Source organism: Adiantum capillus-veneris, chromosome 21 (genome assembly GCF_014529385.1).
Source record: "Adiantum capillus-veneris isolate H3 chromosome 21, ASM1452938v2, whole genome shotgun sequence".
NCBI lineage: Eukaryota > Viridiplantae > Streptophyta > Polypodiopsida > Polypodiales > Pteridaceae > Adiantum > Adiantum capillus-veneris.
In genome coordinates, this window is record NC_140951.1 from 51,621,773 (window position 1) to 51,765,951 (window position 144,179).

The 144,179-nt window shown below is 44.3% G+C and overlaps 2 protein-coding genes across 3 annotated transcripts; one reads left to right on the top strand and one right to left on the bottom strand.

Annotated features, from left to right (window-relative positions):
- The first annotated feature begins 23,839 nt into the window (after window positions 1-23,839).
- On the top strand, window positions 23,840-24,124 carry LOC147430943 (uncharacterized). The gene has a single exon (XM_086493952.1). It carries the CDS (start codon window positions 23,840-23,842, stop codon window positions 24,122-24,124), a length of 285 nt encoding a protein of 94 aa, XP_086350078.1.
- A 2,497-nt stretch (window positions 24,125-26,621) lies between these two features.
- Window positions 26,622-119,453, bottom strand: AGL26 (tRNA (cytidine(34)-2'-O)-methyltransferase). Of its 2 annotated transcripts, XM_086493475.1 has the most exons (8): window positions 119,280-119,453; window positions 94,397-94,521; window positions 55,046-55,114; window positions 53,243-53,301; window positions 52,769-52,829; window positions 52,639-52,692; window positions 27,080-27,217; window positions 26,622-26,985 (listed from the first exon to the last, which is right to left on the bottom strand). In XM_086493475.1, exons 1-8 carry the CDS (start codon window positions 119,425-119,427, stop codon window positions 26,815-26,817), a joined length of 825 nt encoding a protein of 274 aa, XP_086349601.1. In that variant the 5' UTR covers window positions 119,428-119,453; the 3' UTR covers window positions 26,622-26,814. The 2 variants fall into 2 exon arrangements, with proteins under 2 accessions (XP_086349601.1, XP_086349600.1); XM_086493474.1 differs by having other exon boundaries at window positions 26,622-27,217.
- Between the last annotated feature and the right edge of the window lie 24,726 nt (window positions 119,454-144,179).

Consider the following 144,179-nt stretch of genomic DNA (forward strand, 5'->3'; position numbering starts at 1 on the left):
TATAGGTTACACATGAGCGGGGAGCAAGAAAACCCCATAGGAATACCTAAGCTTTCATTTTAGCAAATGCCCCCAGATTGTACAGAGCAGTCGTCAGGAAGACACGAGATAAGGTTACATAATTTAAGCTCATTGTAGTGAGCATTATGCATTGAGTTGGACTTTCTTATCCATCTTGGTTTATTAACCAGAGAAATGAAAGAGAGATTTTTTAAACTAGCACTGGTAAATGCAATCTTAATCATCTTTTGAGTGACATGTTTTAGTCCAAGATTTCCATAGAGGGGGATGTTCTCGTAACATTGGGAAATAGATGGAGGATTTGCTTAGGTAGGTTGAGTGTAACCTCCATGAAGTTTTTCACAATCCAACATGGGTTATACTGAATTTTAAGAAACTCTAAACAAACCTTTTGCTTCATTGCACATACTAGTTCAAATTCAGATAATATAAGATCCAGCATGATGTGATATCCTTAGTAACATTGGTAAAGATGCAATTTGAGTCATCCAAAATTCCTTGAATTTATGCTTGTGATGTTTATAGATTGGAAAGAGTATGGGCAGTTTGATAGAGTCAATAGAATAGCCAAACTCTAACAGTCATTAATGATATGGCTTGTGGTTTCCTTAGGAGGCAAGTTAAGTAGTGAGAACTCACTTCTAGTAAACCTTGGGGGAGAAATCCTTGCGTATTATGCACACATCCTGCATTGGTAGTTTGTTGATGTAGTTTGCAAGGGATTCCTGAGTCCCAAACACCATGCGCTCCCTCCTCCCCCCCCCCCCCCCCCCCCCCCCCCCCCCCCTCCTTTCCCCCTTTCGGCTGCTAGCCCACAGGTCCATGTCAAGAACATCCTCCAAAAATGGAATTAACTAAATGCAAACAAGAAAGGTAAAATTATCAATGTACAAGATTCTTAGAACTACCTCTTGTTGCAACAAACTCCTTGTTTGTGACTTAACTCTGCTCTGCATTGAGAATGCTCGCTATCACCAGTGCAATTGTGTCAGCAAAAGAGTCCCCCAATGGACATAGCTTGTCATATGTAGGTCGTGGTGTAGGATCAAGGGGGAACTCCATCTTGGTGCATATGAGGCTAAGGCACTCATCTAGCCAGACACCAAAAGGCTTTTCCAGATCTTGCAAGAATAAATACTCTTCATCTTCAATAATTATGTTGCTAAGGCGACTGATCCCCACTTTGGGTATTGCAGCTGGGGTCACGATTGTCGGGGTCGGGCACCTTGGAGGTGCCGACAATCTGCTCTCTCACTGCAATTGCCCCTTCCAATCCATGAGGATATTTGGTGGCTTGCAATCTTCACTCACTCTGGACATCTATAGGGGCAGGCTTGGGATCTTTACGATCCGATAACACCCCACCCACTACCAGATGCGGGATCTCCATCTCCTCCAAGGAGGGCTCCTCATTGACAAGGAAGTAGAGAGTGGCAATGTTGGACAAGAAAGATTGCCCAATTTTAAGCTAATTGAAGGAGTCTTTAACTTCCTTTATTACTTGGCGGAAGTGGTTCACTTCTTTTGCAATCGCCTCAAAGCGGGCTAGTCTCTCTGAAAATGTAGTGTCCCCCTTGTGGATGTAGCAAAGCAGATCACATGGCAACCACAGCATGGCATTGTCTTCAAAGTTCACAACATACTTGAGTCTATGCACATGCATATACTCTATGATATCGTGAAAAGTTTCATTGTGGAGTTGCATGGTTTTTTGTAAATCGACTGTGCGAGTGAGAAGCCGTGAAGATCATTGCGTCCACACAACGTTGCCCACAAGGTTGCAGAAAAAGATACCAACCCAAAGCTCTTTGAGAAACACACAAACACATAGGGGTGTGCACACAAACACCCAAACAAAATGTAAAAAACCTAATTAATGATGGTGATACTATAACGACAAAAAAGTTTTGTATTTCCATTAAACATAATGCTTCTTTTACAACATGGCATTAGAGTCGGTTACATTGATCTATTAGATCAACTTAAAGACAGTGTGTTGCCAGCCCTCCACTCCTCTTGCAGTTTCATGGATGCCTCCATCCACCTACCAATCTGAAACAACAAAAAAGATTTTAACAAGACTAACATTGGGACACCTGTAGAAAACATAAAAATTGAACTGACCTTTTGCCGATTGAGACAAAAGTAGGCATCTTTGATATCTTTGTAGCCCAAGGTAATCAAGTGTTCTCGTATGTTGGAGAGAGTCCAGTGGTATCTGACTTGCACAATTTTAAAAACACCATTTGACAAAGTAATGGGCATGTCAAATGTCACAAAATTAGCAACACTGGATTGTAGGGGTATCCACTTTCCACTCTTACACGTCCAACGCTCATAGTGGAAGCGTAGTTACAAAGTAGTGCGCACTTTAAGATATTGTATCCGATAAATGAAGGCCCCACCTTACACTTGTATTTATCTCCTTGGTGCACTCCCTCAATCATTCCCCAATTATCTCCAAATACAAGTTTTAATGCTTCATACATAACATTCTTGCTACAAAATATAGTAGGCGTGACACTGAATGGCAATGTCTTGAACAAATGCACAAAAACATGCATGGGGAAGCATCAAGTGAGCCCTACTGATCTGGAAGCCTTCCCAAATTTTAATGAAGAGCAAATATCAAAAAGCATCTTCTACTTCACACAGAAGAGTGACCAAAATCAGGTTGTGGCCATTCCATGCTCAGTAATGAAGGTTTGTCAATAGCAATGATCTAACCATATCCATCCTTCAAGGCCGGCACTATATATATGTGCAAATAGAAGAAGATTTTGCATTGCAGCAGCATTGAAGGTGGGAGGTTGGGAATCATCATAACACCAATGTCGATGTGAAGAGCGTTGAAGATTCCTGTGAGACTCTTCACTGGTTGTTCCTCAGCAAAGTCAGATGGGAATATATCTATGAAAACACCAAATGTTACCATATACATGTGGTAGTGATGTGTGTGAACACACTAGGACCGCCGGGGCATTTTTTCCCTCTTTAGGAGGTTTTTTCCCCCGTGCATTGTATATACGCCCATCACTCTAGGGCTATCGATCTTTCCATTGCACACTAAGGAATACACTCTCTATTGTGTACCTTGAGCTTCCTTCGTCTTCTCCAAGCTGTGTGTGTTTCTCTGCAGCCCTAATTCCAACAATTGGTATCAGAGCAGGTCACGTCCTCCCGGGCTTAGTCGCCAGCTGCTCCAGCACACGCCTGCTCACTTTCTCCGATTTCAGTGAGCTTTGGCGAGCGTTCGCAGGTCGACAAATATTTTGGGAGAGCTCGACGAGCTCGGTCTGCTCAGAATTTTGATTTGGGCTCATTTCGGCCTCCGTTTCCACTACGGGCAGTACTGCACAGGTTATTTTGTCATTTTGTGCAGATTTTCTGTCAGTGCCGTTTTCTGCATAACAGGTGCCTTATAGTCTTCTACGGTTTGTGCAGCATTTACGGTTTGTGCAGCATTTACCATGGCTGACAACAACAACACAGATGTGTTCAAGATGTTTGCTGCTGAGGACAGGTTGGATGGGGACAACTACCCTATGTGGGCTTATATGATGCAACACGTTCTTGTGTCAAAAGGTGTCTGGAACATTGTGCAGGGCATTGATGTACGTCCTGGTTCTGAAGATGTAGGCGATGTTGAGGATGTTGCAGGTCTTGCTGCAAGGATTGCAGCTGTTAGAGTTGTTTTGCCTACAGCAGAACAAGCTCGTTGGGATGTTAAGGATGCGCAGGCTCATGCATTGATTGCGTTGTCTGTGAAGCGCACCATTATTCCTCACATCCGTTCAGCAAAATCTGCAAAACAGGCTTGGGATATTCTAGCAGGTCTTTATGCAAGCCGCAATGAGGCTAAAATTGCTTTGCTGCGTAAAGAGCTAGAGTCGAAGATTATGCATGAGGAAGATGATATGGACACTTTCCTTGCTAGTGTCAAGGATATCAATGAGCAACTCATTTCTGCAGGTGAAGTCATTTCTGACAGTTCCCTTGTGCAGACTGTTCTTGATGCCTTACCAGATTCCTACCAGACTTTTGCTAGTACTTGGAGACTGATGACCCAAGGAAATCCTGAAGTTGTCAAGTTTGATGCATTATGCACATTGCTGTTGCAAGAGTCACTTTCTAGAAAAAACAGGACTAGGCAGCGTGCAGTTGAACAGGCTTTTATTGCTTCTCAAAGAAAGGGTGGTAACAGTAATGCAGCCACTTCTTATGGTTCTGCTGCGAGTGGCAAAATTTCTGTTCCTAATGCTTCTGCTGGCAGCACTTCGTCTGGCAATTCTGGTGATAAGGGCAAAAAGAAAATGCGTTGCCATTATTGTAAAGCCAATGATCACTTGATCAAGTCGTGTCCTAAGTTGAAGGCCAAAGAGGCTAAGAAGAAAGAGGGTGGTTCCACTGCAAATGCTGGTTCCACTACAAATGCAGCCATTGTTGAGTCTTCTATGAAAGGAGATTGTGATGCTGATGTTGATGCAGAATGGGCTTTTAGCGCAGAGTGCACTTACAATCCTGTTGTCCATGATGCATGCTTGTCAGTTGCTGCAGATTCACATGTGTGGTATTTCGACATTGGTGCTACAAAGCACATTACCTCACATCGTGAATTGTTTACCTCTCTCGAGTCTGTCCCTCATGGGAATTCAGTCACTTGTGCCAACAACGCCTCTTATCCAGTTCAGGGAGTTGGAAAGATTGTGCTCACTGCTGCTAATGGCAGTTCCTTCACACTTGTTGATGCACTTTATGTACCTGGGATCAAGAAGAATCTATTGTCTGTATCCGCACTTGCTAGACTTGGACTTGTAGTCAAATTTGTGGATGACAGATGTACAGTTCATGATCTCAGTTTTGGTGATGAAATTGTTGCATCTGGGCTTTTGTGCCGTGGGCTGTATAAGCTCACTTTGTATGACAAGTGTGGACAAAATTTTGCAAATGCTGTTGCAGATTCAAGGGCTATTTCAGATGCAAAACTTTTGCATGCACGTTTTGGTCATCTGAATTTTGCCAGTTTGCTGCGTTTGCAGAAATCTGATATGGTTGCTTCTTTGCCGCCTCTTGAAGCACCTATCAAACATGTTTGTGAAGGCTGTATTCTGGGTAAAATGCAGCGTTCTAAGTTTCCAAAGGATGGTTCAGTTAGGGCCACATGCAGGTTGCAGCTTGTGCATAGTGACGTTTGTGGGCCCATGCAAACTCCGTCCTTGGGCAATTACCTGTACTTCGTGACTTTCATTGATGATTACTCCAGGCATGCATGGGTATTTCCGCTTAAAGCAAAGTCCGAAGTTTTTATGTGCTTCAAACAATTTTTGGCTATGGCTGAAAATGTCTCAAAATGTACTATGGGCACCCTCCGTTCCGATCGAGGGGGGGAGTATATGTCTCATGAATTTAATGCATTTCTGGCTAGTCGTGGGATAAAACACCAATGTACAGTGCCTTATACACCTCAGCAAAATGGTGTTGCTGAGAGGAAAAACAGGTCACTAACGGAAATGGCACGATGTATGGTCAAAAGTCAAGCTTTGCCACATTCCTTTTGGCTTGAGGCCATCATGTGTGCCACTTATGTACTTAACAGGTGTCCTACGAAAGCTTTGCAGTCTATTACTCCATATGAAGCATGGCATGATAGAAAACCTTCTATTGAGCACATGCGTGTTTTTGGCTGTTTGGCATATGCTTTGGTGCCACAAGTGCAGCGCAGAAAATTGGATGATAAGGCTGTCAAATGTATTTTTGTTGGTTATAGTGCTGAAAGCAAAGGTTACAGGTTGTATCATCCGCAAACAAAACGTATTTTGGTTTCACGGGATGTAGTGTTTGTGGAAGATTCTGTTCAACCCTTGCTGTCATGTACTAGAGACAGTAATGTAAGCTCACAGGACATTTATGACACTTTGTTGCCTCTTTTCAGTGGTGGAAATACGAATGTAAGTTCCAATGAGGCAAATGTACAGCCTATGGGGGTTTCTGAAAATGTTTTAGAACAGTCTATTACTGATGCAGATGTACATGATGTACTTGATGAGGAAAGGGCTGAAAATGAGCAGGCTAGAAGTATGCCAAAATGGCTGGTGCACACTTTGCGTGACAGTAAATTGGATGCACCTTTATCTAGTCGTACTCGTTCAGGCTCTCGCCATGCATCTTATGCATCAGATTGTTATGCTTTGGCTGTGTCTAGTTTACATGATGTTGAGGAGCCTCTGTCTTTTGATGAAGCACAGAATTCAGAAAATTGGATTGCTGCCATGAAATCAGAATATGATGCACTTATAGAGAATGACACATGGACTTTATGTGATTTGCCTCCTGGCAAAAAGGCCATTGGTACGAAGTGGGTTTACAAGTTGAAACGCAGGCCGGATGGTGAGATCGATCGCCATAAGGCTCGACTTGTTGCAAAGGGTTATGCACAACAAAAAGGCATAGATTATGAAGAGACTTTTGCTCCCACTTGTCGTATGACTACTGTGCGTTTTCTATGTGCATTGGCAGCTCATTTTGGTTGGGATGTACATCAATCAGACATTGTTACTGCTTTCTTGAATGGTGACATATTTGAGGAAGTTTATGTAACGCAGCCTCGCGGTTTTGTCATAAAAGGACAAGAGGACAAAGTGTGCAAATGTAGGAAGGCTTTGTATGGGTTGAAGCAATCTCCTCGTGCTTGGTATGAGAAAGCTGACACTCATTTGGTTAAACGAGGCTTTCGTAACAGTCCAACAGAAAGCACATTATATGTAAAGCGTGAGGATGATGTATTTCTCATTGTGGTTCTTTATGTTGATGATTTGCTGATCACTGGACCAAATGAGAGACATATTGCTGAATTTAAGGCTAATTTGAATGCTACTTTCAAGATGAAAGATTTGGGGCTGTTGCATCATTACTTGGGTATACAGTTTAAGCAGTGTGATGGTGGTATTGCCTTGTGTCAGAAAAGTTACATAGAGACATTGCTATGTAAGTTTGGACTTGAGGATTGCAAACCTATTGCCACTCCCATGGAAACAGGTTTGAAGTTGAGTCTACATGATGCTGGCGATCCTGCTGATGTCACTCTTTACCAAACTGCTGTTGGCTGCCTCATTTATGTATGCAACACGAGGCCAGATGTTCAGTTTGCAGTCTCGCAGGTCAGCAGATTTATGCATAGCCCAGGGTCTAAGCATTGGCAGGCTGTCAAGAGGATTTTCCGCTACCTTAGTGGCACTTTACATCTTGGCTTGTTTTATCCCAAGGGGGGATCATTGCCGCCAGACTTACATGCTTTTTCGGACTCAGATTGGGCTGGTTGTTTTGACACGCGAGTGTCCACAAGTGGTTTTTGTTTCATGCTTGGCAGTTCATGTATATCATGGTTGAGCAAGAAGCAACCTACTGTGGCCACTTCGAGTTGTGAGGCTGAGTACAGGGCAGTCTTCACAGCTACGGTTGAGTGTGTATGGCTCAGACGCCTTATGGCTGACTTGGGTGTTGGACAGGACACTGCCAACACTATCTTCACTGACAGTCAGAGCGCATTGGCAGTTGCGAGGAACCCAGTTTTTCATGCTCGCACAAAGCACATTGAGGTGCATTACCACTATGTCAGGGAAAGGCTCTCAGCAGGAGAGATCAGCTTGGCTTATGTGCCAACACAGGACAACCTTGCAGATCTTTTCACAAAGGCATTGTCTCGTGAGAAGCTTGAAGCTTTCCGCAAAGCTTTGGGCTTACTCCCCTTTGTGGACTGATCCTGTCCTCAGGGCATGGCACTTCCCTTTACTCATGTGCCAGCTCTCGTTCACCGCATCACTCCAGGGGGGATTTGTTACCATATACATGTGGTAGTGATGTGTGTGAACACACTAGGACCGCCGGGGCATTTTTTCCCTCTTTAGGAGGTTTTTTCCCCCGTGCATTGTATATACGCCCATCACTCTAGGGCTATCGATCTTTCCATTGCACACTAAGGAATACACTCTCTATTGTGTACCTTGAGCTTCCTTCGTCTTCTCCAAGCTGTGTGTGTTTCTCTGCAGCCCTAATTCCAACACCAAAAACTATCAAGTCAAAAACAAATAACAAACATTTAGAATCCACAACCAACAATGTTTTACGAATTACAATTTAACAGAAAATCACTTGAGCTTACATTCCTCAAGTGCATGGAACCCCAAGAGTACATGTGTTGAACAATTGCCATTGTGCCATTGACTCTATGGTTCTTGAAACCAAGAAGTCTCCCCTTCCAATTTTCGTCAAGGTTTCCATGGTATTGAACCCAATGGGGCTCGAGAAACACTTGCGACACGCATTCCCCATCAGAATCCCTAGTGTTATGCAAGAAAACCTCTTCTATCTCATCCTTTGTCTTCCTTGAAGTGGAGGGGGTTGACATAGTAGCACCAGAAGAAGAAGAATTGTGTTAGAGAGATAGACATGTTGCTTCAGCAATGAAGTGAGGAGGAGAAGTGGTTGAATGGGGAGTAAGGGGAGAAGAAGTAGTTCAAAGGGATGGTGTGGATGAAAGGGGGAGACAGGTGGTGCAGTTATGGAAAGCTTCCATATGTGTTGCATCTATGGAAAGCTTGGAGGGAGGGGGAGAACTGGTTCAATGGGGAGCACCTTGATAAAATTCCCATTTGCCTTGCTTACGGGCTTCATGTACCTTCTTGAGCTCTTCACTTTTGTGCTTGAGTTGTAACGGAGTGAGTTCCTCTGCAATCCAGAACTTGGCGTCTTTGAGAAGACATGAGTGTTGAAGAAGCTTGAGCCGACCTTCTATACTTTCAAATTCAAGGATGGCGTGCCCACTTGGTATGGGCTTGTTAGGACCTCTCAAGGTAATACAAGCTATTGTGTTGTAATTGAGTGTGATCCGCTTGAGAGTTTCCTTGAGAAAATTGATGCACTTCGAGAAGTCATTCTTGACCGTGTCCTATGCTTGCGGTAGCCCACCAATGCGTATCTGGAGGGCATTTTCTTCTTGGAGTCGTCGTTCACGAAGCTCTATTGTCACACAGTAGAGAGAGAGAGAGAGAGAGAGAGAGAGAGAGAGAGAGAGAGAGAGAGAGAGAGAGAGAGGAGGTAGAATAGAGGGTATTGCTGAGAAATGTATATTTTGGTCAAAGAAAATAGGTTTTTGACAATGTATTTGGCTAGGAGATCTTTTGGGGAGTGAAAAGTGAGATTTAGAGATTTTCAAAAAATTAAAATTTTATGATTACTTTATGGACTTTATGTAAGGTTGAAAGACATTCCTTGGGATAGGGATAAAGCGTGTAATACAGAGCTGACAAATTAGATAGAGTTTATTTGGGAAAATAACTCACATTGCTTTTAGCTTTTCTAGGAAGAAAAGGTCTGGTTCTAGAAGACATAGCTTTTTTACGAGGATGATTCTTTAAGTATTGTGTAATTTGTTCCAAAATCCGTTTTAGTGGGTTATGGATTACTTTCATATGGGCAGTCATCTTCTCATTATTGTGTATCTGAAATATCAAAAGTCAGGGTAGGTAATTATGGATTAACCTGCAACCCTAAAACCGGCAAAGTCCAAAGATTATGATAGTCGTGAGCAGGAATCTTGAACTATAGTAAAAGAGGGACCACCTAACACTAGTCAACCTAAACAAGAATTACAGATAGTGGGTCCATCTAAGCCACATAGTTCAATTGTTTTCTAAATCGAGCATCCCGGCCTTCCAGTTAACCGAGAGAACCTTGTGTTTAGGACGTGTGTGTTATTGTTTTAAACTAATACATATACACCACAAAACATATCAGTTTAGTCGACTATGAAAAAAATGACAGAAAGAAGCACAAAAATGACTCAATTTTTGATTCATTCTTGCACTTTACAATGAGAATGAAGTATCATTCCAATAGATTTGTACACTAGATAGTTACGGTTGGTGATGTCTATAGAAGGAAGGGCTAGGATACACCAATGGTAGACATCATCTTTAAGCCGAAAAGATAGTATAGATAGAGTCGTCACCTACATCCATATAAACAAGTTAATAGATTCATTAGCCTTGAATATGTATTACATGTGCCAAAAACTACTTATTGTTATCCATGTCCTACTTAAAATCTTTTCACCTAAAACCTAGCATCCGAATTTGTTTGGTTTTTTTATCTGAGAGGGAATCATCATCATTTTTTACTCCTTTTATGCACTAAAGGTCATTACTTCTTCAGTTTTACTTTTGTAATGAAATCATAGGTTATAGTCAGTGACCCATTTTTTAAATAAAGGTTTTATATTTACTTGAATAAAGTAACATGTTGATCAAAAGGCCACCACCCCTTCTAATCCAAATGTCTTCTAGATCACTGTTCCACCAAGTTTCTCAAACGTTGTTTTTTTAAAAAAAGTTTATATATATTTGATAGAATTTTGTGATCAAAAGGCCACTACCCCATCTAATCAAAAAAATGTCTAACCAAAGTCACTGTTTACATCATTTTTCTTTTGAATCCATCAAGGAGAAAACGTGTTTTATAGCACTATCTGTCATAAATTTGTAGAGATTATGGCCTAAAAAAAGAGCCACCTAAAGTAAAGAAAGTATGGCATAAGCCAGGACGACTTCTCCCTACATGGGGTAGTATACAAGATGTTATTTAGGTAAGTAAGAAAAAGGCAACCAAGTAATACTTTTCTGTATCTTACTACAAGAACATCAAGTGCCCAAATCTTATGCAAGTATTGACACCAATCATGTGTTCTGAGAGTCTCTGTCTGTTTAGAGAATAAAGTATAAGTGCCCTAAGAAATGCATCAATACAGTCTATTAACAACCAACAAGCTTTTTTTCTTTTTCTTAAGAAAGCATTGAGCTTATTTTGAATGCTCCAGAGAAGGATCAAATCATCCTTTATGAGATTTTTTTCCAAAAAAACTAAACCAATGTCTGGCATGCTATGTAAAAACACAATTTAATCCCAAGTTGCCAATGTCAAGTTTGTGACATACCCTTCATGGTAGTGAGAACCAAGGTATAAAAATTGCCAGGCATAGTAGAAATTTCTTTCAACAAGCCATTTTCCAAGCTCTGTCTTGTATGCCTTGTGTGTAGTGAGCATCCTAAATAATTTTGCCATAAATTTTAGGGTAAAAAATCTAACAAGTTCCATACAATATTGAGACTCCATCATGTCCGAGTTTTTTTTTTAATCTTATTTTGACAGGAAAAATAGCTACTGACAAAAAAACCAAAAATATCACCATTTTTAGCTTGAAAACACAGCTCCTAATCAACCCTGCGGATGGAGCTACATGTTCTCAATCAATCCCCCATCAATTTTTCAAAAAACACATTTGCGCATCGCAGTTTAGTCAGAAAAATAGATGACAGTAATCGCTTGGCTCAATCATCCTCCCCAAAAAACTTTTTTCACAATGGTTTATACATTTTTGCACGGCAGTCATAGTAAGAAAAACAGATGACCGCAATTATAGGCAACAACATTTCTATGCAGAGGGTGTGGCACCAATTCCACCCATTCCATAATGCCCAAAGTCAATCAAATGACAGTTCAACAGCCAACAACAACCACACTCACTCTTTCTTTCCAGATCTCACACACCCAAGTATCACAAGGCTAAGTGAGGGGAAAGGCCTCCCTCACCTGTTACATATAGTATTTGAGGACTACTACAATGATAATCTAGAGAAGAGAAGATTTTGCCAGTTAAGCCTCCAGAATAGGCTCAACTTTTAAGGTCACAAGCTACATAGAGTTAGCTAAGTAGGGAAGTAGGATAGTATTTATAGGATGTGCAATAACTTAGGGCGAAGCCAACTGTCCACAGTATGCAAAACACACCGGTTATAGGTGGGCTTATTTGCAAAGATCCCTTGATGCAATCCATCATACTTGATGTAATACATGCACTACAGAGTGCACAAAGAGGGCCCGATGCAAAGACTTTCCATAGTCTTCACAAGGCTCAAGAGTATGTACACGATACTATAGGTGATTAAAACCCCGATTGGGAGAAGGGGAAGGTTTTAAAAGCAATAATACTATTCCAAGGTTATGCCCAAAAATTACCATTTATTTTTTACCAAGGTAGTAGGGTAGGTGCTCATACGGTGATCATCTCAAGTGTAGATTCCCAAGTGAGAGGAAGGGAAGGGTGGCGCTTGTTTAATCTAAAAATGGGAGAGAATGGTTCAGTTGTAGAACACCTAAAAATTTTAACACCAACATAAGTTAACTTCAATTGGTGAAGGTCAATTTCGACGATGAAGTCCAAGCCCTCCTTATACTATAGTCTCTTCCGGATAGTTGGGACAGCCTTGATGGCTGAAAGTAACTTTGTCTCTGACACAAAGACTCTTAAGCTTGATGATGTTGTGGGTGTTCTCCTAAGCGAGGAAATGCGAAGGAGAAGCACAGGTGAATCATCAAGTGTTGCACTATCAGTGAAAACGAGGGGAAGATCGAAGGAGAGGTTCAAAAACCAAAAGGGTCGTGATCACTCGAGGTAGAGCAAGTAACACACAAAGTCAGTTCTTGAATGTTGGAACTGCGGCAAGGAGGGCCACGTCAAGAAGGATTGCTAGTCCAAGAAGAAGAAGAAGGAGTGAGAGTCTCAAGAAAACAAGCCAACATCAAAGGCCAATGTGGCAGGTAAAGTAGAGTAAGATGTTCTAATTTTCTTATTAGACAATGTGTCTAATAAGAGACTCTTGGATAGTAGATTCCGGGGCTTCATTCCATGCGACACCGCACAAGCAACGTTCCCAAGATTACACCAAAAGTAATTTTGGGTATGTATACTTAGGAGATAATGAAGCTTGTGAAATTGTCGACAAAGGTAGAGTTTGTGTCAAAACTGCTAATGGAAATGGATGGAAGCTTAAAGATGTTAGGCATTTTCTTTCTCTTTGAAAAAATTTGATCTCTACAGGACAATTGGATGATGAAGGTGACAATATTGCATTTGGAAACAAACGGTGGAAGATCTCAAAGGGATCTCTGGTGGTTTCCAAAGGATAAAAGGTTAGTACACTTTATTTGTGTAATGTCAGCATGCAATCTTTGTATATGGTAAACAAAAGAGGTTAAAATTTCAAAAGGCAAGAGATGAAAGAAAAAATAAAAAACTTGAATTGGTTCATTCTGATGTTTGGGGTCCTACAAGTACACCATCCCTTAGTGGATCGTTGTACTATATGTAACATTCATAGACGATGCAACTAGGAAAACATGGGTTTATGTAATGAAGAATAAATATGATGTATTTTCCATATTTCAAACATGGAAAGCCTTTCTGGAGAATGAAGCAGGTACCAAACTTAAATGCCTCAGATCCAGCAATGGAGTCAAATATTGCAGCCAAGCTTTTGAAAGTTATTGTGCTAGCAATGGCATTCGAAGGCAAAGGACAACCCCAAGGACACCTCAACAAAATGGCATTTCCAAAAGGATTCCATGGATGAAGGTATACAAGTGTTTGTGGACAAGGCTTTTACCAAGATACAGATGATGCAACAATTAGCTCCTCCAAAAAGGAGATTCCGTTGGTGGATGTGTAGCATGCTATGGATGTGCCAATAGAGGCCAAGGTGAAGGAGTGCTTGGATCAACCACGATGCTATTTGGAGGAGGTTTCTTGTATGGAGAGCCTTACTTTATATGGTGGGGAGGGAGGGTCAGGCTCAGTTTTTTCATGTGTTGATTTACATGATGAGGTTGTGACTGAAAGCAATTGGAGAAAGCGGGTTGATGGTTGGAAGAAGCACTATGGTAAGCTACTACAGGTGAAAGGTGAGGACCAGATTGTCCTATTTGACCCAAGAGGTGTTAGTGATTATTTGTGCGGTGCAATAAGTGGCTGGCCATTTGATCCAGGTGGAGGACATGCTATGATGCAGGGGGTGGGGAAACCCACTTGAGTTTTGGCCTTGTACATATGGTAGTGTTTTTTGTTGTGCTACATTAGGGAAATTTTGGACTCTCAAATGGGTCCTATAAGGACTTTGACTTTCTCCCTCTTGTCCAAAAGGGGCACACGGTAAAGATTTTACAGATGAAATCAAAAATTGTCGGATCTTTTGGATTTAGAATGTACTCATCTCTATTTATCCATTGATATTTAGCACGCCATCGGAATCCTTATATTCTAGAAGATTCCATTTTTTAATGTGACAACTCCGTCTTATAAATGGAATCTCTCCCCTCCCCACATTTCAACTTTAGTGGGAAGGCCATAAATTCTACAAATCAACTCCAAATTTGTCGGAATTTGGGGATTTAGAACCTACTTTTTAAGATCTTTCCAATGATATGTTGATTGATAGGGTTTTGACAAAGCGTGTACTTCACCGGGTTGCCCACTTTGGACAAGAGAGGCAAAGTCAAACCTCCTTATAGGGACCCTTTGAGAGTCCAAATTTTCCCTAATGATAGTGGTTGCCAATTTTTGCAGTTGATAAAAGAATAAAGCAATTATTTGGTTTGGGCAATGATGGTGCATCCAAAGTGAGTCCACCCTAGCAGAGGGCACCTGCAATGATGTGTATGCTTACAGGTGCATGGCGGAGGGCTAGAGCAGATGAGAAGAGCCTGGGCAAGTGGTAGCTATGACGTATGCTTTATGTGGTTTCTTAAGCCAAAAGGGTTCCAAGAAGGGCCTAATGGGATGGCAGGTGAAGGAGGTCCAAAGGGATAGTTTTTTTCTTGGAAAGGTGGAAATTGAAGTGTTGAACGAGATAGTCTAGACGACTCATCAAACACAGCTATGGAGCCCAAGATATTTGAGTTTGGAGCTAGAGTGCATTGCATATTTGAGACGAACAGGGCAGATCTGGTTTTGGCATATGAATGTGTAGTGTTCATATTATGGAGCATGTCAATCTTTCCAGATCAACAATCGGAGTCGCGGATGCCAAGTTATTGCTAGTTCAAGGTTCATCGGGGAGGCGTTTCATGCCAATGTGGTCGCCTCAGTCTATGTGTCATTTGAGGATTTTGGAGTTTCACCAGCATTTGTATGGGTTCTATGTGGTAAGTGAGGGCCATGGGATTTTACTGCTTGTCAATCGAACACTGGATTTTTGAGATATTGAAGGTCAAAGTCGACGGAAGTTGCCTTCCAGGCAATTCCAGATGAGTTTTCTCCCTTTTGGATGGTTCGGTTGGCAGGCCTAGTAAAGTCAAGGCGCAGGAAGGATCATATGGCTTGCACTCCGGCAATGTAGACTTTCCATGGAAACTTACGACTCGGTGATTGGGGTGCCATGCCACAATTGGAAAGCATTGGAAATCAATGGAGACAACAAGTTTCTTTTTTGAAGATTTTGTGGTGATTTTTTGGAGTTTGGGGGCGGAACTGCCTGTGCTTGCCACGTGTCACATCACAAAACCCACATACGAGCGCCTTGACCAAGAACGTATGGGGTATACCTTGCCTTGGTTCCATCCTTTGGAGCATAAAAGGCATGAGGCTCTTGGGAGCTTGTGAGCTATGGAGTCAAGTGCCAACGCTGTTCGCGATGGTGCAATTGGCGCACCCCGGCAGTTGTGGGATTTTAGTGGCGTAGATGGGCCGCCTCGTTGGTGCGAGGTCGGCGATGACATTGCAGTCTACAAGGGGTCCGCTCCCGCGCGCAAAAACAGTCTAAATTCTTTTAGTAGAGACAGTGTCCCATGGGATAGTCACGGCCCCGTGAATGTCCCCTTGGGTAAGGGGTTGCTCATATTCCTTGACTTAGAGGGCAAGCCAGAGCCGAGAATAGAAGGGTTTCACATGCAAACAAAGCGTCTAAACATAGCAAAAATGGACCAAAAAAAGGGGCAACTGCACACGCCCTAGGGGGGAGCTTTTTGGTAGTTTTGGAGAAGGAGATATTGGGCAAGCTCGGAGGACCCTTGGAGAAGGAGATCAGAGCCAACAAAGGTTACCATCAACAAGAATTTCCTTTTCGCTCTCAGGAAGGAGAGCCATACGGAATCAAAGCTAGATATTGCCCAAATGTTTTTGTGTTCGATAGTGTCATGCCGAGCCGGTTGTGACAGCAGGTTTCAAGTATGTTTGTAGATGATGTTGTTGCCATAATTGAAGCAAACCATAGTAGATTGTGGTGCCTTTTCTTTCCCCTTTTCCCCCTTCTTGTCTTTGCTCTGTTCCAACCATCTGGTGCCGGTTTGAGATGTGTGTGCTTCCTCGGGCCTGTGTGGGTGTGAGAGAGAGGAAGAGAGAGCGGTGCACATTGTGTGATTGATGTAAACAGGAAAAATCGGTGTGGTGTATTGTCAGTTGTTGGTGTGAAGCGTGCATGTGTTGGTAAGTGTACACGCAGTGATCTGTATGCGAATTGTGTGAATTTTGAAGGTGAACTCTAGAGGATTGGGGTACAGTGATTATCATGGGCTATAGAGAGGCAGATTGTTTGGGTTTTGGGTGTGATCCTCTTTCCTCCTATCAGTAATCCAACGGATGAGACGTTGAATTTGTATTATGTTTGGGGTTTTCAAAAAAGTCTCCAAACGCCACTGGCCACAATTGACCTGGAAATGGTATCATTGGAACGGGTCATGTTGGCAGCCCAGGTGGTGGAGGGATCTTTGGGCATTTCCCACCTCAAGAAATCTAAGAAGTAGTGAGTAGAAAGTGATTCCAAAGATGACATACATAGTGAATTAGAAGAGGATGTGAGATCAAAAGAGGAAGACGATTCTCTTGCACAACCAACAAAGACGAATGAAAACAAACAGAAGGCCCTGGTGGTGAGGGCAGGAAAGGGAAAAACCTCAAGAGCAAACATCTCAAAAATACGTTGTACCAAATGTCAAAATGATGGTCACGCATCCAGCAACTATGCACTGAATCAAATGTGGTGTGACTTTTGTTACATGAAGAATCACAATACTAATCAGTGCCCATATAACTCTCGGAATATGGCTAATTGGAAAACTCAGTAAAACAAGAAATCGAGTCAAGCAACCAATGCGGTTCAAGTTCCGCAACAAGGATAGGAGCAGGAGACTAGCAAAACTATGTGGGCCCTTCAAATCAAGGACGTCGCTTTGGGAGCTACAGTCAGGGAGCATTGTTCATTTTGTTTGGATGATGATCAATGCAGTGAGTGTAAGGAGGCTATGTAATATGATCGCAAGAAAGCAAAAAAAAGGGAAGGGACCCAATACAAATATGGTGTCCATTGATCTACTAAAAGTGGAGGAATTAATAAGAGATACATCTAACTCTATTGATCCACCAATACAAATGAACACCCTCTTGGAAAATAAAGTTTATCCGAGTCAAAAGGAAATTTTGAAACTTGTTGTTGAAGAATAGATAACTCTCTTACAAAATGTAGTGAAATGGATAGAACAAGAACCTGTATTGTTACCTCAAGTTTTTTCTGAGGGACTTCACCAGAAATTCGGGATGACATGCATACACAACCGCAACTAGCAAAGTATAGATGGGATGTGGGTGCTACCTATGATGTTCCCACTGAGAAACATGTTAACATTGACCTTGTGACAGACCCAGTACTGGAAAAGGCCTAGTTTGATATTTGGGATGCTATGGTATAGCTGTCCATCTAGACCAAGATGGGAGATGTGCTCCAATTGGTTCTTTCTATCAAGGAATAGTTAATGTATTCACCAAAAGGACCGTCAACCAATAAAATTGTACCGAAAGAAATGAGTTCTTTGGTAGATGATCGAGCCTCACCGATCACAGTGTGGCATTGAGGCAACAACATAAAAAATATATTGGTAGATGGTGGTTCCAGATTCAATATTATTACATGGAAAGCATGTAAGAAGTATGGATGGTGTGAATTGGAATCAGTCTCGTTCCTTGTTCGGATGGCGGATCATAGAAGAGTCCAGCCCCGCGGAATCCTATGAGGTATTACATATGATATTAGAAGAATCCCTTTTGTGGCATCCTTTGAGGTGATAGATCTCTAGGGAGTAAAAGCAGACTATCAGATGTTGCTGGACCGACCATGGTTGTGATGAGCCAAGGTGAAACAAAATTGGGCCATGCATACACTAACAATACGGAGAGGATCTAGGAAGATACAAGTTTTGCATCAACAAGTCAATCATCTTATCGAGGAGAGCAGACCTGTAAGCATGATGGAAGGATTAACAAATGAGAAAGAAGTCGATTTCTTGCAAGCAAATCAAGATTTGATGTCTATTTGTATGATGAATATCAAAGCCATTCGAAGTCATTATGCAAAAAATGTCCCGACCAAACCTTGGTGGACTAAAGTTGAGTTAAGTTCTAATGGTGATGCTGCAGACTTGGCAGCAGAGTGTGAATCCAAATCCAAAGTAATGGATTTGAAAGAGATTGCAACAAGCCACATGAATTTCAGAAGCAGATATCTAAGGTTTTGCACACCAAAGAGGATGCAATCCAAGAAGTCAACTTGGAGACATCAAACAATCCTAAAGCTATCAAGATCTTTGCAGATTTCGATGAATTCTTTTGAACGGAGTTTCTTAAGCTTTTGATGAGTTAATGGATGTGTTTGCATGGGATTATCTGGATATGTATAGGGGAAGTTTGAGGTCTTGAATTGGCCCTATAAGAAATGGTAGAGAGAGAAAATATTTTTCACTTTAAAAATATGAACAATAACCCAAAACTAATAGGAAAATATTATATTTTTATTGGGTGCACGGGATGTCACTTTTGAGGGGGCCACATGTAGTGTTTTTTTCAAATCTCTTGGGAATGTGTCCCTTTCTTAAAATTCTCCCTCCCAATGCATTTTTTTTCTCTTTTGGTCCAAATTTCAAATTTTCGTATGCTCATTATGTCCTTTCTCTACATCTTCTTCTCACCATTTCCAACTCATCATCTTCCCCATATCAACTCCATGAATCTTGTTGAAAGAGGTATCTATCATCTCCATGTTGAGTTGCAAAATGAATATTCCCCTCTCCAAAAAAGGAATAGGCTTTTTGAAACTCCTCCTTCTGTCATAGAATCATTGAGATCAAAACAAAAGAAACACATTGACCCATGGACAGATGGTAGATTGTATCCCATAGACCCCATAACCAAATGCAGCCCACCATTTTTCAAATGTTCTTCATTGATGAGATTTGTAGGAGATGGTATGAAAGGGCTATAAGGCTATACACAAAACCTTGCAGCAGAGAGACATTCTTAAGCTGTAAAACAATTTAAGGATTCTCTTAAAAATCACCTTCAAGAAATAAAGGAGAAGATAAAGAACCTCTAATCATTGCTGAATAGATTAAGAAGAAAGAGGACAAAACTTGGGCTTACACAAAGGCAAAGGAAGTCGAAGAATATAAAGAGTCTCAAGCAAGGAGGTGGAGACTGCAGTAGAAGAATCAAATCAATGAGGTAAATTTGATTTTTTAAATCAAATTGCTATATGTCTTGCAAGTTGGTATCTTTGGGTGCTATAGTTTTTCTTTATGTTTACCTCATGTCCTTAGTTCGAGTCATCAACTTGTTAATACGTGTTGATTTTGCTTTGCTACTATTAGCTAGCTCTTGCACTAACAACAATACCTCCCCCTTAGCCACGGGCATGCGAGACTTGCTTGCTTTTAGTATCCTAATCCAATATGCTTCCCTAATTCAATGTACTTCGTGCCCTGATTTGATGAGCGACGTAGCGACATACAAGGGTGCCAACTATCTACATATAAGGGAGTTGGTTGGTTGTTTGTTAGAAGCTTTTGCCCTTCCCACCAACAAGGATCCTATATATTGATCAATAGCAATGCAATGCTCTCCCCTTCTTGTTCAATCAATCGTATCCACCAGTGCTCTCAAAAACCTTTTGGCATGCCAATGGAAAAGTGTTAGCGAGAATAAGGTCCTAGGTCATGCATAATTTGGACCATCAATTTAAGTGGTGATGACATTGGATGGTTGTGGTGAGTTTATGCATGATCCTACAGACTTTCATAAACCAATGTACATATCATGTTTTCCAATAGATAGTTTTTGTATGCTCATCTTTTACTCTCTCTCTCTCTCTCTCTCTCTCTCTCTCTCTCTCTCTCTCTCTCTCTCTCTCTCTCTCTCTCTCTCTCTCTCTCTCTCCCCCCCCCCCCCCCCCAAAAACCCACCTCTAACACGGAGCGAGAGAATGACGACCAAAGGCTACAAGACCAACAACCGAAAACACCCGGCAGTACATGTGCTAGCTTTCCTGTTGTCCTAGCAGCTCCAAGCAAGACAGATCTCATTGGACAACTATAAGTTGCCCTCGACATGGTCATGGAAGAAAACCGCGACCTCAAAGCATGCCTTAACATGCTCGATGCGCGATTTGACTCCATGGGAGGCCTCACAACAGACAAGGTGAAGGAAGTCGAAGCAAAGGTCACTCAAGCTCACACAATTGCACTCGCCAAAGTGGAAACCTGTGTGAAGACAGAATTGTGGGAACGTTAGCTCCAAGAAGAGAATGCCCTCAAGGTTCGGAATGGAGGGCTACCCCAAGCATGGGACGAGTCCAAACAAGACTTCTCCGAATGCATTAACCTCCTCGACGAGACTCTTAAACCGGTCCATGTCGACTACGATGCGGTAGAATGTATCATCAACAAGTACAACACCAAGCACACACCGACGAGTGGACATGCCATTCTCGGGTTCAAAGAAAATAAGGAACAACTTCGATTACTCAAACAATCGTGTCTTCACAAAGACACCACATTTTGTATTGCCGAAGAACTCAGCTCGACACAAGTCAAGCGCAAGGTGAAGCACTCGACACAAGTCAAGCGCAAAGGTGAAGAGCTTAAAAAAGTGCGTGCGGCACAAGCCAAAGGCAAGTGGGCAGTATATTGTGGAGGTAAGGCCGTTATCCAGGAGTTTCGAACTCCTAAGCCGGCTCTCTGGTCACAGGACCCCCCTTAGGTTTTGTTCTTTTCTTTGGATGGACTCTCAACCCTTAACTGATATGTATCGATTGCCCTCACTAGAAGAAGTGGATGTAATGTTTTCATTTGGTCACATAGGTCATATCTGACCTGCCTGGACGATAATTCAATCTATTTATCCCCCCCCTCCCCCCCCCCCCCCCCCCCCCTCCCTCCCCCCTCATGATCATGTTTTTCAATGAGTTTTTGTATGCTCATCTTTTGCTCTCTCTCTCTCTCTCTCTCTCTCTCTCTCTCTCTCTCTCTCTCTCTCTCTCTCTCTCTCTCTCTCTCTCTCTCTCTCTCTCTCTCTCTCTCTCAGCTCGAGGCCATTTGTAGAGAATACGAGGATCTTGTCAACTTGCTAGTGGGTTTTTCACATTACATGTATTGCAGAGAATGAACCAAACCTATAGGTCATGCTTCATGCTTTGTGGATTTGACGTTGCTAAAGTTACTATGAAACTTCATTTTGCTTTTCGTTTTTCATTGCTCTATCTGTTGTTGGAGTAATCATTGAACTAAAGATTATTTCTCAAAAATACCTTGTATTTATTGTGGAAAAACAAATCATCCTTCTAATAAGTGATTCAAGAAAACCAAGACAATGCACATCTTGTTGACAATGATATGGTGATGCAGAAGTGGCCAATGTTGTCACAGATTCTAGCTTGAGAGGTGCATGTAGCCACTAGTAGCTACTATATAAGTAGATAGCTTCTTGTACACATTTCTTACCCCCAACCTAATCACTACCATTGTATGCATCTTATTAGTTTATGATCAATCAACTCATGTTTTGAGTCCTCTCTCTCTCTCTCTCTCTCTCTCTCTCTCTCTCTCTCTCTCTCTCTCTCTCTCTCTCTAATTACTAGTGTAAAAAACAATGCTACCACCATGAATGCTAGTCTTGTCAATCCACCCTAGCCCAATAAGTGGTATTAGAGAGTATGGTCTGATTAGCATTCTCCAATCACAATCTCCCTAAATTGCACATCTCATTAATTGATCTATAACCTATCCATGTGTGGGCACGTCCTTGGTAGACCCAAGAGGCCACTACGCTCCATGGACTAAATGAGTTCAATCAAAGAGTATTAGGGAATTAATCTCGCTCCTTAAGCCTAGAATCACTACATTGATTGCTTGGACATCGAATTAATCTAATTGCATTTGAAGCTGAAGAAACCCCTCATTGGATGCTTGAAAATTCAGTTTATGCTCAAATAATTAGCTCAATTCACCTACGTGTGTGCAAAGCATACTTTGAGCTCTCTCCATAGAGCCCTCAAACTCCCCAATCTGACACCCCTACCCCACCCAATTAAAATTTTCAAAATATGTGTGTGTGTATCTTCTTTTGTGTGTGTGTGTGTCTGTGTGTGTGTGCACCTCTGCTTATTGATGTTAAATTTACTATTTTTGGCTTTCTCACACATCAAGGCATCAAGGCCAAGTGGATAGGTGAGGCAATCAAATTTGGGCTTGTGGACGCTGGTTCTATTTTCGTGCTCGATATTTTCGGAGAGGAAGCTAGACATACTTGAATGAGGGTGGTAAATTACATTGCAAGCATTAGCAAGTCCGCAAGGAGCTATTCCCATAGCAATAAGCGTGTTGTTTGACCAGCACTTGATCGTCAACCTGTATTTGACTATGTCCTTTATCTAGAAATATGAATAATGATATTTCCTTTGTTTTCTGGTCTCTTGTGACAATCCTTTCACTAGCCACTAATGATATTTGATTATGTACATGAACGTGTCAACTACAAAAGTTAATTGTTGTCCAGAGTCTTGACACAAATTTTTGTGGGATTCATAAAATTGAGAAATCTTTAGTATTTCAAGACTAGTGTACACAATGAACCACTAATTGAATGATAACATAAAAGTAATTCAAAACAATAACAAAGAGCAGTGCAAGTAAAGAGATGACACTGTAAGATGGTAAAGATTATATTGCATTAGTCAAGTACTCGAGCCCACTAGCTTAGAATATGAGTTGTCTACATAAGTGGTACATACATGGAAAACAAAGCTAAGTTCTCAAGTCTCTCTCCCACCTCCATGATGAAGGGGTCCTCCCTTTTTATTCTATTGCTCCACCTTTAAGGCTTTTCGTCTTTCCTTTCATTTTCGACACCTTTCTATGTTGTAACTTCAACAGACACCTTCAACTGATTCTTGGTTGTTGAGGTTTGGTTCCACACTTGAATGTCCATCTTGGCTTGGTTGGTTCTTGTAACTGAGCCACTAAGTAATTGATTATATAATCTTAGGGCTTGAGTATTCAAATATTGCAAGCATGAAATTCCTTGTTATTAACTTTTGCGATACACCTTCTGCAAATTAAACATGAACACAAAGATGTATAATATCAAAATATAAATATAATGTTGAAAGAAGAGATGATTAATAAAGAATCTTGTTAATAAAAAAAACCCTAATAAGTCATTCATGGGAAAAATACACTAACCACACATGCTTTGAAGAAACTGGCACTTACATAAGGATCTTTTGCCAACATTGAAAATGTGTGAACCTTGATAAGCCTTACATACACCCCTTGCATTCCACTACATTGGTAGCATGTGCATTAGATCTTTACTCCATTGCAATACTTTGGTAGCTATGAGCAAGTACACTCCTGATAAAAATTACTTGCATAGGACATAGAGAGATAATCTCTCTCTCTCTCTCTCTCTCTCTCTCTCTCTCTCACACACACACACACACACACACACACACACACAGGGAGAGAAAAGAAAGAGATATTGCAACAGCTACAGTAAGAAATTTGATACTGTACATCAAGAAAGAGGTTATGGAACTCAAAAGAAAAATGTAAGCTTGGGAAGAGAGAAAAAGTGAGCTAGGGAGCCTTAATCAAGGAAGGAGATGTTGGAAATATGGAGAAAGACGTTGCAGATTTGGAAGGGAAAGAGGTTGTAGATCTGGAAGGGGATGTTGTACCTATGGAGAAAGAGGTTGCCCACCTGGAAGGAGATATTGGAGCTATGGAGAAAGAGGTTGCAGATTTAGAAGAAGATTTTGGAGATATGGAGAAAGAGTTTACAAATTTACAAGGAGATGTTGTAGCTATGGAGAAAGAGTTTGCAAGTCTAGAAGGAGATGATGTAGCTATGGAGTTACTGGCTGCAAATCTAAAAGGAGATGTTACAAAGCTAAAATGATGTGTGGTAGACTATTGTACAAAAAAGTGCCCTAGCATAAGAATAGGAGGAGAGAGATTTGGTAGAGCATTTTAGAGAAAGAGTGGGATAAAAATTTCATATATGTACTTTTTAGTAGCTGGGGGGGGGGAGAGAGAGAGAGAAAAGACAGAGGGAAAATTTTTATATTTGAAAATTTCATCCAATAGGTTGCGAACAACAACAGGTAGAATTGCTTCACAAAATAATCACGATGCACCTCTCTTCTTTCCTTGTGAACAATCTGATTGGTGGCTTGCTTGTGAAGGGCATATGGCTTGTGTGTGTGTGTGTGTGTGTGTGTGCGTGTGTGTGTGCGTGTGTGTGTGTGTGTGTGTGTGTGTGTGAGAGAGAGAGAGAGAGAGAGAGAGAGAGAGAGAATGTTCTGAAAGACAAGAGTCTCCATTAAGTAAGAGGCACATGAAAACTATTTCAAGGATGCTCAAATGTGTATTAACTTAAGGACTTCATCAGTTTCTTTCCTATTTGAAACAACCTTGAGTCTTTAAGATTCATTACAATGAATGCATGTACATGCACCATAAAATTACATCAAGCTCCAAAGCCTTGAGAAGTGTGTGGTCCAATATACGCAAGATCTTTTACTTATCCTTATTAGGGCTAGTTCCAAATCTTGACCATTGTGATTGAGGAAAATCCTCTATTGACTACTTGAGCAACTTCATCATCCACATGTTCATTGTTTTCACTTCATGCTTCACTTTGCTTTGGCTCCACATCAATACATAGGACGTGTACTGGCACTCGTGCACTTTAAAATTTAGATGCAAAAACAAGGAGATTTTCAGTTGGGAGAGAGAAGAAGAAGAAGATTGTTGTTTTAACGTCGTACGAAAGTATCCACACACACAGAGAGAGAGAGAGAGAGAGAGAGAGAGAGAGAGAGAGAGAGAGAGATCTTTTTTTTTTTTTTAATGAGGCTGAAAACTTAGAAAGCAACACAAGAGGACAAAGCCAAATGATAAAATTATTGGGCTCCGAACAAAGCATAGCTTTGGAGTTCCATTCATAATATTCAATTCTATGTATGAATGGGCTTACATAAACAAGTTGGGAATCCTATGGGCAATTTTGTAGCATTTAAAACAACCTTGTATTACCTTGGAGATTCCAAGGCTTTATAACATTTTAACGAGATATATTTTTGAAACTCTATGCCCCATGCTGTCTCAAATGAACCCGCACTGTTCTCTCTTTGTAGTCAACACATGGGAGACTCTCTCTCTCTCTCTCTCTCTCTCTCTCTCTCTCTCTCTCTCTCTCTCTCTCTGTGTGTGTGTGTGTGTGTGTGTGTGTGTGTGTGTGCACGCGCGCACACACACGCGCTAACAAAAGGAGGAAAATGGTATAATCTTTCTATCACCCAAGTGTGGTAGATTGGTTATGCCCTTTCCCTCGTGAATAACAAGTCTTGAATTCAACTCTCCTCGTCGGATAGATCTTTAAGTCTCTTGGGATAGTTTCCTACAACGTTAAAATTCTCTTCTCTTCTTCTTCTTCTTCTTCTTCTTCTTCTTCTTCTTCTCATTCATGAGTGTTTGTGTGAGTAGGAAGAGGGAAGTGGACTAACCCTTTTATTTTATCACCCACATGTAGTAGATTGGTTGTCCCGATTCCCTCTTCGGTACCACGTCTTAAGTTCAAACAATTTCACAAAGATAGTTTAGTTCTCTTGAAATTGCTCTTCTCTTTCCTTGCACTTGCCAAATGACAATTACCATCTCAATGGCCATAGATATTTAGCAGCATCGAGGACTTCACTACAGTACTTAGATTATTTTTCCAAAATTTCTCATAAGCATCAATTCCTCAAGACAATTAAGGATTCCTAAACATTCACGTTTGCGAAGTCAAAATAAGGTACCGATCTTTTCTAATAACACTACCAGATTAGGTATTTTTTGCATACCTAATAACTAACCGTCATGCCTAAGAAATTGGGCACGTCTACGATAGTGAAGACCTCTCGACAAGAATGCAAGCTTCGACATAGAATGCTTACACCAATATTGAAAGCTTGATTTTGTATGCACTTTGGTAGCTTCAATCTTGGTTTCCCTTTCTAAACATGCTTAACTTGTATTACACAACGAGCATTCTATAATCTTGTAAACATTTTCTTTTAGAATGTTATGTGGACTCGAAAGAATTCATCCCATAAACTCTACATGAACAATCGGATTCAGTGTGAGCACAATCATTGGTACTCTCATGGCCAAAGTAATACCCTTTTTCCGTCATTAGAAAAATAAACTCCCTCCCTTAATGGTGGCCTTGTTATCAGAAAACTTGTCTGACTGCTTCGATGGGGGCTTTCAAAAGGAAAGTTTTAGTTCACCAACATGCTGGTCTTTAACACCACTTTGAAACAAATACTTTAACAAAAGGCATTCCAGCAAAGAACATGTACAGATTCACAATATAATGTTTCACAACTCCTTTAGTCGGTGGAAGCATAAACACATTAAATCTCTCTTCTGCATGCTATCTTAACTTTGCATGATAACGGCAAATTAGTACTTACATAAAGTATTTGCTCCACTCAATGGGCCCTAAATCTTGTTGACAATGTCTCACGCAACAATTATACCAAGTCAAAAGACAGCCAAATGCATCAACACCTCGAAATTGTTGGGTTTAAAAGGCCATAGTCAAAACAAAGGGCATGAGAAATTGAACTCCGAAAGTGAATCATCAGAATTGAAAGAATCAGAACTCTTATGGAAATCCTGAATTAAGGAGATGTTTACTCCACTGAGGTTCTCTGCACTCATCTTTATGCTCGGGAATGCCTTCTGGACATTCTTCAGAAAAGCATTCAGCTGTTTCATCGAACATGTTCCTTAGAACATTCAGCTGACGTAATGCTTCATATACACCAATTCCAACAGAGACAGAGAGATTGAGCGATCTCACGTAAGTATCCAGCATGGGAATTCTAACTTTTCCACCACCATAATTCGACTGGTCCGAGCAGTCTTCTAGCGCTTGAGCAGAGAGGCCGCTTGTTTCTGATCCAAAGACAAGCCAATCACCTGCCTTGTACTCCTTGTCCTGCAATAATACCTTTGTATTGTAGATGGATAACAGCCCCACTCTTTGGCATTGACATAATTACTACTGATTGCCTCAGCTTTGCTCCCCCAACAATTCAATCCAAAGTAATGCAAAAACCTGGCAAGGCCCCAGAGAGCAGATGCAGATGCGAGAGAGCTGAGGCCACACACGTACGAGATAGAGAGAGAGAGAATGAAAAAAAATGAAAATGTACTATTCACGCCTTCAAAAGGCCAAATTGACCTATGAGACCAAAAGGTTACATGGGGTGAATCTAACACCAGGTCTGGGTACAAAAAGTACAAAGAACCGAAACGAAAATAGTGGGTAGGGGTGGGGTGAAAGCTGATACAAAGGGAATACAAAGGGTGAGCTGATACAATGGAGCTCTCTGACAATCGAAGCATCATATACATATACATCAGTATCCAAAAGGTTTTAGAGATTCAATGTCCTCCAAGGTAGGCACTCTGTCGGACGGCTCCTATGTCGCGCCAGTATGGTATGGATCCTCTGTCGCAATCTGCGTTGATGTCGAGAGGGCCCCCCTCATCCGTGGGCGACAGGACCGCCCCAACTCTATCGCCCGATCAAGCAGTATGCCTCTGGTGCCTCTAGTGTTGTTATGCTGTGGGGGCTGCTCGAACTCCTCTGTCTGTGACTGAGAAATCAGTAATCTTCCGCTGTCGTTGGATCTCTCTCATTCTGCCCCTCTTCAAGAGGTCCTCTCTGTGTTTGCAAATCTCCAGTAAGTATAATCCAAGGCATCTCTGATCCTGGTTTCTCATGACTCTAGAAAGTGGCCATAAACCCTCTCTAAATAGACAGTGAAAGCGGCCTCATATCTCATAGTATACTGGGCAGTGACATATGTAATGTAGCTTTGTCTCGGGCTCTATCTGGCACACCTGACAAATCCTGGACTCAGCAGGTACTCCTCTAAATATGCCTATCTCGATCTCTAGCTGATGTGAGGATGTGCGTATCTGACCAATAGCACATCATATCCCGTGGGATAGATGAGTATCCATGTATCCTGTCTGCCTGATCACAAAACCATCCTCCGTGAGCTGGAGAAGATACTCTCTATAGAAAGTCATCTTCGTACCTAGCTCATGTGTAGGCTGTATCCATGTCCTCTTCGTATCCAACTGAATCAAGTCCTGTCTGATGAGCCTGGTAATCTCTACCCTAGTGACGGAGATGGAGGGTGCATCCAGAGACTACTGAAATGGGGGTAGCCGATTCATACTAAAGCCATGTAACTGAAACCAAGATGCCATCTCTGCATACCAACATGATCTATCTCCCTGCAATGCCAGCTGTCGCGAAGACTCTAGTGCTAATCGAGCGTATCTGTCTCTAGGGAGAGCCCATGTGCTATGCATAAATGAAATTGATCGAGTGAGTGCCTCCACTACCAATGGAGGAGCAACGAGCTCCGCCCTAACAATGTCATGTGGTATTGAGGCCTTGGCCCTAATCATCCGAGAACATAGACACCAAGGGCTTCTCCATACATCTCCATCCATCAGTATTGCCAATTCTGCTATGTTATCAACTGAGGGGCCCCGTACAACATGGCCGAAGTGACCAAAGTGTCAAAGAGCCAAAGCTTTGTCCGAAGTTCCTGGAACTGAACCTGCGAACATATCCTCTCAAGTCTCCCCAATGCTGCATAGGCTCTGGTCAATCGCGTATCTGTTGCACGCCTCAGGGAAAATATTGGACCACTGAAAACCGCCCCAAGATAAGTGTATGTATCTGCATACTCCACAGTCTCTCAACCATATGTAAAAGTGGGGGCGGACCTCCTTACGCACTGCGCCGCGGTGTTAAACACCATTACCTTGGTTTTACCAAGGTTCACAGACAATCCACTGTCTCGTGCAAATACATGCAATGCATCCAAATGATGTTGCATCCCCTCTGAGAATCTGAGATCAGCACAATTATCATCAGCATATAGTAGCAATGGAATCCGTGTCCCTGCAAGCTGAGCTCTGAGCTCCTCTATCACCCTCTATCTGTACATAATCTGAAAACTCATCTACATATATTCCAAAGACAGTCGGAGATAGGGGACAACCTTGCTTCACCCCAATTGTGGAGTGAACCATGTCGGACATGCCCTTAGTAGTGCGTACCTGTCCTACCACTGTCCTGTATAAAGCTAAGATCCCCCAAATCAGCTCTGTGAGCACCCCCATGTCTTGCAATTTGCGTAAGAGTTTGGCTCGTGGCACTGTATCAAAGGCTTTGCGGAAATCCACAAAGCTACAATATATCCTCCTGCCATGGTGTCTACCCTCCTCAATAATGGCTCCGAGTGTCAAAATCTGGTCAAGAGTGGAGAAACCTCTCCTGAACCCTGCCTGTCCTGTTGCCTGTATGCCCTCTCTCTCTGCCCATCCACTCAACTCATGCTCAAGAATTGATGCATACAGCCTAGCCAGAATGTGACCAACCATGACGGTGCGGTAATTCCCAGGAAGCATAGGATCTCACGACTTGAAGATAGGCACAATCGTGGACATACTCCAAGTCTCAGGAAAACCCTCATACATGGCTCTATTAAACATCATAGCAAGAGGCTCTGCAAGCATATCTCTGGCATGGATAAAGTGCTCTGCTACCAGACCATAATGATCATGTGCTCTTCATGTCTTCATCCTGTCAATGGCTTTCCTTACCATCTCAGCAGTAAAGAAAGTACATGTTTCTGGGCATGCCTCTCGAGGGTCAGGCAAAAGTGGCTACCCCCATGCTGTATAGAGAGATGTAGCATATTCCCCATGTCTCTGTGGAAGTGATGGCTGGCGGTGGAGTGTGCTCATTGAAAAGCCTCCATGCCTCACTAGAGTCCTGACTCATAAACAGCTGATACAAATCACGCTCTAATTGAGATAGGTAATCCCTCTTCTTTCGTCGCACTAGGCGGCGAAAGATAATCCGTGACTGTCTATGTGTAGTAGTACCCATGAGCACCTCTCTCTATAATCTAATCCTCGTCTCTCTACACTCCTCATCATACCAATTGTTCTGAGGCATGCTCCCAGATCGTCTGCGTGTAGGCTGGCTGTGGGGATATGCCTTTGATGCTGCATCATGGAGATCTCTATCAAAATCTGGGTGAGCTCATCTGGTGGTCGTCCTGGCTCCTAAGTCCATAGCTGCCTGTATATCTCATCAGTGTATACGAAATCCATCTCCCTCGTGAAGGTATACCGAGTATGTGTGGAGGCCTCTCACAATGGAGTTGTGTTGAACTGGAAAAATAGAGTGAAAGACAAGATAGCAAGATCGATTGCTATCCCAACCGGCCTAATTCCCACCATGAAATGCTATCCCAACCGGCATAATTCCCACCATGAAATCTTGAAAGGAAGGAATGAGTCCTGGCGGAGCCATAACATAATCCACTGTACTAGCGCCATGCCGATGTGGAAAGCATGTAAAACCACCTGCTACAGGGAATCTCTGTAGGCCATTCAAAATGGCCAATTCATGTGCAGTCCCCATATCAATCAAGTATTTTCCATACTCAATGTGCTCCTCATCCTGTGATAATCTAGACAGGCCCATTTATGTAGTGGAGTGAACTAATGTAGATAGGCCCTATGGAGTGCGTACATGCCCCACTATTGACTTGTATAGTGCCATGATCTCCCATAACAGCTATGTTGGTACTCCAACCTCCTGTAGTTTGCGCATCAATCTTTCGATGGGCACTGTGGCAAATGCTTTGCGGAAGTCCACAAAGCTACAATATATCCTTCTCCCCTCTAATCTTCCCTCCTCAAAAATGGCTCTAAGTGTCAGAATGTGGTCAAGAGTAGAAGAACCTCTCTTGAACCCTATCTGCATGTCGGCTGCATATATACCCTCCCCTCCCTCTCTACCCATATGCTGAGTTGTTGCTCAAGAATGAATGCGTACAGCCATGCCAATGTGTGTCCAATCATGATAGTGGGATAGTTCCCAAGCTCCATTGGGTCTATTGACTTGAATATAGGTACAATAGTAGATAGACTCCAAGTATCATGCAGCCCCTCACACATGGCACGGTTGAACATCACTGCTAGAAGCTCTGCGAGTAAATCCCTGGCATGTATAAAATGCTCAGTTACTAAGCCATCATGATCATATGCTCTCCTAGTCCTCATCTTATCAATGGCCATCTTCACCATCTCAACGGTGAAAAAAGCACGTGTGTGTGGGCATGCTCTAGGGGGGTTCCGGAAGAGGCAACTCTCTCGGAACTATGTACAGAGATGATGCATATTGGCCCCAAGCCATTGTAGAAGTAATGGCAGGGGGGGGGGGGGGGGAGTGCTCGTGGAAGAGTCTTCATGCCTCACCTGATTCCCGACTCAAGAATAGCTAATATAGATCCTGCTCTAGTCGAGCCAAAAATGCCCTCTTCTTCCACCACAATAGGCGTTGGAAGGCAACCTATGATTATCTGTGAGTGATGTCCCCCAAAGCACTTACACCTTTGAAGTCTGGCTCTCATCTCATGGCACTCCTCATCGTACGAGCTATTCTGGGGCATGCTCCTAGAGCGTTGTCTCTGCTCAGGCTAGGTGTGTGGGTATGCCTTTGTTGCATCATGTAATGTATGTGTCGGTATAGTAGTAAGCTCCTCCAAAGGTCAGCCTGGCTCCTCAGTGCACAGACGTTTGTAGATCCCATCTATGTAGACAGAGTCCGTCTCCCCTGTAAAGGTGTAGCTTGCTACCAGTGGCATGTGTGTTGTACTAAACTAGAAAGAGATGGTCATCGACACAAGGGCATGATCAATTGCCACCCCAACAGGTCTGGGTCCAACTGCGAGATCCTGGATACTAGAGATGAAGCTCGGTTGTGCCATGACATAATCCACTATGCTAGCTCCATGTCTGTGTGGAAAACATGTAAAACCTCCCACAGCGGGAAATCTCTATAGGCCATTCAAAATGGCCAATCCATGTGTAGTCCCCATATCTATCAAGTGTCGTCCATACTCAGTATGCTCCACATCCTATGATAATCTAGATAGGCCCATCTCTGCAACATCCAGCTCCCTCAGCATCTTCTCTGAAGTATCATAAAATACTGCTTGGTGATGGACACTCCTATCATTAAAGTCCCCTAGGATGATGATGTCACCATCCCTAGAGACCTCCGATATGTCATCATCCAAAATAGAAAAGGGGGATTGTCCTCTAAGCGGTGCATATATTGACGTACTCGGAGGAAAGTAGCAAATAGCAATTTAGAGATATTTGCTTGTCTCTACCCTAAGTCTCACCCACATGTTCCTAGCCTACTCATCCCTAATGCGGGCTATATGTATCAATGGCTACAACTCCTCCTTGAGTAAAACTACCACTCCCCCCGTCCTTTGTGCTCCCCGTCCTTTGTGCTATGATCAAGTCTCATGTCTGCAAGCTGTCTCCCATCTATATCCGCTGACATGTAGCATAGACTGTCCAAGGACCCGGTGTGTCTCAGAGTAGAAGATAATGTCCCTCGCAGTGAAATTATCCTCAAAAGCACCCACATCAAGACGTAGAGATCCGTTACAATTCCAAGTAGCAACTCTAAGTGTGGTCCCATAGGTCTCGCACCGTCATGCGGAGCATCGCTCCAATATCACCACTCTTCCATCTCAGTAAGAAGCAATCTTACCGTTTGCCTTGCCGCTCTAATACCCAGCATTACCTCCTACATGTGAGCAATATGCGAGAGCATGAGGTCATCTCCAAGAAAGATGCCCGTCTTCTTAAGAGTTGGTCTCTTCTTCAAAAAGGCCTTCGCTTCCATGGAGTGGAAACGCAAGATAAGTGCCCTTTCTTTTGAGGTTTCCCCGTTGCTTCCACTTTTCTTATTGCCCACTCTCGAGGCTCTCGTATGCGTCGGCTCATTGACCCGTCATGAGTTCTTTTACCTCTTCATCAACATTATCTTCGTCTTTGAGGCCACAAATCCTCTCCTTTGCTCCTCTTGTAGTGTCAAGTTACTGATGGTGGGTGTGGGGGTGTGGGTTGTCTCCTTGCCTTTTCCGTTCCTTGCGGTCTCAACCCATTTTTCAGCCTCACCCGCTTTCTGCTCGGTTTTAGTAATAACATCCGCCCACGAAGTCGTCATTGCTTTGTGTTGCACCTCCCTATCTTTGATGGCCTGCATTTGTTCTTTAGTTGTGTTGAGGTCATCAACTATTGAGGGTAGAACTTCGCCTTCTTCCAGTGTATATCGTGATTGCACCTCTGCAAGCTCCTTCTTGAGTGACACTATTTCCTCATCTTGGGCCGTCACCCGACTCTCAAGTGTGTTTATCGTGCTTTCTTGAACCAACACACGTTCTTCGAGTATCTTTATGGTGCCTAGGAGGTTGCGATTAATTTTGTTAATGGTCTCGTTCATTTCTCCTTTGCATTTTTGAATGGCATCCTCTAGAGGGTCGTCTTTGCCATTTTTCTTCTTCATGTTTGAGAGGGGGAGAGAGAGAGTCAATGAGAGAGGGAAATGCACACTACGTAAGTATGTGTTTCCACATTATGCATACATGGAATTTGTTACACTCTCCACATCATCCATGCATGTGCACTCCGTAGCTATCCACAATAGGGCACCCACATGCTCCTGGCAGACTTTTTATTTACCACAATCTCTGCACTTTCTAAAGTAAATTTTTGAAAGTTATTGACAAAATTTCTGAAAAATTCAGACCCACAGCTGCTGTTGTCGGGAACCCACAGCCGACGAGAACCTACTGTGGCGCGAACCCTAAAGTGGCGACCGGTGACCTGCAGGCGAGCAAGCACGGCAACATGTAGGTTCTAGGGTGGGGAGTGCAGGCACTGGGCAGGTCCGTGTGTAGGCTACACAAGAGTGGCGACCTGCGCGTCACCTGCTTGCAAAGAGACAGGCCCGCGCGCAGATAGAGACAGAGTGACGACTTGCTCGTGCGCACACACACACAGAGAGAGAGAGAGAGAGAGAGAGAGAGAGAGAGAGAGAGAGAGAGAGAGAGAGAGAGAGAGAGAGAGAGAGAGAGAGAGAGAGAGAGAGAGAGAGAGAGAGAGAAGAAGAAGAAGAAGAAGAAGAAGCAGAAGAAGAGAGTTTTAACGTCGTAGGAAACTATCCCAAGAGACCTTAAAGATCTAGCCGACGAGGAGTTGAACTCAAGACCTGTTATAAGAGAGAGAGAGAGAGAGAGAGAGAGAGAGAGAGAGAGAGAGAGAGAGAGAAGAAGAAGAAGAAGAAGAAGAGTATTTTCACATCGTAGGAAACTATCCCAAGAGACCTTAAAGATCTATCCCGAGAGAGAGAGAGAGAGAGAGAGGGATGAAATGTTATATTAACATCTTCAAAAGGCCAAAATGACCTATGAGACCAAAAAGTTACAATTGGTGAATCTGATACCATGTCTGCGTACGGAAATTACGAAGTTACAAAGTTACTGAGTTACAAAGAGCTACCGCTACCACTAACACTAAAACACTAAGGAGAAAGGAAATAAGGGGGGGGGGGGGGAGGGGGGGGTCTCATATGAAATCTGTCATCGGTCTCGTTGTCGGATCTCATCGACCTCCTCCATGGTCAGAACTCTGGTTGGGCGTCTTGCATGTCGCGCTAGAGTGATCTGTATCTTTTGTTGCAACCTTCGTCGGTAGTGGGAGACCCCCCGAGGTCGTGGACGTCTGTATCTGCCAAGTTCAGTGGCTCTGTCAAGCAGTGTACCTCTACTATGAGTAGCCTCTAAGATCTGCTGCAATGACTACTCCATTGGCTCTCCTCTGTCTGGTGTAAAGAACTCTCTGATTCGTCTCTAAGACTATCTCTCCCCTTATGTCCTCAGCAAGTTCTCCCTAAATCTGCGCAGCTCTAGTAGGAACAATCCGAGACACTTCTGATCCTTGTATCTCATGACTCTAGAAAAAGGTCTTAACCCTTCTCTGAATAGGCAGTGAAAGCGGCCGCGTATCTCATAGTATGCCGCGCAGTGACATGTGTAGTGCAGCTCTGTCTTTGGCTCTAAGTTACATAGGTGACATATCCTGGCTCTTGCAGGAACTCCTCGAAATCGGCCAGTCTCGATCTGGAGCTGATGTGAGGATGTGCGTATCTGTCCAATAGCGCATCTTATCGCATGGGATAAGTGCGTATCCATGTATGCTGGCCTAGTCACAAAGCCGTCCTCCGTGAGTTGGAGAAGGTGCTCTCTGTAGAAGGCCATCTTCGTGCCCAACTCTTGTGTTGGCTGTATCCATGTGCTCCTGGTGTTTAGCTGAATCAGATCCTGATGTATGAGCCTGGTGATCTCGATCCGTGTCGGCTGTATCCATGTGCTCCTGGTGTTTAGCTGAATCAGATCCTGATGTATGAGCCTGGTGATCTCGATCCGTGTGAGAGACAAGGAGGGTGCATCCAAGGAGTATTGAAGCAGAGGTAATCTATCCATGTTGAGACCATGTGACTGAAACCATGATGTGATCTGTCCATACCAACATGCTGTATCGCCTTGTAGAGCTAGTTGTTGAGATGACTCCAGGGCAAGTCGAGCGTATCTGTCTCTGGGGAGATCCCATAGACCGTGCATAAAGGAGGCTGATCTCGTCAGTGCCTCTACTAAGGGGGGGGAGGGGGGGGGGGGGGGGCTAGCTCGGCTCGGATAATCTCATGTGGTACTGAGGCCTTAGCCCGAATCATCCGAGCGATCATAGAGACCAGAGGCCTCTCCATACATCTCCATCCATCTGTGTTGCCTGATATCCCATGGTGGTCTACTGAGGGTCCCCATACCTGAACTCCATAGAGCATAGCTGGAGTCACTGGAGTGTCAAAGAGCCAAAGCTTTGTTCGCGGTTCCTGAAACTGAACCTGCGAACACATCCTCTCCAGTCCTCCCAGAGTTGCATATGCTCTCGTCAGTCTAGTCTCTGATGCTCTCCTTAGTGAAAACACCGGTCCACTGAATACTACCCCAAGATAGGTATATGCATCTGTGTACTCCACAGTCTCCTGGCCATACATAAATGTGGGTGCCGACCTCCTGACCCACTGTGGTGTGGTGTTGAACACCATAACCTTGATTTTCCCCAGATTGACCGACAATCCACTATCACGAGCAAATGTATGCAGAGCATCCAAATGACGCTGCATCCCCTCTGGGGAGTCTAAAATCAGCACAATATCGTCACCATATAGTAACAGCGGAATCCATGTCCCTGCTAGCTGAGTCCCCCCTGTCCCCCTGCCGCTCTACATAGTCTGAAAACTCATCCACGTATATCCCAAAAAGAGTCAGGGATAGGGGGCATCCCTGCTTTACTCCAATAGTGGAGTGGACCATGTCAGACATTCCCTCAGTCGTGCGTACCCGCCCCATCACTGTCCTGTATAGAGCCAGAATACCCCATATGAGCTCTGTAGGCACACCCATTTCCTGTAGTCTGTGTATAAGTCTGGCTCTCGGCACTGTGTCAAAAGCTTTGCGGAAATCCACAAAGCTACAATAGATTCTCTTTCCATGGTGTCTACCCTCCTCAATAATAGCTCTGAGTGTCAGAATCTGGTCAAGAGTGGAGAAACCTCGCCTGAAACCTGCTTGCCCTGGTGCTCTTATTCCCTCTCGCTCTGCCCATCTACTCAGCTCCTGCTCAAGAACGGATGCATACAACCTAGCTGATGTGTGGCCAACCATGATGGTGCGATAATTTGCGGGAATCATGGGATCTCCTGACTTGAAAATAGGCACAATCGTAGACATACTCCAAGTCTCCGGGAAGCCTTCATACATGGCTCGATTAAACATCATAGCTAGGAGCTCTGCAAGCATATCCCTGGCATGGATGAAGTGCTCTGCTACCAGACCATCATGATCCTATGCTCTCCTTGTCTTCATCCTGTCAATGGCTTTCCTTATCCTCTCGACAGTAAAGAAAGAACATGTCTCTGGGCATGTCTCTAGTGGGTCCGGCACAGGTGGTTGCCTTGATGCTGTGTAGAGCGATGTGGCATATTCCCCCCATGTCTCAGTGGAGGTGACCGCGGGCGGTGGTGAATGCTCGTGGAATAGCCTCCATGCTTCGCCTGAGTCCTGACTTATAAATAGCTGGTATAGATCCCGCTCTAGCTGAGATAGATAGCCCCTTTTCTTTCGTCGCACTAGGCGGCGAAAGATAATCCGTGATTGTCTATGTGTGGTAATACCCGTGAGCACTTCCCTCTGTAGTTTGATCCTCGTCTATCTGCACTCCTCATCATACCAACTGTTCTGGGGCATGTTCCCAGATCGTCTCCGTGTGGGCTGGCTGTGGCGGTATGCCTCTGATGCTGCATCATGAAGCGTCTCTGTCAATATCTGAGTGAGTTCATCTAGTGGCCGTCCCGGCTCCTGGGTGCATAGCTGCCTGTATATCTCATCCATATACATAGAATCCGTCTCCCTCAGGAAGGTATACCGAGTGTGTGTGGGGACCTCTCCTAATGGAGTTGTGCTGAACCGAAAGGTCAGGGTGAAAGACACGATAGCATGATCAACTGCTACTCCAACTGGCCTAGTGCCCACCATGAAATCCTAAGAGAAAGGAATGAGACCTGGCGGGGCCATAACATAATCCATTGTGCTGGCACCATGTCGGTGTGGAAAGCAAGTAAAACCTCCAGCTATCGAAAATCTTTGTAGGCCATTCACAATGGCCAATCTACGTGTGGTTCCCATATCTATCAAGTATCTGCCATATTCAGTGTATTCCTCATCTTGTGATAGTCTACATAGACCCATCTCTATGACGTCCAGCTCCCTAAGCATCTCTTCCGAAGTATCATAAAATATTGTCTGATGGTGGGCAGTCCTAGCATTGAAATCCCCTAGTATGATAATGTCACCATCCTTGGAAAACTCCCATATGTCATTATCCAAAATAGCAAAGGGGGATTGTCCTCTAGGTGATGCATATACTTACGTACTAGGAGGAAAGTAACAAATAGCAATGTAGAGGTATCTGCCCGTCTCTGTCCTGAGCCTCACCCACATGTACCTAGCCTGTTTATCCTTGCGTGCTATATATATCATTGGCTGCAGTTCCTCCTTGAATAGAAATGCCACTCCCCCTGAGCCAGCCCCGTCCTCGATGCTCCGATCTGGTCTCCTGTCTGCAAGCTGTCTCCCATCTATATCCGCTCACCTGTGTCATGGATTGTCCCGGTGCTTGATGCGTCTCAGAGTAGAAAATGATGTCTCTCCCCGTGAAGCTATCCTCAAAGGCCCCTACATCAAGACGGAGTGACCCATTACAATTCCAGGTTGCCATCTTTAGTGTGGTCCCATAGGTCTCGCACCGTCATGCGGGGCGTCGCTCCAATATCACCACCTTTCCATCCCTGTAAAAAGCAATCTTCCCCTTTTCCCTTGCTGCTCTTATTTCTGGCATTACTTCTTGCATATGAGCAATCTGTGAGAGGGTGAGGTCATCTCCAAGAAAGATGCCCGTCTTCTTTAGAGTCGCTCTCTTCTTCAAGAACTCTTTCTTCGCTTCCATGGAGGGGAAGCGGAGAGATGAAGGTTGCCTTTGCTCGTGACTTGCAAGCAAGTGAGACATTGACGGCTTCCGTGTCCTGTGCAGGGTCTTGTGCAAGGGAGATTGCTTCCATGTTTTGTCGTTCAAGAGATGTATCAGGCTCACTTACCATTTCGAACTCAGGATTTTTGTTGAATCCTGAGTGAATGATGTTGCCGCCTACGCATGTGATGATGCCGCCCGTGCACTCTTGCCGCCGTCTACCCGTATGATTTCTCTGTCTGCATTGTTGTCGCCTCCGTATCTGACCGCCAGCTTCTGCTCCCTCTGCGTTTCTGCAGCCCTGGAGCTGCGATTAAGCTGCCAATCAGAAGGCGGTTAGAAGCCTGATCGTCTACGTATGAAGCTTCTGTTAGATCGCCCAATGCCGCACGCAGCCATGGAGAATAATGCGCGCCTAGTGAGAAGAATGTGTGTGTGTGTGTGTGTGTGTGTGTGTGTGTGTGTGTGTGTGTGTGTGTGTGTGTGTGTGTGTGTGTGTGTGTGTGTGTGTGTGTGTGTGTGTGTGAGAGAGAGAGAGAGAGAGAGAGAGAGAGAGAAGCAGCCCGGGGGGGGGGGGGGGGGGGGGGGGGGGGGGGGGAGCGATAGGCGATAGAGGGGGAAAGAGAGAGAGAGAGAGAGAGAGAGAGAGAGAGAGAGAGAGAGAGGTCTTTTTACCATAGTTACCAGAAACGGATACCGGGAACGGGAACGGGAGGGTCCGAAACAGGAAAGCAACGAGGAGGAGGAGGGGGGCCCGGAACGGGAACGGGGCCGGAACGGTTGACTAAAGTAAGGCTTGAATTACCTCCATTCAGTCCCAAATCAACCCCAAAACTACCCCCAAACCTGCCCTCAAACTGCCCCAAATATGTCCCCCAAACAGACCCAAATCTGCCACCAAATGATAGGGGAAGAAGAGAGAGAGAGAGAGAGAGAGAGAGAGAGAGAGAGAGAGAGAGAGAGAGAGAGAGGTCTTTTTACCATAGTTACCAGAAACGGATACAGGGAACGGGAACGGGAGGGTCCGGAACAAGAAGGGAACGAGGAGGAGGAGGGGGGCCCGGAACGAGAACGGGGCCGGAATGGTTGACTAAAGTAAGGCTTGAATTACCTCCATTCAGCTTAGTCCCAAATCAACCCCAAAACTGCCCTCAAACTGCCCCAAATATGTCCCCCAAACAGCCCCAAATCTGCCACCAAATGACTACTTTTTTGCCCCCAAATACCTACTTTTGCCCGTTCTGCCCCGCGTTCCGTCATTCCGCCTCATGTTCTACCATGTTCCCCCCCCCCCCCCCCCCATTCCGGAACACTGTTCCAGTTAGACCCTGTTCCGGAACCGTGTTCCGTTCCCGACTCCATTTCGGGAACGGGAGTCATCCAGAACACCGTTTCGGAATGTTTGGACTGTGTACCGCCTGTTCCCTCTTACACTACTTTTTACATCTATTAGAGGCTGAAGTCGGTCTATGCGACTAATCAAATATACAAGTGTGTGTCCTCCATCTATTGAGATAGGACAAACGTACGAAGTAACAGAATGGGGTCATGTGGTAAGGGGGGAGGGGGTGATATATGGGAGGCTAGGATACAAGATACATGGTATATGAGGGAGGAGGGGTGGAGCTCTATCTCTAGGGGGTCTGGGTGCACAACTATATGCTCAGAGAAGTACAATCATGAATTGCATCAAGAAGACTAGCTCCATCCTATGTCAAACAGGGGGTGTAATATTTGGTACATGGGTAAGTGTGGTATAGGCTGCACATATGATCACGGCTCGCTCTACAACAAAATCTCTCCTGGGCCAAAATGAAATGTAATGTTATATTAACGTCTTTGACAAGCCAAAAAGACAAATGAGACCGGAAGTTACAACCGTATCAGATGTGATAAAATTATATGCGATAAGGCATAAAAGGAAACATCCTAGATCCTCAAACGATCCTAAAGGAAAGGTTATGAAGATGATAGGCAAGTAGGATACAATCTCAAATTACAAATTGTAGAATGGGGTAAATGAGAAGGACACTCTCATAGGGGAGGCAAAAATGATGAGTCATCCCATGAACTCTCGCATAGGCCATTGCAGCATAGCATCAATCTCCTCCATGCTGAAAAGCCGAGGAGGTCTCACCTAGTCGCAAGCGATGATACCATGTACAATCATGTGTGCACACCGCCTATGCATAAATCTCCGAAGCTTCGGGCATCTCGAACGACCAAGATGGATTGCTCAATCAAGCAATAGACCCTATCGAGGGGGTATATGGATCTACTGCACCATCCAGAATGGTGCTCATGAAGAAATCCCTAAGCTCGCTTTCGGTTGGCGCTTTGTGTGTAAACTCTTTGGTCCTCAAATCTCAGTCTCTCTAAACCAACGTATCTCTAGAAGAAAGAGCCCCAAGCATCTCTGGTCCATATAGTCCATGGTCCAAGAAAGTGTTCCAAACCCCTTTTTAAAGAGACAGTAAAATCCTCCTCAGATCTCATAATAAGCAGAGCAACCGTATGAGTAATGCTCCTCTGTCCAGTGTTCAAGTAAAGTGTGTCCCAACTTAAAATTGTGCTGCTTTGAAATTTTAAAATGCCAATTGACAGCAAGAGAAAAAGGAAAAATCACGCCTAGATTTTGAGGAAAATAGTAAAAATTGGCTCAAAATTTTAATTTTCCTCTTGGGAAATCCAATAAAAGGAACTCTATCTATTGCAAAAATGATTTTTCTCGACAGCGCCTTTGTCTTAGGCTCTCACTAATATATTTGACATATCCGCTTCTCTTGAGGTGAGCCTTTGTATCTTCCAGTATCTATCTCCAGCTGATATTTGACCAATGGTAACTTCTCAAAGCATGTCAGAGACGGGTATCCATGTATCTCGCTCGGCATGTATCCATGTATCTTGCTGCTTTCATACAAAAGATGGGTCCATTGAAAACCACTCATAAGTGTTCACTTAGTCTATCTCCTCACAGCATTGATGCTTTCACCCACTGAATTGTATTCTTGCACACCACGACCTTGATTTTACCAAGGTTTATTGAGAGATCACTATCATGTGCACATGAGAGAGAGAGAGAGAGAGAGAGAGAGAGAGAAAGAAAGAAAGAAAGAAAGATTTTTAACGTCTATGTCAGGCCGAAATCGGCCTATGAGACAAATCAAATGTACATTGTGTGTATGTCATCCGTCTATCGGAAAGACAAATGAAACAAAATTGATACAAAACTGAGCTGAAAGTAGGTAGTGGAGTATCTGAGGAGGGATGGAGCTCTATCTCTAGGGGTATATGCATGTCTGTATGCTCAAGGTAGTACAATCATCAGAATGCATCAAGCTATCTGGCTCCATCCTGTACTAATGGGGGGGTGTAAGATGTGGTACATGGGTGGGAGAGAGAGAGAGAGAGAGAGAGAGAGAGAGAGAGAGAGAGAGAAATGAAATGAAATGAAATGTTATATTAACGTCTTCAAAAGGCCAAAGTGACCTATGAGACCAGAAAGTTACAATGTGGTGGATCTGATACAAAGCTAGCCGGGATAGCTAGATCACAGGAGATCCAGCATCGGTCGCTGGCAGATCTCATCAATCTTCTCCATGGTCAGTAATCTGACTGGGCGTCGTGCATGTCGAGCCAAAGTGATCCGAATCCTCTGATGCAGCCTCCGTCGATGCTGTGTAGTCCTCCTCAGTCGTGGGCGTCTAGATCTCCCCAGCTCAGTCGCTCGGTCGATCAGTGTGCCTCTGGTGTGAGGCGACGAGCTCTGCTGCAGTGGTAACTCCTCCGGGTGTCCAATGGCAGCTCTAAAGAAGTCTGTGATCTGTCTTTGAGACTAGCTGGCCTCTCCTCTCATGAGGCTCTCTCTGTGTCTGCGCAGCTCGATCAAAAACAAACCCAGGCATCTCTGATCCTCGTATCGCATGACTCTAGAGAATGGTCCAAAGCCCTCTCTGAACAAGCAATGGAAGCGGCCTCGTATCTCGTAGTAGACGGGGCAGTGGCATGTGTAGTGCAACTCTGTCTCAGACTCGATGTCACACAGGGGGCATGTCCTGGCCTCTGCTGGTACTCCGCTGTATCTCCCCGTCTCAATCCGCAGTTGGTGTGACGATGTGCGTATCTGGCCAATAGCACATCGTATCCCATGAGACAAGTGGATGTCCATGTATCTGGGCCTCGTCACAAAGCCATCCTCCGTAAGCTGGAGGAGATGCTCTGTGTAGAAAGCCATCTTCGTGCCCAGTTCCTGTGCCGGCTGTATCCATGTCCTCTTCGTGTCTAGCTGAGTCAAGTCCTGGCGAATGAGCCTGGTGATCTCGGACTGTGTAAGAGTCAGAGACGGCGCATCTAGTGAGTATTGGAAGGGAGGCACTCTGTCTATGCTGAACCCATGCGCCTGAAACCATGATGCCATCTCCCCATACCAGCATGCTGTATCTCCCTGCATGGCTAACTGTCGAGAGGACTCAAGTGCAAGGCGTGCATATCTGTCTCTAGGAAGTTCCCACATGCGGTGTATGAAGGAGACAGATCTGGTGAGCGCCTCAACCACTAGTGGCGGGGCAGCTAGCTCTGCTCGTACAATAGTACGTGGTACTGAGGCTTTGGCTCTAATGAGCCGCGAGATCATAGAGACCAGAGGCTTCTCCATGTTCCCCCATCCATCAGTGCGGCCTGTCCTCCCGTGATGATCCAGTGAAGGTCCCCAAATCTCAACTCCATAAAGCAATGCAGAAGCCACCAAAGTGTCAAAGAGCCAGAGCTTCAATCGAGGCTCCTGAAACTGAACCTGTGAACACATCCTTTCCAATCTACCCAATGCTGCATGGGCTCAGGTCAATCTAGTCTCTACTGCCCTCCTCAATGAAAATGCTGGCCCACTAAAAACCACTACAAGGTAAGTGTAAGCATCTGTATACTCCACCTTCTCCTGGCCGTATGTGAATGTTGGCGCTGACCTCCTGATCCACTGTGGGGTGGTATTAAATACCATGACCTTGGTTTTACCAAGGTTGACGGACAAACCACTTTCCTGGGCAAACCGATGCAGAGCATCCAAGTGACGTTGCATCCCCTCCGGAGAGTCAAAGATCAACACAATATCATCAGCATATAACAATAGTGGAATCCATGTCCCTGCCAGCTGTGCACTTCTATCACCATCTCTCTCAATGTAGTCAGAAACCTCATCCACATACATACCAAATAGAGTAGGAGAGAGCAGGCAGCCCTGCTTCACCCCAATAGTGGAGTAAACCGGTGTGGATAGACCCTCTGGGGTCATACATACCCTACTACTGACCTGTATAATGCCATGACCCCCCAAATGAGCTATGTGGGTACTCCCATCTGCTATAATCTGCGCATCAATCTAGCTCTGGGCACTGTGTCAAATGCTTTGCGGAAATCCACAAAGCTACAATAGATCCGTCTCCCACGCGATCTGCCCTCCTCAATGATGGCTCTGAGTGTCAAGATATGGTCAAGCGTAGAAAAACCCCTCCTGAAACCTGCCTGCCCTGCTGAGCGTATCCCCTCCCTCTCTGCCCATCTACTCAGTTGCTGCTCAAGAATAGATGCGTACAACCGTGCCAATGTGTGTCCAATCATGATAGTGCGATAATTCCCAGGCTCCATAGGGTCTCCCGACTTGAAGATAGGTACAATAGTAGATAGGCTCCAAGTATCAGGCAAGCCCTCACACATGGCACGGTTAAACATAACTGCTAGAAGCTCTGCTGGTAAATCTCTGGCATGCGTGAAATGCTCAGCCACTAAGCCATCATGATCATATGCTCTCCCAGTCCTCATCCTGTCAATGGCCTTCCTCACCATCTCAGCGGTGAAAAAAGCATGTGTGTGTGGGCATGAATCGGGGGGGTCCGGAAGGGGGGGCTGCTCAGGAACTGTGTACAGAGATGATGCATACTGGCCCCACGCCTCTGTAGAAGTGATGGCAGGGGGAGGGGGGGGGGGGGGGTGCTCATGAAAGAGCCGCCATGCCTCACGTGAGTCCTGACTCAAGAATAGTTGGTATAGATCCTACTCTAGGCGAGCCAAAAATGTCCTCTTCTTCCGTCGCACTAGGCGTCGGAAGTCAATCTGTGACTGTCTGTGAGTGATGTCCCCTAAAAGCACCTCCCTCTGAAGTATAGCTCTAGTGTCCTGGCATTCCTCATCATACCAACTGTTCTGGGGCATGCTCCCTGAACGGCGTCTCTGCTCAGGCTGGGTATGTGGGTATGCCTCTGCTGCTGCATCATGTAGTGTCTGTGTCAGTATAGTAGTAAGCTCCTCCAGAGGTCGCCCTGGCTCCTCTGTGCACAGGCGTCTATAGATCCCATCTATGTATACAGAGTCCGTCTCCCGTGTGAAGGTGTAGCGAGTAGGGACTGCTGCCCGTAGCCTGTGTGCTACACTAAACTGAAAAGAGATGGTCAACGACACAAGAGCATGGTCCACTGCCACACCAACAGGTCTGGGTCCAACCGTGAGATCTTGGATACTAGAGATGAGACTCGGCTGTGCCATGACATAATCCACGATGCTGGCTCCATGTCTGTGTGGAAAGCATGTAAAACCCCCCGCAGCGGGAAATCTCTGTAGGCCATTCAAGATGGCCAATCCATGTGCAGTCCCCATGTCTATCAAGTATCCTCCATACTCAGTGTGTTCTCCATCCTGTGATAATCTGGATAGGCCCGTCTCTGCAACATCCAACTCTCTCAGCATCTCCTCTGAAGTATCATAAAATACTGTCTGATGATGGGCAGTCCTAGCATTGAAATCCCCTAGAATGATGATATCACCATCTCTAGAGAACTCCGATATGTCATCATCCAAAATAGAGAAGGGGGACTGTCCTCTGGGTGGTGCATAAACTGACGTACTCGGGGGAAAGTAGCAAATAGCAATGTAGAGATGTCTGTCTGTCTCTGCTCTCAATCTCACCCACATGTACCTAGCTTGCTCATCCCTGTGGGCTATATGTATCAATGGCTGCAACTCCTCCCTGAATAACACTGCCACTCCTCCTGAGCCCCGCCCTCTGTGCGCTGATCGTGTCTCCTGTCTACAAGCTGTCTCCCATCTATATCCACTAATGTGAGGCATAGATTGCCCCGGGGCCTGATGTGTCTCAGAGTAGAAGACGATGTCTCTTCCCGTAAAACTATCCTCAAAAGCACCCACATCAAGACACATAGATCCATTACAATTCCAAGTGGCAACTTTGAGTGTGGTCCCATAGGTCTCGCACCGTCATGTGGAGCGCCGCTCTACAATCACCACCCGGCCATCTCTGTAGAAGGCCGTCTTTCCCTTCTCCCTTGCCGTTTGAATCTCTGGCATTACCTCTCTCATATGCGCAAGCTGTGTGAGAGTGAGGTCATCTCCAAGGAATATGCCCGTTTTCTTTAGTGTAGGGCGCTTCTTCAAGAAGTCCTTCTTTGCCTCCATGGATGGGAAACGGATGATTAAAGCTCTCCCTTTTGAAGTCTCCCCATTGCCTTGTGTCTTCTTCCCTACCCTCCATGCCTTTGTATGAGTAGCCTCACTACCCATCATGCGGAGAAGTTCTTCGACTTCCTCTGCCACATCATCTCGGTCTTTTAGATCGGTTACTCTTACATGCAAGGCTCTAGTTTTCCTTCGCTGCTCTTCTTCTAGAGTCGTGTTGATGATTGTAGGAGTGGGAACAAATGTGGTTTCTTTCCCTTTCCCTTTCTTAGCGACTTCTATCCATTTCTCGGCCTCATCCGCCTTCTTCTGCGTCTTCGTGATCACATCCATCCACGAAGACGTATTTACCACCTTCTGCTTCTCCTCCTCTGTGATCATCCGTACCTGCTCCTTAATGACCTTGATCTCCTCTATCACCGAGGGCTGGAATTCCCCTTCTTCCCATCCACTGCTTACACTATCCGCAAGCTCTCGCTTGAGGGCTGTGACCTCTTCTCTAAGTGCTTGTAAATCCGCCTTAAGTGCTTGTAGCTCTGCGTGCAAGTCCTCTTTCTCCCTCTTCCATTGCGCGCCTTCGTTGAGGAACATTTGAAGAAGGTTGGCTTTCTCTTTCCACCATCCCTCCGTCTCTGCTTTCCATTCTTTCATCTCCATTTCTATTTGTGTTATCCGCTTGTTTGTAAGCACAAAGGTTGCCTTCGTATGGGGCTTACATACTAGCGAAACGATCATGGCCTCCACTGGCGAAGCGCTCATGGCCTCCATTAGCGATGCAGGTATAGCTCGACGCCCTGGCTCAGCTGAGTCCAAGCGGAGAAGTAATAACCACAACCCGAATGCGGGTATATGCACTACCACAGCCCACTGCGGGACACTCAATCTGGTCTGCCAAATATCCAGAGGCTCAGCCCCATTTTGGTTTATTCAAGATACTTGCACCATGTGAATATATTTGTTGTTTTCAATTATGCATACATAATATAGCTGAAAATCTGTATGCTGAGAGAGAAGCAATTCTGGAAATTCTATGCCTGCTGAAAATCTGATAGGTCTGAAGATCTGTAACCTGATCCTGCTGTTTGGTTTTGGCTGACAGTCTGTACGTTCCTGCTTTTTTTTTTTCTTTTCTTTTTTTTTGTGGTGCTGTTTCTGTTAATAAAGTGCAATGTGCAACACTATGTAGTAATGATGCAATGCAGGTGTGTGTGTGATGACATACTGTATGAATATTGTGCAGTGAAAGTGTTCTGTGCTGCTGCTGTGTGTAAAGACTATGGTTGGGTGTGATGGGGGTGAAATGTGCAGGTGACGGGAGCAATGGGCAGCAACAAGAATGGTGAGAGAGAGAGTCGTGCTCTGTGGTTCCTGTTTGTACACTGTTGTAGAAGTTGCATGAGACCTTGGCCGTTTGCTGCCCACTGCACGTCAAACGTTAACCTTAGGCTGACGTGGCTTTTTTAGCGCAAATAAACCTGCAGTACCCGCGTGCGTAGCCCTCCACTTGCCTGCAGACGTGTTTTGCTGACCTTCTGTGGAGAGCGCTGCCTGGATTACAGATAGCGAGCAGCAGCAGTAGAGCAGATGGCGAGCAGCAGCAGTAGAGCACTGCCTTCACAAGGTGTTTGATTGCGCTAGAAAGCTGAGACTCAGAGAGAGAGAGAGAGAGAGAGAGAGAGAGAGAGAGAGAAATGAAATGAAATGAAATGTTATATTAACGTCTTCAAAAGGCCAAAGTGACCTATGAGACCAGAAAGTTACAATGCGGTGTCTTTGATACAAAGTCAGATGAAATCTGACTTTGATACAAAGTCAGATTGACAAAAAATAAATTAAACTAGGATAACAAAATATAAATACTGCGGAATCCTAAACTAAGCTAATAGGTGTGAAAGGTGAAAGGCGTGAAATGTGTGAACTAAGTAGTACAATGTGTAGACAATATGGGAGGGAAGTAGAGATCCATCTTCATCTGCGCTCTGGTCGACGAAAAAGTATGGCTCGAATCCTTTACTGTAGCCTCCTTCGAAATTGTGTAGCTCCTCTTCTCCATCGGGGTCGTCTAGATCTCCCTAGCTCCAATGCTCGGTCTATGAGAATGCCAGTAGTGCGGGCAAACCTCTCCACTGTTGGCTGCTGCTCTGTCTGTTCTTCTGGGTGTACATTATCCAGTGTAAAGAAATCTGTGATTTGTCTCTGGGGTTGTCTCTCTTCAGCTCTCCTCAATAAAGTTTCTCTATGCCTGTGTAACTCGAGTAGATATAGCCCAAGACATCTCTGGTCCTCATAACTCGTGACCCTAGATAGAGGCCCAAAACCTTCTCTGAATAGACAATGAAAGCGGCCTCATATCTCATAGTACACTGCGCAATGACATATGTAATGTACCTCTGTCTCTTGCTCTAGATGGCATAAGCGGCATATCTTGTTATCTGCTGGTGTCCCTCTGAATCTGCCACGGTCACAATCTCGAGCTGATGTGAGGACGTGCGTATCTGGCCAATGGCACAACGCAAACCATGAGAAAGATGCCCATCCATATAGCTAGGTCGAATCACAAACCCATCCCCCGTGAGGTGGAGAAGATGCTCTCTATAGAAAGCCATCTTTGTGCCCAACTCCTGTATCGGCTCTATCCATGTCCTCCTCGTGTCCAGCTGGATCAGATCCTGACGAATGAGTCTATTAATCTCTACCCGTATCAGAGACCTCAAGGAAGAGAGAGAGAGAGAGAGAGAGAGAGAGAGAGAGAGAGAGAGAGATGAAAAGAAATGAAATGATATATTAACGTCTTCAAAAGGCCAAAATGACCTATGAGACCAATCCGTTACAAACTCGTGAATCTAATACCATGTCTGGGTACAAAAAAAGACATACTAAAATGAATCTAGAAGTGTTGCTAGCTGGAGCTGCGTGGGGTATGTGTGCCTACTAATACAATGGGTGCCCAATACAAGAGGGTGATATAATGGGTGATGAATCCATCCTCATCTGTACTCTCGATATTGAGATAGTATGGCTCGAATCCTCTGCTATAGTCTCCGCCCGGCATCGTCGATGCCGTGAAGCTTCTCTCCTCAATCGTATGTGTCTCAATCTCCCCAACTCCAATGCAAGAGTACCACAGGTGAGTATGAGCAGTGGTGGCTACTCCTCTATTTGTCCAGTGTCTAGTGTGAAGAAATCAATAATCTGTCTCTGGGATTGTCTCTCTCCAGATCTCCTCAGTAAACTATCTATGTGTCTGTTAAATCAAGGAGATACAGTCCAAGGCATCTCCGATCCTGATAGCTCACTTTTGAGAGGGGTCGGAAGACCTCTCCAAATAATCAGAGGAAGTGCTTATCTCGTAATACGCTGCACTGACATATATAATGCATCTACGTTTGTGGCTTTGTATCATGTATGGCATAGGCGGCATATCTGCTAGTTGCTAATATCCCTCTGAATCTACAAGTCTCAATCTCAAGCTGGTGTGAAGATGTCCATATGACCAATGGCACACAGTAACCCATGAGATACATGTGTATCCATATAGCTGGGTCGAATTACAAAACCATCCCTTGTGAGTTGGAGAAGATGCTCTCTATAGAAAGCGATCTTCGTATCTGTCTCTCGTAGTATCCCATAAGTTGTGCATAAAGGAGACTGATTTGGTAAGCACCTCTATCTCCATAGGGGCAGCTGCTAACTCTTCTCTAATGATCTCGTGTGGCACGGAGGCCTCGGCTCTAATCAGCCGAGAGATCATAGAGACCAATGGCCTCTCCATACCTCTCCACCCATCCTGACCCACAAAGGGTTCCCAAACCTGAACCCCATAGAGCATAGTTGAAGTTACCAAGGTATCAGAGAGCCAGAGCTTTGTCCGGGATTCTTGGAACTGAATCTGCGAACACATCCTCTCCAATCCTCCCAAGGTTGCAAACGCTCTGGTCAATCTAGTCTATGCTACTCTCTTCAAAGAAAACCTTGGCCCAATGAGGACTACCCCAAGATAAGTGTATGCATATGTGTACTCCACAGTCGAGAGAGAAATGAAATGTTATATTAACGTCTTCAAAAGGCCAAAGTAACCTATGAGACCAGAAAGTTACAATGTGGTGGATTTGATACAAAGTCAGAGTAACAAGATGACAAAATGACAAAATAAAATACTATGGAATCCTAGACTGCTGGGAGAAATGAAATGAAATGAAATGTTATATTAACGTCTTCAAAAGGCCAGGATGACCTATGAGACTAAACTGATACAAAAGAGGTGAATCTGTTACTATGTCTGGGTACCTTAGTACTAAAGTACTAAGTGTGAAAAGTGTGAAAGTGTGAAAATAAATGTGAAAACTAAATACAAAGTATTAAATAAACTTCTTAGGAGCATTCTAGGTGTCTGGCTAGAATACTTCTAATCCTTTGTTGTAGTCTCCTCCGGTGAAGTGTACTTCTGCATCTTGGTTGTGGTCGTCTCGATTTCCTAAGCTCAATCGCTCTGTCAATTAGGGTGCCTTTGGTATGAATGAGGGTAATCCTTTGTGCTGGCTGCTGGCCTCTTGCTTCTCCTTCCACTCCTGCTTCTCTCGATCCGAAGAAATCTGTGATCGGCCTCTGAGGCTGTAGTGCTCTTTGTCTTCTCATTAGATTATCTATGTGCCGATGTAGTTCCAGTAGGTACAAGCCTAAGTATCTTTGATCTTGGTATTGCATGATTCTATCTAGAGGTCCAAAGCCTTCTTTAAATCGGCAATGGAAACGCCCACGTATCTCATAGTATACTGTGCAGTGGGATATGTAGTGTAATTCTGTCTCCGGCTCCATTCCGCATAACTTGCAAATTCTACTCTCAAGTGGGATTCCCCTAAATCTACCAAATTCAATTTCCAACTGGTGTGAGGATGTACGAATCTGACCAATAGCACATCTCAAACCATGAGACAAGTGGGTATCCATGTAGCTCGGGCGAATCACAAATCCATCTTCAGATAGCTGTAGGAAGTTTTCTTTGTAGTCGGCCATCTTCGTGCCCAATTCTTGTGTAGGGCCTACCCATGTCCTCTTAGTATCCAACTGTATAAGATCCTGTCGGATGATTTTATTAATCTTCGTTCATGTAATTGCCAGTGATGGAGCTTCAAGAGAGTATTGGAAGGGGGGTAATCTTTCCATACTGAACCCGTGTCTCTGAAACCACGAGGACAGTTGCGCATACCAGAATGATGTATCCCCTTTCATTGCTAGTTGTCGAGACGACTAGAGGGCCAGTCTAGTATATCGGCAATTATTTGTATCCCACAAACCATGTGTAAAGGACACTGATCTGGTAAGAGCTTCAATTTCTATCGGAGGGGCAGCTAGTTCCGCTCGGGAAATCATAGATACCAAAGGTCTCTCCATTGACTTCCAATTATCCTGATCCACAGATGGTCCCCAAATCTGGACCCCATAAAGCATAGCCGAGGCCACCACAATATCAAAGAGCCATAATTTTGTTCGTAGTTCCTGAAACTGCACTTGTGAACACATCCTCTCCCAAGGCCACAGAGGCTCTGGATAATCTAGAGAGAGAGAGAGAGAGAGAGAGAGAGAGAGAGAGAGATGAAATGAAATGAAATGTTATATTAACGTCTTCAAAAGGCCAAAATGACCTAAGAGACCAGAGCGTTACAATGTGGTGAATCTGATACAAAGTCAGAGTAACAAAATGAAATGACAAAATGAGAGAGAGAGAGAGAGAGAGAGAGAGAGAGAGAGAGAGAGAGAGAGAGAGAGAGATGAAAAATGAAATGAAATATTATATTAAAGTCTTCTAGAGGACAAAATGACCTTTGAGACCGAAGAGTTATATCATGGTCAGTTTGATACAAAGTCTCTTAGATAAAGGAAAGAAACAAAACTAAACAAGAACACTAATAGAGCTCTAAAAGGCAGGTAGAATGAGTCTAAGGGGTATCTCAAAATACATATGGTGGATATGTATGTACCAAAATCAGGTGATAGCTCGCATCAGTCGGTGCATGATCAGGAGAGAGAGAGAGAGAGAGAGAGAGAGAGAGAGAGAGAGAGAGAGAGAGATGAGAAGAAAAAGAAGACAGCGGAGAGAGAATGCCAAAAAAAAAAACCTTTAGAACTGTCCGGACCCAGCTCTCCCCTTTCCAAACTTTGAGCGCCATAGTTAATTTACCCAAAATAGAATTACTTGGAATCTCAAGAATTAAAGCTGCCCTTTTGGTCGTTTGGGGGGGGGGGGGGGGGGGGGGGGGCATGTTTATATTATTGTTTGGACTTACATCTCTCTTGTAACCAGCTCTTGCTTTATGTTTACCTTAAGACTTATGCACTCATGGTTTTTCATTTAGTAGAAAAAAAGGGAAAGCGGGGGGGGGGGGGGGGGGGGGGGGGGGTTGTTACCGTGTACAGGCATGTTCCTCGCTTTGTAAAAGCCACAAGTCTCTTCTCACCTTCCTGCATTCCAACAATTGTTAAAAAAGCACCATGTTCTTTATGGAAAACCCACTGACAGAAACTTATTGACTAGAACCTGCTGTTTGAAGTAGTGCATAAAATCGCTCCAAGAAGCATGAACTTTGACAAACACATATCTGATTTGAAGTGAAGGACACCCATGAAAAAGATATTCATTGGCATTGTAAAGTGACTGCAACCAGAGAGTGGTCCATGTCAAGTATGTTGAACCCTTCTTTCACCGGTATCCTCTAAAAGACTAGCCACAAAGACTCATAGGACTTGTAGAGCGGTCAAATATGTAGAGATCAAAAAGAACACTGAAGGCAAAAACACTCTGCTGGGCACTATAATCCTAGTTTTGAAATTTAAAGCAAAAATGACAATCATAAGTACAGGCTGCTAATCAGCTGCCTGTACATGGAGGTTTTTCAGTTTTGTGTCAATGTACCTGCACAAAACAGTAATGTTGCGCAGATAGATGCTTCCAAAAACATCCAATGCCACCCCTCAGCCATGAATGCAGCCTGCCTGTTGGAAAGAAGGATACGGCCAGTAGTCCAAGCCAGCACGTTTCAATTTTGCATCATCAATCTGAAAACCTAAAGGCTGGCAAAAAAACACCAAAAATAAAAGCTAGAGGCTGGAAAAAAAAAAACCAAAAAAAAATGTTGATAAAAAAAAAACTCAATTGTACTCTGACTACTCCATCAAGAAGATAAACAAGAAAACGAGTGCTGGTGAGTTTTAAATCCTGAAACAGATCTTGTATATGTCTTCCAGAACATTATCTTGATATGTCAAAGTAGCCAATAAGTCAACCAAATTGACACATGATAACAATACCAACTTCTTGCCCAAAGGCCCAGAATATATTAACCGTATCACCAACAGACTTCATCACTACACTTTCCAAGCCCAAGATTTATAGTCACAGCCAAGTTGCCAACACTAAGGCCGTTCACGGTTCTCCATAGACACCTGGCCCAAGGGTCCAGTACAAGAATGCACCAATTTCCTGCCTATTTGAGCAAAAATATCTCTATGAAGATAGCTCAATCCTTAACAAATTGTATCAAGTTTCTAGCAGGAAAAAAAAAAAAAAAACAGTTTCTAAGAGCTTACAAAAACAAGGCCACCTGTCAAAGGCTTCTGTAACACAAGAATAGCTGTTATTTAGACAAGGTGTTGAATCCTTGAACTCCCCAGATATGCTAGATAGTGGGATGCTTGAAAACACAGAAATTATGCATGTACCTAATCATGCATCAGCAATAGTTGAATGTAAATCCATGCTTCCGTTTTCGAGTTTCAAGTAACAGGTACAGAAAATTTATGAGATGCAAATCCTACTAGGAGACAAAATCAGAATCACAAAATACAGTCTGTCAAATGCATGAAAAGCTTCCCAAAGCTGCTTTGTGGTAAACGGGCTAAGAGCCTAATTGACCTAAACGTTGATATGCTTCATGATGTTTTATGCTGACTTTGAAAGATGTGATTTCTTTGTATATACCACACACACACACACACACACACACACACACACACCCGGGCGGTACATGCAGATGCATAAAGATCACCTGCTCATAGCCTACACAACTCTAGAACACTCTACCATGTAAGTACGTGCTCAAATATCTACCTTGTAATGTACGAGTAACGCATGTGTGGCACATCTACAGAGGATCACTATACTTGTAGAGCAATCTCATATGGAAACAATGTAGAAAATCCATAAACTTCAACTGCTAGAAAACATCTGTTTCTTCTTTGTCGAATGTGTACTATCAAAATAATGATGATATCATAAGAGATGGACCAATTACACAAAAATGTCTTATAAATCATATATAAACTGAATGCACACATGACAGCTCTGCAACAGAATAACTTACAAAAAAATAAACTTCCACCAACTGTTTACCCGTCAAAAGTCTGAAACTAGATAGGTCAACTCTGAAAGAAAGAGCATATTGTGACCTCAAATTGCATTGCCTCATCTTTACTATAAGCACATACTTATGACAGCATCTGTTTAAGGTTTAAAAAAGACACAGAAAAAGCCCAACAAAAAACAAACAAATTCATGCATGTAAAACATCTCCAGAAAACAATAATGACTTTACAAGCATAATTAGAGTATCAGTTCACACACCGCACCTTCAGAAGACATTGCTAATGCAAGTGAAGTGCAAGTTGAACTGATCAACCAGGCACTGAAAACAGGTCATACTTGTCTGTTTGCAAAACTCAGTAGTGAAGCCATTTATTACATACAAGTAGGCATATAATTTAATGTTCAGTGCCTACAACCAGTAAGGAAATGCACAACGGCATCCTACGCAGTTACCTCAATAAGATGGAGGCCTATAGATGCTGCAGCACATGTCCTCGCTATAGAGCCAGTATTTCCAGCAATCTATGTGAATATCAATCAAAATTTAATTTACGATAAACATAAGCATGGTGTTCAAGTGAGACAATTTTTTCATGAACAAACTTTCTGGTTCTTAAATAAGCAGACAGCATTCTAATTTAGCCGTCCGTTAAAAGACAACTACTGATGCCAATACTTAAAAAAGATGACGATACTTAGAATGTATATAAATCGACCAGTGAAAGCTATCTACAATAGTTCTGCTTTAGTGAAGCATCCTAGATGCCTTTCAAAGATCATAATTCCAATTAGCTTACCTTTAGAATTACCTTGGTACAAATACCATAGTCACAAGGGACGCATTCCGGGACGGGGGAACGAGGGACGGGGGACGGGGCTGAAATGGATTTTTAGTGTAAAAAAGAGAGCGGGACGGCAAGTGGGGATGGAAAAGTGGGGACGGGAAGCCCGAAAAAGGGCGTCCCCTGTTACTATGACAAATACCACTACTCCAAGAGATAAGTATATTGTCACAATGGCTTTCAATGGCCCCATTGCTACCAAACATTCAGGGATTTCAATAGCCCTTGCCACTGCTTATTTGCCCTCATTCCTCTCTATGCTTGCCGCCTGTCAGCTCCTGCTCGAAACTGTTTCGTCCTTGCAGTGGGTCCGGAAGATTCTTGTGGCGCTTGGAGTTTGAAAACCCTGCTTTTCCCCTTCATAAGGTGCTAGCTACACCCTACAGGGTGTGACTTTGTTTGTTTACTGCAAAGCAGAAGAGGCCACTTGATCCCAGTACAAGGGCTGTGTTTAACTTCTAAATTTCCAGTGTAAGTGCTAACTGCAGTCTACCCATTATTATAAGGCAGGTTCTCTTCACTCTGTTTGCATAAAGCAGATACCCATGGCATTAGCCTTTGATGCCTAACCTTTGATGCCAGTCTTGGCATCAAACTCTCTGCCAAAACTCTAAACTATCAAACCATGGTCCATAGATTTTCAGCCAAGAGTGTTGCTGTTCGGTCTGGAAATTGATGTGGTTGCAAAGTTTTGTACAAAAACATAATAGCCGATGCATTGAGTAGTTTTGTTCAAGATTCAGCTTTTGAATCTAACAAAAACCTATGGATGTTAATAGTCTATACATTGACTAAGGGAAGTAGAGATCAAACGAAGAGAATGTAACTTTGAAGGAAAGCTAAGAAGAAGAGGTGTAAAAGACATAGGCAATCTTAAGGTGTCTAGAATCATACACGTTTACAGATAAAGAGTGTTTCCCATTCATATTCCCTCAATTAGATTCCTTGTTTTGAAGAAAAGCATAGCTGACATTCTATTACTTGACCCCTTGGAGCACCCAAAAATGGTGGCTACCCCAAGAGGAAGTAGAAATTGTTACATGAGACGCTCGTAGGCACTTACCAAGACCAGTGTCCAAAAACATAAAAAATTAAAATACGTGGGGGGGGGAACCCTTTCTGGTGAGGGTGAAAGGTGCCCGGCAACTACTATAGGAGGAAGGGGAGGAGGGAGAGCATATCCACCAAAGCCTCTGAAAGATAGGCACCTCCAAACTACCCAAGAAGGTATGGGGCGTAACCAAGAATCCCTAGAGGGATCAAAAGACGCAATGAAAGGCTACCACTACACAAGAGGGTGAAGGATGGGAGAGAAGAGGCTGAAGATGATGACCAAATCTACTGTCATGGAAGGTACCCATCCAAGATAGAAAAGCCACAAGTGAAATGTCATGAAGGAAATGGAGGAGACGGAGGTACAACCACCATGTAGCCGCTGTGCCAACAATAATAGGGAGGGTAAAAGGTGCCTTGGTAACTATTATGGGAGGCAAGGGAGAACAAAGAGCGTATCCACCAAAGCCTTTGAAAGATAGGCACCTCCAAACTGCTGCGAAGAGGAAAACGACCCAAGAAGGTATGGGCGTAACTAAGAAGCCCTAGACAGCATCAAAAGATGCAATGAGAAGCTACCACTACATAAGAGGGTGAAGGATGGAAGAGAAGAGGCTGAGGAGGATGACTAAGTCTGCTGCCACAGAAGGTACCCATCCAAGATAATAAAAAAGAAACCAGTGAAATGCCATGAAGGAAATTGAGGAGACCGCGGTACAACGACCAAAAAGGTACCACGACAAGAAGGGAGCCATCAAGGTTAGTGACGAAAGCCAGCAAAGCAACCACTAGCAAAGAAGGAAGAAGAAAAACCACCCATGAAGTGCCGTGAAGGAAATCGAGAAGACCACCGTCCAACCACTACGTAGCCGCTAATAAGCACCACCGCAAGAGGAAGCCAGCAAAGTTGGCGTTGAAAGCCAATGGAAGCTTTGTGGTTACTTACTGCCAACAACAATAGGGAGGGTAGAAGGTGCCCTAGCAACTACTATAGGAGGAAGGGGAGGAGAGAAAGCGTATTCACCAAAGCCTCTGAAAGATAGGCACCTCCAAACTGCTATGAAGAGGAAAACCACGCAAGAAGGTATGGAGTGTAACTAAGAAGCCCTAGACAGGATCAAAAGACGCAATGAGAAGCTATCACTACACCAAGAGGGAAAGGATGGAGAGAAGAGGCTGAAGTGGATGACCAAATCTGCTTCCACGGAAGGTATCCAGCTAGCACAGAAGAAAAACCACCAGTGAAATGCCATGAAGGAAATCGAGAAGACTACATACAACAACCACATAGCCACTAAAAAGCACCATCACACAAGAAGCGAGCCATCAAAGTTGGTGCCGAAAGCCAGCAAAGCAACCACCAGCAAAGGACGAAGAAACAAAACCACCCGTGAAGTGCCATGAAGGAAATCGAGAAGACGAGGGTCCAACCACCAGGCAGCCACTAATAAGCACGACCACAAGAGGGAGCCAGCAAAGTCGCTGCAGAAAGCCAGCACAGCAAACACCAGCAAAGCAAAGGGTGACCGATAAGGATGCCAATGGGAGCTCATATTTACTAGTGCCAATAATAATCTTCATGCAGGCAAAGCACATACATGTGCATGGGTAGGGTCCACGATGCATAACTAAGACCCTCCTTGAAACGTAGTGTACTTGTCAAAGCTGATTGTTTCCCAAGCTTTGTAGTTTTCCATAAGCCTTCAAAAGATCCACTCTTAAACTATCATGCAAAAATCAACCCATGTTACCGACTGTTCCATCATGTTTTCTTTCTCCGGAGAAACAAGTTGTTTCATGGGGGGTTATGGTAATGGGTCAAACTAGTGAATGCACACAAGTGGTGATTTCCTTTTGCAATTCGTACGACTGAATCGTCAATTGCACTAGATTCTCCAAAGAATGACTCGGGCATTAAACCTCCCTCAAGAGAATCCACACAACATGTTTTATCATTCATGTTCTTGAGGCAGCAATGCACTAGTCCAGGTTTTGAAGTATACAAGTAATCCATGAATATAGCGTGTGTGTATGAAATAAAGTTGCAGCCCGGATGAGTCGATTACGATTCAGAAAATTCCCTTACGTCAGCATACATCAACACAGAGTTCAATGTACTAAGTTTCTGTGATGACTTCCAAAATGTACAACAGACTTAGCCACGATCAAATGGGTCACTAAATAAATATATTGGGTAGAAAGATGTAATACAAGAGAAAGGTAGTTGATAGGGCAAAACCACCACTAAAGGTACAAAGACTTTCACTATGTGGAATCTGCATGTACACTAATAAATCCAGGAAAAGCCCAGATTCATGTGAATAGGAAAGTGTAAGTTATAGGCTCATGGCAGTCACAACAAGACAATATGACAATCAACTCTATCATATATAACATTGACAAAGACTACATCCCCACTAGAGTTCATAGTGGGGTGTAGATTACATACAAATAAATGCTCTTAGTACATTGCGCACACACGCAAATAAATGCTCTTAGTACATGTGAGCATACATCAGCACAAACTTCAGCACATCGAACTTTGTGTTGATGTATGCTAATTAGATAGAAAGAATTAATACAACAGAAAGGTAGTTGACAGGGCATATTCAACAATCTGGACAACTAAAGAGAGTGAAAGTATACATATCTGCTAATATAACCAGAACATGTATCTGGACGAATGGCGGAAAAGCCCACTCACCTGAAAAGGCCAGTCCAGAACGTAAAATGACCATCAGCTCCATATACAGCTCCATCATACGTAGTCCTGACTAAATACTATGGAATCTCTCCTAATACAGCTCCATCAGCTCCATATACAGCTCCATCATACTCAGTCCTGACTAAGTACTATGGAATCTCTCCTAATATAGCTCCATCAGCTCCATGTACATATTACAGCTCCATCATACACAGTCCTGACTAAATACTTTGGAATCTCTCCTAATACAGCTCCATCATACATAGTCCTGACTAAGTACTATGGAATCTCTCCTAATTAGTGTATGTATGACTATGTTGAAACACACGTTTTCAACACAACACAAACCAAATACGAGCAACATCAACATAAAGTGCAGCATCCACAGTTTTCTTCATGGGCAAGCTTGGCCATGATGATCATCACTTAAATAAACCCTTAGATGGAAAAACTCATAGATTGGAAAGGTAGTTGTCACAAACCAGTGATGTGGCAGCCCGGATACACTCACTGAACAGGGCAGCAGATCTGGCAGCAGTGACACGTGGCAGATTTCCGGAAAAACCGCTGCACTGCTGACGTGGCAGTCCCATGATTTGCGGCGCAAATTCCACCGAGCTGCTGACGTGGCAATGAGTACGGAAAAGCTGGCAGAATTTTACGCATGCTGAATTTGGCAGCTTTTGAAGCTTTTGGGGCTATTTGCTTTATTTAAAAGGCTTTTAAAATTGATTGCTTTTGGGGCTCTGCTTTTGGGCATCCCTTGTAAACATATAAATAAGTGGGCGGGGCCCTCACTTCGCAGAGCATCTGGACGCAGAGTCTGAGAGTGAGAACCCTCCCACTCTCTTGTACTTTGAACACGGATTAATACAAAAAGAAATACCGAAAGGGGCGCCAGTCTTTGGGGCACGGAACTCCGCCGGGCCGTGTCGAATCAAGTGTAAATTGTGAACTGTTTTGGAGTGAATCTCTTTTGTGTCGCGGTAGAATCTTGACTTGGAGTGTCCAAGTTTGTTATAGTGGTATCAGAGCACGGCCGATTTCTCTTCTACCGGGAAATCTGATCCTTTTTCTCGCGGCACTTATGGATTCCAACAACGAACAGTCGCCTTCCTTTGCATCTGGGGATATCCGGAAGAAATCACGAAGAAGATTCTCACGAAGAGTACGGCCCGCCTCGGCCTACTCAGGCGGAGATTGAAGAGATGGAACGTCGACAATTGGTTGACGATACAACAAAGATGATGATCAACCTTGCGAAGGATCCGAAATTTGCTAAATTTTTGACTCAGACATATCCTTCAACGAAGTGCACTTCCAACGGCGGAAGGCCACAGAACCAACCCTCAAACCGGCACTCAAGAAACCTCCTACTCGAGGATGTTCACAGAGCAAGAATTGGAAGAGGTGGTTGATACACGAATTCCCTAGCTTTTTGACGCGAACAACAAAGCCAAAAAAGCAGAAGAAAGGAACCGACTTCTCGAGTTATTTGGGTCCTCAATCTACTTTTGCCTTCGCAAGAAAGCAGAAGAAGCATGTGCGATTTGAAGGAGTATCCACTTTTTCTTCTTCTTCTTCTTCTTCTTCTTCTTCTTCTGACAGTTCTTCTAGCTCTTTTGACTCAAGCGAAGAAGACAGGAAAGGGAAAAAGCGAAGCAAAAAGCAAAGCTTGGGAAAGGGCAAGAAAAAGGCAAAGAAGCCTAAGTTTCGCCCAGTTTCTGACAGTTCTCCAGGGGACTCGTCTTCATATAGTTCGAACTCCGATGATCACAGATTTTATGCAAAGAAGAAACACTTCTACAAAGCCAACCAGTATGACTCTCTCGAGGATAAAAGCAAGAAAGTTCGAGAATTAAAAAAGGTGGACAGTCAACTAAATTTGACACTTTTTCTAGATTCCGAAATGCTTCGAGGGCTTTGGCCTTCATACAACAGTTTGATATAGCTTTCTCTGGAGGGCATTACTCGAAGCACTCCAAGATTTGGAAGGCTACCTCTTACTTCAAGGGAAATGCTCGAACATGGTGGTCCACTCTTCTGCTAAGAAAGGAAGCTCCGATTAAATGGTTGAACTTCAAAAGGCTTTTTATTTCTTCTTGGCTGACTGGGGAGTACGAACGAGACATACGAACCGCTTGGAATCATCTTCGGATGACCAATGGAGATTCTTTGGACGCTGATTGCGAGAGATTTTGGAGCTCTTTTCTACCAGCTTCTTCATTTAAGGTCTTGTTTAAAGAACAGATTGAGCGGTTTCGCTGCGGACTTCCTACAGAGATCCAAGAATACTGCTTGGAACAAAAGTCAAATTCTATTCAAGAATTGATGGATCATGTGAAACGGGGTTTTGCCATACACTCGGGCAATCTGACTTACCCCACTCATGAGATCTTGACTCAGAGACCCAACAGACTTCTAATAATGAAAGTAGAAAGAGCAAGAGTTCCAAGAAAAGAAGAGAAAGATACACATCCCTGACAGACTCTTAGAGAAAGGGCTATCTATCTCAAAGAGGGGAAGTGTTTTAGTTGTCGGGAATTTGGACACATCTCCGCAAAGTGCCCCAAAAAGGCACAGAAAGAACAGATTGAAGACAAGCCAGAGAGTTCTAGAGCAGCAGAGAAACGTGGCAGAAAAGGCAGAGGAAAGCAGAACTCGTACCACATTGCGTGGGGCCCGAACCGAATCAGATGAATGAAAGTACAAAACTTTGCCGCTCTTAAGGCAAAGTGAAAGATCAGGAAGCCCTCATTTTCTTTGATTGAGGAGCCAAGGCCAACTTCTTTTCACTTGAATTGGCAGCCCGATTTGGAATTACGCCCGACAGGCTAAGGCCACAGGCGGAGGTAGTTCTAGCGGCACCCGGACGAGATGTTGCCATTACACCAATCATTAGCAAACTTCGTTTGCAATGTCAGGGGTGTTTAGGGCACGAGGACTTCTACGTAATTCCCTTAAGAGGTTGTGACGTCCTCCTCGAAATCCCTTGGTACCACAAGAACACTGTCGTGGTTGACTATCGGGCTGAGAAAGTGACTTCAACAAATGAAGGGCACAGAGATCGTACTTGATAGAATTCAGCTTCTTTACTTGACTTTTAGGGGAGAGTTGAATCATGATTGAAGGTCGAATATGTTTTGACCTCGAAAAGAACGCCAAGATTTTCTCCTCACATGTTGATTATTTCTCTTAGGGCCTGCCACTCGAGTTGCGACCTCTTACCATGTGAGCCGAGCCCAGAATGAAGAGATTATGAACCAAGTGAAAGACCTCTTGGAAAAGGGTCTTATCGAGCCGAGTATTTCACCTTACTGCTCTCTGGTGTTGTTGGTTTTAGAGAAAGAGGGATCTTGGAGAATGTGCATTGATTATAGAACTCTCAATAAAATCACCATCAAGAACAGATTTTCGATTCCGAGGATCGACGATATTCTTGACCGACTACAGGGATCCTCTTGTTTCAACAGGATCCATTTAAAGAGCGGATATCATCAGATCCGAATCGCGTCGAGAGATATCTATAAGACAGCTTTTCGGACAACCTTCGGTTTATTTGAATTTTTGGTGATGCCTTTTGGCCTTACAAATGCTCCAGCGACTTTTAAACCGAATGATGGACATGATTTTCAAAGAGTACAGATCTTTTCTTTGATGACATTATTGTCTTCTCCAAGGATGAGGCAGAACATAGACATCATCTGATACAGGTCTTTCAAGCATTGCGGGATCACAAGTTGGTGATCAATGCAAAGAAGAGACAATTTTTCCTAACAATGATACACTTTTTGGGACACATCCTCTCAGCAGCAGGAGTGCAGATGGACCCGGCCAAGATTGAGACTATTCATGATTGGCCCGATTTAAAGAATGTCCATGAAGTTAGAGGCTTCTTGGGCTTATGTTCTTACTACCGGCGGTTCATTAGAAAGTTTGCAGAGGTTGCTTCCTCTTTCCATATCTTGACACAGAAAGGAGTCCCTTTCTCGTCGGGACCCACAGAGGTGACTGCCTTTCAGTCATTGAAAAAGAAATTGGCTACATGACCAGTTTTAACTTTGCCGGAATTGAAGAAGTCATTTGAAGTATATTGTGATGCTTGTGGTCGTAGTCTGGGTGCGGTCTTAATGCAAGAAGGCTATGTCATTGCCTACAAGAGCCAATTGTTTTCAAGGCCGGAATTGACAACACAGATTTATGAGAAAGAGCTTTTGGCGGTTATCCATGCTCTTACTCAGTGGCGACATTACCTACTCGGAGCCGATTTTACGGTCTTCACAGATCACCAAAGTTTACGCTACTTCTTGTCACAAAAGCAGCTATCGGAAAAGCAGATGCGGTGGGCGAACATCTTGTCACAGTTTCACTTCCAGATTGTCCATGTACAAGGACAGAAGAATTTGATGGCAGATGCTTTGTCTCGGAAGCCGTTGGTTCTGGCTATTTCAACGATACATCATAGAAGCTTCGAGGATATTGTCGATCAGTATGCCACAGATCCGGATTTTGCAGTTATATTCAGTCGAATATAGAATGGGGAGATAGTAGCGGGATATCCATTCGGGATGGCTAATTGATGAAGAAAACGATGTTGTGCGTTACACAGCGGTTGAGGGAAAAGGTTCTAACCGAATGCCACTGTCTATCTTTTACGGGTCACCGCGGCATTGATACCGCCTTGAAAGGTGTGGAGAAATACTTCTTTTGACCGAGACTCAAGAAGGATGTGGACGATTTTGTATGCAATTGCTTGGGATGCCAGAAGGTCAAGTTTGACAGGCATAAAGCACAAGGATTGCTACAGCCTTTACCCATACCCACCTGCCATTGAGAAAGTATTGCAATGGATTTCATTTTTTATCTCCCGAAAACACAGAGTGGACACGATGGTATATGGACTGTTATTGATAGATTTAGCAAGCAAGCTCATTTCATTCCAGTGAAGAAGACAGTCAAGTCGGATCACTTAGCGAGACTGTTCATTGCCCAGATATTCAGATTACATGGCATGCCTGAGACAATTGTCTCTGACCCGATTCATGAGTTTGTTTTGGAAGGCTATTTGGGAGAACATTGGCACACAGTTGCAGTTCTCGTCATCTTTCCACCCGCAGACAGATGGGCAATCGGAGATTGCAAATTCAGTCGTACTCGATTTGTTGAAATCTTCTTCTTTGGATCAAAAGACTACATGGGAAAGTATTTCGCCCTTGGTAGAATTTGCGTATAAAAACACGATCCACTCTTTGATAGGGAAGGCGCCATTTGAGATTATTGAATTTGCTACGAAGGTTCCACCCTTCCTTAGCACGAAAGATAAGATTTTTGAAGCCGACCAATTCACGAGGGACTTGGACTTGGTCCGTGTAAGGTGCAGCGGAAGTGAATGTTGAACTTTGCTTAAGATGAGTGCTCCGAACTGTGCTCAAGGATTCCTTTTACTTACGGAAGGGAGAGCCTTCCGTTCCTTTAGTGAGAGAGTGCAAATGATCACAAACAAAGTGGGTAAACACTGTGCATGACAGTACTGAGCCTGAGAGATAGAGAGAGAAGAATACGACACCAGACAAGTTATCAAACCCTCCTCCAAGGGCCCCTCTCTCGATGGCGAGAGAAGTCTATGCTATTGATTACACAATCTGATACAAGATGTTGATGCAAGTCCTTTACGCTTACGATGCAATGAGGTTCTAAGTCGGACATGATGGCGACGGCGAGGGCGGCGACGACGAGGACCATGGCTGGCTGAAAACCCTGGTTTCAGGTGCTAAAAACACAGGTATACCGAGGTTGAAAACGCTACTATACTGAGGCTGAAAATCGCAATTTCAGCAGGCTAAAAAACGCAATTACAGTAGGCTGAAAAACACAATTTCAGCAATTGCAAAAACGCAGGCTGAATATTGTTGCTTGTTGGCGCTTGTAGAAGGATCCAAAACCGCTAGGCTATCCTACGCTAGGCTTGATCTTTGGTCTGTTAACTGGAAAATGCTAGGTTAGCCTGCCAAGGAGTCTTGCTAAGAAGGTGCTCTGTTGGACGCCAGGTCCCTGCTACCGCTTCTGCCAGAAAGTGCTAGCGCTGGGTTTTCTTATATACTTGCTTGTCAAATTGCCCTACCCAGTTTCCTAACAAAGTCACATATTAATAATAAGTGAAAAATGGCTAAAATAGAGAAAATAGGTTTCCTACACTGCAAAAATGCTCCTGATGGTAATGCTGATGATCATGCCGTGTGCAACCAGAGGATATGCATCTACTCTAAGTGCCTGGACATGCACTGTCTACGAACAGACTCACAGAAGTGCCAGAACACTTCCTAGGCTAGACTGACTGAACCTTTGTCATGAAGTAGCTTGTCCACGTACACATAGGGTTAGATGTGCACGTGACAGTCCGGGAGGCTTTAAAGAAATTTTAAGAAAGACATAAGAAGGCAGCATATCGACATCGTCGCGATTTGAAATTAAAGGAGAACGATTGGGTGCTCTTACGTTTTCAGAAGGCACGTCTGAAAGAAAAAGAGAAAGGAGCGGCTTTTTCCAAAGCTTAGCATGAGATACCTTTCCAAATAACAGAAAAGATAAATGATATCTTCTTTAGACTAAAGCTGCCCAATACTTGGAGAATTCACAATGGTTTTCATGTGAGTCTCTTGAAGCCTTTTGAAGACGATGTGTCCGATGATGGTGTAAGGTGCAGCAGAAGTGAATGGTGAACTTTGCTCAAGATGAGTGCTCCGAACTGTGCTCAAGGGTTCCTTTTACTTACAGAAGGAAGAGCCTTCCGTTCCTTTAGTGAGAGAGTGCAATGGACACAAACAAAGTGGTGAACACTGTGAATGAAGGTGCTGAGACTGAGAGATAGAGAGAGAAGAATACGACACCAGAATGTTGTCAAACCCTCCTCCGAAGGCCCCACTCTCTATGGCGAGAGCGGTCTATTATTGATTGCACAAATCTCTACAATGCTTGGACTTGCCGACGATGACGAGACAGGCTGAAATCTGAAAATGCTAATGGCTGAAATCTGTAAATCTTTATCTACTGAATTCTCACTCTATGTCGGTGACGACGGTGATGACGACGATGCAACGACGACGCGCTGAAAACGCAGATGCTGAAATCTGCGTTTTCCGGGCTGAATCTGCAAACTACGCTGGATCTGACCGTGCGGCGAGGATCTGTTGCGGGAAGGTGAGATCTACGAGGTTTGGGGGTTCTACTGCGGTGTGTCTATGCTGAAAACTGAAAACGCTGGTGCTACTGTTGATTCTGTCGCGATGGAATTGCAAAACGCCGAGGCTGATCTGCAAACCAAAAACGCTAGGGCTGAAAATTGTCCTTGCTGAGGAAATCTGCTAACGCTAGGGCTGATCTGCTATGTATTGTTGTCGCCGAGGCTGATCTGCCATGCAAAAACGCCAAGGCTAGTCTGTGGATGAAAAACGCTAGGTCCTTGCTATGATGCAAAAACGCTAGGCCTGCTGGGAGTCCTGCTGAGAAGGTGCCTATTGAACCGGAGTTCCTACTGCCTCTTCTGCCAGAGAGTGCTAGCGCTAGGTTTCTATATATACTTGCTTAGTGAATTTGCCCTACGCAGTTCCCAACAAAAGTCACTTAAAAATAACAAGTGAAAAATGTATAAAAAAAAGAAAAATAGATCTATGCACTATTAAAACGCTCCTGATGGGTTCTGATGGAAATCTGATGATCATGTTGTGTGCAACCAGAGGATATGCATCTAATCTAAGTGTCTGGACATGCACAGTCTGCGAACTGACTCACAAAAGTGCCAGATCACTTCCTATTCTAGACTGACTGAACTGAACTGAACCCTTGTCATGAAGTAGCTTGTCCACGTACACATAGGGTTAGATGTGTCACGTGACAGATGGGGAACTAGATAAGCAACCTGAAGTGGAGAAAAACGAGGAGATACTCCTTCTAGAACACATATTGGCACATAAAGATAGAAAGATAAAAGGTAAAGCGATAAGGCGGTTCTTGGTTAAAAGAACTATCCCGCATTGGATGCGAAGTGGATGGAGGAGGACCTGGCAGATACTCCTCAAATTGTGAATCTTTACCTTGAAGCATTCGGTTTAGCATAGTCTACTCCGATAGAACCCCGATTTCAGCATGGGCGAATCTAGTGAAGTGGGTATGAACAAGAGGGGAATCACTCCACTCCTTTATCGACAAATTGCCCCGATGACTTGATTTAATATAGAGTCGCTGATGTCCCTTTGGGTTTCAGAGATACTGTTGAGCTGACAGTATTCTGATGTATGACTTTATGAATTGGAATTCCTGATAATGAACATGATACTGATTGATTTGTACTTGACTTGTTTGAGTGCAGGAACTGATAGACGAAATGACTGCAGCATATCGGTCTGATAAATCTCTAGAGACATTGATTGCAATAAGGATTATCAATCGGACATCTGAGAGGTCCCGACTGGATCTAGATGCGATTGCTAAATACGTTGCCGATTAATCATGGTCTGAGATTGGAGTGATTGTTGAATGTGATGTCCTGTGATGTGACTGTCGATTGGTACATGTGTTAGATGTGTTGTTCCTAGTGCGTCGGTACTAACAGTCAGTGTCTGCTAAGATAGTTTATGGCTTCTCTCTGTTTTGCAGGCGTAATCGAGGGCAATTACATTGCTTTCAAGAGGGGGGTATGTCACAAACCAGTGACATGGCAGCCCGGATACACTCACTGAACGGGGCAGCAGATCTGGCGACAGAAATGTGACAGATTTCGGGAAATACCGTTGTACTGTTGACGTAGTAATCTCATGATTTGCGGCGCAAATTCCGTTGAGCTGTTGACGTGGCAGTGCGTACAAAGAAGCTGGCAGAATTTTACGCATGCTGAATTTGGCAGCTTTTGAAGCTTTTGGGGCTATTTGCTTATTTAAAAGGCTTTTAAAATTGACTGCTTTTGGGGCTTCGCTTTTGGGCATCCCTTGTAAACATATAAATCAGTGGGCAAGGCCCTCACTTCTCAGAGCATCTGGACGTAGAGTCTAAGAGTGAGCACCCTCCCACTCTCTTGTACTTTGAACACAGATTAATACAAAACGAAATACCGAAAGGGGCGCCAGTCTTTGGGGCCAACATCTCTAGGCACGGGACTCCGCCGGGCCGTGTCGATCAAGTGTGAATTGTGAATTGTTTTGAAGTGAATCTCTACTATGTCGCGGTAGAATCTTGACTTGGAGTGTCCAAGTTTGTTACAGTAGTTGATAGGACAAACGCACCAGACTAATATTAGAACGAGTGAGACTCCCTCCGCCTCCGGCAGCAAAATAAAATCAAACATAGGCCACACTTCACAATACACAAGCTAATACTCTGAGGCCATGGTGCTTTCAAGGTGCGTCTGCTCGGCCTACAACTGCTTTAGCGTTCAGTGCTTTGCTTATGTGCTGCCCCTACCAGCTCCTCGATGGCCTAACCCTTTAATGCTACGATGGTTGTAATGCTAAATTGCAGGTGACGCTTCCATAGTCACCCCCTTCAATTATTATATCCTCCAAAGTTCGAGCTCAAAGTGATCAAGTTCCTCCTTCCATTGGCATGTGCCTACATGTTAGAGCTCCCAGGGCTCACAAACTACCTACATGAAGCTCTTTAGTCCAAAGAAATGATGGACTAATCAGCAAATGCAGCAATAAAAGAAATGTGGTCTCCAACTGGTGCGAAAATGGGGCGAGTAGCAGGTGAGTACACAATTTATGCAAGGCTCAATTATGGCGTGCTGCAAGAATTGGAGCATACAGCAGGCACATCTATGAGCGACGTAGTGGGCAGGGCAAGGCAGAGAGGTCCTTCTCAGCCTGCGGGCACACTTGAGATCGGCAAGGCCTCGACTTGTGGGAGTAGTTGCATTGAAATACGGCTGGAGTAAATACGCATTGTCCGAATTGACTTGAGTTGTAGGTGGAGCTTGCTACCATGGAGCCTTGAGTCCGGCCACGGTGGAGGTTTGAGGGAGTGCCTCCAAAGTGGCTGCATATGCGAGGTTTGAGGGTGTTAGGTGCAGCGGAATGAATGTTGTATTTTCTCAAGATTAGTGATCTTTATTGCTCAAGGTTCCTTTTAGTTCTTAGGGAAAGAGAGAGCTTTCCGTCTGTAGAGTGTTGTGGTCACGAACAAAGTGAGTGGATTGTGCGTGCAAGTGAATGAGATTGAGAAAAGGAGAGAGAAGAGATACGACACCGAAAGGTTATAAAACCCTCCTCCGAAGGCCCCACTCTCGTCGGCGAGAGTGGTCTATTCTTTGATTGCACAAAGGTGTACAATGCGTATGCAATGGACAGATGCAAGTTGGACTATGCCGATGACGACGACGGTGATGACGACGGCGACTTGATGGCTAAAATCTGGAATCTTCTAATCGCTGAATTCCAGGACTGTTTCGGTGGCTGAAAATGACTGTTTTGGCTGCGTTTTTATGGCTGAAAATGGGGGAACATCTGCAACCGTCTAGGGGCTGATCTGCTACTGTGTCATAGGCTCGAAACTGCGTTTTCTGCTGCGGTATGGCTGAGAATCAAAAACGCTGAGGCTTCTTGCTGCTGGTCAAAACGCTGGTGCTGATCTGGGACAGCAAATCAAAAACGCTATGATGCTTGCAAAAACGCCCATGCAGATTTGGGGAAAAACGCCAGCAAATCTGGAAATTCTGATGGCGATCATGAGAATTTCCTGTCGCTATGATGTTGAGGGTGATGACGATGGCCTGATGTGGAAAACGCCATGAATGGAAACTTGCCCGCGATGATGGAGGTCCAAAAACACGGGGGGGGGGGGGGGGGGGGGGGGGGGGGGGGGGGGGGGGGGGTACTGCTGAGAAGTTGTCTGTTGAGCGGGAAGCTCCTGCTGCCTCTTCTGCCAGAAAGTGCTAACTTGGGTTTGCTTATATATTAACTTAGCAAAATTGCCCTACCTACTTTTGTAGGAAAGTCACTTAAAAATAATAAGTGAAAATCCCAATAAATAGGAAAATAGGCTAAATGCAGTGGAAAATTCCCCTAACTAATGCTAATGGATTCTGATGGGAATTTTGATGATCATGCTGTGTGCAACCGAAGGATATGCATCTATGCTAAGTGACTGGGCATGCACGGTCTACGAATAGACTCACAAAATTGCCAGATCACTGCTAATCTAACTTGATCGGACTGGCTGAACCCTGCTGTGGTGTAGCTTGTCCACGAACACATAGGGTTGGGATGTGTCACGTGACAGAGGGAGTGCCTCCAAAGTGGCTGCATGCATTTGCAGCCACGTGGAGGTCCATTCCAACCTTTTTAATATAAGATATAAGATAAGAGACCACGCCAAATCACCGCGCCCTCACACACAATCGACCGTCCCCTCAATGGCTTAGCCAAGATGAAGCCCCCCCCCCCCCCCCCCCCCCCCCCCCCCCCCCCCCCCCCCCCCCCCCCCCCCCCCCCCCCCCCCCACCCCCCAACAATCAAAAGATGGCAATTAGCCATTCAAGAACGTGGGAAGGCTTCTTGTTGGCTTGCAACACTGAAAAGGCTATCTTCTTCAGTAGCTTTGTCGGTTCTTGCCAGCAGCAATCGAACGTGGAATGAACCCCTCGCATGTGCACATTCCCTTAGTAGTCTCATGGAGCCGTTCATCTTCAACAGAGGGTGTGACAGAACCTGCATATTGCATGTGCCAACCTATCAGATCCACTTAGCTGCCTGTCTAAGCGGGGAGCAGACGACAAAGAGAGAGAGAGAGAGAGAGAGAGAGAGAGAGAGAGAGAGAGACATTGCCTTGCACGTTCTTAGATCACCAGGAGCTCTACTTACTTCAAAAATTTGTTGGGCTAGAGGAGAGGCACATGTGCTACTTCGCCTCCCGTGGTGATGGACTGCGAGGATAGCATCTTTGAGGGCTTGCTTCTGCTCATGAGATATGGCCCTTAGGAGGCGTTGCTGCCTCTTTCCCACGCCTAGGCCTTCCGGCTGAAGAAGGAGGCAAAGCCCTACAGCGTGCAATCCATCGAGCTGCCGGCCAAATCGCCTGACAGCCCGGGCAATAGCAACCGCGAAGACAGCCCCAAGTCCCCTACAAAATCAGTACGCCCTCCAGCTCCACCCTGCAGATCTCTCCGTCGATGGCGTCCGCTTTTCTGGCACCATCTCCAAGCAGCTGGCCAAGTTTCCTACCTTCCCGCTCGACCTCGCGGGCCCCACAAGGCTTCTGCTTGTTAGCTGCATGGACAAAGAGAAGGCACCCATCTATTTATACGACCACTGCCAAGGCAACGATGGTCGGTGCCGCTCAATCAACCGCCACTCAATGCGCGCTTAGCTTCCACTACAGGCACGTCTTTTGCACAGCTTGTGGGTGACCGCCCACCAGCATGCCGCCCAAGCTCTTTGTTACATTATTTTTTAATTTATTTATTTAATACATATGTTTATAGATTACACACGATTTCTATTTATATTGATTTAGTGTGTTTTTTACATATTTTACCATTTTTTTAATCTATATTTATAGATTACACACAATTTTTATCTATATTGGTTTATTGTGTCCTTTCACACATTTTACTAATTTTTTGTCTTGTTGCACTCGAAAAAAATGGCCATGCTGCATTGGAAAAAATCGTGAAAATGTGTAGCTATTTTAAATTAAATACATATACACCAAAGAACGTGACGTTCAAAAAACGATTGGCTTTAGATAACTAGGCAAGGATTTGTACAGAAATAGCTTAGTCTTTGATCCATAATTGTACAACATAGTAAGAATGAGGTATCATTCCAAATGATTTTATACAAAAGTATCAAAACTATCCCAGTTAAATCATCAAGGGTCTTCAAAGTCGGACTGTAGCATGCTAAACCTTTTTAAGCCAAGATAGAATTCTCACCTGCATCCATATAGTCAAGACAGCAGATATGTTAGACTTGGCTACGTATGGCACGCTTCAAAGAACCTATTAGTTGTTATCCATGTCAAACTTAAAAATTATTAAACTAACTATTGTCCTAAATATTAAAGCAATCACCAAATCTCAAGTATTTTACATATTTTTAAGTAATCCTACCAAAATTATACCAAAGAGTTACAACTTGTCAAACCATCCCTGAGTTAAACCAGAATATGTAAGTACAACTTCGAAGTGTTTAGAGAAGCTTTGCAATGTAACTATACTCCTATTGTATGGATAAAAGTCGAGCCCTTCAACTAGTGGAACAAAAACCTACTCTATAAGTGAGAGTTTTTCGAAGTCAGTTATCAGCAGTATTATAACCTTGAAACAAGAAGTAGAGACCAAAATAAATTAGGGTCAACTAATGCAACTCCAGCAAGCTCGACAATCAATCATCAAGAACCACTGAAATCCAATTTTCCAAAAAACCATAATGGAATTCCTCCAAGGCTCAGCATGCTTGATCAAAAACAATAATATAACTTCATCTAGGTAGAGCTAAAGAACAATGCTAAAACTACACTAGAAGGGTAACAAAAAGATTAGGCCAAAAAAGCCTGTAGTAGTCTAAAAAACAGACCAGCATCACAAAATCCAACAAAGTCAGCATACTAGAAGTGAAAGATCTTGCCAAGTCAGCATGACTATGAACAAAGCCAAAATCATCTAGGATTATCACTAGACTAGATCTAGGCTAGATATCAAGAACCAGAAGTCAATGAGTAATCCAGCAATCTGCAAAACATGCATGTACACTCATCAACACCACACCAAATACCATAAAGAATTTCCCTTGAAATTAAAGTAACAGCTGAACTATCGACCCAGAGAAGTATCGGCCAGAGCCAAAACAGGTGTTTTAAGGAAGTCCTCAAGATTTTAGCAAAAAAACTAGTAACATCCCTAGTCAAAATTCAATCTATTCCTTACCCTCATCATTAGCACCCGCACAATCATCAGGTGATTTAGCACCCAACCTTGTTTATAAGACCAGTATTTGGCATGAGTGAGCATCAGCATAAGCCAGGAACCTTACTCATGAGACAAGCAAAATTTCAATTAAATTCAAATACACAAGTGAAAATATTTTATCCAGCTAGTGTGAGCATCTATAAAGAATTCAACTGAATAAGGGAAAAAATTGTATCCAACTAGTATATGCAGAAAAATGAAAGTTCAAACAACCTCTGATGTCGAGGTTTTTTCAACTAGCTCCATTACCCCAGCCAGTCCAACAGAAACACTTCTCGAACACACTCCCTTTTCTTTTACAACACTCCCAAAAACATAAGCCAACTCTAAGTGAGGGGAGTAGAATAAAGCCACGCGGATCAGAATACGATGTACCCCCTGCAGACCCGTTGTCATCCCAATAGAAGCATAGAATACAGATCTTAAATGAGGAAGCAAATCTCCTACGGCTCAGATGTAATCACCATAACATCTGCTCACCTCCTAAATGAGACCACACGATTGTTTGTACAGCTACACAGCGCATCCATAGGCACATCTCAACCCATTAGAATGCCGCGGGCAAAGCACGAGTCAGAGACAGCAATGAGGGAAGCCGGTCACGCTCGAATGCCAGAGGCAGTAGTCACGATCATTTACAGGCGGGTGGGTAAGGAGCACCTTAACCCCAACCCAAGATAATTACCACACTTTAAAAAACCAAGAGCCGATTCACATTAGATAAGCACGGTGAGAAGAAGATCCACCAAGTGTTCCAAGCCTAAGGTGTCACGTGACACATCCCAACCCTATGTGTCCGTGGACAAGCTACACCACAGCAGGGTTCAGTCAGTTTAGATTAGCAGTGATTTGGCACTTTTGTGAGTCTATTCGTAGACCATGCATGCCCAGTCACTTAGCATAGATGCATATCCTCCGGTTGCACACAGCATGATCATCGGAATTCCCATCAGAATCCATTAGCATCAGTTAGGGGAATTTTCCAGTGCATTTAGCCTATTTTCCTATTTTTGGTTATTTTCACTTATTATTTTTAAGTGACTTTCCAACAAAAGTAGGTAGGGCAATTTTGCTAAGTTTCTATATAAGCAAACCCAAGTTAGCACTAAATGGCAGAAGAGGCAGCAGGAGCACCTTGCTCAACAGGCAACTTCTCAACAAGACCAACCCCCGCGACTACTCTGGCGTTTTCTCCACAGAAGACCTAGCGTTTTTGCATCAGATCAGCCTTGGCGATTTGTGCACAGCAGATCAGCCCCGGCGTCATCACGACACAGCAGATCAGCCTAGCGTTTTTGCATTTGCAGAACCCCGGCGACAGAAGGACCAATTTCAGCCCGTGGCGTTTTTGGATTTCAGCAGCAAATTAAGACCGGCATTATTCACCTAAAGTGTAGCAGATTCAGCCCGTAAAGACCATCAGTTTTCAGCCCTAAGAAACCTCATTTTTCAGCCAAGAAAACGCAGCCAAAACAGTCATTTTCAGCCACCAAAACAGTCCCGAAATTCAACGATTAGAAGATCTCAGATTTCAGCCATCGTCATCGTCGTCGTCGTCGTCGTCCTCGACCAAGTTGCATAGTCCATTGCATACGCATTGTACACCTTTGTGCAATCAAAGAATAGACCACTCTCGCCGACGAGAGTGGGGCCTTCGGAGGAGGGTTTTACAACCTCTCGGTGTCGTATCTCTTCTCTCTCCTTCTCTCAGTCTCATTCACTTGCACGCACAATCCACTCACTTTGTTCGTGATCATAGCACTCTCCACCAGACGGAAAACTCTCTCTTTCCATAAGAACTAAAAGGAACCTTGAGCAGTAAAGATCACTAATCTTGAGAAAATACAACATTCATTCCATTGCACCTTACATAAGGATACTACCTGCAAGCCTAGTGACTTCCAAGATAGGATATCAACCTGAGTACCAACTAAGAGTGTAGAGGTCGGCCACAAAAAGTAGCTTAATGTGCAAAGGCCGGTCCAATTTAAAAGGCATCCCAAAAAACACCTAAAAGTAAGCAATCCAAATACTATCATAGTCACTTGGTTCCTCCTGCAAAGGTCAATTCAATAGAGACAATATTTTCACAACAAATTCTAACTAGAATAGGTACAAGTTTAAGTGAGGGACCAAACCGCCTTGGTAAACCATGCTAGGGATAGCATTAAGTGAAGTGCATCCTTTTAGTGAGGTGATGTTTGGCCATAAGTCAACCAGGAGTAAGTGTGTGTGTGTGTGTGTGTGTGTGTGTGTGTGTGTGTTAGCGTAGGTCTAAGTCTTTGCATTAGTAGTTTGTCAGAAATAAGGATTTTCCAGCTTCGCATTTGTACAAAGATTGAAAGTCAGGTGTACATATTGTGTAAGGCCTTTTTTTGCTTCAGTGGACTTCTCTCCAGCTCTCCTCAATTTCGGTGCTCCCAGAAAATTGTATGACAGATTCTATAACATCTGCCCTTTGCTCTCACAAGCGCAGGAAAATGGTCGCAGAGTCCTCGAAAATGGGCAAAATCCGAGCTTGCTTGCTCGAGGATTTTGAGGATGCCAGGAACGCTTGGGAGGGTCAAGAACCCCCCACGGAGGTGCTTATTCCAATTCAAGCCCTCATGGACCCAGTGGCCCAGTATGCTCTCAATGCGGTCATTTTGTTTCTCCCGGGCAAGATGCCCACTACGCACGATGTGGGCCAGTGGGTCGATTTCCTTCTTAAACCTCAGGCAATCCGAGGAGTGTATTTTGGAGCCACAGGCTTCGATGAGGTTTTGTTGGCCGACACTGATGCGCGCAACATGTTGTTGGAATCATCTCCCTTGTATTTGGGAACGCAAATGACACATATACTGCCATGGGCCCTCACTAAAGACTAACAAAGCCTCATCCGTCATAAGTGTCCACTTTGGGTGGAGATAGTTGATTTCCCGCATACATGGCGAAACTTTCTCCCTATGCTTCCTTCTCGTTTGGATAAAGTGATATGTCGTCCCAAACTTGATGCAAACACGAATTGGTTTTGTGTGCTTTGGGATACACATGTTCCTACCCTTGCATGCATTACGGTCAACTCGGGTGACCCTCTCATTGGAAAACGCCCGAAAATTTGCCAACTCCTGTTTTCGCAGTGGGAAATTTGGTCACATGCAATCTGAATGTCGTGAGCCAAATTTGCAGTATCCTCCTTTGGCAATTCCAGAGCTTGCGGTTCCCTCTCAGAAAGAGGTCCCTAATCCTAGATCATCTTCTATTGGGAACTCTACCTTGACTACTACTCTGCCTCTGGATAAAGGTAAAGCCAAATTTGCCGCCTCCCCAAGCACCCCGAGTAAGGGAAAGGCTACAATTACCCAAGAGGCCAGGACTCAGGGAAAGCTTGTGGATTCACATGAAGGATCTCCTTGGGAGACCCCCAAGAAGACTGTTAAAGCACGATTACCGCTTTCCCCTCGCAATTATGTACCCCCTGCGGTGAAATTTGCGGTGCAAAACCCCCTTCCTTGTAATGACAATCGCTCACTTGTGGAAGCATGGAACAAGGCGGCGCACTCTTATAGAGATGCAGTGCTTCATGGGGTTTCTTCATCCCTTGCTGGCGCTGCTTCCCCTGATACAGGCTTACAGGATACTCTAGTCGAAACACGGTTGGTTGATGTTGATGTGCCTATGGGCACGTCAACTTAGTCACCTTCTTTCTCTTGCCTTGTACATACTCTTGGAATGCATAGTCGTGTTAAATGCATCTCATACAATGTGTGCGGGTTATGCAACCCTGTAAAGTGGCGATTAACCTGGTACTATGAACATACATGTAAGGCAAATATCGTTGTTTTGCAAGAAAACAATCAACATGAGTTTGTTAAGCAATGCTTGTACTTTGTGGGTTACTAGATTGCGGATGCTGGTTTGACGAGCTTTTCAGGTGTTTTGATGATGGTTAGGCATGAGCTGCAACCAGTTCTTGCATACAATGATTCGGCAGGTCGCTGGATAGTGGTTCAATGTATGATTAATGGCCAGGTGTTTGAATTTGGGGAGGTCTATGCGCATACAGCCTCCGGTCAACTGACTGCTTTATGGCGTGATATGTCTTCACATCCATGGCTCTCCAATGCCGTGTTTTGTGGTGATTTTAATAATTCCCCTGCACCTTTCGATAACACTACAAGTCACTCGCACATGTTAGGGGTGGAAATGCAAGCTTGGACAGATTTTGTTGCACACACACAGATGTTGGATTTGTGCAATCTATTGCATCCGAATGTTTCTGGATACACTTTTCGGCATAATGCTCAATCCTCGTATCGTGCAAGATTAGATCGGTGGTATGTCCTGCATGTGCAACAATATGATGAATTTGTATGTGAGATGAGCATTGATCACACATTGTTGTCGTCCGATCTTGCATTTTGGGGTCTACACTGTGATCAAAACCTCTCTCAGAAACGTTTACTACACATCAATAATGCCTACCTCTCTCATGAGGCATTTCAAGAGATGATTTATCAGGTTATTCCCCCTTTGGTTGCCCAGATGTATCTTGACTCTGATATTGCTTGGTATTGTTTTGTTGTGCGAGTGCAATGTGTAATTCAAGATTATGGCAAGCACCATATGCATCAGTTACGAGGAGATGTTGAGGATGCCAAATTAGTGTATCAAAAGCTCCAACTTTTGGCTGATATGCGCTCATTGACTGAAGGTGAGCTTATAGCGTTATGTCAAGCCCAAGTACGCCTGCAACATAATGATAAACGCAAACTTGATAAATGGCAGACTCGAGCTCGACATAGAGCCTTTGTGGATAAAGGTTGCGCCTCGCAACAATTTTTTAAGCACTTGCAATCATTCCAAGGCTTCTCAAACCATCAAGAGAGTTATGCGTAGCTCAGGCTCTTGGACAACCTCTAAACGTGACCTTGCTGATGCCATGGTTTTGAACTTTGGAGGAGTATTTGCTGCTCCACCTCCGATTTCTATTGAAATTCATCATGCACATCAACGTTTGTTGTCTACGGTGCTTCCGATTCTCTCGCCCATTGATGCCCAAGCCATGGAAGTTGACTTTACTGAATTGCATTCATCTTTGCTTGCTCTCGATAGATGGCGCTCCCCTGGTTGGGATGGCCTCACAGTGGAGTTTTTTATTTCCTTCTGGGAGCCCTTGAGAGAGCCTTTGCTCTATATGATGAATGCTGCATGGAGTAAGCAAAATTTGCCATCATCCTGGAAGGAAGGATTGCTGAAATTATTACCCAAGCAGGCACTTTGTGAGCAGTTCTCTCATTGGCGTCTGATCACTCTCATGCCGGTTGTATATAAGATCTTATATTGTGCATCGCATCAAGGAGCCTCTTCTTGCAAGTATTCATCCGGCTCAATATGGCTTTATCCCCCGTCGTCAGATCACAGACACTTTGGCTAATGTTTTGATTGGCATGGAATATGTTAAATACACCCAACAAGATGTGCTAGTGATGCAGGTCGACATTGAAAAGGCCTTTGATACAGTGCAATGGGATTTTATAGCTGACACAATGCGGGCCCTTGGATTTGTTCATAGGTTATCTAATGTGGTCTATTTCTTGTATGCCCATAGTATGTCTTCACGCCTTCTTGACCGGGAGTTGACTGACCCTTGGCCGCTTGGGTGTTCTGCTCGCCAAGGTTGCCCCCTTAGTGCCTTACTATATGCTATTGCCACCTACCCGATGTTGATGTATTTGGATCAGTTGGTTTCACTTGGTCATCTTCACGGATTGCAGCTACCCTCTGGAAATGACTTTATTGGGGAGGCTTATGCTGATGACTCGTTATTTATGCCCCGCGATCATCAAAATGACATGCACGTGGTCATGCAGGCATTGGATACTTTTGGGCTTGCGGCAAGCCTTAGAGTTAATTTCCGAAAATCCAAACTCTTGCCCCTCAATGCACGAGAATGGCACCATCTTCTATGGCATGGGGATATTCTGGATCCGCATGTCATTGTTCGTCACTTGGGGTACTCTATTGGATGGCAAATCATTGCAACCCAGCAAGTGGATTGGGTTATACAACGCCTAGATGTCAAATTGCAGTATTGGAAATTGTCCACATGGCCTTTGCATGTTCGTCTCCGAATAGTTCAAAGCATCGTGATGGCCTATGTTCAATTTTACTTGTCGTTGTTGCATTGGCCTTGTCATTGCTGATGTCCTATATTTTATCTCATCTATGGCGCATTGATTCTCGTAAGAAAGGGCTCCGTTTACTTTCAATGGAGAAGCTTTGCACTCCGAAGCGTTTTGGAGGATTAAATATTTTGGACCTTCGCCGCCATCATCTTGCGAGGAAGGCCATGTTATTACCTACCCTTGTGCGGCAATCCCAACCTTGGACTCTCGCGATAGCCTCGCTGTGTCATCGTGTTACCACTTTCGCCTTTGGTCACTGGAAGACGTCACTCTGGGAGACTGTATTTGGCAAGATGATCGGTTGTATTCCTGGTTGTTCACTTACTTCTGCTTTGCTTGATGCTTGGAAAGCCGTTACGGCTCATCTTTCATGGAATAACAAGCAACCAAAAGATGGGAATTCGTGGCACCTTGAAAGTCTTCGTTGGAGCCGAGCTTTTGCTCTTACTCTTGTAGACCGGTCGCCACGCCAAGCTTACCTTCCTTTCCTGTCGTGGCGTGTGCACGGTGGATGATGTGGTCGACATATATGGCAATTTCATTCGTTACCCTCAAGCGGCTTTACACTTTGGTTTGGGTGTGCATTATCGTCCGTTTTGGGGTGAGTTTGAGCGCATGTTGGCTGACTTCCTGTCCGTTCCATCGGTGGCAATTGGATGCCGTATGTTGGATTGGACATTATGGGACACACCTTTTGTTGACTTTTCTGCCCGCAAGGTTTATGCTTCTCTACTGCCTCGGTCTTGGCTAGCTGACCATTGTAATGCATTATGGTCTTTGCACAAATGCGATCGATGGTGGAGGAATGCTCTTACTACAATTTGGAAGAGTCGTTTGCCTCTCAAGGAACCTTTGTTTTTATGGCGCTGCTTGCTGGGAGTGCTCCCTGTTGGATCCTTCCTTAGTGCGCGTCACATCAGCTCTTCTCGTTGTGTCAGATGTTCGGCCTCTAACGAGACGATCAGACACCTGCTTTGGGATTGTCACTTTACCAGAGCCTTCCTGAACCGGATATCCGCTTGTATGCGTCTCCGTTTTCCATCGGCAGTTTTCCACAGACGCTTTTGGCTCTTCGGCCTTCTCTCATATCCCCTTCAGCAATTTGCAGTCTTCTTCACCTGGGTCAGGTTTTGGTCGCTATGGTTCGTATGGCGCCAACACAACTTTCACCTATTGCATCAGCAAGATGTGGATCCCTTTCCTCTGTTCCGGATTTCACTTGGGCAATCCTTACACTTTGCCCTTGATGTTGGGGACATATCCTTGTGTGCTTTTGATACCTTCCCCTCTCAGAACACCTCTGTGTTCTACTTTGTATTCGATCTTTCTCATGGGTTTTCCTCATGTTGAGATTTCCCATCTGTAAATAATCCAAGATTTACAACAAAAAAATGTGTGTGTGTGTGGGGTGAGCAGGCGCAAAGTTAGGGTTACACTTAGGGTTTCGGTCCAGCCTGTAGAGGCTTCCTGCAAGTAAGCGGCTTTGCCATTGGACTGTAGCCCATTAGGGTTTCCAGGGTGCAGGCAGCGATCCTCTCATTTTGATCGGCCACATGAAAACAGACATCTACACTTATAAGAGTCGCAAAGAGATGTAGACGTCTACGGAGGATGCCATGTCCATCATCAAAAAATGTTTGAGTGAGGATTTTGACTATGCTCGCAAAGCTTGGGATGGTCATACTCCTGATAAAGAAGTGCTTATTCCCGTGCAGGAGCTGATGGATCCTGTCGCACAATATACTCTTAATGCACTAATCCATTTTTTTCCCGGCAAGATGCCTACTGCTCAAGATGTGGGACAGTGGGTGGATTTTCTTCTCAAACGTGAAGCAATGAGAGGTGTTTACTTTGGAGCGCGAAGATTCTACGAAGTTTTGTTGATCGACTCTGAAGCCAGAGATACACTTCTTGAAATGTCCCCTTTGTTTTTTAATACCCAGATGACTCATGTTTTGCCTTGGGCCCTCACCAGAGATTATCAGAGTTTGATTCGTCATAAATGCCCGGTGTGGGTTGAGGTGGAGGATTTTCCTCGAACATTGTGCCATTTTCTCCCGTTGTTAGCCTCGCGACTGGGAAAGGTCATTTGTCCCCCGAAATTAGATGCAAACACAAATCATTTCTGCATCTTATGGGATACAGATATTCCCACGCCTACTGGTATTTATGTAAATTCAAGGGATCCTTTGGTGGCAAACGACCTTTTAAACTGAAATGGGGTAAATTTGCCAATTCATGCTTTCGTTGTGGTAAGTTCAGACATATGCAGTCCGAATGCCCTGAGCCGAATTTACAACCTCCTCCTTCAGCGGTTCCAACCTCGCAATCCATCCCGCTTGCAAAGTTGCCACCTATGCATAGATCTCTTGGAACGGCGGTTTCTACATCGCCTTCATCGGCAGATAAAGGGAAGGGGAAGCAATCTACGACTATCGCCAGGGAAAGCTATAAACACAGATGCATGGATGGTCCCTAAGAAACCTGTTAAGCTTCGAACTCCATCTTCTTCACGTAATTATGTACCGTAGCCAAAGATTGTGGGTCAATGCAGACTCCCCTTGTAATGACAATAAATCTCTGGCAGCAGCATGGGATAAAGTAGTTCGCTCCTATAAGGATGTGGTTACAGATGAAGCTTCTGGCTCGGATCTGCATCCTGGGCCAAGTCAGCCATTAACTTCCCCTTTGCACAGAATGGATAAAGACGTGTCCATGGGCATGTCGACCTAGCTCATACTTTCTTTGCCCTTTGTACATATGTGGTGTGATGAATAGTAGTATAATGCATCTCATATAATGTGCGAGGCTTATGCAACCCCGACAAGTGGAGGCTAACCTGGCACTTTATACATACATGTAAGGCAAATGTAGTGGTTTTACAGGAACATAATCAGCACGATTATGCTGGATAATGCTCTTATTTTGCGGGTTATTGGATAGCTTATGCTGGCTTGGCTGGTTTTTCGGGTGTTCTGATGCTAGTTCGTCATGAACTACAGCTGGTTCTTGCTTACAATGATCTGGGTGGTCGATGGATGATGATACAATGTATGTTGCATGATCAAGTGTATGAGGTGGGTGGCGTTTATGCGCACACGGCATCTGGGCACAGGGCTGTCTTGTGGCAAGAGATTAGCTCTTACTCATGGACTTCGAATGCATTACTTTGTGGGGATTTCAATAATGCACCGAATATCTCTGACAATACTACTAGTCATTCTCATATGCTACAAGCTGAGAGGCAAGCTTGGAGAATCTTAGTGCTTCTATGTACATGCAAGATCTATGGACGTGTTTACATCCTGATGTTTCAGGCTTCACTTTTCAGCATAATGCGCGCTCTTCTTACTGTGCACGATTGGACCGCTGAAATTTAATGAATTCGCAAGGGTATGATGAGTTTGTCTGTGAGATGAGAATTGATTGTACATTGATGTTATTTGATCATGCTCCAATTATTTTGACCTTGCAATTCGGCCCGCCAGCGTGTGATTAGCCTCTTCCTCGGAAGCGTCTACTGCATATGAATAATGCTTATCTTTCTCATGACCGCTTTCGAGATATGGTTAATGAGGTCATTCCTCCACTCTGTGATCAGATGCATTATGACCCAAATACTGCATGGTATCGTTTTGTCATACATATCCAATGCGTTATCCGAGATTATGGTAAGCAGTACATGCGCCAGCTGCGCGGGGATGTTCATGAGGCAAAGTTGGTCCGTCAAAGGCTTCAAGAGTTGGCCGGCTCAAGACCCTTATCGGCTTCACAAGAGGCCGCTCTTTGTCAGGCTCGTCTATGCCTACGTCAGAATGGTCAGTGCAAAATTGATAAATGGAAAACTCGTGCTCGCAAATGGGCTCTAATGGATAAGGGTGTGCCTCTAAACAATTCTTCAAACACCTGCATCATACTAGACAAACCCAAAGTATTAAGCGGGTTATGCTCCCCTCAGGCTCTTGGACTTCTACCAAACAGGAGCTTGCTGATGCTATGGTTTCTCACTACAGTTCTGTGTTTGCTGCTCCTCCCTCCGCCTCTACTGAGGCTCACCGAGCGCGGCAATTATTGTTATCTCGAGTGCAGCCAATCCTTTCACCAGAGGATGCTAATTGTCTTGAGGCAGCATTTACGCTAGATGAGTTACACTTGGCCTTGCTTGCTCTTGGTAGATGGCGTTCCCCTGGCTGGGATGGTCTCACAATTGAATTCTTCATCTCGTTCCGGGATTCTCTCAAGGAGCCTCTGCTTCTCATGATGAATGCCACTGGGGACGCTCAGCATCTGCCGGAATCTTGGAAAGAGGGTCTTCTTGTATTGCTACCTAAACGCAAACTCTGCGAGCATTTTTCCCATTGGCGGACTATTACCCTTATGCCCGTCATTCATAAGATTTTGGCCAAAATAATAGTACTTCGCATCAAAGATTATCTTTTTACCGGTCTTCATTAGGCGCAGTACGGATTTATCCTTCGTCGCCAAATAATGGACAATTTGGCCAGTATCCTAGTGGGTATGGAATTTGCTAAGTATACACAACACGATGTGCTGATGATGCAAGTTGACATAGATAAGGCTTTTGACACTATCATCTGGGATTATATTAAGGATGTCATGCAGTGTCTTGGATTTGGCCCAAAGTTAGCGCATATTGTGTATTTTTTATACGCTCGCAGTACGACCTCAAGAATCCTTCCAGGCAAAGTGAAAGATTCTTGGTCTCTTGGATGCTCATTTCGACAAGGCTGCCCGCTTAGTACCTTGTTATTTGCCATTGCTACCCAACCCTCTGCTTTTACACTTGGATCACTTGATCTCCCAAGACCGCCTTCATGGATTACATTTGCCTTCAGGCAAGAATTTCATTGGGTAGGCCTATGCAGATGACTCCTTGTTCACGCCCAAGAATACTCTAGAGGACATGCGCGAAATTATGCATGCGCTGGACTTATTTGGTCTTGTTGCTGGTCTTAAAGTTAACTTCTACAAGTCTAATCTCTTGCCTCTTCACGCACAAGCTTGGCATCAGCTTTTGTGGCCTGGAAAGTTTGTGCCTCTGCATGAAATTACCCGACATTTGGGATATCCTATTGGCTAGCAGGTTACTGGCACTCAACAGATTGAATGGGTTATGCATCATCTCAATATAAAACTCCAATATTGGAAATTGTCTACTTGACCACTACATGTCAGGCTCCGCATTGTACAGAGCATCATGATGGCATATGTTCAGTCATATTCCTATTTGCCCTTGTTGCCTTGGCCGCAACACCGACTTACCTTTCTCAGTCGTCTATATTGTTGCATTTATGGCATATGTCACCAGGAGGTGTATTTTTCCTGTTGCCTTCCGTAAATAAGTATTAGATATATTTATTTTATTTTTATTTGTTTGTCCCAAAACCCTTGAAAAGGTGCAAGTGGACATTGCATGGCCAGTGTGAAACGACTGCAGCCAAATGGGTTTCTCACATCGGAAATCTAGGTCGGTCAGACAGGGACTGCCCGAGCCAGTTAGCACTGAATTCTGATGAGTATGGAAGCCTGTGTGCGCCAAATGAAGTCTGGGCCACTCGGAAAGTCACTTATAACTTTATAAGTCAGTGGGAACTAGAGAATTAACTCAAAGGGGCAAACTGGACACTTGGCAGGAGGAGAGCTGCCTGCAGGACACCTCAGCAAGAGGGGGCGCCCAATTTGAGAGAGGAGGCTGATTTTTGATCATAAGTGACCTACAGTGTGTGTGTGTGTGTGTGTGTGTGTGTGAGTAGTGGGTGCGGTCTACAGCTTTAATGGAAAGCTTGCCTTCTCCTCTATCTCATGTAGCCCGATGATTTGCTCTCGTGAATCTCTCTCTCCCCTTTGGCACATATGGTAATGCCCCACTAGATGGGCTACTCAGTTGAACATGTACAGTTCTCGGGGTTTATGCGCGTTTGCCAAGGCAAGAGCCTTCTGAACAAGAACCGGATTAGCTAATTGCTAATCCCCCACAGGTACGCACAGTTCCATCACGAAAGATTGCGAGTTTGGAGAGTTTTCTCAGGTGAAAACTCGTCCAATTCACAGGGGAACTGTCCCATTGCGTGCGGGAGCCCTTGGGACACGCGTAGGCGTGTTCGCTCCGCTAAAAACAATCCGAAACAGGGAATTACAGCCTGCTGTGTTTTTCTGCAGGTTTAGGGTTTCGCACCTAAACTGCAAGGGAACATCGGGGGAGCCTCGTGAGAGCCTTGGGATGCGTGTACAGGCTTTTGGGCTCCCAGCAGTGAAAAACAGAGAATTACAGCCCGCTGAATTTCTGTGACAGCTCACCAGAAAGCTTCCAGATATCGAGGGAATCCGTCCTAGACAGGAGTTTTTGACCTACAGGGGTTTTTGCGCCATTATGCTGTCGAAATCCGGTCGAAAACCTGCGTTTTCAGCCCTCGCCAGGTTTGGACATCTTTGTGAAAGCTTGTGCTAAGTGGTCGGATCGTCTACCTTAATTTGAATAAAGAAATACCGAAAGGGGCGCCAGTCTTTGGGGCCTACAGGGTGTCGGTCTCGTGTGCGCAGTGACATTCTAGTCGCTCGACGCAACTGTGTTCTCTTCCCTTCTCATTGCTCTATGTAAAGTTAACACGTAATTGAAATAGTACAGCCCTCTACGTTGTACAGGCCGGTTATATGGTTCCATCGACGGGATAGTCACTTTTTCTTCAAAAAGTGCAGCGTGGATTGTTGTGGGTGAAAGCAACACAGAGCTTGTCGATATGGCAGAGAAGAGAGACCAAGTACCTGAAGAGGGATCTTCCTCACATGGCACAGAGAAAATTCCTTCAACTCTTCAAGAAGAGGACAGGTTGTTTAGAACTCAACTGCGTTGTTGCATGGACATGTTTCAGCAGTTGGCTAACAACCCAAGGATGCAGGAGTTCTTACAGGCTCCGACACAGGGTTTTCAGCCTCCTACACAGGGCACGACTGAGCCGTTGCAGGAAAAGGAGATTTCCAATGCGCAGAGGACTCATGATGCTCGAGGGAAAGCCCATGTGGTTGAGCAACTAGCGGTGTCCAATGATCCAAAGCAACTTGCTTTAGCTGGACAGGAACCGTTTGTGAATGGTCAAGGGAGTAATGAACACGCTGTGCGTCAGACCCTTCCCTTACCTAATACTTATCCTGGTTATTTTGGAGGTGGTTCAGTGTTTCAAGCTATGGTTGGACCTTCCACAGGTTATATGCCAGGGAATGTGTTCAGGACAATGCAAACAGGCATGGGTAACCCTATGTACGCGAACATGGGTGTCCAACCAGGTTTTCAGGGTGCCTATGGCCAGTTTCGAATGCCTAGAACACAATTTGGTATGGCTGGTTTTTCGCAGCCATACGTACAAAATGCAGATATGACAAGGAAAACAGTTGATGCGAGTGCTGGAATGAACACTCATGGAGCACCACTGTTACAGGCACCTGTTTATGATAATGTGGCTCCTTTGAGTCAGCCTAAGGATTACAAGGAAGGTGGACAGGGAGTGAAGTTTGAAACTTTCAGAGGAACTGAGGACCAATTGAAGGCTTTAACCTTCATACAGCAGTTCGATGCAGCTTATGCTGGAGGCAACTTCACGGAATCTTCAAAGATACGCAAGGCTGCCACTTTCTTGAAAGGGAATGCGCTCCAATGGTGGACCGCATTGTTGAACCAGGGTCAAACCCCAACAACGTGGGTCCAATTCAAACAACTTTTTGCGCCTACATGGTTGACAAACCCTTTTGAAGTGGATGTGATGACAGAATGGCACGAGTTGAATGCTAAACAGTGTGCGAACTTGGAAGAGTACAATAAACAGTTTTGGGCCGCACTGTTGCCAATCACCTCTTACAAGTTTGTGCCATTGTCAGAACAGATTGAGAAGTACTGTTGCGGATTGCCCAAGAAAATCAAGGACTATTGCACAAAGACTGCTGTCATGAATATGTTTCAGTTGATAGAGAATGCAAGAGTGGCCAGCAATCTGTCGAAGGGAGATTCCGATGGATTTAATAGCCACAAGAAAGGGTCCCAGGGCAAACAGTTTTCAGCCAAGGGCAATGTTGCAGCAAAGCCTTCTAAGCCTCCCACAAAGAAGCCCTCCACTGAAGAAGGTGATACGTCCAAGAAGCAGTCTAAGTCTTCTTCGGGACGAGGACAAGGACAAAAGAGGCATTTTTCTGGAAAAACTTTTCAAGAAAGGAAAGCTCTTAGGGAGGCCAAGAAATGCTACATTTGTGAACAGGAAGGACACTTTGCAAATGAGTGCCCACAGAAGAAGTCACAGAATAAGGATGACAAGTCAGACCATAAAGGGAAGAAGCCAAAGCCGAGTGAAGGACCTGTTCCAGATTTGGTTGGAGATCAGCCAAACACAGATGCCACGGAGCTGTGTAGAGCTTGGGGCAAAGTTAGAGACCAGACAGTGCTGGTTTTCTTTGATCCAGGAGCCCGTGCAAATTTCATATCACCAGAATTGGCATCAAAGTTGGGCATTCGTGCAGAGGAGATGGGTATGACAGGCGAAGCAGGTTTGGCATGCCCAGGACATTCAGAGCCTGTTACTCCCATTATGGGAAAGCTTCGTCTGCACATTCAGAGTTATGTGGATGCGGAAGAATTTCATATTATGCCGCTTGAGGGCTGTGATGTGTTACTGGGTATCCCATGATGTTACAAGTTACATGCTATGGTGGATACTTACAACAAAAAGATTACCCTTGTACATAGAGGAAAGACTCATGTCCTTGATGTAAAGCTTAAAGGCGAGTCTGTTCCAGTTGTTTCTGCTTTTGCTATTTCATTTGTAATAAAGAATCATCTTTCTGCGTACTTGATCTTTGCAAAAGAAGTACCTCAAGTTGTATCTAATTTGTCTACATTAGATAAAGACAGGTCAACTTTTTTGAGTGGTTTCAGTGATTGTTTTTCGGACTCTTTGCCAGGAGAGTTACCTCCTGAGAGACCTGAGGATCATACAATAGATCTTGTGCCAGGTTCTAGTCCACCGAATAGACCACCATACAGGGTTAGTGCAGCCCAGCAGAAAGAGATTACGAGTCAGGTCAACGAGCTTTTAGAGAAGGGGCTGATTCAGCCCAGTTCATCCCCTTTTTGTTCGCCTGTACTCTTAGCGCAGAAGAAGGATGGTCATGGCGCATGTGCATTGACTATCGCGCCTTGAATAAGAATACCATCAAGAACAAGTTCCCCATACCGAGGATAGATGACATTCTTGATCGGCTTGAGGGAGCGTCATTGTTTACAAGAATAGACCTAAAGAGCGGGTATTATCAAATACGCATTAGACCAGAAGATGTCCATAAGACTGCGTTCAGGACAACATTTGGTCTCTATGAGTTTCTTGTCATGCCATTTGGTCTCACAAATGCTCCTGCCACATTTAATAGAATGATGGACAGAATTTTTAGACCACATAGAAACTTCGTGGGTACCTTCTTTGATGACATGATTGTCTACTCAAAGTCTGAAGAGGAGCATAGGGATCACTTGACCGCAGTTTTCAATGAGCTACGCAAGAATAGGCTACTCATTAATGCGAAGAAAAGTGAGTTCTTTTTGCAAGAGATTCACTTCCTTGGGCACATTGTTTCAAAGGATGGGGTACGCATGGATCCCGCTAAAGTGGAAGCAATTAGGTCATGGCCAGACTTGAAGTCCATACATGACATTCGAAGCTTTCTAGGCTGCGGGAGCCCTTGGGACACGCGTAGGCGTGTTTGCTCCGCTAAAAACGATCCGAAACAGGGAATTACAGCCTGCTGTGTTTTTCTGCAGGTTTAGGGTTTCGCACCTAAACTGCAAGGGAACATCGGGGGAGCCTCGTGAGAGCCTTGGGATGCGTGTATAGGCGTTTGGGCTCCCAGCAGTGAAAAACAGAGAATTACAGCCCGCTGAATTTCTGTGACAGCTCACCAGAAAGCTTCCAGATATCGAGGGAATCCGTCCTAGACAGGTGTTTTTGACCTACAGGGGTTTTTGCGCCGTTATGCTGTCGAAATCCGGTCGAAAACACTAATTTGGACAGCTTTGTGAAAGCTTGTGCTAAGTGGTCGGATCGTCTACCTTAATTTGAATAAAGAAATACCGAAAGGGGCGCCAGTCTTTGGGGCCTACAGGGTGTCGGTCTCGTGTGCGCAGTGACATTCTAGTCGCTCGACGCAACTGTGTTCTCTTCCCTTCTCAGTGCTCTGTGTAAAGTTAACAGGTAATTGAAATAGTACCGCCCTCTACGTTGTACAAGCCGGTTATAGCATACAAAGGCTAACAAATGTGGTTTGCACTTCATGTCCATGGGCAAGATTTGTAGTCCAAAGCCCTTAAATCTTGGATTTGCACAGACATGCTCTTGCTCGGAAAGCGTCGCTTTTGCCGACGCTTGTTGAGCAGCGACAACCATGGACAATGATGGTTGCTTTCTTATGTGAGCATGTGGTTACCTCCTCATTTGGCCACTGGCATTCATCTCTTTGGGAGTTTGTGTTTGGGAAACTTGATGGACATATTCCTGGCTGTCCTCTCATGTCTGCTTTGATATCGGATTCGAAAAAGGTCACCTTGCATTTGACATGGGTTGGTCGCAACGAGCATGAAGGTAACTCTTTGAGGTTGGAAAGCATTCATTGGAGCAGGGCATTCCCACTGACTTTGGTGGACAGCTTCCCACGCCAGGGTTGCTTTCTTTCTCGTCGTGGGATGCGTATGGTTGTTGATGTCATGAATTCAAAAGGGAATGTGTCACAAACTGGTGACGTGGCTGGACTGTTGGCTGCCTGTGTACACACACCTGCATGGACCCCGGGGAAGCAGACAAGTAGGGAATGCTGACGTGGCTGCTATACGACAGTTTCCGCAAATCACGGAAATGTTGCCACCTGGCCACGCTATATGGATTCCACGATTTCCGACAGATCCGACGCTGTTTTTGGGCATTGCTTTTCTACGCAATTGCAATAGAGAGTTAGAGAGAGAAGCTTTTTACTTTATTTTAGGGCTCAAGAGAGCTTGTGAGAGAAAGCTTTTGCTTTATTTTTAAAAAGCTTTTGATTTTCAGCTTTTGGGCTCTGCTTTTAGCATCCCTTTGTAACCTTTAAATACGCGGGATGGCCTCTCACAACTCAGAGCATTTGGAAGCAGAGTCTGAGTGTGAGCGCCTGCCCGCACTCTTGTACTTTGAACACATATTAATACAAAAAGAAATACCAAAAGGGGCGCCAGTCTTTAGGGCCAATATCTCTAGGCACGGAACTCCGCCGAGCCAGTGCCGAATCAATTGTGAACAGTGAACTGTTTTGAAGTGGTTATTTGTGCTGTAGCGGTAGATTCTCGACTTGGAGTGTCCAAGTCTATTACAAATGTGCTTTATTTTGACGAGATGGCACGCAATTTTGGTTTAGGCATGCATTATCGACCTCTCTGGCGGCAATTGCACCTCATGCTGGCTGACCTACTCTCCATTCCACCTCTGGCTGATGGAGGCCGTATCATGGATTGGCGACTACATCAATTCAACTTCACTACAGTTTTTGCTCGCCAAGTTTACAACATTTTGTTGCCCGATCCGTGGCTTGCGGACCACTGCAATGCCCTATGGTCACTACAGCGTTCCACCCGGTGGTGGCACAAACCCCTTACTGCCATTTGGAAGAGCCATTTGTCTCTTAAGGAACGTCTATTTATGTGGCGTTGCTTGATGGGTGTGCTGCCGGTTGGTTCTTTTTTGCAAAAGCGTCGGATCAACTCCTCACGCTGCGTTCGTTGCTCTGCTTCCGAAGAATCTGTTCAACACTTGCTATGGGATTGTCGTTGTACTAGAGTCTTTATTGCTCGGGTTTCTACACTCATGCGTCCCCGTTTTCCCGCAGCGGTCTTTCGGAAGAAATTCTGGCTTTTTGTATTCATGTCGCCTGGCGTTAAAGCCTTTTGCTACTTTGTTCATATGGGTCAGATATTGGACCTTCTGGAGTATTTGGCGCCAACACAACTCCCGCATATTTGACCGCATTGATCTGAACCCTTTCCCCTACTTTAAGATGTCTCTTCGGCAGTCCTTGCGCTTTGCCCTCGCTGCTGGGGATATATCACCTGACCTTTATCAGCTTTCTTATGTTTGCTTTTAGAACTTTTTCATACTTGAACACATTGGTGTTCACCCTGATGTATCGACTTCTTGTGTGGGTTTTCCTTCTTTGAAGGTTTCCCACTTGTAAATTAATCAAATGCACTTACTATAATAAAAGAAGTGTGTGTATGTGTGTGTGTGTGTGTGTGTGTGTGTGTGTGTGTGTGTGTGAGAGAGAGAGATGAAATGAAATGAAATGATATATTAACGTCTTAATAAGGCCAAAATGACCTATGAGACCAATACGTTACAAACTTGTGAATCTGGTATCGTGTCTTGAGTACAAAAAAAAGAAATACTAAAATGAATCTAGAAGTGCTACTAGCTAGAACTCTATGGGGTATGTGTGATCCCTGATACAATGGGTGCCAAATACAAGAGAAAGATACAATGGGTGATGAATCCATCCTCATCTGTACTCTGGATGTAGAGATAGTATGGCTCAAATCCTCTGTTGTAGTCTCCGTCGATGTTGTGAAGCTCCTCTCCTCAGTCGTGGGCGTCTCGCTCTCCCTAGTTCCAATGCTCGGTCAATGAGAGTACCGCAGATGTGAGTCTGAGTGTGACTCTGAGCTGAGCTTTGCAATGGTGGCTACTCCTCGAGTGTTTGGTGTGAAGAAATCAATAATCTGTCTCTGGGATTGTCTCTCTCCAGATCTCCTCAGTAAACTCTCTCTGTGTCTGTCTAACTCAAGTAAATACAGGCCAACACATCTCTAGTCTTGATAGCTCATGACTCTCGAGAAGGGTCCGAAGCCTTCTCTGAATAGGCAGGGGAAGCGACCCCTATCTCATAATACACTGTGCACTGACATATATAATGCGTCTCCATCTCTCGCTCTATATGGCATAGACGGCATATCCTGCTAGCCGTTGGTACCCCTCTGAATCTACTAGTCTCAACCTCAAGCTGGTGTGAAGATGTTCGTATCTGACCAATGGCACATCATAACCCATGAGATAGATGTGTATCCATAAAGCAAGGACGAATCACAAACCCATCCCCTGTGAGTTAAAGAAGATGCTCTCTATAGAAAGCCATCTTCGTGCGCAACTCCTGTGTCGGCTCTATCCATGTCCTCTTGGTGTCCAACTGGGTCAGGTCCTGGCGAATGAGTCTAGTAATCTCCACCCGTGTAAAGAGACATCGATGGTGCATCAAGGGAGTACTAGGAGGGGGCCAAGTTATCCATGTTGAAGCCATGTATCTAGAACCATGATGACAGCCATGCATACCAACATGATGTGTTCCCTTGTAAAGCTAATTGTCTAGAGCACTCAAGGGCCAATATGGCGTATCTATCTCTCTTAGTATTCCATAAGCTGTGCATAAAGGAGACGGATCTGGTAAGCGCCTCTATCTCCATAGGGGGGGTTGCTAACTCCGCTCTAATGATCTCGTGTGGCACGGAGGCATTGGCTCTAATCAGCCGAGAGATCATAGATACCAAGGGCCTCTCCATACCTCTCCACCCATCCTGACCCACAGAGGGTTCCCAAACCTGAACCCCATAGAGCATAGTTAAGGTTACCAAGGTATCAAAGAGCCAGAGCTTTGTTCGGGGTTCCTGGAACTGAACCTGCAAACACATCCTCTTCAATCCTCCCAAGGCCGCATACGCTCTGGTCAATCTAGTCTCTACTAATCTCTTCAAAGAAAACTTTGGCCCAGTGAAGACTACCCCAAGATAAGTGTATGCATCTGTGTACTCCACAGTCTCCTGACCATTAGTGAATGTAGATGTTGATCTTCTGATCCACTGCAGTGTGGTGTTACACACAATCCATTATCCTCCGCAAAGCTATGTAATGCATCCAAGTGTCACTGCATACCCTCCGCTGAGTCAGAGATCAGCACAATATCATCAGAATATAACAACAATGGAATCCATGTCCCTGCCAGCTGGGCACCTCTATCACCCTCTCTGTCAATGTAATTAGAAGCCTCATCTATATACATATCAAATACAGTAGGAGACAATGGACAACCTTGTTTCACTTCAATAGTGGAGGGAACTAAATTAGATATCACCTCTAGAGTGTGTTTATGTCCCACCACTCATCTGTATAGAGCCATGATCCCCCAAATCAACTCAATGGGCATTCCCATCTCTAGTAGTCTGCGCATCAATCTAGCTTTGGCACCATGTCAAATGCTTTGCAAAAATCCACAAAGGTACAATAAATCCGTCTCCCATGTGAAAGCGCGAAGCAAAAGGTACCGGTAGGTGCGTGTCGTGATATAGTGCAGGATTGGGGCAAGAAGCAGGAGGCGGAGTGCAATAGAGAGGAAGCGCTAGGGATCGAAGCAGGGGGAGAGAGAGGGCTCACGTTTTTGGGGAAAACTTCTTGAGTGATTGGTAGTTTTCTTAGTGACTGCTTGTTTTATTTAAACTATGTACCATCATGCATTAATAATTTGTCATGCAAAATCAGTTTGTAATAATGCATGGGCTTCGATAGATCGATAAAGTTGATTTCACATGCATTGCTTCATTTCATTATGTTAGAGCGTGGGGGCCAAAGTTTTTGTAAGGAATGTTTCCAGTGTGGCTACCCATGTTATGAAACAAGGGTGGCTAGCGTGTCCTGAGAGACTAAGATCCTTCGTTTAACAAATGGTGTTTTATCAAAACCACTTGTAGGTATGAAATCCTTTCAGCATCGGATGCATGGGGCACACGTCTTAGGATGGATGATCTCAGCCATACATCCTAGCACATAATATTGCTATATGGTGTTAACACTACAATGATTGCACTTCCATTTGCATCATAAGCCATTTTGTTCCATCGGTGAAAACATGGTATATCTTTCCTTTTATTTTCTCTCTTTGCCATACACACAGTATACTTGTACAAGCTAAGTAAAACTGTTTTCTTTCCATGCCTGTTGGGATGAAACAAAGACAATGAGATACCTGAGGTTGAAAGAGAACAATATGAAGATGTCGTGGATTGCTAGATTCCTTGATTGTCTCTCCTATTGCTGAAGTCCACGGTCTCAATGCATCATGAGATTCCTGGTCTTTGTGGTTGCTTTGAGCTACATAACATATTCGAGGCACACCAAGTTATCTTGCGTACAAAAGATGGCGCCAAACTAATGCATTGGAGTGAAATAAAAATGTGAACATGCAGCTAGAGTTATGTCATGCTTTTTGAAACTAAGACACACTCTCAGCAATAATGTTTAGGCAAATAAGATTCAGGCAGCCTTTTGGCCACATTCCTCAGAAACAAAACTTTAAAACAAATGAATTAGAGGGAGAAAATAAGAGGGAATCTAGTACCATAAGTACACCTAAAGAGAGTCATGCCCCACACCACAAACCCATCATGAATGCCCACTCTGATAATCAAACAACACACCACCCTCCAAACTGGCTGTGCATAGGGAAAACCCAGAAAAAATGGCATAAGGATTCCTGCTATAAGGTGCATTGTTGACATGTCATGGCCAGTGCGCCTAGCCCAAGTGTCTACAGGTAAACCTGCATGTGCAATCATCCACATGAAGTAGCATATCCATCAGCTGACTCTGAGACTCCAAGGGCACAGCTTCCTCCTACTGGGCTGTAGGACTCACTCAAACTACTGCTCGTACAACACATCAATGCCAACACGAAAGCACAAATATCTGCATGTCTATTCTCTGAGTAACCAAGTGAAATGATCCTGTACAGCCCACGGACAGTCCTCATCACCTACTGCCAAAAAAACAAAAGACTTGTGCCAGTTGATAAGAGGACCACTGGCCAAGCAAAAGTTGGTAAGAGCATCCCGTAAACCATCCAAAATATGTGTAGCATACTGTGTAAAAAGCAAGGTGTCATCTGCATACTTTGGGTCCAAAAAGTCCAACAAGTCTGGTGAGCCATCCAAAGGCATAGCAAGGCAGCGCAACTAGGAACCTGCGTCGCACAAATAGCCGACAGCCTCCGCAAAAAAACAGAAACACGTATGGTGCCAAGGGACATGCCATCTCTGACCAAACAAGAAAGATGAAACCTCTGCATTTCAAAAGAAATCTGTCCCATGCATCTCTTCCTAATGATGCAATAGAAGGTAAGGCTTGAGGCACCATCACCACCAATCCTAATCAGTTTCTACATTGTTGAAATCGCCCCCAGCAATAGATGCATTCACAACACGCAATTACCCACAATCTGCTGCAAAAAAGAAGCCCTATCACAAGCTCGAGTGGGAGCATACACACACAAAACTCCTACCACAGCATCATCCATAGCTCTACCCGTACCAATGTGACAAGATCACGCACACGTCGCCATTGTGATCCAACAGATACGCATATACCAGCACTCAACTGATGCTCGCCAACTGCACTCTCCCAAAATGCATGAGAAGCCCCACATAAAACGTTTTGTTTGCTACATCTACAGTAGTAATCTGCACATAGCTTGTGCTCCTGCACAAGAAGTATATCCACATCTCTATCTACATGAGAACGCAAATCTCGTCTGAGCAAGTTCTGCCTTGGCCACTGATATTAGTGTGATGCAATCCCTTAACATTCCATGTAACAATGCCATATCGCAAAGCAAGATGATAATCGAATCCACAGTCATGCATCAAACCGTAGCAGCAGCTACAAAGGCCTAGCTGTGAAACAATAGCTAGTAGAAGAGCATCCTCGTCAAGATATAAGCTCGGAGGATCTATCTTGGAGCAAAAGACCGAGTACCGGTATACCAAAAAGAGTAATAGCCGAACAATGAGTAAGGTCATAACACGCTCGCTGCTGCTGCTCCACACCTACCACTGCCTCTCTCTCCCTCGCTGCCCAGCTTGCTGGCCGCAGCAGTGCCCTTCCCCCGCTGCACCATCCCGCTCCCTCTCCCTCTCCCTCTCCCGTATCGCGAGCACCGGGGCAGGGGGTAGGTGTGGAGCAGCAGCAGCGAGCGAGTCATGACCTTACTCATTGTTCGACTATTACTCTTTTTGGTATACTCCCTCTCTGCTTTCGCCATCGCCCTCAGTCCCCCCCTGCCCGCCTCACTACACGGCCCCCTCCTCCACTGGATCGAACCCATGGCGCCACTGTCGGAAATGAGCTCTGACCGTTCCGATGGCCAACGGGCTCATCGAGATGACTTTGGCAGCCATCTCGGGAGTCTCAAACTCTATCTGATAGTATCCTCGTCCGATAAGCTCGATGTCAATGATCTTCCCCACCTCTGCTAAAAGGCAGGCCTGCAGAAGGTTGCGTACCTCTCCTCGATTGGGACGGCTGCCAATAATCTTGGAGATGACAGAGGTGGCCTGAAGGCGCTCCACCTCTACTGCGAGGCTCGCTTGCTCTGTTGGCGACAGAGCAAGTCGGACAGTGGGCTCGGCGGGGTAGGACGAGGGGGCTTCATCTGAGTCCCTCTAATACGGACCACAAACTTCCATTTGTGTCTGCTACTGCAAGTGAGGGCACGAGGAGTGGAGGAGCGCAGCAAGGTGGACAGGGGGCGCTGAGGGCAATGGCGAAAGCGGGGGCAACGGGCAACGAGTGGGGAGTTAGCGAGGAGGCGAGGAGCATCGGATGTTCTTGTCGAGGAGGCAAACTTGCCTATTTCGGTCTGCTTCCCTAGCCTAAGGAGGGAGTACTTACCACTTCTTTCCAAGATTGGTTCCGAGATCGGGACTGTCTTGGAGACCCCGGGCACGACAGCTTCAGCTGCAACCAAGGCTGTCGATGTGCCTTCAATACGCATTCTGGTTCGTGACACTCACTCTCCCAAAGGTGGTCCTTCTACCTAGGGTGAGTGAGGGATGGTTATGCCGGAGGGTGGAGTATTCGGGACTCCCGAACCAGTGCTTCATTTGTAGGCAGGTCGGCCACTTAGCAAAAGGAGATCTCGACCCACACCGCATGCCCAACCTCCCAAGGTTGAGCATGCCCAGCAAACAGGCACCCAAGACACACAAGCTGGTACCTCGACAAAGGCCAACCATTAAACAGCTCACGGTTGGCAATAGGTGCCCGCTCGCCGTCGACATGGACAGGCTCGCCACACTGCTCTCCCTGGTGGCCGACCTCTTGCAGCTCAGCAGCATTGGGTTTCGACAGGGAACCGTTTTGACCCTGTCCAGCAAGAGCCTCCTGAGGCGACCCCTTCCACCTCAGCTCCATCCCCTCCACCTTTAGACTCCTCCATTCTACCTCGTCCTCCTCCCCCACCCCCACCCCCACCCCCCGCTCCTCCTCTCTCCCCAATGGGGCCCTCAACCTCACCCGACCCATCTCACTCTCCTCATCTCCTGAAGCGATTTGGATCTGATGATACCCGCTTTTCAAATCGATCCTACTGAAACTGGAGGATCCCTGTAGTCGGTCAAGAATATCATTGATCCTCGGAATCGGAAATCTGTTCTTGATGGTGATTTTATTGAGAGCTCTATAATCAATGCACATACTCCAAGATCCGTCTTTCTTTAAAACCAACAACACCGGAAAGCAGTAGGGTGAAGTACTCGGCTGGATAAGACCCTTTTCCAAAAGGTCTTTCACTTGGTTCATAGTCTCTTCATTCTTGGCTCGGCTCACACGGTAAGATGGCCGGTTCGGTGGTGTGCTTCCAAGTCTCAGATCAATGTTATGATCCTCAAGACGAGATGGTGGCAACTCGCTTGGCAAAGCCTCAGAAAAGCAATCGGCATGAGTGTGGAGAAAATCTTGTCGTTCCCTATCAAGTACAGACATATTCGTTCTGTGTTCATCATTTAACTCTTTCAAATAGATTGAATAAACAAACAGACTGGATTTCATTAATTAGGAAACGGCCGAAGTCGATACAATAGGGATAGACTCGCCCTTCAATTTCAAATCGACTACAATTGTGGGTCTTGGGTTCTTGGGTTCTTGAGGGTCTTGAGTCTTGAGGTTCTTCTTTTGCTTGCAATCTGTAGGATCTTCTCTTCACCCGAGTTTTGCTCTTTTCTGCAGGCGCACCCCTTGGTGGCCTTGCACTCACACCAAGGTTGCTTTTTCCCACCTCACGTCGATTGGCCGGCCGCTAAGTGCACAGTCCGCTCTCAATGAGAGAAAAGAGGCACAAGGGGAGGCTGGACAAGCCCTTCTTTCTTGGGTTTCCTGTCACTCTTCAAAAACACGATTAGGAATCGACACGCCCAAGTGAACTTGGGTTCGTGCGACCTCAACAAGCAAAAAGAAATTATGTGGTTCTTGTGGTTCTTTCCTTGAGTGATACAAAACACTGCCAAAGCTCTGATACCAATGTAAGGTGCAACGGAATGAATGTTTGAACTTTGCTCAAGATGAGTGCTCCGAACTGTGCTCAAGGTTCCTTTTATTCTTATGGAAGGGAGAGCCTTTCGTTCTTAATGAGAGAGTGCAATGGACACAAACGAAGTGAATGGACAAAATGAATGGAAGTGCATGAGACTGAGAGATAGAGAAGAGAATACGACACCACAGACGACGTGAAACCCTCCTCCAAGGGCCCCACTCTTGATGGTGAGAGTGGTCTACTATTGATTGCACAAATCTCTACAATGCTTGGACTTGCCGATGATGTCGACAAGGATGAGGATGATGACGAGACGGGCTGAAATCTGAAAATGCTTATGGCTGAAATCTGCAAATCTTTATCTATTGAATTCTGACTCTATGTCAATGACAATGTCGATGGACAATGCGACGACGAGCGTTGAAAACGCAGATGCTGAAATCTGCGTTTTCCGGGCTGAAACTGCAAACTTCAATGGATATGACCGTGCAGCGAGGATTTGCTCCGGAAAGGTGAGATCTGTGAGGTTCGGGACTTGATCTACGGTGTCTAAGGGCTGAAAACTGAAAACGCTGGTGGTTCTGCTCATTCCGTCGCGGAGGAACTGCAAAACGCTAGGTGCTCTGTTGTCCCAAAAACGCTAGGGCTGAAATTGGTCCTGCTGTCGTCGGTGGTTCTGCAAATGCAAAACACTAGGCTGATCTGCTGTGTCGTGATGACGCCGGGGCTGATCTGTTGTGCACAAAACGCCAAGGCTGATCTGAAGCAAAAACGCTAGGTCCTTAGATGGATGAAAATGCTAGGGCTACTGCGGGTGTTGGTCTTGTTGAGAAGTTGCCTGTTGAGCAAGGTGCTCCTGCTGCCTCTTCTGCCAGAAAGTGCTAACTCTAGTTTGCTTATATATTAACTTAGCAAAATTGCCCTACCTACTTTCCAACAAAAGTCACTTAAAAATAATAAGTGAAAAATGTCAAAAATAGGGAAAATAGGCTTATGCACTGTAAAAATGCTACTGATGGGATCTGACTGGAATCTGATGGTCATGATGTGTGCAACCAGAGGATATGCATCTACACTAAGTGCCTGGGCATGCACGGTCTGCGAACAGACTCACAAAAGTGCCAGAACGCTTGCTAATCTAGACTGACTGGACTGACGAAACCCTTGTTACGAAGTAGCTTGTCCACGGACACATAGGGTTGGATGTGTCACGTGACATCCCCTCCTTTTCAAAGTGAGGTACTGGTACCGAACTGTATGGCGTCTCGCCAACGGTATCTGGAATCCTGGAAGGGACTCTTCGCCGGCCCACTCTGATGTGTGGGTCATGCGGTACTTGAACTTCATAAAAGTCTGCAACGTTGCTTCTTTGGGTCGCGCCGAAAGCGACACAAAGTCTCCTGTGGCTCCTTCGATGCTTCAACTTCGTCTAGAGTCATGCTTCTTTCTTCTTCAAGAATCTCCATGGCTGAAAATTCCTCAAACCACTTCCAACACAAAAACATGAACATACCTATTCCATGTAAAGCGACTAGAAAAAATCTTGTCTTCCTAAAAGACTGTGCATGCAATGTAGATGAACAATTAGACGGAGTGCCAAACCGTTCACCACACACACGCAAACAATGAGATCGAATCTTTCTCTTCTGATCTAAAGCAATCAACTGTGGCAATTCACAACGGAAATGCCCATGCTTGGTGCTCATACTTTCTTGTGCTCTTTCTATAACTGTGTCATGCCAAGGAAGAGACATGGAATGTGACTTCCTTAAATGCATACTTTTCAGCTTTTCAGGAATAATCCGCATACATCCGTGCTCATTCATGAGTGAAACGTGCTCAACGTACAATATGTCATGCCTAGGGAAAGGGATCACATAAAGACGCTGACTAAAATACAGGAAACGTCACAAATGAGACACTCGTACAATGCGTGCTGCAAATCATTCGAACACATAGTACTTCCTGTAAGGGCTCTTTGGACCTAGGCTAGAGAGCCAAGATCGGTTCTTTCTGAGGGGGTTCTTTGGACCTCGACTCGAGAGCCAAGATCGGTTCTTCGTGACTGATTGAATCTACAATGAGGTTAGCTTCACTAGAGAAAGTATCAACTAAACCATCATCCTTGTGAACAATCACATCATCTTCATGCAACTCATCATGCTCGTGAGAAATCACATCTTGATCATGCAAATCATCATGCTTATCATTATCATTCAAATCATCATGCAAATCTTGTGTGTCATGCTTGGGAGAAGAAGAGACTAAGAGAGTCTCCTTTTTCTGATTCTGTGTAAACTGCGCCTCCACAATAGAAAAAAGTCGCCACAACTCTTTCATGTGTTGGTCGCCCTTCTCTTGTCTTTCTTTGTTCTCGCGATCAAACGCTGCTTGTCTTTCTTTGTTCTCACGATCAAATTTTGCTTCTCTTTCTTTGTTCTCGCGATCCAATTTGGCTTGACGTTCTTTTTCTTCCAAGTCGTACTTACGCTCTATGGCTGCCACTGTTTCTTCGTAGTCACGATCTATGGCTGCCATACTTTCTTCGTAGCCTTTCTTTCTGCTTCTCTTGCTTCGCGTTCTAACTTGCTTTCCATAAACAATTGCTCCAACTTCTCCAACTCCTCCACGGGAGTTAGTGCAATCCTTGGCGTAGATGGGGAAGGGGGAGGTTTGGAAAAACCTCCTGGTGGGGAAAATTCTTCTTCGCCTCTCTCATGCTCATCACCTCTAAGCGAAGTATCCATTCCGCTTCGAGTGATGACCATCCACTAAAGTCGTGGATTCTTGTGCGTTCTTGTGGGTCTTGGGTTCTTAAGTTCACGAGGAACTTGGGTTCTTGTGGGTCTTGGGTTCTTGGGTTCTTGAGGGTCTTGAGGGTCTTGAGGTTCTTCATTTGCTTGCAATCTATGTTAGAGAAGGATCTTCTCTTCACCCGAGTTTTGCTATTTTCTGCAGGAGCACCTCTTGGCGGCCTTGCGCTCACACCAAGGTTGCTTTTTCCCACCCCACGTCAATTGGCCTGCCGCTAAGTGCACGGTCCGCTCTCAATGAGTGAAAAGAGGCACAAGGGGAGCCTGGACAAGCCCTTCTTTCTTGGGTTTCCTGACACTCTTCGAAAACACAATTAGGAATCGACACACCCAAGTGAACTTCGGTTCGTGCGATCTCAACAAGCAAAAAAAAATTATGTGGTTCTTGTGGTTCTTCCTTGAGTGATACAGAACGCTGCCAAAGCTCTGATACCAATGTAAGGTGCAGCGGAATGAATGTTTGAACTTTGCTCAAGATAGTGCTCCGAACTGTGCTCAAGGTTCCTTTTATTCTTATGGAAGGGAGAGCCTTCCGTTCTTAATGAGAGAGTGCAATGGACACAAACGAAGTGAATGGACACAATGAATGGAAGTGCATGAGACTGAGAGAAAGAGAAGAGAATACGACACCAGAGACGTAAAACCCTCCTCCAAGGGCCCCACTCTCGATGGCGAGAATGGTCTACTATTGATTGCACAAAGCTCTACAATGCTTGGACTTGCTCATGATGTCGACGATGATGAGAACGACGACGAGACGGGCTGAAATCTGAAAATGCTAATGGTTGAAATCTGCAAATCTTTATCTGCTGAATTCTAACTCTATGTCGATGACAATGTCGATGGCGACGATGCGACGACGATGTGCTGAAAACGCAGATGCTGAAATATGCGTTTTCCGGGGTGAAACTCCAAACTTCGATGGATCTGACCGTGCAGCGAGGATATGCTCCGGAAAGGTCAGATCTGCGAGGTTCGAGACTTGATCTGCGGTGTCTAAGGGCTGAAAACTGAAAACGCTGGTGGTTCTGCTCATTCCGTCGCGGAGGAACTGCAAAAAGCTAGGTGCTCTGCTGTCCCAAAAACGCTAGGACTGAAATTGGTCCTGCTATCGCTGGTCGTTCTGCAAATGCAAAACGCTAGGCTGATCTGTTGTGTCGTGATGACGCCGGGGCTGATCTTTTGTGCACAAAATGCCAAGGCTGATCTAATGCAAAAACGTTAGGTCCTCAGATGGTTGAAAACGCTAGGGGCTACTGCGGGTGTTGGTCTTACTGAGAAATTGCCTGTTGAGCAAGGGGCTCCTGCTGCCTCTTCTGCCAGAAAGTGCTAACTCTAGTTTGCTTATATATTAACTTAGCAAAATTGCCCTACCTACTTTCCAACAAAAGTCACTTAAAAATAATAAGTGAAAAATGTCAAAAACAGGGAAAATAGACCTATGCACTGTAAAAATGCTACTGATGGGATCGGACTGGAATCTGATGGTCATGCTGTGTGCAACCAGAGGATATGCATCTACACTAAGTGCCTGAGCATGCACGGTCTGCGAACAGACTCACAAAAGTGCCAGAACACTTGCTAATCTAGACTGACTAGACTGACAGAACCCTTGTTATGAAGTAGCTTGTCCATGGACACATAGGGTTGGATGTGTCACGTGACACCCGGGAAGTCAGTCCCTTTCTTATGCTTTTTCTCTTGCTTTTTGGATTTGTGGTTTGCGCCTAAAAGCTGACTAATCTGTGTTTGAACCACCTCTTGTAATTCTTGCTTTGTAAACATCCTGGGAGAAGGAGGTTTCTTGATTGCCAATTTGATGGGTGGTTGTGTGCCTTTCTGTCACTGGGTGTGCACTTCTGCGATGGATTGCTGAGACAAAAATTTTGCAAATTTCGGATCCTTCACGATTTAAATCATCTGCTTTGTTGCCTCGTCAACCAGTTGTCGATGTTCCATCTCTTTAATCTCGAACTGAGTAGGCCGAGGTGGCCCTTACTCTTCCTCAGTTTGTTCATCAAAATCTTCTTCGTGATCTCCTCCCGCATTAGCAGATGCAAAAGAAGTCGAATGATTCTTGTTGGAATCCATCAGTATCGCGAGAAAAGGATCGGATTTTCCAGTAGAGGAGAAATCGACCGCGCTCTAATACCACTATAATAAACTTGGACAGCCCAAGTCAAGATCCTACCGCGACACAACAGAGATTCACTTCAAAAAAGTTCACAAAGATGGCACGGCCCGACGTAGTTCCGTGCCTAGAGGTATTGGCCCCAAAGACTGGCGCCCCTTTCGGTATTTCTTTTTATATTAATCTGTGTTCAAAATACAAGAGATTGGGCGGGTGCTCACTCTCAGACTCTGCGTCTAGATGCTCTGAGAAGTGAGGCCCTACCAACTTATTTATTGGTACAAGGGATGCCCAAAAGCAGAGCCCCAAAATCATTATCTTAAAAAGCTTTCAACTCAAAAGCAATAGGCCCAAAAGCTGCCATAAAAATCAGCGAACGCTTTTTATGCAAATCCATACGGAAATGCCACGTCAGCACTGTCAGCACAATCTACGTCGTAAAATCCAAGAGTCCGTACAATGCCACGTGTCAACCTGTTGACGCATAATCCGGGACCTACCACGTCAACACTGTGTGCCCATGTTTGTGGGCACTGCCACATCATCAGTTTGTGACAATAACCACCAAAAGCTCTTTCTCATAAATCTGTGTTGTCAATTCCGGCCTTGAAAACAATCGTCTTTCATAGGCAATGACATGGCCTTCTTGCATTAAGACCGCACCCACACTATGACCACAAGCATCACAATATACTTCGAATGACTTTTGCAAATCCGGCGAGGTCAATATTGGTCCCGTAGTCAATTTCTCTTTCAATGTCTAAAAGGCAGTCACCTCTGTGGGTCCCCACGAGAAAGGGACTCCTTTCTGTGTCAGAAAGTACAAAAGGGGAAGCGACCTCTGCAAACTTTCTAATGAACCGCCGGTAGTAAGAACATAAGCCCAAAAAGCTTCTAACTTCATGAACATTCTTCAAATCGGGCCAATCACGTATAGTGTCAATCTTGGCCGGGTCCATTTGTACTCATGTTGCTGAGACGATGTGTCCCAAAAAAAGTATTTCCGGCAAGAAAAATTCACTCTTCTTAGCATTGATAACTAGTTTGTGATCTCGCAATGCCTGAAAGACCTGTAGCAGATGGTGTCTATGTTCTGCCTCATCCTTGGAGAAGACTATAATGTCTTCAAAGAAAGTGCCGAGAAAAGATTTGTACTCTCTGTAAATCCTATCCATCATTCGGTTGAAAGTCACCGGAGCATTGGTAAGGCCAAAAGGCATCACCAAAAATTCATATAAACCAAAGCTCATTCGAAAAGCTATCTTGTAGACATCTCCTGGCGTGATTCTCATCTGATGATTACCGCTTTTCAAATCAATCCTGCTAAAACAATTGGATCCTTGTAGTCGGTCAAGAATATCATCGATCCTAGGAATCGAAAATCTGTTCTTGATGGTGATTTTATTGAGAGCCCTATAATCAATGCACATTCTCCAAGATCCGTCTTTCTTTAATACCAACAACACTGGAGAGCAGTAGAGTGAAGTACTCGGCTGCATAAGACCCTTTTCCAAAAGGTCTTTCACTTGGTTCATAATCTCTTCATTCTGGGCTCAGCTCACACGGTAAGGTGGCTGGTTCGGTTGTGTGCTTCCAGGTATCAGATCAATGGTATGATCCTCAGGACGAGATGGTGGAAACTCGCCTAGCAAGCCCTCAGAAAAGCAATCGACATGAGTGTGGAGAAAATCTTCGTGTTCTTTATCAAGTTCAGACATATCGTTCTATGTTCATCATTTAATTCTTTCAAATAGATCGAATAAAAAAATACACTGGATTTCATTAATTTGGAAACGGACGAAGCCGATACAATAGGGACAGACTCGCTCTTCAGTTTTATATCAAGTACAATTTTTCGACCCTTTTCATTTGTCAAAGTCGCTTTCTTCGCCCGACCACGGCGTTGCTCTTATGGTACCAAGGGACTCCTAGGAGGACGTCACAACCGTCCAAGGGCATTATGTAAAAATCCTCGTGCCCCAAATACCCCTTGACAATGCAATTGAAGTTTGCCAATGATAGGTGTAATGGATATGTCTCGTCCGGGTGCCGCTAGAACTGCCTCTGCTGGTGGTCTCATTCAATCGAGTGCAATCTCGAGCCGCGTCGCCAATTCAAGTGAGGTGAAGTTGGCCTTAGCTCCTCCATCAAAGAAAATCAGGGCTTCTTGATCTTTCACTTTGCCCCAAGCTCAGCAAGTTCTGTACTTTAATCAATCGTGCTTGAGTCAGTACCCATGCAATCTGGAACCAGTCATGCTTTCATCTTGCCTTTTCTACCGCGTTCCTCAGCTGCTCTCGAACTCTCAGGCCTATCTTCATCTTGTTCTTGATGTGCCTTTTGGGGCACTTCGCGGAGATGTGCCCATGTTCCCCGCATCCAAAACACTTCCCTTCTTTGATGTAACTCGCCCTCTCCCGAAGAGTGAGCCGGGTCGTGTATCCTTGTCTTTCTTTTCTTAAAAACTCTTTTTCTTTCTACTTTCATTTTGAGAGGTCTCTTGGGTTCTTTGAGTCAAGATCTCATCAATGGGGTGGGTCAAATTTCCCGAATGTATCGCAAAACCTCGTTTCGCATGACCCATCAATTCTTGAATAGAATTTGACTTTTGTTCTAGGCAATAGTCTCGGATCTCTGTAGGGAGTCTGTAGCAAAACCACTTGATCTGTTCCTAAAACCAGACCTTCTTAAATGAAGAGGTTGGTAGAAAAGAGCTCCAAAATTTCTCGCAATAAGCGTCCAAAGAATCTCCCTTGGTCATCCGAAGATGATTCCAACCGGTTCGTATATCTCGTTCGTACTCCCGAGTCAGCCAAGAAGAAATAAAGAGCCTTTTGAATTTCAACCATTTACCTGGAGCTTCCTTCCCCAGCAAAAGAGTGGACCACCATGTCCACTCTCTTGGAGTGCTCTCAGTAATGCCCTCCAGAGAAAGCTATGTCAAACTGTTGAATGAAGGCCAAAGCCCTCGGAGCATCTCGGCACCCAGAAAAGGATTCAAACCTAATCGACTGTCCACCTTCTTTGAATTCTTTTACTTTCTTGCTTTTATCCTCGAGAAAGTCATATTGGTTGGCTCTATAAAATTGCTTCTTCTTTGCGTAAAACATGTGATCGTCAGAGTCGAACTGTCTGAGGACGACTCCTCTGTAGAACTGTCAGAAACTGGGCGAAATCTGAGCTTCTTTGCCTTTTTCTTGCCCTTTCCGAAGCTTTGCTTTTTGCTTCGCTTTTTGCCTTTTCTGTCTCCCTCGCTCGAGTCAAAAGAGCTAGAAGAACTGTCAGAAGAAGAAGAAGAAGGTAATGGTAGAGATCTTTGATAGTTTGAGCATTCAATTTCCGATAGTCCACACAGACTTTGAGTTTCCCATTCTTCTTCGGTACGACCACTATAGGGAATAGCCAATCACTGCTCGCGACTTCTGTGATGAATCCGGCTTTCCGAAGGTTGTCAATTTCCTCTTTAACCTTCTTAGCATAGTCCGGATTCATTATGTACCTCTGCAAACGTACCGTTCTGGCATCTGACTTCAAAGGTATTTTGTGCTGGCAAACCTCTGGATCTACACTGTAAGGTGCAGCGGAAGTGAATGTTGAACTTTGCTCAAGATGAGTGCTCCGAACTGTGCTCAAGGGTTCCTTTTACTTACGGAAGGGAGAGCCTTCCGGTCCTTTAATGAGAGAGTGCAATGAACACAAACAAAGTGATGAACACTGTGAATGAAGGTGCTGAGACTGAGAGATAGAGAGAGAAGAATACGACACCAGATTGTTGTCAAACCCTCCTCCGAAGGCCCCACTCTCTATGGCGAGAGCGGTCTACTATTGATTGCACAAATCTCTACAATGCTTGGACTTGCTGACGATGTCGACGACGATGAGGACGATGACGAGACAGGCTGAAATCTGGCAATGCTAATGGCTGAAATCTGCAAATCTTTATCTGCTGAATTCTGACTGTATGTCGGTGACGACGGCGATGACAACGATGCGACAACGACACGCTGAAAACGCAGATGCTGAATTCTGCGTTTTTCGGGCTGAAACTGCAAACTGCATTGGATCTCACCGTGCGGCGAGGATCTGCTGCTGCGGGAAGGTGAGATCTGCGAGGTTCAGACTTGTTCTGCAAAATCTGACTGCTGAAAACTGAAAACGCTGGTGCTTCTTGAGGTTCCGTCGCGGTGAATCTACAAAACGCTAGGGGTTCTGCCTGATCCAAAAAAGCTAGGGCTGAATCTGTCTTCTGTTGCAAAAACGCTAGGGTTCCTGCTGTCTTGCTGCTGCCAGGGCTGATCTATTGTCATGTTGTGAAATCTACTAACGCTAGGGCTGATCTGCTGTCATGCTGTGGCCAGGGCTGATCTGCAATGCAAAAACGTTGGAGGCTGATCTTGATGCAAAAACACGCTGGGCCTTCTGATGGCTGAAAACGCTAGGTAAACTGCCGGAGGGGGGTCTTGTTGAGAAGGTGCCTGTTGAACGCGAAGTCCTTGCTACCTCTTCTACCAGAAAGTGCTAGGGCTAGCTTTACTTATATATACTTGCTTTCTAAAATTGCCCTACCCAGTTTCCAACAAAAGTCACTTAAAAATAATAAGTGAAAAGTGTCAAAAATAGGGAAAAAAGGTCTATGCACTGTAAAAATGCTCCTGATGGGTTCTGATGAAAATCTAATGATCATGCTGTGTACAACCAGAGGATATGCATCTAATATAAGTGTCTGGACATGCACAATCTGCGTACAGACTCACAAAAGTGCCAGAACACTTCCTAAGCTAACTGAACTGAACCCATGTCATGAAGTAGCTTGTCCACTTACACATAGGATTAGATGTGTCATGTGACATCCCCTCCCTTTCAAAGTGAGGTACTGGTACCGAGCTGTATGGCGTCGAGGGAGATCACCAACAACATCCGGAATCCTCGAAAGGACTCTTCGCCGGCCCACTCTGATGTGTGGGTCGTGCAATACTTGAACTTCATAAAGGTCTGCAAAGTCTTCTTCTTTGGGCCTCGCCTAAAGCGACAAAGTCATCTTCAATGCTTCCACTTCGTCTAGAGTCATGCGTCTACCTTCTTCAAGAATCTCCGAGGATAAAAATTCCTGAAACCGCTGCCAGCACAAAAACATGAACATACCTATTCCAGGTAAAGTGACTGGAAAAATTCTAGTCTTCCCAAAAGACTGTGCATGCAATGTAGATGAACAAAGTGACGGAGTGTCAAACCATTCACCAAATACATAAAAACAATGGGGTCGAATCTTGACTTTTTTGATCTAAATCAATCTACTGTGGCAAATGACAATGGAAATGCTGATACTTGATGCTCAATCCTTCTTATGCTCTTTCGAAGACTCTGTCATGCCAAGGAAGAAACATGGAATGTGAATTCCTTGAATGCAAACATTTCATCTTTTCATGAGTAATTCGCATACATCCGTGCTCATTCATGAGTGAATCGTGCTCAGCGTACAATATGGCATGCCTATCAAAAGGGATCACACAAGGACGATGACTAAAATACAAGAAAGCATCACGAATGAAACACTCGAACAATGCGTGCTAACTAATCATTCATACACAATACGTCCTGTGGGGGTTCTTTGGACCTAGTCTTGAGAGCCAAGATCGGTTCTTCATGAGGGATCGAAACTTCCTGAGGGGGTTCTTTGGACCTCGACTCGAAAGCCAAGATCGGTTCTTCGTGATTGATCGAATCTGCAATGAGGTTAGCTTCACTGGCAAAAGCATCAACTAACCCATCATTCTTGTGAACAATCACATCTTTATCCTGCAAATCATCATGCTCGTGAATAATCACATCTTGATCATGCAAATCATTATGCCAATCATTATCATGCAATTCATCATGCTTGTCATTATCATCCAAATCATCATGCTTATCATTATGCAAATCTTCATGTGTGTCATGCTTTGGAGAAGAAGAGACTGAGAATATCTCCTGCTCATGATTCTGTTCAAACTGCACCTGCACAACCGCAAAGAGTAGCAACAACTCTTTCCTGTGTTGGTAGCTCTTCTCTTTTCTTGCTTTGTTCTCGCGATCAAATTCTGCTTCTCTTGCTTTGGCTTCGAAGCGTGCTTGCTCGTACTTACGCTCAATGGCTGCCAATCTTTCTTCGCATTCACGTGCTATGGCTGCCATTCGTTCTTCGTATTTACGCTCTATGACTGCCATTCCTTGGTCGCTTTCTAGCTTCCTGTCCATTATCATCTTGTCGAAAGCCTCCATAAGAGTTAGTGCAATCCTTGGCGTAGATGGGGAACAAGGAGGGTCAGAAAAACCTCATGGTGAGGAAAACTCTTCTTCACCACTCCCATGCTCATCACCTTCATGCAAAGTACCCATTCTGCTTCGGGTAATGACCATCCACTGAAGTCTTTGGTTCTTAAGTTCAAGAGGAACTTGGGTTCTTGTGGGTCTTGAGTTCTTGGGTGTCTTGAGGTTCTTGGGGGTCTTGAGGTTCTTGGGTTCTTCAGGTTCTTGAGTTCTTGAGGTTCTTCTTTAGCTTGCAATCTGTGCTAGAGAAGGATCTTCTCTTCACCTGAGTTCTGCTCTTTTCCGCGGGTGCACCCCTTGGCGGCCTTGCGCTCACGCCAAGGTTGCTTTTTCCCACCTCACGTCGATTGGCCAGCCGCTAAGTGCACAGTCCGCTCTCAATGAGTGACAAGAGGCACAAGCGGAGCCTGGACAAGCCCTTCTTTCTTGGGTTTCCTGTCACTCTTCAAAAACACGATTAGGAATCGACACGCCCAAGAGAACTTGGGTTACGTGCAACCGCAACAAGCAAAAAAAATCATATGGCTCTTTCCTTGAGTGATACAAAACAATGTCAAAGCTCCGATACCAATGTAAGGTGCAGTGGAAGTGAATGTTGAACTTTGCTCAAGATGAATGCTCCGAATTGTGCTCAAGTGTTCCTTTTACTTACAGAAGGGAGAGCCTTCCGTTCCTTTAATGAGAGAGTGCAATGAACACAAACGAAGTGATGAACATTGTGAATGAAGGTGCTGAGACTAAGAGATAGAGAGAGAAGAATACGACACCAGATTGTTGTCAAACCCTCCTCCGAAGGCCCCACTCTCTATGGCAAGAGCGGTCTACTATTGATTGCACAAATCTCTACAATGCTTGGACTTGCCGACGATGAGGACGACAACGAGACGGGCTGAAATCTGAAAACGCTAATGGCTGAAATCTGCAAATCTTTATCTGCTGAATTCTGACTCTATGTCGGTGACGACGGCGATGACGACAATGCAACGACGACACGCTGAAAACGCAGATGCTGAAATCTGTGTTTTCCGGGCTGAAACTGCAAATTGCGTTGGATCTCACCGTGCGGCGAGGATCTGTTGCGGGAAGGTGAGATCTGCGAGGTTCGGGACTTGTTCTGCGGAAACTGACTGCTGAAAACCGAAAACGCTGTTGCTTCTTGGGGTTCCGTCGCGGTGAATCTACAAAACGCTAGGGGTTGTGCCTGATCCAAAAACGCTAGGGCTGAATCTGTCTTCTGTTGCAAAAACGCTAGGTCCTCGCTGTCTTGCTGTTGTCGGGGCTGATCTGTTTCATGTTGTGGAATCTCCTAACGCTAGGGCTGATCTGTTGTCATGTTGTGGCCGAGGCTGATCCGTAATGCAAAAACGTTGAAGGCTGATCTTGATGCAAAAACGCTGGGCCTTTTGATGGCTGAAAACGCTAGGTAAACTGCCGGTGGGGGGTCTTGTTGAGAAGGTGCCTGTTGAACGCGAAGTCCCTGCTGCCTCTTTTGCCAGAAAGTGCTAGCGCTAGCTATACTTATATATACTTGCTTTTTAAAATTGCCTACCTAATTCCCAATAAAAGTCACTTAAAAATAACAAGTGAAAAATGTCAAAAAAAAAAGGAAAAATAGATCTATACACTGTAAAAATGCTCCCGATGGGTTCTGATGGGAATCTGATGATCATGTTGTGTGCAACCAGAGGATATGCATCTAATCTAAGTGTCTGGACATGCGCGGTCTGCGAACAGACTCACAAAAGTGCCAGAACACTTCCTAAGCTTGAATTGAACCCATGTCATGAAGTAGCTTGTCCACGTACACATAGGGTTAGATGTGTCACGTGACATACACCTTTCAAATCAGTATGTTCCCATGCAAATACATCTTTCTATTTCTGGAACATAAGTCTGGCTTTTTCCTTCATTTTTTAGTTCACATGCTTATTCACCTTGATTAATCAAGGACTTTCAAATTCCACTCTTCAATCTCTTTGGGAGCAGCCAATTCGGGCCACCTCCCTTCGTTTTGGCCAGTGACTCCGCAGCATAATCCCTAAACAGATCTGTTAGTTCTTGATTCTCATTCTGAACTCCAGTGACCTCTTCGGTGTGCACTGTTGTACTGGGATTTGAATATCCCTCTTTGGAGTCAGATGGTTCCTCTGACCGACCAGTCAACTGAACTGGTCTCTCTCCATGATTCAGTTCATGAACTAACCTAAAACTGCTTTCTCTGTTTCTCAGCTTCAGCCTTGTCGAATAACACTGCATTCAAGTCGATTTTAGCTAGCAGAAAAATGTTCATGGCTGCAAGCATCCGTTCAATCTTCTTAACCCCATATTTTTAGCAAAGTTCCTCGGGTCGAAGTGCTTTCTTCCAGCTTCTGGTGTTATTAGTCTGGAGCTGGATTCTCCTACTCGTTCCCTGAATGGTTATGGTCTGATTCGCATAATCCTGAACAACCTGCGCCGTCCGAAGCCATGGTCGTCCCAGTAGTATACCATATGCTCCTTAAACATCCAATACCAGAAAGCTGGTTTTGAATTTCTCTTACCCACCCTAATCTGCATATTTTCAATCATACCAATCGTCTGAACAACTCTATGATCATCCATTCTAACCTTAAAGGATGCTGGCTTTAAATCAGCGATACCAAGCCTTTGTTGAAGATGTGCCCCCAGAATATTCACACCTGCCCCTCCATCCAGTATAACATCGGATAGCGGCTCCCATTGTTTCCTGACCTTGTAATCCACCTAGATTACTAGCACCTCATCATCTCTGACAGCCGACAAATCAACTGCTTTGGCATCAGCTTCAGCTTTTCTCTGCTGTCTGATAAACTTTGTTGCTTCAGGCAAAGTCTTCCCCCAGAATATTCACACCTGCCCCTCCATCCAGTATAACATCGGATAGCGGCTCCCATTGTTTCCTGACCTTGTAATCCACCTAGATTACTGGCACCTCATCATCTCTGACAGCCGACAAATCAACTGCTTTGGCATCAGCTTCAGCTTTTCTCTGTTGTCTGATAAACTTTGTTGCTTCAGGCAAAGTCTTCCTGATATCATCTAATTCGACCATTAATGTCTGAATTCGTTCACAGATTTTGACATAGATCTCTTCTCTCTCCTGGTCAAAATTAACATTAGAACTCGAGGAATCAGGACTATCTTCACATTGGCAATCCTCTGTTCTAGTGTCTGTACTGAGCCTTGACTGACACTGAGAAAGACATTGTGCTTTTCCCAAGTCACTGTTTTCTATTGCAGTCAAATCTGATTTGACCTGTCCTAGATCATCCACCAGTCCTTGCACTGGAGCAAGCATGATCTCAGAGATTCCAGATCCTGATTGATTTGGCTGTCTTTTCTTAGAAGACGAGGCTGGTATCTTCTGAATAACACAAGCATCATAGCTCTCTAGTTGTTCTGGTAGCTTCTTAGCTAGATCCTCTATGATCTTAGCTGCTAGTTCTCGCTGCTCTTGCCATTCATCAACTATCTTCTCCTTGCCCTTAGCCTTCCAGACTTCTCTCTGCTGAGTCTATTTACTGGTTTCAAGAATGACTGGTTTCACAGGCTCGTCTGGGAGTTCTTAAATAATCACTCCTTTACTGCGAGTGACTACCCATACTGGAACTGGTTCTGGCGCTTTTGCCTCAGTAGCCTCAGTACTGGGTGCATATGGACACTCAGCTGCAAAGTGTCCATATTTCCCACAACTAAAGCAATTAAGACTTCGCTTCTGGAAATTGCCACGACCTTTGCCTCGGCAAGTATCCCCTTGGTGGCTGCTGCGCCCAGTACCAGTCCCACTGGTACCTGAATTTTCCTCTTTAGGTCCACTAGTCGTCTCTACCTTAGCTGATTCGGCATTTGTAAATGCAAGTAGAGACAAATCCTTACCTTTCTTGAAATGATGGATTCGAATGCCACAATTATTCCACAGATGGCCATATGCTTTGCAATACATGCAATGTGGGCATTCATTGGAAATATGATCTTTGCATTTGGAGCACCAGGTTTCCATCTTCCTGACTGGTGGTCTGGTCTGGCTAATTTCAACGATCTGCCTGGCCATTTTCTCAATTTTCCGGGACCAAGACCCTTTCTTAGCCTTGTCCTTGCTCTTTTCGTTTGACCTACTATCAGAACTACCGGAAGTCTCACTGGAGTTGGAATTCTCCGTAGAAGAGCTGCTACTGCTATACCTCCGCTTCTTATGACTTAGCTCCTTCTTGGCTTACTGCTTGAGCTTCAGAGCTCTCTGCACCAAGTCGTTAAACTTCTTCGTGTGCAAGTACCTCTTGCTCTCTCAGCTTCTTGTTGCGAAATCCATTCAAAAACCATGCACGCAGTCTTATTTCTGAAGGTGGTTCTTGCAGCTGCCTGGTCAACTCTTTGATCTTTTCCACATAGCTTCTTACGGATAATTTTCCTTGCCTAATCTTGTCTAGCTCACAAAGAATGCCTTCATCGCCTCTGTTGTCTAAGTACTCAAGACTTAAAGCCTTGATCAGCTTATTGTAAGACCTAAGCTGGCAAGCTGGATAGTGGTAATACCATTTTCTTGCCGCATCCTTCAGAGTTTGAGAAAAATACTCTCCCCAGTCATCTTCATCAATATGCTTTAATTTAGCATATTGCTCAAAGGCTTGAATGTGGACATCAAGATCCTCTATTTTTCCGCCTTTGAAAACTAGAAAAGAGATCTTTAAAGAAACAGTGTAATCATGCATGTCTGTATCATCTCTGATTCCTCTGGTCTTGGTCAGGGTAGTTTTCGTACGACGTACGGAACGTCTCGTTCCGTACTGCGGGTCACGTACCGTCCCGTACGTTTTGTACATGTTTTTTTTTTTTTTTTTTTAATGAAAGCAAAATTCACAATTGTGAATGGATTACATTGAGCAGCCCAACTCTCTCTCTCTCATGCTCTAGCCTCTTCCTATTTAAGCAATGCCTCTCCATCTTGTTCTCCAACACTTCCAAGCTCTCAAGCTCTCAATGCTCTCAATGCTCATTGCTCTCAATGCTCCCATGTTCTAGCTCTCAAGTGACAAGCTCTAGAGACTAGAGTCTTGCCTCTCCATCTTCTCTCCATTGGGTCTCTCCCTCTCAAGCTCCCATTGAAGATCTCATAACGTCAAGTTTCTTTAAGTGTAAAGTTTAAACCCAAGGGCCTGAGCCTTAGACGTAAGAATTCTTTGTTTTTGTATTTTGAACGTACGTAACGTCATCGTACATCTTAATATTTTTTAGTTCGTTTAGTACCGCACATCATCGTACATGTACAAAACGTACGGGACCGTACGAGACCACTATGGTCTTGGTAGCCTGACTGCGTCTGGATGACTTCCTGTAATGATCAGTGTCGGCATCCCAGTGACCTTTTTCAGTTTCAGTCTCAGTCTCTACCTTGGCCTTCTTGCTTGTACTATGATGACTACCTTTGCTACCATTGGCCTCGGTTGTCTTGAATGTGGACCTAGAACCTTGAGTCCTAATTCCTTGTTTCTCACGCTCAGTCCTCTTCCTGTTTGAGTGACTGGAATGCTGAGAGTCTCTGGCCTCTTCAGCATTACTCTGCTCCTCCTAAGCCTCGGTCTCACTCTCGGGGTCCCTCTCAGTATCAGACTCTCTTGCTGACACTTATGGAATAAGGTCGACTCGTGTGGAATCAGTGCGAAACCAGGTTGATGATTTTCGACCACGACTAACTCTGGGCGGCATGTTTGTAGCTAAGAATTCTAACTGGGAGACAGAGCTCGCTGGTCTAAGAGCAATCAGCTCTAGCCACCGTGATCGCCAAAATGGAATGAGAGTTGGTCTCTTCAAACAGCTATTCCAGTGTGAGTTCAGAGCTACTCATTATCTAGGCGGTTCAGTTAGTGAGGACTGGAATTAAGTACTGGACTGAAACAGAGAACTGAACTGGAATAATGTACTTAAATGGAAGACACAAATTGGAAGACTGGGAATGATATTATAGATTCAAATCAATAGCACAAAATAATCAATATAGCATACAACACACTTAAGCTCAGATGAAGTCTGAGGATTGATTACAGGAGTAAGTGATTACAGAGTTGAAAGCCAAAACCTTCTGAAGCTAAAAGTCTAGAAGCAAGAGCCCGTAAGCCAAAAGTCCAAAAAGCCCCGAATACATTGTAGCGGCTCCTATTTATAAGCTTACAGAGTTACTGCAGTAACTCTTGTAATTACTACCAGTGTAGCTGTTCCCGCAGGTCGGCCTTCTAAGGAGCAGTTCCCACCTGTTGGGACTGTCCTCGCCTTCTACAAGGTGCCTTGAACTCGGAGCCACGTGTTCAAACACCGGTAACTTGAACTCCAACACAAGGGTCCAAATGATTTATAGGGAGTACTACTTGCCCCTCTCTACCACTCACAAGCCTCTCTTTGGCTAAAGCTAGTGGAGACAATGGCCTCATGACTAGAAATTTGGCGTCATGGCCATTGTGGCCGCCGCCACAAGTGCCATGCCGATCTCCTTTATCGAATCTTTATCACCGTTATCTCTGTCCAACTTGCCTTTGACTTGTCTTCCTAAGTGTTCCTGCTTTGGTCATTGACTTCAAACCCTCGAGCCAAACAAAGCGTCATGTCACATTTTTAACAACGGATCTGGGTCCTTGTGGGTACCAAAGGAGCTAACTGAGTATTGTTAAGCTTGCCTTTGCCTCTGTTCTCTAGAGAACTCGTCCATTTGCTTTTGGCTTCACAATCTCGAGCCAAACAAAACAACGGTTTCCTTGGGAACTTCTATCGAGCATAGGCTGCTCCACGGGAAGCTAGTTGATCTGCTATCCATAGCAAAGTTACCCGGAACGGGAACGGGAGGGAGGACGGGGGACTCGACCGCAAAAGCGAACGGGGCCGGAACGGTAGACTAAGGAAACACTTGAATTGCCTCCCTTTAGCTTAGTCCCAAATATGCACCCAAACAGCCCCAAAACTGCCCCCAAATCTGCCGCAAAATAACCCCGAATATGCGCCAAAACAGGCCTATTTGCCTGTTCCGGATTGTGATCTGCCCCCGTTCAGTTACACCCCGTTCCGGAACGGCGTTCCATTTCCAACCCCATTCCGACAGCCATACCCGCTCGGAACACCGTTTCGGAACGTTTAGGTCACTTCCGCCCGTTCCCTGTTACACTGATCCTAGCCTTTTGTTAATTTTGGTCGTTGATGTCGTTGGCGCTCGAGCAAGGGGGGGCCATGTTGTATGTACAAGATCAGGAAATGTTGTTGCTTCCTTCTTGTACTCCAAAACATGGCCACACAAACTACACCAAGCCGCACCAAAAAATCCTTCGAGGGCTCTTGAGTCGCCTTCTAACTTCCCCAAGCCAATCAAAGCAACCCACTGTTGATACCCTCTCTTGGGCTCCAAATTACCGAGAAAAATTGTCCACAACGTTTTCAATAACCAAGGCCCCACGAGGAGGGAAGAGAAGAGGCGCGGGGGTGGTCGTCATAGCATCTCGCGACACTGGCCGCTGGAAAGAGGGATGGCTCAAGTCGACCAGCACCGTGAAGCCTGTCAGTGATGGCATTTCAAAACACAAGCACCACTACGCCTCCAACCATTGCCTCCAAAGCCGCTCTCGATAATGCCTTCTACAGGTCCTTTCGTTTTCAAATGCAGCTTCTCAAAACGCCATGCGCGGAGGCAGTGGGTGCCAGTGCTAGCATTGCATTTCACGCAAGCACATAAAAGCCAAAATAAATATTGGGATCACATTGGGCAGTTCACTTGAAATGCCATAACTTTAACAAAAATTTCTATGAAATATACAACAAATAAACAAGAATATTTCTTGGTTTCACAAAAAAGGTCTCTTAGAAGTTAGATCTCCTAATATACACATTCTTCTGTAATCCAAGAGGGAGAAGGATCTTTGTGCCAGTAGCTCTATCTAACTAATGACACCTTTGTCGCCTTCTCCTTTTCCCCTTGCTCTCTCAGGCTATGTCTTCCTAGGAGCTGATGGTGTCTATTGTCTCTCCTCAGACATTGTCTATTGTCTCTACTCTTAACGCTTTGTCCTCCTAGTGCATCAAGCTGCCATACGACCTCTATTACATACAAAACAGTGTCCCGGTAAACCAATGAAAAATACTCTTTGCTATATATCTCCTCCATGTATCATAGGGAGAGATGAATCAAGGAGGATTCTTCACAAGAGAGAAGTGCATAATCGATCTAAGAGTGGGGATGCTCTTTGCTATATATCTCCTCCATGTATAGCAAGGAGAGAAGAATCAAGGAGGATTCTTCCCAAGAGAGAAGTGCAGGATCAATCTCAAAGTGAGGATATATACATCATCGGACGGTGCACCCTCATCCAATGCAACACAAAGGCTAGTGTCAGTCTCTACAATATGCGGGGTGCAATCAACACTCTCTCACTAGTCCTGGAAATCCAGCTATGACTACAAGATCCTCATGGAGGCTAGCTAGATGCATCCCCTGCCTCCATCTGTACAATACCAAATTGCAATAAGCTTTGATGAAGCTAAGGGGACTCTATGCCAATGCTAGACATACTCTACGATGTCTCAAACTGAACTATCAACCTCCCCCCAAGGGAGAGCCCATCACAATCCTGGGTATAGCCAAGGTAAGAAAGGTTGATATGAGGAAATCTAACAGCTGTGGCACTGACAACCCTTCTCCCACCAGTTTGCATAGCAAACCACCTGCCCCAAGTGTGGGCTTTGAACTGCGAATGGAACTAAGTATATGTGCTGAAAATCTGATTACAAATGGAAAATCTATAAACAAGGCCCGACTAAGGATGTCTCTATCTCTAACTCTGTTGTCCATCACTCGAACTGCATTGTTTCTGACCCGCACCTTCTTTGGATGCAGCGAAACTTAACCTTGAAACTGACAAGGCTATGAGGATCTGGCTCTTGTCTCCAACCTACCTGTCTTTGTGCCCGCACCTTAGGACAATCTTTAACATGATGTCCAATCATACGACACCTCGGGCACTGGTTTGGTCTACCCGTGCCCACAATCCCTTGTGAAACAATAACCTCATCCCACAAAATCAATGGACTCTCGACACTCCATGGAAAGGACCACCTCCACCTTGATAGATGGAAGAGATACCTGAGCTGCAACAAACACATAAAAGAACGGAAAATATGGAACCCGTCTACCCAATGAAAATACTCTCTCTCTCTCTCTCTCTCTCTCTCTCTCTCTCTCTCTCTCTCTCTCTCTCTCTCTCTCTCTCTCTCTCTCTCTGTGTGTGTGTGTGCAAACTACGGTTACCTGACACACAAAGAAACCTCTGCTCGTTAGCAGTGTGAAATGTCGAACTTGGTCGCGCAAGCTTGCGACTCCATGGCTTGCGAGAATTGCACACTAAACTGCAGCAGAAATCACCGGAATGAAGCAGAAGCTTACACAAGGTGCTCATCAAGGAAACATTAAAATGTGGGTTTCAAGTGGACATTTATTTGGGCCGTTTAACGTGTTTCACACCTCAGGGTAGTGTAGATTGGGCAGCGTGCCCCTAGCGAACCCTCGTCACCTCGTCAATAGATGACACGTGGAGTAAGTGAAGGGATCTATGGTTAGCCATGAGAACCTTGGGCATTGAATCATCGCAAGGGGAAGGGGGGGGGGTTGTGATAGGCAAGTTGGAAAGGGTGTTGACATGGGGAATAAGTGAAGGGCTCTATGGTTAGGGACGCTCGCGAGGGACGGGGAATCACCGCACTGTTGGTTTGGACTATCACCTTCTGGAGTTGCAATAGGCGAGTAAGTGAAGGGATCTATGGTTAGGGGCGCCCGTGAGGGGTGGAGAGATATAGACTTATATCCTTTTGGAGTCACGATAGGCGAGTTCAAAAGAGTGTTGACCTTGGAGTTGGATGGCACCGTTCAAGCCCCTCGACGCGCAGCTCAGGGCCTGAGTCTTTTCCTCTCCATTATAGGCTACCACATGGATGTCGTTGATTGTATAGTCGAGGCATGGCCACCCCAGGGACTAAGTTCCTATTTAAACTCCATACTCGTTCATTTAGGGAGAGGGCAAATAATAAAATGTGCATACATGTAGTATCCTTTTGCATAGCCCATAGCTTGATCATGATTTTTCTACATGTCAGCTGCAGTAAATAACTATATATCAATTTTCATTACATACCTCTCCGTTAGAAAGCAATTGTCTTCAGTTGTGAAGATAAGAATCTGCAAACCATACTTGTCAAGAAACGACAGTTAGCATTTTGTGTCAAAAATATCAGATATTGAAAGAAAAATTCATAAACTTAAACAAATGAATTTGCTTATATTTGTTGCCATGCAGATATGGCATATTCTAGTGTCACATACCATTAGACTAAGTAGTATATGTCATATCCTAATGTCTCAAGATATCATTGGTCACAGTCATCGTTCCGTAAATCAATTCTTATATATCTCAAGTCCAATTCTAGATACAATGTTGATAACCAATCATCATGAACCAAATTCCAAATCCAAGTTCAATTTCAATTCCAAAATCACTTTCATTATATACCCGAGTAACAAAGCATACTAAGGATAGTGGTGGCCAGCCACCGCACCATGATTTTGTGGTCGGTGTTGCCTAAATCAAGGAATCTATACCAATGAAACGTGCTACTTAAATTGGCGAATTTGCACTTGTGCTGCCTAAACCGACGGATCTGCACTTAATAGTGAATCTATAATTTGTCAGTGTGCTACCTAAATTGGTGAATCTACACTAGTGCTGCCTAAATCGGTGGATCTACACTTTAAGTTTTTGCTGCCTAAATTAGTGAATCTACACTAAGATGAGCATTTACACATTGCTTAAATCGGCAAAACTATGTACATGTGACCAATATACTAGACAAAGCATTAAAAAAAAATACGAAACATTTACCTGGTACCAAATAATAGTAGGTTGAAATGCTAAAGGATGTACCAAATGTTGATGATCATCCCAAATCAAGTGAGCTCATGAAAGGAGTTGTATAGTTTCATGACAAATCGTATCAATAGAAGCTCCAATCAATGTAAGTACAAGTCATTATAACGCAATGTAGACAAGTATAAGAGGCCACGTGTTCTAAAAGTGTCCGGTGGTATTCTTGCTTGTTGCAAAAATGCTTGAGTGTAGCCTCTTAGAAATGTTTGCAACAAAGAGAGTCACTTACAAGAAATAAAACGAGTATTAATTTATCAAACCAATATCAAACTGGGAGATTGTCGTTAAAAAAAGGATGTTGTAAAGGGGGGGGGGGGGGGGGGTGTTGGAGATCTTAAGATGAGAAAGGAGGTGGAATAAGCACTTGGGTGGTGTATTATATATATGGCATTTGGGTGTAAAGATGTATAGAGAGAGCTTACTCGGTAGAGATAATTGACATGATCTTGCTAGATGTATATTGTCAAAACACATTGAGAAATTTCAAACCTCGAGGGTCTCTAATATGGTAGCATTGTACTTAACTTGATCTGCCAAAGTGTTTCCCAAAGATAGAACCACACACTAAATACATTAACATGTAATTAAAAGCCGTTGGTAAGAAGTTGGGATTCCTTGCCAATGAAAGTAGACAAACTTGATTTTAAAAAAAGAGGATTATGAAGGTGCTATATAAATTTACAGAGTGGTGTGCAAGGGTTGTACACAAAATGGATAAAGGGCTCGTATCCCTATAGTATTGAGCTCAAATAATAACTCCAAATGAAAGACTAACTTGTTACCATATACATGTGGTAGTGATGTGTGTGAACACACCAGGACCGCCAGGGCATTTTTTCCCTCTTTAGGAGGTTTTTTTCCCCGTGCATTGTATATACGCCCATCACTCTAGGGCTATCTATCTTTCCATTGCACACTAAGTAATACACTCTCTATTGTGTGCCTTGAGCTTCCTTCGTCTTCTCCAAGCTGTGTGTGTTTCTCTGCAACCCTAATTCCAACAATTGGTATCAGAGCAGGTCACGTCCTCCCGGGCTTAGTCGCCAGCTGCTCCAACACACGCCTGCTCACTTTCTCCGATTTCAGTGAGCTTTGGCAAGCGTTCGCAGGTCGACAAATATTTTGGGTAAGCTCAAAGAGCTTGGTCTGCTCAGAATTTTGATTTGGGCTCATTTCGGCCTCCGTTTCCACTACAGGCAGTACTGCACATGCTATTTCGTCATTATGTGCAGAATTTCTGTCAGTGCCGTTTTCTGCATAACAAGTGCCTTATAGTCTTCTACGGTTTGTGCTATATAGCACAGGTTGTTCCCGCTCCGTTTCTCCTATTTTCGGGCAGTTTTCACATCATGTGCAGCATTTACCATGGCTGACAACAACACAGATGTGTTCAAGATGTTTGCTGCTGAGGATAGGTTGGATGGGTACAACTACCCTATGTGGGCTTATATGATGCAACATGTTCTTGTGTCAAAGGGTGTCTGGAACATTGTGCAAGGCATTGATGTACGTCCTGGTTCTAAGGATGTAGGCGATGTTGAGGATGTTGCAGGTCTTGTTGCAAGGATTGCAGCTGTTAGAGTTGTTTTGCCTATGGCAGAACAAGCTCTTTGGGATGTTAAGGATGTGCAGGCTCATGCATTGATTGCGTTGTCTGTGAAGCGCACCATTGTTCCTCACATTCGTTCAGCAAAATTTGCAAAACAGGCTTGGGATATTTTAGCAGGTCTTTATGCAAGCCGCAATGAGGCTAAAATTGCTTTGCTGCGTAAAAAGCTGGAGTCGAAGATTATGCATGAGGAAGATGATATGGACACTTTCCTTGCTAGTGTCAAGGATATTAATGAGCAGCTTATTTCTGCAGGTGAAGTCATTTCAGACAGTTCACTTGTGCAGACTGTTCTTGATGCCTTACCAGATTCCTACCAGACTTTTGCTAGTACTTGGAAACTGATGACCCAAGGAAATCCTGAAGTTGTCAAGTTTGATGCATTATGCACATTGCTGTTGCAAGAGTCACTTTCTAGAAAAAACAGGACTAGGCAGCGTGCAATTGAACAGGCTTTTATTGCTTCTCAAAGAAAGGGTGGTAACAGTAATGCAGCCACTTCTTATGGTTCTGCTGCGAGTGGCAAAAATTCTGTTCCTAATGCTTTTGCTGGCAGCAATTCGTCTAGAAATTATGGTGATAAGGGCAAAAAGAAGATGCGTTGCCATTATTGTAAAGCCAATGATCACTTGATCAAGTCGTGTCCTAAGTTGAAGGCCAAAGAGGCTAAGAAGAAAGAGGGTGGTTCCACTGCAAATGCTGGTTCCACTACAAATGCAGCCATTGTTGAGTCTTCTGTGAAAGGAGACTGTGTTGCTGATGTTGATGCAGAATGGGCTTTTAGCGCAGAGTGCACTTACAATCCTGATGTCCATGATGCATGCTTGTCAGTTGCTGCAGATTCACATGTGTGGTATTTCGGCAGTGGTGCTACAAAGCACATTACCTCACATCGTGAATTGTTTACCTCTCTCGAGTCTGTCCCTCATGGGAATTCAGTCACTTGTGCCAACAACGCCTCTTATCCAGTTCATGGAGTTGGAAAGATTGTGCTCACTGCTGCTAATGGCAGTTCCTTCACACTTGTTGATGCACTTTATGTACCTGGGATCAAGAAGAATCTCTTGTCTGTATCAACACTTGCTAGACTTGGACTTGTAGTCAAATTTGTGGATGACAGATGTACAATTCATGATCTCAGTTTTGGTGATGAAATTGTTGCATCTGGGCTTTTGTGTCATGGGCTGTATAAGCTCACTTTGTATGACAAGTGTGGACAAAATTTTACAAATGTTGTTGCAGATTCAAGGGCTATTTCAAATGCAAAACTTTGGCATGCACATTTTGGTCATCTGAATTTTGCCAGTTTGCTACGTTTGCAGAAATCTGATATGCTTGCTTCTTTGCCACCTCTTGAAGCACCTGTCAAACATGTTTGTGAAGGCTATATTTTGGGTAAGATGCAGCGTTCTAAATTTCCAAAGGATGGTTCAGTTCGGGCCACATGCAGGTTGCAACTTGTGCATAGTGATGTTTGTGGGCCCATGCAAACTCCGTCCTTGGGCAACTACCTGTACTTCGTGACTTTCATTGATGATTACTCCAGGCATGCATGGGTATTTCCGCTTAAAGCGAAGTCCGAAGTTTTTATGTGCTTCAAACAATTTTTGGCTATGGCTGAAAATGTCTCGAAATGTACTATGGACACCCTCCGTTCCGATCGAGGGGGGGAGTATATGTCTCATGAATTTAATGCATTTCTGGCTAGTCGTGGGATAAAACACCAATGTACAGTGCCTTATACACCTCAGCAAAATGGTGTTGTTGAGAGGAAAAACAGGTCACTGACGAAAATGGCACGATGTATGGTCAAAAGTCAAGCTTTGCCGCATTCTTTTTGGCTTGAGGCCTTCATGTGTGCCACTTATGTACTTAACAAGTGTCCTACGAAAGCTTTGCAGTCTATTACTCCATATGAAGCATGGCATGATAGAAAGCCTTCTATTGAGCACATGCGTGTTTTTGGTTGTTTGGCATATGCTTTGGTGCCACAAGTGCAGCGCAGAAAACTGGATGATAAGGCTGTCAAATGTATTTTTGTTGGTTATAGTGCTGAAAGCAAAGGTTACAGGTTGTATCATCCACAAACAAAACTTATTCTGGTTTCTCGAGATGTAGTGTTTGTGGAAGATTCTGTTCAGCCCTTGCTGTCATGTACTAGAGACAGTAATGTAAGCTCATAGGACATTTATGACACTTTGTTGCCTCTTTTCAGTGGTGGAAATACGAATGTAAGTTCCAATGAGGCAAATGTATAGCCTATGGGGGTTTCTAAAAATGTTTTAGATCAGCCTATTACTGATGCAGATGTACATGATGTACTTGATGAGGAAAGGGCTAAAAATGAGCAGGCTAGAGGTATGCCAAAATGGCTGGTGCACACTTTGCGTGACAGTAAATTGGATGCACCTTTGTCTAGTCGTACTCGTTCAGGCTCTCGCCATGCATCTTATGCATCAGATTGTTATGCTTTGGCTGTGTCTAGCTTACATGATGTTGAGGAGCCTCTATCTTTTGATGAAGCACAGAATTCAAAAAATTGGATGATTGCCATGCAATCAGAATATGATGCACTTATAGAGAATGACACATGGACTTTATGTGATTTGCCTCCTGGCAAAAAGGCCATTGGTACGAAGTGGGTTTACAAGTTGAAACGCAAGCCGGATGGTGAGATCGATCGCCATAAGGCTCGACTTGTTGCAAAGGGTTATGCACAGCAAAAAGGCATAGATTATGAAGAGACTTTTGCTCCCACTTCTATGTGCATTGGCAGCTCATTTTGGTTGGGATGTACATCAATCAGACATTGTTACTGCTTTCTTGAATGGTGACATATTTGAGGAAGTTTATGTAACGCAGCCTCGCGGTTTTGTCATAAAAGGACAAGAGAACAAAGTGTGCAGATTTAAGAAGGCTTTGTATGGGTTGAAGCAATCTCCTCGTGCTTGGTATGAGAAAGCTGACACTCATTTGGTTAAATGAGGCTTTTGTAACAGTCCAACAGAAAGCACATTGTATGTAAAGCGTGAGGGTGATGTACTTCTCATTGTGGTTCTTTATGTTGATGATTTGCTGATCACTGGACCAAATGAGAGACATATTGCTGAATTTAAGGCTGATTTGAATGCTACTTTCAAGATGAAAGATTTGGGGCTGTTGCATCATTACTTGGGTATACAGTTTAAGCAGTGTGATGGTGGTATTGCCTTGTGTCAGAAAAGTTACATAGAGACATTGCTATGTAAGTTTGGACTTGAGGATTGCAAACCTATTGCCACTCCCATGGAAACAGGTTTGAAGTTGAGTCTACATGATGTTGGCGATCCTGCTCATGTCACTCTTTACCAAACTGATGTTGGTTGCCTCATTTATGTATGCAACACGAGGCCGGATATTCAGTTTGCAGTCTCACAGGTCAGCAGATTTATGCATAGCCTAGGGTCTAAGCATTGGCAGGCTGTCAAGAGAATTTTCCGCTACCTTAGTGGCACTTTACATCTTGGCTTGTTTTATCCCAAGGGGGGATCATTGCCGCCAGACTTACATGCTTTTTCGGACTCAGATTGGGCTGGTTGTTTTGACACGCGAGTGTCCACATCAGGTTTTTGTTCCATGCTTGGAAGTTCATGTATATCATGGTTGAGCAAGAAGCAACCTACTGTGGCCACTTCGAGTTGTGAGGCTGAGTACAGGGCAATCTTCACAGCTACGGTTGAGTGTGTTTGGCTTAGACGCCTTATGGCTGATTTGGGTGTTGGACAGGACACTGCCAACACTATCTACACTGACAGTCAAAGCGCATTGGCAGTTGCGAGGAACCCAGTTTTTCATGCTCGCACAAGGCACATTGAGGTGCATTACCACTATGTCAGGGAGAGGCTCTCAGCAGGAGAGATTAGCTTGGCTTATGTGCCAACATAGGAAAACCTTGCAGATCTTTTCACAAAGGCATTGTCTTGTGAGAAGCTTGAAGCTTTCCACAAATCTTTGGGCTTACTCCCCTTTGTGGACTGATCCTGTCCTTAGGGCATGGCACTTTCCTTTACACATGTGCCAACTCTCGTTCACCGCATCAGTCCAGGGGGGATTTGTTACCATATACATGTGGTAGTGATGTGTGTGAACACACTAGGACCGCCGTGGCATTTTTTACCTCTTTAGGAGGTTTTTTCCCCCGTGCATTGTATATACGCCCATCACTCGAGGGCTATCTATCTTTCCATTGCACACTAAGTAATACACTCTATTGTGTGCCTTGAGCTTCCTTCATCTTCTCCAAGCTGTGTGTGTTTCTCTGCAACCCTAATTCCAACATAACCATGGGCCTTTATTTAGACAACTGCCAAGAAGGCCATCCCTTAATGATTATGTCGGTACGTAACATTATACTTGGAAACGAGTTCTAAGATTGACAAGTGCAAAACTAATTGACGAATATTTATTGAGCTCATGATGAAGACACGGGTATGTGACAGTTAATGACTAACTTTTTTGGGTAGGCTAAAAGTAAGAGTATGTTGTGGCATGAAATTTTGACATAGGAGTAAGTACGTAATTTTAAGTAACATTAGCCATTTTACAAAAGAGAGTATTGCAAATAATTGTGCATCTTTGGGCTAATGGCTCGTGGAAAGAGTGAGAAGAGAGTTTGTTGGGTACATGCTGACATCGAGAGGATGGATATACTCCTAAACATGGTCACAATAGGATAAACAGGTGAATTTCAAATGGTTTGTCAACAACCGTTTTATGTTTAGTGGATCCAATAGAGAGAAGTGTTAATCATGAAGTGTGGCAAGAGAATGTATAAAGAGAAATTACCACGACTTAGAGAATAGATTATTTGTTTATTTATTATCCAATGCAATGTGACACAAGCTTAGCAGTCAATCATTCAATAGAAAGAATCAAACACAAAGTACTCAAACTATGCTTCTACACAAACAACTAAATAAATGAATAAAACAAGCCTACCAATAGAGATATAAATTTCTGAAAATGCAGTAGGAAATTTTTTTAGAGTTCTGACTGAACGTTATAGACCATGTAAAAAAAAGTACAGCTCGAGTTTTTCTATTGTTTAGTGAAGCAAGAAGAAAAGGGAGATGATAGTTTGGTGTTCTAAGAACAATGAGATGTCTATATCAATGAGCCCATGGTAGGAGTTTGCAGCTACTAGAGTAGGTCAATGCCGAGGAAACTGTGATCCTTTGACAAGTTGTTGGTTCCCAAACTCTTGCTATATTTGTGTGTGTGCAGGAGAGAGAAATAAAGAGAATGTCATTGTGTACACCTTTTGTCATCGCCCCGATCATATACATGGTGTCTATCCTGATAGTTATCATGCATTTTGTAAGTCCCTTGATCACCATCCTTGTGGCAATCCCTTGCACATTTGTCAGACCTCTAGGTCTTTTCCCCCAAAACCCTATGATTGTGTTGACTATTGACTATGCTGCCATGGTTAATCTCTTCAAACCCATAAGGTGTTATGTCAAAGGGATGAGAGTAATCAAGATGATTGTAGCATTTAATTATCCCCAAGTTTGTCCTATTGAAGCTAGCTACAAAGAAAGGAAGCTGCTCTTACAAGATTCCACGAAAGATGGGAGAGGCAGCTAGCAACATCTCGGGGTTGCCTTGCATCATAGATGCGATACATTGCGACTTCACATCGTATTTCTCTTATTGTTGTTTGTCACAAGTCCAGCTTCTAGAAAAACTGGTTCCATAGCTATATGTACTTTCTTTCTGTTCGGTAGTGCATGGAGCTCAACGTGAGGAGCTTCCGTAGCACCAATCGCATGAGATTGTGTTGCAAGTAGATGCAATTGTTTCCCAACACACAAACTCTAGCAGAGATTTGTAGGAACAATCGAGAGAGAGAGAGAGAGAGAGAGAGAGATTGATAGTTTGGGTGATTGTATGGGAGGGGAGAGTGCGAGTTGCAGGTTGATAGAGGGGATAAAGTTAGGGACGCATGACAGAGAAAAAGGGAAAAAGGGTGTGTGGTATTTCCTATGAAAGGTGGCACCTACCATGGATTTAGGTGCATGCATGCAACAGCCAACAACAATCATCGCTCACGTCCGTGTTATTGGAGTTGCATGCGCGTGTTCCAATGAGTAGGTTCACTATCACTCAGCTACAAATAGTCTAACTAAGATAGTGGGCTTGTTGTAATGGGTAGGTCCATTCACTCACAAGATGAAGCAAACAAAAAAAAGCAAAGGCGGCACGCGCAAGCCTTGCAGAATGTGAGATGGAGCGAGGGAGGCAGCTAGTTGATCTGCAGTTGCTGTGAGCATGAACGACACCAATTAAGATTCTTGCATGGCGGTTAAAGAGCCGTAGGGATGAGGGCAACCTAAAACTCATGTGGTTACAATCATGAGGCCTCCATTGTTGCAAGTGGTTGAGGGTAGGCGCCTCCATGCATACACACACAATTTCAAGCAATTGACGTTGTCAGATGGCAATCACGGGTGTTGGCTCAGAGCGGGTTGCTATTGTCGGACGTCTAATGCATGTAGCTCATATTCGTCATGGTCAAATGGCGACGATTGCTGCCGTGAGCTCCACCACCCCATAGGCTTGCCCTCTTATGATCAATACCTCATTTGCCTTTAATCTTTCATTAACCTAAGCCTCACCTTCATGCCCGAGCTCGCGCTCAATTTACATTTTTGTGAATCTCCCTCTAATTTATCAAGGCTGATTGATCTACCTTTAATTTATCAAAGACAATTTGAAGTGGGTTCTTGTGACCCAACAAAATTCCTCCTTTTCAACCTCCCCTGAGTCTTTTTGGGTTGGTCCCATGAAGTCGAATACGATGGGTAGCACAAATCAAGTTGAAAACCAAATTGAATTGGAAGTAGGCCATGAAAGTTTCTTGGAATTTTTCTTGCAACATTTATCTCGTTCTCTTCTTGCGCAATCGGTCATGAGTTTCAAGACTCCTCAAATAGGTCTTGAGGCCGATTGATATTACTCCTAGTTCTCATTTTATGATATTACTCCTAATTCTCCTTATTTCTTTATCTCTAGTGATAAAAGTTTGCCATAATTTTCCAAGCTCAAGTCTTTTCCTTTTCTTATAAATACTACAAGTATCTCCCTTTCACAAGATACAAGACTCGTCTCCAATTATCATAGCATATACCATTAATCAATACATAAACAAATTTATTGCAAGGACTTTATAAGTGCATCAGTGCAATTGCTCGGCAAGGTGATATTTCATCATGCGGGCCATTCACAAGGGGTGCATATAGCAATTTCATTGTGTGCAAATGTCAAAATCTAGCAGATAAATGAGAGTGACATTTTTATTACACCTATTTGCAAGTCAATACTTGTTTACCCTCTGGTAACTGTGTCAATTCCATCTGAATACTTTATAGCAAGTGGGCTCATTGCAGTCAATGACTAAAAAATAGTCCAATCCTGGCTAAAAACGCTGAGGTGCATGAGATACACAAGTAGATCTTCTAAGTGCCTGACTATTGAATTCCGCTCTTTCTAGAGCAACATTCGTTTGTGTACTAGTGGAAGGTGCATCATTAGCACATCCAACATTTTGTGTAACTAGTGGTGAGGCAACATCCTCAAACCTTACTTTGTGACATTCAATTTCTTTCACAGGTAGTATATGCATCATAAACTCGTTGAATATCACTTGTGAGTTGCATATAACCTTCTGCCGGAGATGATATCCCATCTCTCCGTCAATACCATATCCAATGAAGACACACGTGTGATTTAGGATCCAGCTTTTACCTAAGTTCTTTTGGCACATATGAGAATGCCTCACACCCAAATACACGTAATCTATCATAATTAGGATGTTCGCCCGTCCACATCTCTTGCAAAACCTTATGCTTCAGTGATGTACTAGGTGACCGCTTCATTAAGTAAATAACCGTCATAACAGCTTCCCCCCAGAGCTTCTAAGGTAAAGTGGCCGTAGATAACATAGAAGTGACCCTTTCCTAGATAGTCCTATTCATCCTTTCTGCCACACTGTTTGGAGTGGGTGTGTAAGGCATGGTGAACTCTCTTCTATTGTCTCCTTTAGTGCAAAACTCTCTGAACTTAGAGGAGATATACTCACCTCCATTGTCAATTCACAAAGATTTAATTTTTCTACATGATTGGTTTTCTACCATTGCTAAGAACTATTGAAAGACACTAAAGACTTTGCTCTTATGCTTCAAGAGATAAACCTACACCTTCCTAGTAGAGTCATCTATGAATGTTAGGAAATATAGTGCCCCCCCCCCGAGACTTAGCAAGCATAGGTCTGCATAAGTCGCTATGAACAAGATCTAGAGGACCTCCTAACTCCTTGTCTAAAGGCGTTGAGGTCAACCTAGTTTGTTCTCCATAAATGCAGCGCTCACATCAAGAAAAATCAGAGTGATCTAGCATGGGGATATAACCAAAACGTTGAAGTACCTTCATTCCTTTCTGACTCATATGTCCCAAAGGGCTATGCCATAACTCTATAGAGAATAGCTTAACTACACAAATAGAATTCTCTTTCACTAAAGAGATAGAGTGAATACAATGAACTAAACTTCTAGCCTTTAAGCATGACCATGTTTCCTTTCTTGATGATCCATGGATTGTCTAATTTCCCGACAGACATCAAAGTTTTTGTCAATTTGGGTACATGTCTGACATTTTGCAACATAAACTCTGTGTCATTATGCGTACAAAGATTTATGTTCCCAATACTACATATATCAAGCTAATAAGAATTACCCAGCTTCACTGTACCATGTGTTGTAGTATATGTGGAGAACCACTCCTTACAAGGAGTCACATGAAAGCTAGCACTCAAGTCCACTATCCAATTCTGAGCATGTGCGCGTATGTCGCACGTGTCAATGCAAGGAACTTGCCGATACACCGTGTGCGAGCCACAAATGGCTCCAAGCACACAACAAGCCTAAACCAGTAAGCTCAAAGATGAAGATGGTGTGTCACTCACCGCTCTACGCTTGCTTTGTGGAGGATTCCTCGCTGCGAAGAAGAGGGAGATGCCGCTATGCCGTGCTCAACTGCCTCGCCGTGCCGCCGCAATGCTCGATCGCACACTCTCTCTCTCTCTCTCACACACACACACGCATACACACACACACACACAAGGAGATGAAGAAGAAGAAGATGGAGATGGAGCAAGAGCACTCTTCATTGCACAAATGAGAGAATGGGTGAATTTTAGGTTTAGTTGACTTTTATATGAGCTCGCCCCATTCACACTTGGGCGCCCATGCTTAGCCAACTAATCCCTTGAATGTTCCAGGTAGAGTGCGCCTCTCATCGACGATCACTCTTACCCTTTTCCTATTGGACCGACAAGCCCGGTACCTGACTCTACCAAGTAAATAATACAACGTCCGTCGTAGGTTACAACGTCCGTTGTAGGTGATAGCGTGTCCGTGAGCCGTGAGGGTTAACATGCCCCCCTTCCTGATGTAGATTCCGTCCTCGGAAGCTATTGAGTTGAAGCTCGTTTGTTGAGGTGGAAGAGCATTTGAGATGAATGTCCTCGGCCTTCTTCAGTCACTGCAAAATCAAACAACATTGGCACAGTAATTGCATTCTCATATAGAATTAAAAAGCATATGCAGTTGTAGGCAGACAACGTGATTGGTAACAGAATTTTAAACCATTTGTCAGCAATAAACATTAAATTGCAATATAATCAAATGCATAAACAGATGTAAAGGTAAAAAATTAAACAAGTATGGGGTTGCTAATTTAATGGTGGAAAGGTACTAGAGATCGAGTATTAATACCATGGGTAAGCTTCTTAATTTTCTCTGGTCAATTAAGTTGTTTAATCGCAAGAGCCAAGTATTTCATGTTCGAGGGTTGACTAGAGGCTATACTTAGAAGACCTTGTAGTTAAGCTACGATAAAAATAATCTCTCATGAAATCATCGCCTGACTGATTACCTTTTGTTTGACCCCCCAAAGTCTTTCCACAGTGATTCAATTTTGATGCGTGTGCTTATTTTGTATGCCTTGGGTTATTTGCTTTTCAAGGAAAAGCGCCCACACTGGGAACCTCTAGGGCTCTAGTACCATAGGTGATACATGTGAGTGAAGAACCACATCAAGCTGAGATTTGTCTTCCAGCTTAAGATTTTACATTGTGACACTTTGATTTTTAAAATTTTCTTTTGTTCGTTTTCAGCATTTTAATTTTGTAACTTTGGGGGGTCATATAACACTGTTACACCTCCCCAGGCTCATCACACTAGTAAAATCCCTTTATAATACTTAAGCTAAAGGTCAATAGGGACTAAGCCCGCTAGAAAGACCTAGTACATTTCACACAATGCTGCCTAAATCAAATTAAGAACCTAACTAGCCATTGATTATTAGGAAGGCATTCCCCATGGTATTAAGAGAAGATATGTAACACCTAACTTGGTCAAACTAGCTTAGTTGGACTGCTTGATTTTTAAATCTAGACAAGTGATCATGACAAAAAATTACATTGAATTTATTGTTTGGTACTAAGCAAATGCGCTGAATATTATGCTACCAATTACAATCAAAGCAGACAAACATGGATGCAAAAAAGATAAGGGGCAATGCTAATGGACAAGAAACACCTGTTTGTGTTGATAATCGAGCTTGATTTGAAGAGTGAACGGCAAAAAGATTCCATGATGGTCCAAATCCTAACAACAACAACACGTTCCTATACACACGAGGAAACACAAAAAATACCTCTAGGAGGCACATCAGTGGGAAAAAGGAACTTTGCTAATCACTCAACTCTAAAATAGAAACATTCCTATCGTACTAATTCTACCTACCCTCCATCACTCGAGTGATGAGGATCAAAGGTGTTTTATGGCATAGGTTTTTGTTTCAGTGTACCGGATGCGAATGTGTAGATCTGAGTCAATGTTTTGACTTTTATTGTGCATACTCGTTTGCTAATTGCTCTTGCTCTTTATTATTTTTGTTTTTTGTGAGTATAAGGCTTTATATATACATTCCCTAAGATTGGGAGATTGAGAGGTCAGGGAGGAAGGTTGAGAGGAGAGTGAGTGAATGATGACCGTCAGCAAACACTCCCCCCTTCCTTGGGTAGATCATACCGTTTGAAATGTGCTCGTCACCCTTTGAAATCAATTGTTCCAGTTGGTAATAGGTGAGGATTTTTGCCAATAGTTTTCTATTACCTTAGGTGCCTCGTTGAGTTGCAAGGGTAGTAAGGTACTCTGCCAGGATCGAACTTGAAGTGGTTCATCAGGTGATCCTTGAACATTGGGAGGTGTGGATTTCTTTGTAGCTTCATGGAGGTCCACTATTGTAGGTGGAGGCTGTGGAGAAGCTTTTACCTCTATGGATGCATTACATGAGGAGCTAGAAGCTTCATGGGACTCCCCCCTTCCTGAGCTAGGTGGAACAAATCGTTCTTTCTTCAGTACCCAAACTAGCTATGGGGCAGGTGTGTAGCATTCCGTGATTTTTTTCTTTCCGCGATCTTTAATTTGTTTTGGAGCTACAGGATTGGGCTCACATGGGTCAGGTGACACGTAAGAACACAATCTACGTTTTGGCACCTAGATTTGATTATTTCCTTGATAGTAGCCTTGGGCTTCCAATAGTCGTTTAGGAATCCAACGCCACGTTTTCTTACTTTTCTTGGAGCGAGTGGTACGTTTCTTACAAGGCTTCTGTTTTTTAGCATCAGCCATGGTCGCTAAAGAAGATTTAGGGACCCACTTGTATGTTTGCTTCGTTATATTAGGATGAGTCTTGTCAAAAGCTATATGCATTGCTTGTAGCATATTTAAGGGTACGGGCATTTCATCCCCCTCAGGTGTTACCCAGGTCGTCCCCCTATTTCCCCAAGTGTCTATGGTTGCTACTAGGTGGACCCAATCCACATTGTCCGACTCTGTCATCCCAGGTAGTACATCCATATAAGGAGAATCTTCCCCAACATCAGTATCCGCTTTACATGTGTAAAAATACTGCAATGGGGCCGATGAACTGTGGTTTCCTAGGGGATGTACTCGACTAGTCACAAGATCCACTCGAATGATAGAATCTTGGAACTGCAAGTAGACATGGTTATTAGATCAGTCATGCACCATTTTTGCTTCCCTCATGAAAGGATGTCCTAAGATCATCTCCGATGCCATAGTGTGTTTGGAGAAATCCATAACAATGAAGGTAATCCTTATTTTATGTCCAAAGACCTTGATCTTGAGATCTTCTAGCATCCCAATAGGTTTAACAATAGACCCATTGGCCATCTTCACTACTATGGTCGTGGTCGCAAGGTGAGGTCTTCCCATAGTTTCCCAACAATTTTTAGTCACAATGCTAACCCCAACGCCACCATCAAGGATTCCCTTCACAGTTAATCCCTTAGTAGTGATTGGTATGGTCGCATTGGATTCATCACCCTCAAAGTATTGTCCCAACTTGTTAACAGGTATTTTTATAACAAGGTTCTCATCTAGGTTGGGTTGTGGATCTAAGTGTTCCTCCTCTATTGGCATCTCCCCAACTCCATCCATCTGTGAAAATTGTGGTAGCCCAAACTTTAGTTCTCCATTGAGGAAGGCTCGAAGAGCTGAGACTAGCTCAGGGTCTTTATATAGTTTGGACATGATGGTGGTTCTAACTTCTGAAGACATGAAATCTATCAATTTGGCAATTTTTAACGACACCTTTTGGACTTCAGTCCCTTGACGTGGGGAAGATGGGATCTCCATTTCTTCGATAGGATCAAGTAGTCCCTCTGTAAACATTCTCCATCAAGAAGTGAGTACGCCCACTTTCCCATGACTTTAAGTCACTTTCTTCTTGGATGACACTAGGTATGGCTAAGGGTCTATGGTCTTGGTGAGGTTGTTGTTGCGTAGGGAACACGGTGTCTGTAATCTGGATCTTTCTAGGTGCTGGTTCTAGATCCCTTTGGGTATCTTCTACCAAACTCCTTAATTGCTTGACTCGCTCAATCTCCTTTGTAGGGTTTGGATAAGTTCCTATCTTCTTCTTGGATCCTGGCCATTGTGGCTCATGAAGATCTTCCTTGTTGGTTTCTATCTTAGTGGTCGTTTTGGTTTCCATGGTTTCTCCTGAATCAGAATCCTCTTCAGCGTCATTCATATATACGGGGTCGTCACCAGTCCCTATGTTGGTCTTTGAACTGGGGTCTGACTTCGTAGCTTTTTGCGATCTCTTCCTTCGTATTTTCTTCTTTTTCTGAGATTGGGCAATTGATGCCGTGTCTCTTTCCTCAAGAATATAATTTTTTTTTGGAGCATCGATCGTGTGATTACGTTTATTGGTACCACAGGTGCACTTTGTGATGGCTCCTCGGTAACTTCAATCAAATTTAATGGCGTGATCTTCGGTGCATTTGGATTATTTGGACATTGGGCAATCAAATGATCTATGCCACATCGATTACACATGAGTATCGGCATTGTAGACGTGCTCGCTTGATTGGTTTGCATTAGTGTGGTGTTCTTTTGTAGCCTAATAGGCTACACGATGCTGACCTCCACACTCATAGCATTGAAGAGGTGGTCTCTTAGCAGTGTAATTGATATTTTGGCCTCTTGCCGCAAGAGCAGCTACTTGATATATAGGTTTGACTTGTCCCCAATAGTCCTCCATGTAGTATTGTGAACTTTCTTCAAGCACATCCATCCCATAGGCAATATTAGGATCTATATCTTCCTCATAGCCTTCCAAACAAGAAATAGATGACTCACAACCCACTTGATTCACAAAAGTGATTCTCGGATGTGGTGGTTGCGGTCCTAGCACTGGAGGTGGTAAGGGTGTTGTCTGAACAACATTTTGGGCCCTAGGGACCATGTGTTGTGATGTTTGTTCAAGAGGTGGGGCCGGCATCAATGCAGGCACTCGAGGTGTGTCTGTCCATGCTAAGGTTGGTCTATTGGCCATCGCGCGCTTAAATACTATGCAATCGTTAGCTTGATGACCATACCTTGCACATGCATTGCAATTCCCATTGAATTTTACTCTAAAAGTAGGGCATTCACTGGTACTATGCGGTCCATAGCATACTGAGCACCATTGTTGCTCCCTTCTTGGATACATATGATTGTTTTGCGGAGCAGATTGTCTCTAAGACTCTCTTGAATAGCCTTGGTGAGATCTGCTAAAGTCATCTCAGATATCTTTGGCTCCTTAGAAATAGGCTTTAAGGTCATTGGCTGATGCCCTGATGCTTGTGAGCTAATAGATTTAGACTCAATAGGCACTCTTTCTCCTTGAATCATTAAATTATCCTCCAATTGGATCGCATTGGTGGTGACTGCTTCCCAAGTGGTGATACCTCTAATGACTAGGCCATTGTAGATATCCTCATGTCGTAATCCCCTAATGAATCTATCAAGCAATTGGTTATTGTTGAAGCGCTCATTTGGATTACATCGAGAATTCAAATGCTTCAAGCGACTAATAAAGTCTCTCACCGACTCTCCTTCCTCTCGTTGGGCTTTCTGGAGCTGAGAGGCTACACCCCAAAGTACTCCCTCTCGTATGTATTCTTTTAAGAACAATCTCCTAAGAGTAGGGTAAATCGTTTTTTCTTCCACCCTTAGGGTTCTATACCAATCCCCAGCCTTTCCACTTAAGGTTAAGCTTAAAGCATTGCTCTTATGCAGGTCATTGTGTTCTCCTAGAGAATTGCATATTTGTTCAAACACTTCGATATGATTTCTCACATCCCCGTCTCCACTAAATTTTTGTGAGAGCTTGGCTATTTGTACTGCCTTACTTCTAGGCTCTCTATCAGGCGTGTTACGCATATTCTCAGCAATAGATTGATCAATAGCTTGAGAAAATGTTGCCAAGTCACCTAAGTGAGTAGGAACCGTGGGTGAAGGCGCTCCAGAGACTACATGTGGAGTAGGTATTGGCATTGGGCTTGGCGCATAGGAAGCCCTTGGGTTCCACGTTGGGTACGATGTTGCGCCATGTGGTGGCCCAAAGTTCATATGTGTGGCCCTAGGCATAACAGACGTCGGATGTGACATGCTAATGCTAGCCGGTATAGTCCCATGGAAATAAGAACTTGGGTGTTGTGGTTGTGGAGCATAGGTAGTTGAAACAATGGGAGGGGTAGGGACTACATGAGTACGAGGACCCATGGGTGTATACGATTTGTACACACTTGTAGGTACTGTTGCAGGCATTGAGCTACCATGTAGTGGTGCTTCACTAACAAATGAGGTCCATGGCGTGTTTCTCGGCATGCCCATCATTGGGGTAGGCATGGTAGCCGTGGTGTCATCAAGGGAAAGTTGAGCTAGACTTGGAAAGGTGAAGCTATCACTTGTGGGCTCAGATTGCACTGAGACCCCTGGCGAAACAACATATGGAGGATCCATCGGACTTATCGAGGGAGTCTCCATTTGCGATAAGGTTGGTTGTTTAGCCTTTCCTGTATCTAAGAATCTCATGAGACCCGTTGAAGGCATGTTGATCCCCTTGTTCTATCTCTCTAACTCAATGACCCTATGGATGACCTCACAAACTCTTTGTTGTTGATCCTCCACACTAGTAGCGCCCATTGTGGATTGTAGGACATCTAACCAACCCACGTGAAAGGTGTGACCTATGTATAGGTCGGTCAGAGTTTCCATTTGTAGTTCGTACTCCCAGTTCTCATTTAGAAACACTCCATCTAGGATTGAGGTGCTAGGGGTGTCCTTTGAGCTAGATGCAATGTTGCTTTCTAGGGGTTGGCCCTTAGCGCTTGCTAAGTCAAGGGCACTCGATTGCTCTCTTAGCAAGGATATTGACATAGGGGCTTTCGCTTTTAACTCTCTTCGTTGCTCCGCCTTATGTAAGCTCTCAATTTCCTTTTCCCTCGTTGCAAGGATATATCGCTCAACCTCTTGCACTTCGGCAAGGCTTCTACCATCGGGTAATATGACCTCGGAGGGAAATAACTCTAAAGAGTCAGGAGGTGCAATGAATGAAGTATTCACATGCACATTCTCTAAGGGCATAGGGTCTACGTTGGTCATGAATGGAGAATTTACTTCCCCACCCCCCTCATTTACATCATTAGCTCCATGTTCGGAGCGAGTGGCTCTACTAACGGTTTCCTTCAAGTGGCTGAGCACGCTCGGCCCGGACTATGGGTCCATGGCATGCATGTCTTGGCTTGAGCTATCGGGATTAGGCATTGGTAAATCCTCCATGACGTCGTAGTCAGAGGAAGAGTCACTAGCCGCTATGTCCGGGTCTTGGTTTGTACTACCTTGGGTCCCCGTCGAGGGCCCGAAACCTAAAGTAGGTGGATATTGAGAACTTGTGTAAGTCAAAATTCTCTCTAGTTGCTCCGTCTCTAGCACACGACTAGAGCGCAGATGCATGTGCCTTTGGCACCCTACAAGTGTCGGCGAATAACCTCGAAGGTTAACCGCTTACTTTTTTAAGTGTCCGTTTTCACACGTTTTTTTAATGTTTTTTTAAAATTTTTGAATGATCGATTTTTTAATTATTAAAGTGTGTGATAGCTCAAAACAAGCATATCACTCAGAGGGTCATGGTGTGCTTTACAGCACAACTTTCGGGCATCGAAGTTCCGTTGATCCTCAAAAAATCGATTTTTAGCTATGTGTGAAGCTAAAATTCGTAATTTTAAAAGGCGACCAAGGCCTAGGCTTGAACGTGAGCTTGGGCTTAGGTCTGGGAGATATTCCCGATCCCGGTCCTACCTTTAAATTTTTTTTTCAATTTTTTTTAAAAAAAAGGATAAGGTCGCCGCGGCCTGCGCGAGAGCGCACACACACACTCTACCTACCTACTTCTAACTAATACACCTACTGTTACACACTAACACACTCTATTAGCTCTCACAGATCTTCTTCCTACTTATTGTACATTACATTACAGAGAACTAACAACCTTAATACTAACACCTTACATAGAGAAAAAACACAGTACCTTTGAAAACTCCATTAACAAAAAAAATACACAGTAGTAACACAAAACCTTCTTCTCAACACACACACACTCCTTCCCTACCCTTCCTACAATTGAAATTGCACCACAAAAGAAGCACAGAGTGCCATTCAAGCTTAGTGTATGGCATTCCCCGGCAACGGTGCCAAAAATATGCGTGTATGTCGCACGTGTCAATGCAAGGAACTTGCCGATACACCGTGTGCGAGCCACAAATGGCTCCAAGCACACAACAAGCCTAAACTAGTAAGCTCAAAGATGACGATGGTGTGTCACTCACTACTCTACGCTTGCTTCGTGGAGGATTCCGCACTGCGAAGAAGAGGGAGACGCCACTACGGCGCGCTCAACCGCCTCGCCGCCGTCGTGCCGCCGCAATGCTTGATCGCACACTCTCTCTCTCTCTCTCACACGCATACACACACACACAAGGAGATGATGAAGAAGAAGTTGGAGATGGAGCAAGAGCACTCTTCAATTGCACAAATGAGAGAATGAGTGAATTTTAGGTTTAGTTGACTTTTATATGAGCTCGCCCCATTTACACTTGGGCGCCCATGCTTAGCCAGCTAATCCCTTGAATGTTCCAGTTAGAGTGCGCCTCTCATCGACGATCACTCTTACCCTTTTTGTATTGGACCGACAAGCCCGGTACCTGACTCTACCAAGTAAATAATACAACGTCCGTCGTAGGTGATAGCGTGTCCGCGAGCCGTGAGGGTTAATAGAGCATAACGCTCGTCCAGAGGTAAGAATGCATCATGACTCACATTTGATGTGAAGATAAACACATTATTGGCTACACCAGGAACAATCTCAACAACTGGAAACTTAACAATATTAAGTTCTTCTATCTTTATGGTGCTTTTAGATGTATCAGACTTCAATTTCTCTTTGCCTTTTTCACACTATAATGCACAAAAATCCTTCTTCAATTCTCCCTTTTATGGCAGTGATAACATTCAATGTTTTTCATGTCTCTTTCGTGACTCTTGCTATGATTGTTTTGGCAATCCTTAGAACAACTGCGACCACGAACACATTGCCTTGTCTTGTCACAGCTGCCACTGGCCATATATGCATCACCATGCCCACTCACATCAAGAGAATGACGTCTAATCTCCACGATGCAACATGCTAGTAACATCACTAAACACTAGTTTTCTGTCAGGTGTTTACTTATGGCTATATTGAACGTATCCCATGATGATGGCAATGAACATAGCAAGAAGATGGCCTTCATCTCATCATCAAAGTTAAGACCTTTGGAAATAAGCTGCAAAAAGACATTGTTGAACTCATTCAAATGAGAGGTAACACTGATATCTTCTTTCATATTCATGCGGATAAGTTTCTTCATGAGAAAAATCTTGTTGAAGGCACTTTTATCATCCCATGCTGCACATAAGACATCCCATATATGGATTCACCAAAGTGCATGAAAATGGTCGCCATAGCACGCTCATTCAAATCTTCTCATTGATCATGAGTGTATGAATTTTCTTTTCTCTCAACAATGGCACTATCAAACCCTTATTGATCAACACATTGCGCACACGCTACTTCCAAATTGCAAAGTTTGTGCCATCAAAATTCTTATTGTAGTACTCATTCTTGTGTTAGGTAAAGGCGGTGTGCCTCACCGTGCTTTACCCGTGTTTGCTGATCAATGTCCGGCTGCCCACATTTATCTCCTTATTCTTTATACATACAAAGAATAAGGAGCTCTCACTCACATTTTCACATTGTGCTCACATAGTGAGATTTGGGATCTCCACCATTGTCCTTCAGACAACTGTGTATGATTGCAGTGGTGCTGTTTTTCGGTTTTGCAATCATTCTCAGCAGATATGCCTTTGCCAGGCGATGCTGACATGGTGATGCATAATCAGGTGGTTCCTGATGAGAATGCATATGGCACTGAGGTTGCTGACACAGATAGGTTGGCACACATAGTGCATGTTTTGTCGGCTTTCGGGTCTCTCATGTCTGACCTTTTCATTTCGAGACCTGATCTTGCTTATGCAGTTGGTGCATTTGCAGTGGGAGTTGTTAGTTGTACGATGATTGACACTGGCATTGTGCATTGTGGAGCCATGCAGGTTGTCACTCGATACCTGCATCAGGAGTCTCATCGTAGCTCTAGCCCTAGTGGTATGCATGTTGCATCCACACTAGAGCGATTATAGAGTGAGCCAATGGGCATAGGTTGAGAGCTGTCTTCTCTCACCTTTTGTACATACTAGTTGTAGGCTAGTCTTCTTGCCACTTATCGGCACACAACATTTAGTGGGAGAATGTTAGGTAAAGGTGGTGTGCCTCATCGTGCTTTGCCCGTGTCCGCCGGCCAATGTCCAACTGCCCATATTTATCTCCTTATTCTTTATACATACAAATAATAAGGAGATCTCACTCACATTCTCACATTGTGCTCACACAGTGAGATTTGGGAGCTCCACCCCACATCCTGTGTCATGCTCCCTCTCTCCCTCTCTCCCCTTTGCACTCTCTGTGCATGTGCATCGCATCCGCGCACTCACATCTTGTCCAAAGCACTACTAGCAGCCATATTTCAAGAGAATGTGACCAAAAGACTTATGGTAAAAGTTTTGAGAGAATTTGGACAAAGTTTGCCCTGTAAAAACAGGAGCAAAACCTCAATACGATATGCAACAAAATCATTGTGTAAACAATCAAGTGTGCCAAGAACGCATATGGACAACTCGCGGGAAAAATCCAATAGAGTGAGTCTCCTCTGTTTGGAGATCAAAATCTCAAGCAAAACTGAACCAGAAATATTGCATAAACCAACAAAGAGTAATCACTGGGCATAAACTCACATATGCTGCTCCAATAAATTGTCGTAGCAGGATTTGCACACAAATAGGCACCAGAATAGTGCAAGCAAGTCTAAACTAACTTCTCCCTACAGTGAGTAAAAATGCTCTCAAAAGAGAACAATAGCACCACGAGTGCTAATCACATATGAAACAATGCATAAAGCTCCCACTAGAGCAAGAATCTATCCATCGTAGCCAAATCTGTCTATGGAAAATTTTGATAGCGTAATGGCATAAAATGGCTCACAAAAACAAAAGGCCAGCCATAATGAGTAACTGTTAGAAGCTGGACACACCCCACGACATCTAACTACTCGGCGGACTATTATTTTTGTAATTATTCATTCATTGAGGAAAACCCGATCTTTCACCTTGTAAATATTGGGACTTACAGAAGTTTCCGGATTGTATCCCAGTTTTGATAGTTAGATTGAGTAGATGGTTGATTTTGGAACTTTAGGGTTTGAGAAGTTGTAAGGTATATATACCACTTTTTGACCTTAATGAAAAAAACCCTTTGTCATATCAAAAACAAGTTTGAAGTCTGTGAGTGAGCGTACTATGTACGAGAGAGAGAGAATGTGAGCTTCGTCTTGACGCTACGAGTGCTACGGTAGTCGGAATCTAGTGCGGAGAAGTGCAGCGTGTTGCCCCCGACTAGAGCTACGCGTCGATACCAACATTGCGCGCGTATGGTCTGGCTTTGTGAGCTCCTTCTACGAGCTTCATCGGTTGGTTGGGTGAGCATATGATGTCCGATTTTGCATTGCAGCATATCCACGCGTTCACAATTAGTAGAACTACACATTAGACACTTTAGATTTTGGAAACGAAGACCTGCAGATTTCGGCCAGACATCCTACGTGTTTCTGCACCGGGTGTTTTGGGTCGTGATTTTGGTTCATAGACCTTAGGGAGAGCGGCCTATTGGTGGTAGTAGGGTCTCCTTCAAGTTCTATGGTGTTTCGAGATTGTTTGATGGGTGTTCGGCTCTAGAAAGCATTATAGGAATTTTCCTCTTTTGCACTCTTGAAGGCCGTGACTTAGACAATTGGTAGAGACCTCTGTAGGAATTAGTTAGGAGTCGGTCCAGTGTAGGTTGACACCTTATGCTTGCTTCCATGTGCCTGCGGGTGGAGCTTCATCCTTAACTAACATTACATGTTAGGTGAGTTCTCACTGTGCTGACGTCCGTCGCGGCGTATCCATCCAACATTGGCGCCGCTGCCGGGGACGGAAACCTTAGGTAGGTGACCGAGACTAATCCTTGAGGATTGGGATTTTTGGCTTCCCAAGAGTCTCGCTTTACATTGAGATAGGATCATAGGGTGAAGGAGTCTCTAGGTCTTAGAGGGAGTCTAGGAAGTGTGTGTCTGGCCTAGATCCTTCGACTTAGGTAGAGGAGGGAGACTTAGGTAGTTTAGGTAGTAGTCGAGTTCTAGAGTAGGAGTTGGAGTGGTAGAAGCGGTGAGAGGAGAGCTTGAGAGTCCGGAGAGGCCAAAAAGCAACCAAAAACACCATTATCACCATTTCATATGATAGGTAGGAGTAGAGTACGTAAGACATCATGATTCAGGATCTAGAGCATTTCATGCATGTACACTTGCTTGGTAGAATCATTACAAGTTTGTAAAAGACGCAAAAAGACGTAAAAGTGTGGTTGAAAGCCTAATTGAAGTCCAAAAATTACTATGAGTGTTTTTGATAGACCTACAGAGCATCAGAAGCATTCTTGTCAGAAAAAACTTTAATTTTAAGCCAGGAGACATCCTACGCGT

What these genes read in the sequence shown, in the direction of transcription:
- LOC147430943 (XM_086493952.1), top strand. Translation starts at nt 23,840, where the DNA reads ATGGAGAAAGACGTTGCAGATTTGGAAGGGAAAGAGGTTGTAGATCTG.
- AGL26 (XM_086493474.1), bottom strand. Translation starts at nt 119,427, where the DNA reads ATGAGCACCTTGTGTAAGCTTCTGCTTCATTCCGGTGATTTCTGCTGC. An exon ending in GAGGTTTCTTTGTGTGTCAG is followed by an intron (nt 94,522 to 119,279) that starts GTAACCGTAGTT and finishes TATGTTATGTAG; the next exon opens with CTCAAAGCAACCACAAAGAC. An exon ending in GAGGAACATGCCTGTACACG is followed by an intron (nt 27,218 to 52,638) that starts GTAACAACCCCC and finishes GTATTATTGCAG; the next exon opens with GACAAGGAGTACAAGGCAGG.